At 33.9% G+C, this 144179-nt stretch overlaps 8 protein-coding genes and 1 pseudogene across 8 annotated transcripts; 1 reads left to right on the top strand and 8 right to left on the bottom strand.

The window, feature by feature from the left end:
* Nucleotides 1-11153: 11153 nt before the first annotated feature.
* LOC131841666 (uncharacterized) lies at nt 11154-13127 on the bottom strand. Its single transcript, XM_059189991.1, has one exon. The coding sequence runs from the start codon at nt 13125-13127 to the stop codon at nt 11154-11156; it is 1974 nt and encodes a 657-aa protein (XP_059045974.1).
* An 86-nt stretch (nt 13128-13213) lies between these two features.
* LOC131841665 (uncharacterized) lies at nt 13214-14263 on the bottom strand. Its single transcript, XM_059189990.1, has one exon. The coding sequence runs from the start codon at nt 14168-14170 to the stop codon at nt 13214-13216; it is 957 nt and encodes a 318-aa protein (XP_059045973.1). The 5' UTR covers nt 14171-14263.
* A 71-nt stretch (nt 14264-14334) lies between these two features.
* On the bottom strand, nt 14335-16179 carry LOC131841664 (uncharacterized; annotated as a pseudogene).
* A 5680-nt stretch (nt 16180-21859) lies between these two features.
* On the bottom strand, nt 21860-25082 carry LOC131841669 (uncharacterized). The gene is made up of 4 exons (XM_059189994.1): nt 25022-25082; nt 24276-24381; nt 22631-22839; nt 21860-22026 (listed from the first exon to the last, which is right to left on the bottom strand). Exons 1-4 carry the CDS (start codon nt 25080-25082, stop codon nt 21860-21862), a joined length of 543 nt encoding a protein of 180 aa, XP_059045977.1.
* Nucleotides 25083-43478: 18396 nt separating this feature from the next.
* Nucleotides 43479-69666, bottom strand: LOC131841660 (retina and anterior neural fold homeobox protein 2-like). The gene is made up of 6 exons (XM_059189985.1): nt 69594-69666; nt 60486-60652; nt 59307-59447; nt 48988-49075; nt 44639-44783; nt 43479-43882 (listed from the first exon to the last, which is right to left on the bottom strand). The coding sequence occupies exons 1-6, from the start codon at nt 69664-69666 to the stop codon at nt 43684-43686; spliced, it is 813 nt and encodes a 270-aa protein (XP_059045968.1). The 3' UTR covers nt 43479-43683.
* Nucleotides 69667-82555: 12889 nt separating this feature from the next.
* LOC131841650 (uncharacterized) lies at nt 82556-91790 on the bottom strand. The gene is made up of 10 exons (XM_059189975.1): nt 91545-91790; nt 91329-91378; nt 90834-90992; nt 90353-90472; nt 88422-88559; nt 87875-88071; nt 87059-87261; nt 85404-85644; nt 84277-84616; nt 82556-83576 (listed from the first exon to the last, which is right to left on the bottom strand). The coding sequence occupies exons 1-10, from the start codon at nt 91605-91607 to the stop codon at nt 83408-83410; spliced, it is 1680 nt and encodes a 559-aa protein (XP_059045958.1). The 5' UTR covers nt 91608-91790; the 3' UTR covers nt 82556-83407.
* Nucleotides 91791-92497: 707 nt separating this feature from the next.
* Nucleotides 92498-94244, top strand: LOC131841658 (DNA polymerase epsilon subunit 2). Its single transcript, XM_059189983.1, has one exon. It carries the CDS (start codon nt 92638-92640, stop codon nt 94213-94215), a length of 1578 nt encoding a protein of 525 aa, XP_059045966.1. The 5' UTR covers nt 92498-92637; the 3' UTR covers nt 94216-94244.
* A 1870-nt stretch (nt 94245-96114) lies between these two features.
* LOC131841649 (putative ferric-chelate reductase 1 homolog) lies at nt 96115-127864 on the bottom strand. Its single transcript, XM_059189974.1, has 13 exons — nt 127517-127864; nt 107297-107397; nt 106404-106586; nt 104073-104245; nt 102867-103023; nt 101944-102418; nt 100755-100926; nt 99834-99891; nt 98850-99003; nt 98258-98350; nt 97702-97814; nt 97099-97215; nt 96115-96501 (listed from the first exon to the last, which is right to left on the bottom strand). Exons 2-13 carry the CDS (start codon nt 107384-107386, stop codon nt 96373-96375), a joined length of 1914 nt encoding a protein of 637 aa, XP_059045957.1. The 5' UTR covers nt 107387-107397; nt 127517-127864; the 3' UTR covers nt 96115-96372.
* Nucleotides 127865-134284: 6420 nt separating this feature from the next.
* On the bottom strand, nt 134285-143538 carry LOC131841652 (pikachurin; the record flags this gene model as incomplete). Its single annotated transcript, XM_059189977.1, has 11 exons — nt 134285-134518; nt 135070-135173; nt 135747-135833; nt 136119-136256; nt 137247-137630; nt 138508-138602; nt 139211-139472; nt 140655-140800; nt 142614-142691; nt 143108-143246; nt 143484-143538. Coding segments are annotated over 11 exons (1649 nt in total), but the record flags the coding sequence as incomplete, so codon positions are not given.
* Nucleotides 143539-144179: the final 641 nt, after the last annotated feature.

Below are 144179 nucleotides of genomic sequence, written 5' to 3'. Positions count from 1 at the left end.
ACATATACGATTGTAGTATGTATATAGAACATTTTCCCACGGTATGTGTGGGCGAGTTGACTCACTAACATACTGAGCTCGAAACGCTACCGAATTATTATTATAATTTTCGCAATGTACAAATATGTCAGCTGGTATGATTATATTATATTATACATAGATAACGCAGTCTCTCGCCGCATCTGTTTGTATGTTTGCGATAGTATCAAAAACTACTGAACTAGTTTTTTATTAGGCTTTCATTCGTCAACAGAGTGATTTCTGGTGAATGTTTAATAATAATCACCCTGTAAAATTCACGCAGCGCCATCTAGTTTCCAAGAGAAACAGAGCTTGTGTTATAGGTACTTAACAAGATTTTATATAATTTAGAAAGAACTTTATATAACTTAGAAGACTTTATATAATTTTTTTTTCAAAACATGCATAGAAAAACTTGACCAAAAAAACAATCATCCTCATGAATACAAATGCTTGTGCCGTGCGCAGAATCGAACCTGCGACCATCGGAAGTAAAGCGCTGTGCTATACTGCTAGACCACCGAGATCGTCATGTGCATAATTCGTATAAATTACTTATTAATCAACTCCTATCAATTTGAATTCACTGGTTTAAATAGTTCCTTAATTAATCTTCAATAGCATTAATAAAAATTTGAATGACTAACTACCAAACTTTAGTAATAACAAAAATATATAGATTTCCTGAAAAATAGAGACGAATAAACTAGTTTTATTGGTAACTAAAATAGTTTAGCTTTTCTTTTCAGCTTAATTTTATGAGTACAGTCAATAAATTCTTGTTTATTACTAAATTCTAGTAATTTCTAAAGTTACAAAAGGAATGATAATTTATCAATCAGTTGTTTTTTAGTGCATAAGAAGCGACTTAATAACAACTAATATATAAAAATCTCGTGTCACAGTGTTTGTTATCCAACTTCTCTGAAATAAAACCTATAAAATTTTTATGTGTATTTGCATGATTTGAGAATATGTCGTAGGTATTTTTCTGTAATCCTAGTTGATAAGGGTGGCCCAAAACAAAAACAAATTACCGGGCCGACTAGTTTCGACATAGACTTTGGCAGGTGTCTAGAATAATAATATACTTTAATATTTTTTGTAAATACATACATAATATACATAGAAAACACCTAGACCGATACAAACAATCATAGTCATGAATACAAATGTATGCACCGTTGCGAGTGCGAGAATCGAACATGTAGTGTAGGTTGGACTACATTTTCCGCAATCAGCCTCTCAATCCGGGCTGTTGTACGTGCTGAGCCAGACTACTAAAGTAGCCAGCCAAGCTCCTCCCAAAAGCGCAGAAGACTCCTGGTGTCTTCACAGGCTTCGCGGAGCGACCTCACTGTTCCGAGGATTTGTTTTCGTTGTGTGGCCACTGCTACGTGCTCCAGGATTACAAGAGCAGCCGTTTCTTCGGCTTCATAATATGCCCTCAGAAAGGGACTTTCTATGGTTTGGCAGGTGTAAAAACTTGAGGAGATGGGGCCTACCCTACACCATCTACAGGTCTGCCGGCCACCGTAAAATGCTAATGCGACCTCGCAATTTCCGCAATTAGGTACACCGTGTGGACTTTTCATCATCGTCATCATCATTTCAGCCCGGAAGACGTCCACTGCTGAACAAAGGCATGTGGTTTTTTAGTGGGTAAGAATCCTACACACCCCCTCATCACCCCCCTTATGAGGGGATGGTTTTTGAAGATTTTTCCATGCGATAAACAAAGTGGTTAATAGTCAACGAATTTTAGCCTGTCTTAAACAATAGACAATTTCTTGAAAAATATAGAGTATGTATATCCCAGAGATAACGAGATATCCAAGCTAATTACTGAGCAGCTATATAATTAAAAGCACTGCATCATGCCAAGAAGAACAGCTGTCGTGTTCTATATACTGACAGATTAATATATTTATTATTGCATGTGTTTTGTTCTAAATAGTTCATGTACTCTTTTGATTTTAATGAATTAGTGTTTTTAATCATATAAACAAATAATTTTTATTACGTGTAAAACTTAAAACGAAAAGAAATCTATAGGCAGATAGATTTCTTCTAATATAAATAAGAAATCTATCTACCTATAGATTTTTTGTCTCTGAGATAAAATTTACGTTACCTATATTGGTAGTTTTATAGGAATCCTAAATAGTACTGTGCTCCATTCGGATATTAATATTAATTAGCAATTATTCTAGTTACATTGAAGGTGTTTATTTAAAAATTTCTCATCTGAATACTAATCACTAAATGTATATACGATACTTTTATAGATACTTTTTTTTTCAAACATCCGTTTTTAAACAAACATTTTTAATCTTTCTGTTTGTTGTCCGTTGTCTAGTTAGTTGCTAATCTCTGAGATTACCAAGAACAACCAGACAGACAGACGTTTAAAAAAAAGGCTTGAACGATTTTGACGGGACTTTCACTCGCTGATAGGTAATGTTATAAGGAATAATTTTATGTTAGAAATCTTATTTATTTTCTTAGAAAAAGAAGAAAGCGGCGAAGTAATGAGTAAGCGAATAACGATCAGTCATATATAGAAAAAAGTGAGTTAAAACTCATAATTAAGTGAATCAATCAAAGCAGCATACTTTTATATTATCTTTATCATTATCAATCACTACATCATGTTTCAATCCAGACTATTTAGTTACGGTACTTCATACTCCGTCTAACATATCCACCTGAAATATAAACATTACACAAGTAAGCCACGCATCCCCAAAAATATTCTATTGACCATCTTCCACGTGCCAACGAACCAAATTAAATAGACAGAGACAGACGTATATATTTGTATTCTTTGAAGATAAAACGAGACGGAGTGGATGCATCGCGACACCATTTCAGGAGAAACTCACCACTGCTTCACATTAAAAGAACCTAAGTGACTTATTAATACACAATGAAATTTGTTGTATATGAAAAGGCAATAAGATAGAATTTCGTATATTCAGTTTGGTAAAGTTATTTCTAGATACACTGAGTGAGGCGAAACAAATTTCATTTCAACCACTAAAAGTTTAGAGTGCAATTTAAATATCACCGTGTTGGTTATAAGGGTCGACTGTCATAATTTACTGTTTTCCCTAACACAAACACAGTGTTAATATTCCGTACACGGTGTCTGAAAATTTCTTTAAAATTGTAACACAAAATGATAGTTGGAAAACGCTTTTATGCCTACGAGATACATTCATAATAGTGCAGCAGGTAAAAAGGAGTATTAAGAATATTGTATACTGCATAATGAACTCTATAAGCATTTGTTTAAGAATATTTATTGTATGGGTTGTAGTTGGTATTAATAGAATGTTGCAGTATGCGCGAGAGGGCACTTATTTGGTGAGAGCGCGGAATGCTCGTGGCTCGCGGTCTGGTAGAGGTGTAAAATGTTTTTTTTTATTTATTTAGTTTAAACAATTCATCCAGCCCAAAAATAAAATCAAGTATATTTTATTACAAAATTGTATGACATTAATAATAAGAAAAATAATATGGAGCTGGAAATCTGTCGATTGCAAAAATAATCATCCAATTGTGTTTAGTAAAACAAAAATTGTTACCGTATTAGTCTGTCAATAAGTCAGTTACTAATTATCTAAATACACAAGTGTATCTAAATGCACAAGTGATTTTATATGAGCCAGTCCAGTGCAAGAATCAAAGTCAAAACTTCATATTCTTCAACATTCCATGCACACTAAGGGTCACGTGATCAACTTAGTTTTTTTTCGGACTACTCTAATGCTGTTGGCCGCAGCTGGCCTTTACACTTCAAACCAAAGGGAGGACTTATGGAACGCCTGAAGGCCAATTCCCGCCTGACGGATACGACTTTAGTCTGAGGAATTGGACGGGGGATCGATCAGTATGAAAAAGTAAATATTACTGATTTTGCATATATTAATATATAAAAAAAATTTGTCACGTTGTTTGTGTAATGGGATGCTGAAGGTTCAGTAAACCTTAAGCGGAAGCATATAAGTCTATACATTTATGACAAAGTAGACATTACTCCTTACGCTTGCCGAACTGAAGAGATAGTGAAAAAAATATCACGTTCAAAAAAGGCAGAAAAATCCTATGTTAATAGATAATTTATTTTATTCATAAACTACCCATCCCGCCTTCGTACAGATTCATTGCAAATCTCTGAATTTCCCGCTTTATTTTATACTATAACGTGTATACATTATACATATAACCTTTCTCTGAGATCATTCTGTCTATTGCTGAATACTGCATTCAAATATGTTGCGTAAATTAAAAGATTAAGAAATAGAGGTGGCGACTATGTTTTATACTATGTCAATATGTTTAAGAACTATAATTTTATAAACTTTTCAATTACTCTGTATTTTTCTTAATATTACTCGATATATTCACTAATTATACAATTGTATAATTAATTAAATTATACAATTGTATTGTATTATATTTTTCTCTGTACTGCCTATGGTTGACTGGTAGAAAATACCGCATGGTGTTAAGTCCGCCAAATGTACTGTTACTTTTGTACTGTGTGCATTAAAGTTATATAAATATAAATAAATAAATTGTATAAATATTGATGATTATTTTCAGAATTTATAAATAAATGATAAATAATTGATGTTTATTTGTTATGACCAATTAAAAAAAAAACGCCTTCCGGATGACATTATAGTCTGTATTGAACGTCAAAGGTAGGTCTGTATGAAGCAGTTATTGAATATATTATATACATTTGTACCATTTTTTAGCCTCCATTATTCCTCATTTACTTCTATGTTAATCTAAGATAATTATCCTCCATGTTGTCCATATGTTTCTAACACAGATGAGTCACATTTGTTAAAATATTGTTCATTCACACGTCTTCAAAATTTAAAGTATGATTTATTCGAATCGACCACCTCGGTGGTGTAGCCGTTTAACATACTTCTTCACCTTCCGATAGTTACGGGTTAAATTCCCATAATAATGCTTGTAATATCTTGTATTTAGAAGCATCACTGATAGTATCGGACTGCATATATTTCTTAAATTACATAATTAAGAATGTTTATTATTTATTAAGTATGTTAATTGAAATTTGTAGAAAAACTTTCTAAATATTTTACTAAGTTGATAATTATAAAAACATTTCCAAATCAATATCCATATCGGTATTATAATGCGACGGTGTGTCTGCCTGTTTGTTATTTAACTACTAAACCAACCTAATAAAATAATAATCTAACAGGGAGTTAAAATAAGGGATGAAATTTTGTTCCAAAGTCATCAGTATAAAACTATACCTACTAGCTGACTCGAGCAATTTCGTTTGCATCACACTTAGATACTTGACGTTTATCATAATTACGTCATATCTTTCTAAATTATATCCTATGTGTTATTCTAATGTATACGCTATATTACAGTAAAGTTTCATCAAAATCCGTTCAGTATTTTATGCGTGAAAGAATAACATACATCCATACATTCATACTCACAAACTCTTTGATTTATAATATTTGATAAGATTTTTTTTATATAAAATAATATTTCTAGCACCTCTACTACACTGCGAGTCCATGAAAGTTCACTCTAGATCACTAAATAAGGTGCGTACGAGACGTTACTACTGACCGACGATGTAGACATTATATCCAATATAAGTGTACCTCTAATACTCTATACAATACACCTTAATATCACCCAGAAAGATTTAAGATACAACAGAAGGGAGATCAAAATATGTTGAACGAAATGTTGAGTGTAAAACGTGCGCGTAGGCAAAACACGTGTTGTGTTTTATTATTTCGTGTGGGTGAGGTTATGTGTGTGTGTGTGAAAAGTCAGTGGCACCATTTTCAGTTAAACTCACAATTAGGGTTTAGTTTTCAATTGGTGATTATGTGATGGTGCACCCCCACTAACGGTTGGCGGAGCACTAGTTGAGGATGATAGTCCGGTCAGTTTGCCCCTCGTGACAAATTTACGAGGAATTATCCACTATGGATTTAAGAAGAGACCGCATGGCGGTCAACCTATGTAGTGGGGTCAGTAGAAATAGAAATAGAAATAATCTTTATTCAAATAAACATAATATAAGCACTTTTAAATTTTTATTCTACCACTCATTCGCAGAACGCAGACTCATCACAAGAAGAATGAGCAAGAAAATTGTGTGTTGCTTCTGTATTGCAGTATTCCCGTTTACTAACAATCCCGATATTAGATATTTATTTATTTTATGGATGATAATGGAATCATTATCATCCATAACAAAAAACAAAAAACTCTAATATGGTGCTCCTGCCTGCGCTAACGGTTTACGCTGGCGCGGCACCAATGGAGGATGACAAGATGAACATGAGGTCAGGTCAGGTAGCCCATCATGACCAATTCACCAAGAATTTATCACGATGTGGAACCGCGTGGAGGTCAACCTGATATCCCTCCCCCCGATATTAGAGTTTAGTTATGTGGTGGACATAACACTTGGTGTATGTTATAGTAGACTAGCCAATGTAATACCGCGGTTTCGTCTATTTTTTGGGATAAAAATTGTATCATCGACCTCGTGATATAATCTATAGTCATCATCAATATCATAAGTTCAGCCTTGTCGTGAAAATGTCATTTAAAATAAATAAAACAATACATAAATTTTATTTAAGATCTATAGACGTTACACATTACAATTAACATGAATTGGAATAAAACAAGCATCTTTATTTCTAGAGACTTTTATTTTGTCTACAGTTTAGTCTATCACTAGAAAGTTGGTTAGATTTTTTATTAATTCATTATTAGGAACAGTTCTAATAGGTTATTTATATATTAACAAAGAGATGTAATGCTAACCACATGTTAACATTTTTAGCCAGTTTAAATTTAAATCCGAATATTGTAATATTTTAACGTAGGTACAAATTAGAGATCATTGTATGTTTTATTTTAAATTTGGTACAATTACATTTAAAATAAAACATACAATGATCTCTTATTTGTACCTATCTTAAAATATTATAATATTTAAAATAAATTAAAATTAAAAGTTACAGATTTTAGATTAAGTGGAAGATACTTCGTGGCTTCCTACTTAATTGCTTTAAAACTACATGCAAATATTTTGCTGATTCTTCTTGGCTCAATCTACATACACCGCTAAATTAACAAATATTCAAAAATGCTTGTAATAAGTTTAATAAACGTTATGTCTATTTCTACTGTGAATCTAAATCATGCAAACAGTGGTAGTTTAAGTGCAAATATAAAAAACATAAAATATTAAATTATCTAACTCCAAAACTAGAACTTTTTTAAGTTTTATTTGTTTAAATTAAATTTATTTAAACTTATTGAATTTTTTAGCAATAAGCAACAATTTATGTGTTCACCAAATTACACGCTTATAATATAAATTTAAAACTACTGGTCTAACTTTTAATCCAAGATTTAACAAACGACTGTAAAACGATTTAACACCGGCCCTCGCAGATGTTTCAGCAAGCAACCGTTTCAGTTTTATTTCAGTCGCCTTTCAGGATACACGTCAAGCTGACTCGATTTTATATCGATTTCAAAACGAATCGATCTATTCTAAGATGTTTCTAAAATAAGTGTGTCAGGAGATCTGCTGTGTTCAAACTTTCTTTAATCGTGTATCGTGTACGTTCGTATCTATTTCGATTAAAAAAATCGTTTCATTGTGAATTATTTTGTGTTCTAATCTTTTATCGATTATATTTTTAAATTCGACGGACTAATTGGCAATTACATACTATATTTTCAGCTTGAGGCCTAGAAAATCTTTACATAGTATAAAACAGAGTCACCCCCGCTGTCTTTTGGCTTATATCTTTTAAATTACGCGACGGATTTTAATGTAGTTGTCAGGAAAAAATAGAGTGATTCAAGAGGAAGGTTTATATGTATAATACACGCGTGATTTAGTATAGAACAAGCCGAGAAATTTAAAGATTTGTAATACATCCGTGCGATCGCCGGTTGCTACAATAACATACAACTGATATTGGCTTTTTGAAACACACTATTCGTCTTTATAGAATAATCTTGTTTATTTTTACATATCTAATATTAAAATTGGTCTGTGTAATAATTATATAAAGTAATAATATTCAAGTCTACTAATAATAGATTTTAGATAAATTTAGATACAAGCGTAACTTCGCCTTTTATTTTTTAGATAAAAGATAACGTTTGTCTATGTTACACAGTCAATGTTATATTTCATTAAGCTCCGTTTAGATGTTTAGTTGTTATTAGTTAATAAACAGACAGATTTTCGTATTAATTATATCAGTTTTAATGAACTTGCCTTTAATGCAGAGGAATACAGATGGGATAAATGGACGGTATGAAAGATGATACGTATAAAAGAAGAGTAACCTCATATATAGCGGTCGATAGGGACCTATAGGGAAGTATTTTGGTACTAACCCTGACACTGGCCCCAAAATAGGGATAAAAACAAGGCATTGATGATGAGTATTCGAGTTGAAATTATATAAAATGTTACTTGGTAACTATAATAGCATTATAAATGTGTGAATGGGATTGTTAGTGATGTGGATTAACAACCAACACGTAGGTGGCAAACAAGCATATGATAGTAAATAGTTACCGTAGCCTATGGACGGCTGAAACACCAGGGGTGTCACATGCGCGTTGCCGACCCTTAAGAAACCTTAATATACCCTTCTTAAAATACCTCATGCTGTAGTTTTCAAGAAAACCTCGGCAGGTAGTTCATTCCACAATCTAAGTGTACGCGGGAGGAAGCTCCTCTGAAACCGCATGTATCACATCAGGTTGAACTCCATGCGATTTTCCGTGGAAACCAACATCTTAGATTCCTAATGATTTTACTACGAGGGACTAATCCTAATGATCTTCCACTGGTGCTCCGCCAGCGTATACCGTTAGCGCAAGCGGATGCACCATTCCATTATCATCCATAAAAAAAATAGCATTGTAAATGATGGAAGGGGATTGTGAGTAATGTGTAATAACCTCATTACTAGCAATGTACCATATCAAGTCGACCTCCACACGGAAACTATAATGTTAAATTCAAGGTGAATTTGGCACGAAGGTCTAACTTTAGGTTGGACTCCACGCGGTTCACCCTGGCAACTATCATGCTAAGCTCCTAATAAATTTGTCATAATGGGCTAAACGATCTGACCTCATACTCATCTTATCATCTTCCACTGGTGCCCCGCCAGCGTATACCGTTAGTGCAGACGAGTGCACCATTCCATTATCATCCACAACAAAAACTATAGATAGCACCTAAAACAAAGTAACTAATTACACACTAATAACACTCTACAACCTACATTTCTACCTACATCTTAATATTTTATTTTATTTATTATTATATTTAATAATTTATTTAATATTTTATTATATTTAAAAAAAAAACCTTTTTCCAATGGAGTTCTATTTACACTCAGTTTACAGACAAAACAATAAACAAATTTTTCAATATGTAATATATAATTATATCTATTATATGTTTCTATGTAAATTTTACAACAGGATATATAATATATATTTTTAATTGACAACTGTTATAAAATAAACATCTGCTCGAAATTGGTTACGATCTTATTTCACCTAATATAGATATAGCTACTGTCTCACTACCTGTAGATAAGTTACGAGCGAGTAGCGATTTTATATAGAACCAACAACTGAGGTTTTCTCTAGAGACTACACCAAGAAGCTACTTTTTCAAGAAGGATATATCCATGTTTCTTTATTATAGTTGGCATCCCGCACGTGACATTTCCGGTGTTTCAAGTGTTCATAGTCCACGGCTTTGGTCAGCAATAGGCGGATCACGGTCTGTTTGCGGAGCGTATAAGGTCGAACCTTGGACCACCAAATATGTGAAACATCTTTCTTTAAGAAGATTTATTTTAAAACCAAAAAAACTAAAGAACTGGCGCAAGACCGTTTATTTTTAGGTCATTTTTGAATTCAGAATTTTATTTTCATCCAAAATAATAAATAGGTAGCACTTATTTAGTATCAGTTGTTTTATTCTGGATCTCGTTAAAATTTTCCCGCACTATCCGGACCCCACCTAAAATTCTTGCCGACCACTAATCTACTGTAACTGTTTACCATCAGATGGGTCGTTTTGCACGTTTGCCGCTATCATATAATGAAATCCATTCAATTGGACTATTTTTCATTTCATTTCATTTACTTTCATCGTTACCAATATATTTTAACTTTTAATTTAAATATACTACAAACATATTATAAACTACTGATACTGATGTAATGCTGAATAAATTTCTTTATTATTATTGCTGCTGTCTATATTATTACTATTAATAGATTAATACAAAAAAATAACGGTCATAAGCGGCTAAAATATCCTACATGAATAAATAATTTTTGATTTGATTTAAATTAATTATTATTATTATTAGTGCTGGACTGTGCCATCTATTCCCATTACCTTTGTCTTTGCTACACGCTCTCCGTCAGACCACAGCCTTATTAAAAAAATGCAACGTAAAATGGTCGAGTAACTCAACACTATAATGACGTTATTACATTGTCAATAGCACTATTGTGATGGTTTATATGAATTGTGACCATTTAAATTGTTATACCATTCTTGAATGAACAGCGGGTGTTACATATACATGTAAGTATCGTATAATTGTGTTTATTGGGATTCCTTGTACACTGAAACTGGTAAACAAAGTAAGATGTTAGTTTTTATACTTACTTACATATAACCAGATTTTGTACCTATATAAAGTAAATAAACTGGCTTTAAGATAAAAGAATATTGTTGTATGGTATAAAATATGGTAGGTCACGGTGATGGCAAACGAAGACTTTTAAGACAATTGGATTTATTTTCGACACATAAATTTTATAATGTTAATTAGAGATATGACGTGCGGTGTCGATCGCATCTAGGTGCAGACTGCGTGGCGTCTGTTGCGCCGGTTATAAGTTTTTTTGAAAACGACTACGACACCGCACGCAGAGACAATAACATAGACAAACATCATTTTAATTATTTTGTTTTTTAAGGCACAGAACGCGTCGCTTACACACCCCACCCCAGTGTTGAGCCTGGCTCAGCACTCATTATCCATCGAAATACGAACGACACGCGTCACCGGCCGTTTCAAAATGCCAGTCTTAGTTTTCAATTCTACGACCCAAACACGACCATCCCTTCCTGGAAACACCTGCTGAACCACAGCTTTCAGCCAGAAATTACGAGGTGCATCAGGATCGACAATAAGTACAAAATCACCTACCTGTATCGGTGTCTGGTCGTACTGCCATTTACGCCTAGGTATTAGGTCAGGAAGCACTTCTCTGACCCACCGCTTCCAAAACATGTCAGCGAGCCTCTGCGCCTTACGCCACTGTTTACGTAGGTACAAATCAGAGTCATTAAATACACCAACAGTTGGCAAATTTGATGACGAACCCAACATAAAATGATTAGGAGTTAGAGACTCACTACTACCTACTTCTACCGATACATGTGACAAGGGTCGACTGTTGACAATATTCTCAACTTCCGTCAGGAGCGTGTTGAGTACTTCTTCACGTGGTGCACGTTCTTTTAAAATTACCCTAAGTGAAGTCTTTACACTCCTAATAAGTCGCTCCCATGCCCCACCCCAGTGGGGACTGGCAGGCAGGATGAAGGTCCATTCCACTCCATTATTAGCTGCTTCATTTGTTAGCCTATCAAAATCTACCTCATTTATAGACTTCTTCAGCTCAGCATCAGCGCCTCTCAAGTTTGTACCATTATCAGAGTACAGCATACGAGGCCAACCCCGTCTTGCTGCCATTCGACGAAGAGCCATAATGAGGGAGTCAGAGGTAAGTGATGATACCAGTTCTAAGTGGATTCCACGGACGGTCAAACAAGTAAATAAAACTCCATACCTTTTCTCTCTATGTCTCCCCACAGTGACCTCCATGGGTCCAAACAAATCCAGACCACAGTGTGTGAAAGGACGCTGATGATGAGCCAGTCGTGCTTCAGGCAGCTCTCCCATTCTCGGTACCTGTGGTTTTGCTCTTTTTATTCTACAAAACATACATTTATATGCTACATGTTTTACGGTTGGACGTATTCTAATAATCCAATATTTCTGTTTCAGGTTGTTTACAACGGTTTCCTGGTTCCCGTGGGCTGTCTTCACATGGTTGTATCTAACAATTAATTGAGATACCTGACTACGCCCGTCCAAGATGATAGGTCTCTTCATTTCAGGTTCAACATCCGGTGCAGCATCTATGCGGCCGCCGACACGGAGAATCCCGTACTCATCCAGAAATGGAGATAACGTAAGTAACTTACTACCTTTTGACAAACAGTTACCATTTTTAATTGCAGCTATTTCATCACCGAATGACTGTTCTTGTGTATATTTTAGCAGCAATCGCTCAGCCCTCTTCATGACTGTGCAAACAGTCTCAATCTGCTTTCTACACTTGTATATAAATTTTAGAATACATGCCGTAGCCCTCACCAGTCGTAACCAGCATGAAAATCTTCCTGGGTCAGGTACAGGTAAGTTACAATCTTCATGTTGTATTATCATTACTCGTTCTAAACTCATTTCATTTATCTTATCGATTATATTCACCGGCCACGATGACTCATCGCTGTATAAGAATGACGGACCTCTAAACCATTCATTTTTAAAAAGAGAATCGTCGTAATTTTCTCTCGTAGCGAGATCAGCAACATTTAATTTTGTAGGTACATACCGCCACTCCTCAGGGCGGCTTAGCTCGTCTATTTCACCCAGCCGGTTTGCTATGTACGTTTTATAGCTACGTGTATTATTACATATCCAGTGTAGCACGGTACTAGAGTCGCACCAAAAATAACGCCTTACTGGATTTATTTTGTGTTCTCTGATTATTGTATCTGCCAACCTCGCAGCCAATAAAGCAGCTTGCAATTCCAAACGCGGCACGGTAGTATGACTCACGGGCGCGACACGGCACTTGCTAGCTATGAATGACATACATATATCTTTATTTACGTACCATCGCCAGTATGCGACTGCGCACATTGCTTTAGTCGACGCATCGCAACACAAGTGTAACTCTAAATTACTATATTCACTTCCAGCCAAAACCTGTTTCGTAGCGCCTGTCACTACGTCATTGCAGCGGATGTCGTAGCGCAGCTATTAGCTACGCCAGTTTCGTAGCCGATAGCCCGTTCGGTTACGCTTGTAGATGTAAGAGAGGTGAGAGAGGTTATGTTTACCTGAACTGATGTGCTACGTTTTATCGCTGACTCGCTCCCACTCGTCGCTGCTTGATACCACCTCGGCAGACGGATATTTTTTATTTCACTCGTTAGTACATTGACCCACTGACACCATTTTTTATGTATGTCATCTGTTACTAAGTCGTCCCAGCTGATTCCAGCGCGCCAGGTATCTTGCAACATTATTTTACCTTGTATAGAAAATGGCGATAAGAATCCAAATACATCGAATATTGACATTATGACTCTGAGCATAACTCTTTTTGTTGGTCTATTCTTACCATTAATTATGTCATGTGGTATGCGCTTGAGAGACACATCGAACCCCAACTCGTCTTCGCGCGGGTACCATATCAATCCGAGCGTACGTTCACCTTCGCATTCTTGATCTATTTTGAACTTTACGGCCGTAGTACCTAAGGACTCCTTTGGAATACTATCCAATACGGCTGGACTGTTGCTAGTCCAATTACAAATATGAAAACCACCTGATTTGTGAATTTTACTAATATTACGTACCATTGTTATGGCGGCGGCCTCGTCTGGCAAACTGTCTATGTAGTCATCCATATAATGTTGATTACATATCGCTGCTACGGCGTTTGGCATCGATGACTCATACCTTAGTGCGTTTTTATTCTTAATAAATTGAGCTATGAACGGTGAACATTTCGCGCCAAATATTAATGACGTCATCACGTACGTTTTTTCATGTTCTGCAGGACTGCTTCTCCACAGAAATCTGAGTGCGTTCTGGTCTTCTTCTCTTACCTTTATCCTTAAAAACATATCTTTTATATCGCCGGTCACCGCTACTCTGTTCTCCCTAAATCTTACCATAATGCCGAACAGAGATGTAAGTAGGTCCGGCCCCTTCAGTAGATAGTCATTTAATGACAAACCATTTGTGCTAGCTGCGGCATCGAAGACCAGACGTAGTTTTTTTTATTTGGGTTGTCTACCCCAAAATGTGGTAAGTACCATGTCCGTGGCGAGACACTGCAATCTTCCAACTCTCTGGCATAATCATTTTGTAATAAATGATTAACACGTTCGACATACCTGTTACCATATTCCGTATTTAACATAATTTTCTTTTCTATACCTTTTAATCTGCGTACAGCGTTAGGGAAGCTATTTGGCATCCTGCAGCTTTCATCTTTCCATGGTAGCCCAACCTCCCACCTGCCGTTGATGAGTGTAGCAGTTTGCTCCATCACTGTCAGGGCACGGATATCATCAGCATTCTCCCGTGGCTTACCTGACACTCCCATGGACTCGATGGTGAATGACCGTCGCACCTCGTCATGGATGTCTCGTAACATGCGCTCGCTCTCGTCGACTGGTAAGCTGTGTAACTCAGAGATAAGGAGGGTCGAGTGGGACGATTGTTTATGTTCCGGTATACCTAAACAACCATGTATACACCAACCTAAGGGAGTGCGTGTAGCGACGGGTTCATTCTTATTACCTAAACTAGTTTGCAAAGGAATTAACAAATGATAATTATCCTGCCCTAATAGTATTTCAGGTTTCAATTTTTTTATACACAATTCATTTTTAATTTTACGCAAATTTTTATACAAGTTGTAATTAACAGTAGATAAATCTTGTATAGGCAAATCTAAATTATTTATGGTACGAGCTTTTACAGTATACACATCATTATTATCATATGAATTTACAGAGAAAATATCAAAGGTTACAACAAAATAGTGTTACATAAATTTACAGAATTATTCCATGCACCACACATACGTAATGTGTCGCTGGGGCCGCTCAGTCCCGCGCGGTTAGCGAGATCGGTAGCTATGAGCGACACAGTTGAACCGTCATCAAGTAAGGCGGTGGTATTAATAACACCGTATGGTCCACGAATTTTTACCGGCACTACTTTTAATAACACTTGTTGATTATTTACGTTAATATGGGTCACAGTTTCACTCACGGGTGGACATTCGTTCACTTGTTCGGCGGTGACGTTGCTAGTCCTGCACCCGGTGGGTACGGGGTAGTGCAGAAGCCGGTGGTGCGCTCCGCCGCAGCCATCTTTATCGCAGGCGGGCGCCGGACATGTTTCGCGCTCATGACTTGACAGTAAACACTTGTAACAAAGATTGTTACGCTTAATGTATCGCCATCTATCTTTTCTTAGCGCTTTTTTAAACTGCGTACATTTTGTTAAATCGTGTCTTGAAACACGACAGTATTGACACTTATCATTCAGTACTAAAACAGAATGTGATCTGCTACTTATATTATTATCATAATTTTTATATTTATCGCTGCGTGCATTTATTAAGCATAAGTTAGATGTTGTGGAAATTTTTACTGCTTCTTGAGTTAGAAATTCGGATAATAATTCTAATCTAGATTACATTCTTTCTAGTAACAGTGTGTAACTATAATCTGACCACTTAGATACAAGAACAGTTGGCATCTTAGATAATAATAATGTAAATGCATCTATACCTTGTAAATATTCCTGGCGGCCGACGGCTCGTGTTGCTTCCACGAAATTCTGCACTTTCACAGCAAAGTACACTATGTCCTTTTGATATTCTTGTGACACTGGATGTAACTTTTTTAATTCTTGTATCAAGCGTGATATAATTATATCTGGATTACCGAACCTTAGTTCCAGTGTCGCCATTAATTTATCAGGAGTTACGGCGCTGATGAGTAAAGCTGATACCGCTTCCTTTGCGGCTCCACGTAGACATTTCCGTAAACGCCATAAATTTTCCTTCGGATTGAAGTTGCAGACTTCAGTCGATTCTTCATAGGCCTGTTTAAATTGCAGCCATTCCATGGGGTCCCCTGAGTAGTATGGCAAATCCTTCGGCGTGCTCAATCGAGACAATAATTTAGCATTCGAGTTGCTATTCGCAGAGGCGGCGGCCATGTTCTTTAGAGCGCTTGCTAGCATCTGAACTGTAGTACCATTAGTGCCAGAATCTATTGCTGGCGGACACGTGTCACCCTGTTGAAAACCATGATCGTGGGCAAACTGTGTGTTTTCCAATTCTTGCTGGCTGTGTTCGACCCACCTCTCCACATTACTATTAATGTTGGTGCGATTATCCTCTAGGTCTGGACTGTATTCTGCTTCTAAATCAGCTAGGTCTGCTTCCAATTGTTTGTCAATTAATTCCATTTGAATTTTAGCTTTCTTCTGTGCAGCATCGAGTTCTAACTGCTTTTTACGTGCCAGTACAGATGAATACGAAGACTTCGTGGACTTTGCACGCTTCGTTGTAACGGGCGTCGACGGTTGGCATTCTTCTTTACAAGTACCCGCTTTTGAATTTGTGCTCATAACGGTCACCGTCTTCTCTTCTGTAGGCTTCATATTACTCGGCCGTGGCGTATCTTGATACTGTTCAGAACCAGGATGCTGCTCCGTCTGCATGCAGTCCTTATTGCGTGCAGTACTTCGGGTGCCTACCATTTTGTGCGCTGGTGGTGTGCGGTACATAAATCCGGCCGAATGACCAAATGTATGGTATAAAATATGGTAGGTCACGGTGATGGCAAACGAAGACTTTTAAGACAATTGGATTTATTTTCGACACATAAATTTTATAATGTTAATTAGAGATATGACGTGCGGTGTCGATCGCATCTAGGTGCAGACTGCGTGGCGTCTGTTGCGCCGGTTATAAGTTTTTTTGAAAACGACTACGACACCGCACGCAGAGACAATAACATAGACAAACATCATTTTAATTATTTTGTTTTTTAAGGCACAGAACGCGTCGCTTACAATTGTTATGTAATAAGTTGAGTTACTTGCTAGTTCATTTCAATTGAATCCGTATGAACTGAACTGGACTACACGGAAAAAATATTAATACAAAAATACTTGACATTCCTGACTAAAAAACTTGTCTTACACATACACAAAGTCGGTACGGTCGGTATTATTACATATTTTACTGTATATACTGAACCTTAACACCGGCCCAAAGAGTCGAGGAAGACCCGCAATAATTTGACAGTCCGTTTATCAATACCGACCCAAAGAGAACAGAACCTACCGACCTAGGACAGATGTGCCTGGCGAAGAAGGACTAGGAGAACCGACCCGAAATGAAATGGAAAATGAATGACTGAGAGAGAGAGAAAGATATTTTGCTGTATAAGCGAAAAAGATTTTTGACATGTGCAGGAAAATCTTATTATTTTAAACGCGAAAGTTTGTGAGTATTGATGTTTGTTACTCTTTCACGCAAAAACTACTGTACGGATTTTGATGAAACTTAACAGTAATATAGCTTATACATCAGAATAACATATAGGCTATAAATTTTATGCGGATGAAACCGCGGGCACAGTTAGTATTTAATATATAATGGACGGAACCCAACTACGATAAAAACAATTCTTAACAACACTTCAACGCTCCGTGAATGCGGTTTCTGGGTTATTCGTGGCAATCTTTGAATGCATCAGAATGCAATATATTGAAGGCTCTATCAAATCACAATGTGACATTTTGATGATTGTTGAATTGAAACTTCAATTGGAGTATCAATTCTAATGACAGCCTTTTTATGGTTGAATTGAAGAATCAATTGACCGATTTTATTTCTTCTTTACTTCACTTTATTTATTTATTTAAGGCAACTTAATATTATTATAAAGCAATATTGGCCCATATTATATATACCTTAAGGACTAACATACATACGTAGAAAATAATGAAACATAGAGTTTATGGTCACCATAATCCCTATGGTAATCTACCACGGTGGGGCGAAATGGATTGTTAGTGATGTGGACTGTTGACCCCATTCCTAGCAATATACCATGTCAGTTTGACTTCCGCGGTTCCCCCTGGAAACCATTGTGATAAATTCTTGGTGAATTTGTCACAATGTACTAAATGATCTGACTCCATATTAAATTGACCTCCTAGCGATCATCCCCGGAAAGTAGCATGATAAATTCCTGGCGAATCTGTCACGATGAGCTGACCTCATTTTCATCTTATCATCCTCCACTGGAGCCCCGTCAGGGGATGCCGGTAGGCCAGTCAGGCACCATTTCATATTCATATTAAAAAGAACTGGATTACATGTTTTGTATGTACAACAACGCAGCGGGCGGTCTTATGTGTTAGGATTTTATTGAATAGAATCCATTTCTATAATGGTTTCTTTATTATTTATATGTTTGCTGGAATGGACAAGAGCGTACTTGGTAATAAACTTATTTTGTACTAGCTGACCCGCGTAAGTTATATTACTGTAAAGTTTCATGAAAATCCGTTCAGTAGTTTTTTGTGTAAAAGAGTAATCAACATCCATCCATACTCGCAAACTTTCACATTTATAATATTAGTAAGATTTCAGTTATTATATCATCATCATTACATAGTATAAAACAAAGTCGCTGGTACTGTCTGTCCGTCCGTATGTATGCTTAAATCTTTAAAACTACGCAACGGATTTTGAAGCGGTTTTTTTAGTATATAGAGTGATTTGAGAGGAAGGTTTATGTACACCGAGGCGAAGCTGGGGCGAATAGCTAGTTAAAAATATATCATAATTACTATATAGGTACTGCACAATTGCTCTCAGTCACTCAAAGGTAGCCTGGAAATAACCCCTCTCTTGGGGCGTATCCCAACACAGGGAAATTTTCCGGAGACTTATCCGCCATTGCTCTTTAAAATATTATCTATGTCATGTACGATAATGCTAATAGAGTTAAAACGACATACGGCAGAAGGGACAAAGAAAAAAGATTGTTAAAAATAGGGATAAGGTTCAATGTTGTAGTACGTAGATTGCTAGCATTAGGTATACCAAGACCTACTTGCAAGTATATGACTATATGATTATGTATCCCATCGTCACGTACTCATTCTATCTTCTTCCACTGAAGATCTGACAGCACACCGTTAACGCCGATGGCAAATCCATGTTTATCCATTACAAAATTAATTAAAAAAAAATGGCGTATCCAGACAAACATATTTAATTCCGTGTTCGTCTCAAAGAAAGGCGGTTGTTACAAATCGTCGGGTACTTTGCCTAAACTGTTTCATATTGTCACATTGTCACAAAATTTTACACTTCCGCCGATAATTGTGGTCGTCACAAAAAAAACCTATTCAATGCATTGTGCCGTGTGTAATATAAACCACATTTGTCATTTCGGCGGTGTAAGTCTTACAAATGAAATTGATCTGCTTTTTTGTTGGTCCTTAAACGGAAATTAATATAGGTAAGTATGTTTTCTATTACATATGATTTTATTTAGATTTTGGTCACATACATGTATGAAATTGTATGTATTGTATGATACAAGTATGAAATTATTTCAATACTCTAATGAAGAACTGATTTTAAGAAAATACTAGCTGTTATCTGCGATTTCGTCTGCGTGAAAATTAACTTCTTTTTTTACTAAAATAAATAAAATTTAAAAAATAAAAGTAGCATAATTTACTCCATTTGCTATCTGCGAGTGAAACTCTCGTTAAAATCGGTTTCCCGTTCCAGAGATTAACAAGAACAAATAGATAGACTGATTTTTTTATTAATTATATTTTTATGTAAGTTCTGTATATAAAATACTCGGATGTATTTAGTTGAAAGTTGTTAATTTTAAATTACCAACAAACACTTCATATTTATAGAAAAATAACGAAAATTGCGCGGAAGGAGAAATATGAAATTTCGAAATGGTTTATAATAATAATTATAATAAAATGGTATATAATAGAGGAGTGCAGAATGCTAATATTTTTTTAAATTATTAATTAAAAAAATAGATTAGGTACTTTCTCTACCATATATTTGACACACACTCATAGAAGTATAGTCTATGACAATAGAACCTTAATAATATTGAAACTTATTATTTAAATTAATTATGGTCTAATTTCGACTAATGTTTTTTGTTAATAGTCATACGATAAGTACTTATAAAGCTGTTACTTGAATGAACACCCAAAATACCACTTCTAAGTAAGTAGTCAGTTGATATTTTCAAACAAAAGAACTACCCTATTCTTATTTCAAAACAATATCATTTACCTGTTGTTCTTTAACAAAAGAGTCAATGATAATTACGAACCTAATCCTTAGCATTCCTTAACGAATTCTATTTTTAAAAATTAAAAAAAATGTCACACGGTAGCCGTAAGTTATAATCCTTTCATTGGCCACCCACAAAGTTTTGGAAACTGCATTAAAATCAACTATGAATATAATCCTTATTGGTAACGAAATAGAGGTTACGAGTGAATTATTTAAACAAGGATACACGATTGAGTGATCCATTGGTAAATATTTGTATCAATTAACACGGCCTTGTCACTTTGTCACATTATCGAGGCGCAGTTCCGGCGGTGCCTGTGATTCAGTCACAATAATCGATATACTTACCTGTTAATTTGTTTGTTGAATTTAGAATTATAGAATTACAGCTGCGTCTCTTTTAAAGGGCTTACTAAAATATGAATATATTTATCTCCGAAACGTCTAAGTTCGTTCCGGATTCTCACTAGTTTATTTATTATAGAAGAAATGTATAATGTTTTTGATACAACAAATAAATACATATATTAGCGTTGATGTGCTCGAATAATAGTAATATAATAGTAACTTTGTAAAATTCACACAGCGCCATCTAGTTCAAGGTAAACACAGCTTGTTATGTATTAAACAAATTATAAAAATATATATCTATATACATTTTTATTTTGTAAATACTTAAATAATATACATAGAAAATATCCATATCAATACGAATAACCATACGCATTCAAATATTTTTATTCAAACGTATGATTTTTTACGTGCCCCGCTATAACAAATTTATGACTACAACGCCATCTAGTTTTTACGATAACAACACCTATATTTTTATAATTAATTAATCTGATTTGTGCCTCTATAATTAAAGGTATGAATAATAGAAATTAAATATAATTCGAATTATGATACAAAATGTATATTCTAGAAGTTTCATAACATCTTGTTTATTTTTTTGTACCACAAGTTTTTTTTTTTCGGACTAGTCTAATGCTGTTGGCCGTAGCTGGCCTTTACAGCTTCACCGGACGTTAGGGGCAAGTGCAGATGGCACTCCAAACCCGCGGAAGGACTTATGGAGCGGCTGAAGGCCAACTCCTGCCTGACGGATACGACTTTAGTCTGAGGGCACCACTAGGGGTTCGAACCTCGGCTCAGGCCGTCGTAATTTCGATACCCGTTTGAATTGGACGGGGGATCAATCGGAGGGGGACAAAATTGTGTTCACCTCTGTTTAGTTTAAACACTCAACGAGAATAGTACCTACATAGAGAAAATAAAAGAAGGTTAAAATCTCGTTTTTTTGGCTGCCGCTCGGTAAACGGATTATTTGACAATTTTGCTTGAGAAAAGTCTTGAACAGATTGCCATTCGAGCACACCACCACTAACACTAAACCTTTAATAGGTATCAATATCATCAATAAAATTAGTTACATTACAATTATATACTTTAATATCTATAGGATATAGTTGCATTTTCAATAGAACTCTCCATCCGATAACTTCAGCGCATACAGATGGAGAGATCTGAACTCGCAGAATTGATTCGTGCACCATCCCCCATGTCCGTCTGTACATCGGCAGGAGTCACATTCATCCATGTACTTCTCTCCTGGGATGCACTTGAAGAATGGGTTTTTTATGACTGTAACAAAGTTGGATCATCCATCATACTCGAGAACGAGTGCTACTTGTAAGGGCTGGTCTGCTCTATTAATTTAACATTCAGTAAGCACCCAGACCAATACAACCAATGTTCGTTGTCTTATGTATATTATTCGTCATACTCGTGGACGAGTGCTGCTTGTAGAGACTGGTCTGCTCTAATCACTGTGACCGATTTAAACTTATTTAGTTACTTAACCAGTTGTTTGTGTATTTAATATTTTTAAGTGCTAGTTGGTAGTTTGTATTCACACATTTCAACTTAAAAATGTAAAATTACTACTAAATATTTAAAAGAGCAACACGCAATTACATACAACCCTATATTTTCACCCTTCTATCACCAACCTTTATTTATTTATAGCGATCTTTATTTATATGGCAAAACAACGTTTGCGGAGTAAGATAGTATATAGTTAATTGATACTTAAATATTTGTACACTACATACCTATAAGCAGATTTTGTAAGTATATAAGTGTAAAATAAATGTGGCAAAATAACGTTTACTAAATCAGGTAGTATATTATTAGTATAGGTATATATATTTTAAATTGTGTTATGATATGTCTGTCTATCTATTACCTGTACATCTAAGGCAGGGTGTACTTCGTTCGCACAGTGCTGTCACCGTCGGCTCACAATACACACAGGACGGCATGGCCTTGCACGCCCCAGAATCCTGTGCCTCACACAGTAAACAGTTCTTGTTCTCAGGGATGAGAGTTAGGGATGTCTCCTCTTCCCAGTACTGATGAGGTGGCTTCGGCTTCACGAATTGAGAGACTACATACCTGTGATGATATATAATAACAAAGACTTGTTCAATATTCCATCAGTATTCGGCATAACAATCATAATTACAAGCTATAACATACTGGTAACACTGAATATGACTCCCACTCGGTAATTATACTGTAGTATAACTAAGTTATACCACAGCGCTGATTTTTAGTAGGACCACCAGACGCGAGACAGCATATGTGGTTTCTTAAGGGTAGTACAGTATCAGACACACACGTTGACCATCAGACACGCCGTATTCTTGTTTGACATCTTTGGGCAGGAGCACCTGGATACCAGCTCGGTCGTTTTGACTCGGTTCAGAGACGTGCTATGAGAATTGTCGATGATCCCAATGTCTCTGACGGTATCGAGCCACTTAGTTTGAGGGGAGACTTCGCTTCGCTTTGTGTGTTCTACAGATTATACAACGGACTGTGTTCTGAGGAATTGTTCGACACGATGCCTACGGCCACCTTTTACCATCGCAACGCTTGCCATCGACAGGGAATTCATTCCCACACGCTGGAACCTAAGTGGTCTCGAACAGTGCGGTTTCAGAGGAGCTTCCTCCCGCGTACACTTAGATTGTGGAATGAACTTCCTGCCAAGTTTTCTCACGAGACTACGGCATGGGGTTTTTCAAGAAGGGTATATTAAGGTTTCTTAAGGGTCGACAACGCGCACGTGACACCCCTGGTGCTTCAGGCGTCCATAGGCTACGGTAACCATTTACCATCAGATGGGCCGTATGCTTGTTTGCCACCATAGTAGTATAAAAGAAAAACAAATCAAATACTAATGAAATATGTTATGTTTGTTTCTCTGCACAGCCTGTGGTTGACTGGTAGAAAATGCCGTAAGGCGTTAAGTCCGCCATATGTACCTTGGTATTTTGTGCATTGAAGTTATATAAAATAAATAAATATAATTAAAGTAAAACTATAAGTAATGAAATCCATGTATTAAGTATAAATAAATGAGTAAGTAAGGGAATGGGTGACTGAGTGAATCAGTGAGTGAGTGAGTGAGTGAGTTAATGACTGGGAGGGAAGTAAGTAAATAAATAAATTATGTCTTTTTATGGCAACTGGTAATTGGCAACCATCTACTACATGAACAACATGAAACTTACCATTAAATGACCACCGACGGCTGTCAAGCCAAGCCTCCGTATTACAGAATTCAGAGGCGTGACATCTTAGTCCTTAAGAATAGCAACCCATGAAAAATACCGTAGGCATTACGTGACGATATGATGTCTGTAGCCCACAGTTACAATTTTCCATTAAGTTCGCTCTCCATTTCGGTCCTTTTCCATCAGGTGAGCTATGACTGTATATGCGTTTGGTACAGCCGTTCGAAATTGCGCATCGTCCGTTCGATATAAAATTCTTCTTTCCTTCAGAAACACTTATTAAGTTGTATTATTATTTCTGATACATACGCTTGTGATCCTGGCCTGTATATAGGTGGTGATTCTTCGGCACCGCCTCCTACTGAACTCAGCGTTCCTGGTAGCGGTGCCCCACGCATACGAGATCCACGGGCATCTGCAGGAAAACATTTATTAAAAGTCCGCATAATAATATTAATCTCAAGATAATTTAAACAGCACCATCTAGACCACAGTTAAGCTAGATAAAGCTTGTGTTATAGGTACTAGATAACTGATACAAATACGTCGATTTTTTTTGTAAATACCTACATGTAGGTATATTATACATAGAAAACATCAAGACAGACACAAACAATCATCTCATTAATATAAATGTTTGCACCGTGTGAGGAATTAAAGCTACTAAGTACAGGGAAGTGAGACAATTAATTAATTTAATTAAATAATACTAGATTATATATTTAATTAATAATACAATGTACTAAACTCAAAAATATATATAAGGTTTTTGACCTCCATGTTATATTATATTTTTTATTTAGTTTTGATACCTGTATCATTTCCACTTTTTTTTGTAATGGATGATTATATAATGGTTCACACGCCTGCTTAAGTGCATCAGTGGACGATGATAAGATAACGCCATAAGAGAAGAAAGAGAAGACGCTAGAAGAATGTAAGGATTGAATACTTTGACTTTGATTGAATACTTTTGAAAGAGAGATTCTCTTACTCAACCTCTGCTTACCCCGTACTGGACTACTATGACAATATATAAATAGATAAACGCTTACCATCACCATAACCTGACACAGCTATAATCGAACAAACAAACAGAATAACACCATCAATCATTATTTACAATCTCCTAAAATAATCCACAACAGTAAATTTATTGACCAATGTACAGCAAAATGTTGGTAACACAAATCCTTTAAAATCAATGCACTAATTGATCTGTTCATTGCAATTATCCGAATACATAAATCGGCTTACACAGCATGTTCACTTTTAGAGCGAATAAAAATAAACTGATCATACAATGCCTTCTAGTGTAATTTGTATTCTTGAGAATGATTGTGTGGATGTTATCTATGTATAATATGTATATATTGAAAAAAATGTGTCCTATGGTTTTATATCAGTTGTCAATTACCCATAATACAAGCTCTGCTTCGCTTGAGATTAGATGGCGCTGTGTGAGTTGTATTGAATTATTCTCTACTAGCTGTTCCCGCGACTTTGTTCGCGTGGAATTTAACTTTATATTTCTAAACTAAAAGACTTTTTCTAAAATAAAAGTAGCCTAATTTACTCCTTATTACATCAGCTACCTGCCAAAAAAGTCCTGTCAAAATCGGTCCAGCCATTTCAGAGATTATCCGGAACAAACAGACAGACAGACAAAAATGTTATTTTAGTGCATGTACAGTATTTATATTCATATGCAAGTAGTAAAAAAACAGTTATTCCAATATTACAAACAGACACTCCAATTTTATTTATATGTATAGATTATGTTAGAACAACCTGTACTGTTATATCTCTCCAATTACTAACATTTAATTGAACCATAACTATGTCGTTAATACGAGAATTTATTACGTATAGTTTGACTGAGGTACTTACTCAGTCTCACCCAGTCTTCAAAGTAGCTTGTTTTATAAGATGCGTTTCGGTTGTAGGGTCGGATTAGAGAGTGAAATTACATAATAAAAAAAGGTGCTGGGACACATAGTTGAAATGAAACTTCAACGGACTGCCGTTGTTCTCTCTTAGCCGCCATTAGTCTTCTCTTTCTCCCACAACGCGATATATCGTCTACCAACGTAGGTTCCAATGTAACGCTTTTTCGTGACCAAAAAATTCTAATACAATATAATAATCTATAAATAATAGTGCTAATCTGTAGTTTGTATTCACACACTTAAACTTAAATTGTAAGTAAGAATAAAATTATTTAAAAGAGCAACACACAAGTTTATTTCTCGTTCTACTTGTGATGAGACAGCTTTCCGAATGAGCGGTAGATTAAAAAAAATGTGATGACTATTCAAAAGTGTTTCAATGTAAGTTTATTTGAATAAATGATTTTCTATTCTATTGTATTCGATTCTATTCTATTCTAATAGAAAGTATATAGAGTATAAAATCATTTATTCAAATAAACTTAATTTGAGCACTTTAGAATAATCATAGTTATCAATCTTTTAATCTACCGCCCATTCGGACAGCTGTCTCATCACAAGAAGAACGAGCAAGAGACATGCATGTGGTGCTTTTAATTAATCATTGTAACTTTACATTTCCAATTGCTAATACAAACCACCAAGTAGTATAAATTTATTAGGGTCAGATATTAAGTACACAATAGGATTAAAACAGTCGTAGTGATTACTATAAGCAGCACTTGTTCAAGAAGTGTTAAGTTCATTAAAAGACATGATAACTCAGTTCTCTGTAATGGCAACACATGAGTATCACGGGAGTCACATGATAACGTGATGATCGTAGTGCTGTACAGGTATATAGGCGATGGTTACCGCTTACCATCAAGATTAATTATAATTTTGTGGCAAAACAACAGCAGATAATAAAAAAATGAAGAGGACCTTTCTTGTGCAGAATTTTTTTGTTTACAACTTTCATTTGAAACATTGTTTATATTTCTTACCGTTATCCTTGAAAAATTTTTACAACCTATTTTTTCAATTGTTTCATCCCTTCAACTTAAATCAAAATTTATTTCTGAATATTGCTATTCACGTTTTTGCGGACTTATTTTTATAAAACACACGATTGCGTGGTTTTTTTCTTTACTGTAATAAAATAATAATTAAATGAAGCATCTGTAAAAAGTAAATAAACCAGACAATTGCGTGGTTTTATTGTACTAGTTTTTGCGCAACAATCTCCAAAACCCAATCCGTAATTACATTTTTATCACAGCAGACACTTAATAAAACATATTTCCTGATAAATTATGACAGTTTCTGATAATCATATAACAGAATTATTGGGCAACAATATGTAATAAAAAGCTATAAAAACATTATTACAATCATCCATCAATAGGAAAATGAACACCTGACGCCGTAGACTATATTGGTTTTATTGGATAAATAAGTGATTATAAGTGATAAGTTGTGATAACGAGTGGCAGAAATACAAACACACAATACTTTTTATGAATGAAACTCATACGTTTGTTTACGTTAGTGTTGATAGGTGTATATGTATAAATAATAATAACTTGAGAATGACAGGTAATAATAATAATAATAATCTCAGGACAATTCACACAGCGCCATCTAGATCCAAGTTAAGCTAGCTAAGGGTTATGGGTAATAGACAACTGATACATATACATAGATATTTTTTTTTGCGTACATACATACATATTATACATAGAAAACACCCAGACCGATACAAACAATCATACTCATGAATACAAATGTTTGTTCCGTGCCAGGAATCGAACCCGCGACCAACGGACGTAAAGCGGTGTGCTAAACCACTAGACTACCGAGGTCGTCAAGAATTACAATCTTGACTCACAAGGCGAGTTCTAGTCTGGCAGACACCAAAAATTAATAAGCTATAAGAAATCAGTCAGTCCTCAATCTACCAGTAAAAAGATTCAAATGTCTTATAAAACACTTTGTAATAAAGCTTATTATGAAATTGAAGAATTTATGAATAATGTTTTTGTAGAGAAATTCTAACTTAAAATGAATAGCGCTGACAATCTGACTGCACAAAGATGGAGTGCGTAGCGGTTTCTATGTTGATTGTCGCATGCCTAATCCTTGTTAATGTGTGTATACTTAGAAGAACATTTGTTGAAAAGAACAATCACAAGACGAATGATCAAGTTTCTTGCTAGTTCTTCTTATGATGAGTCAGCATACCGAATGAGTGGTAAAACAAAAAAATGTAACTATTAAAAGTGCTTATATTAAATTTATTTCAATAAAGATTATTTCTATTTGTACCTTCATACTTTATAATTTGTTTTCTTTATATTTTTTCAGGTGCATTAAAGGGTAATAAATAAATAAGCGCACCTGGGTTAATAATCGTGAAAGTAAATTATTATATCATTAATTAGGGGAGAATTGTGAGGGAGTATGTAACTTCATGGATGGCTCGTTGCAACAGGGGCCGACCAATCACTATACAAGACACATTTACAGAAGTATGATGAATTAAGCCGAGTAATTAATTAACGAGTTAGGTTAGGGTAACATCCCGGACTAAAACTTCTAAGATGATTCACAAAACGTTATCTAGCTCTATCTAGGGCCAAGCTAAGCAAATCTCGTGTTGTGAGTACTAGACAACTGCTGAAAATACATAGATATAAACACAATAAGCAATACCCATACCGATACAAGTAATCATACTCATGAATACAAATGTTTGCACCGTGCGAGTAATCGAATCCGCGACCATCGGAAGTAAAGCGGTGTGCTAACCCGTTAGACCACTGGGGCCGACAATGGGCTAACTGACCTGGCTTTTCCTATCATCCTCTCAATGACAAACTTTACGCTTGTCTGTAAATAGATTTCTGTAAGCGATAAGTCCGCCTTTTGTTAAACATATTTATGGGAAGAGTCCTTATGGTACTTATTACTATTATTATTATTATTTGGATATTATTTTGACACATACATAGTTATAAAACACACTCTGTTTGGCGATAGGCCTCCTTTTGTTTTTCTTATTTTGAACTAGGTACATATGTTTTTTTATATATAATTTTTTACTCTTATATTATATTTTTTGTATAATTCTTTTCTTATAGGTAATTAAATATATTTAACACGATTATACAGCGTCCAATATATTTATTAGGTATTCTAAAAATTGGTGAGTAAATTATTTTACCTTAAAAAGAGACATTCTGCCATTGCCGTATTACTATTCAGGTAATCTATTGATTGTTTTATCAATATAATATTATTGTGAACACGTGTTAACTCTCACGGTTGGATAGCTTGCACGTGTAATTAATATCTACTGATTAATTTATAAATAGCTTATTGCAAACTAATGTTTATTTTTAATAATAGACAGATAGATTTACATAGCGTTATCCTAAGTGTAGAAAAAAATACAAAATATTTTCGTTTTTATCTTCAAGTATATATCTTAATAATATTATAAACGCGAAAGTTTATGAGTATGGATGTTTGTTACTCTTTCGCGTAGAAACTACTGAACGGATTTTGATGATACTTTACAGTAATATAGCTTATGCATCAGAATAACTCATAGGCTATAAATTTTTATTGAAATTTGTAGCCTATATGTTATGTGGATGTATGATGGATATATGTGGATGGAACGGCGATAAAAAATAAATGATAACTTTCATTTACCATCTATATGAGATTGCTTTAAACGATAAGGTGCTTTGTTTAGCACATTTATGTAAAGTTTGTTTTTATTTATATTTTTCTGTATTCGCAAGAATGAGTTATGGAGTACCTAAATAGTGTATATAACGCATGTATATCAATAGACATATAGAGGGATGGGGTATTATTAGTATATAATTAAAAGAAGCCCCCCGCCCATCTAAGTGGTGGGTCATTAGTAATGTGATCTAGTGACCCCATTGCTAACAATATCACGTCACGTTGACTCCACGCAGTACCCCTGGAAATCATCGTGGTGAATCCCTATTCGTCAGGGCGGATTGGCCTTCAGCCGCTCCATAAGTCCGCGGATTTGAAGTGCCATCTGCACGCGCTCCATATCGTCCGGGGAATCTGTAAAGGCCAGCTGTGGTCTGAAAAAAAACCCTTTACATATATTACATTACTAGCTGATCCGCGCAACTTCGTCTGCATAACACTTACTTGACATTTATCATTATATTTCGCCCAATTTAAATAATATGTTTTTAAATGCTTCTCCTTCTAATCGAACTACGACGGCCTGAGCCCACCCCCAAACGGTGACCTCAGATTAAGTCGCATCCGTAAGACAGGAGTTGGCCTTCAGCCGCTGCATAAGTACTTCCGAGGGTTTGAAGTGTCATCTACACTCGCCCCATATCCCTGAAAAGGCCAGCTGCGGCCAATAGCGTTAGAGTAGTCTGAAAAATAAAATTATAGCCTATATGTTATTCTGATGTATAATACTATATTACTGTAAAGTTTTATTAGAATTCATTCAATAGTTTTACGTGAAAGAGTAACAAACATCCTTCTGTCCATCCATCCATCCAATCCATCCATACTCACAAACTTTCCCGTCTAAATCTTGATAATACTTATCAAGATTAGTACGGATTACTGTGAGTTTATGTTCAAAAGTGACTGTATCAAGATTCAGACCTGAGACGTTCAGGGTATTTACTGTGTGTACAAAGCAATTAACCCTCTTATTTCTCACGCTATAATCTCTTATTGGTGCAAATTATGGTTGCGTCCATTTAACTATAGTTAATTCGATAACCACGTGACTACAATGCGCTTACTGGTTCGTGTCCGCACATGTATAACAAATTTTTGCGCATATTACATCCACACCAGTGAATGTTGACTTACGTGAGAATTAAATAAATTCAATTATAATTTATTGTTTGAATATGTTAATTTATTTGTAAGGGAAACTATTGATATTTCAATTAACAACCGACTTAAAAAGGGGAATGTTCTGAGTTTTGAGATTTGATTGGAAGGGGAAAATATTAATAGGTATAAAAATTTGACGTTCATAAGTGGCTAAAGTTTTTAATAGAATGTGTTTAATCTCGAGATAGTATTCTGCATATCATAGCATGTGAGCTCATTCTACTCTATAAAAATGTAGGTTATTTATTTATTTAAAATACACTCGCATGGAAAAATATGGAATTACTTACTTGGCATTGATTCCGCGTTGTCTTGAGTACTTAATAACTTATTAAATAATCTCGAGATTTGAATAAATTTCGTATCAATTTAAATTTATACAGTTAATCCTTTAAAATGGTACCATTTGTAATATTCTTAACTAGTTATTAAGTACTCAAGATCGCGTGGAATCAATTCCAAGTAAGTGATTCTATACTTTTTCTTGTGAGTATAGAAATAAAAATAGTAATGTAAACTAGCAATTGGGCCACTAATACCCATTACTAGTAATTCCTCCCCTCATTATTGCTATTTAAAAATGACACCCGTTTCTTTCATACATTAGAACAAGTGTTCGTGATGAGGTAGTTACGTGTGACATAAACGAATCTCGCCAGATAAGTATAGGATGCTGAGTGAACTAATATCATGAGGGAGGGGGCTCAATTGACCCAATAATAATGTTCGCCAACTCACCGAATTAAGGGTTAACGCATATTAAGTTAAAATAAACGCTTGTTTAGAAGCAGCGCTTTTTTATGTTATTGTAATAGCAAACAAAACTGACGGATCATCTGCTGGAGAGTGGTAACTGTCGTTTATATTGTGAGGTTAATCGTGACAAAAACATTGTGGCACCCTCTGTACCCTAAAATTTCACTAGTATATCTAACCGTTTGTTCTGGACCACAGCTTGTAATACAAGTTGCAAACGGCAGAGGTTTTATGTTGTGAATCAAATTACTATTAGTTTACCCAGGATGTGGGGATTATTAGGAACGGATGATTAATAGATTGTTAAAAATAAGTTATACAATAAGCTAAACCTAATTTAAACTTACCTGAATTTAGTCTCATCTTCCACTGGTGTCCTTTTAGAGTGTATCTCTTGCGGGTTCACAATTGTATATTTGTTCACTACTAAGATAATAATAGTAATAATAATAATAACCCAGGACAATCAACTCGCGCCATCTAGTCCATATAAATATAACCAATGATATAACTCATATAAATACTTATTTTTTTTTTGTAAATACGTACATAATTTACATTGGTAAGCCTAGACCAAAACTCGTAATAAATAACCATACTCATGAATACAGGTGTTTGTACTGTGCAAGGAATCGAACTTGTGACCACCGGAAATGCGTGTGTGCTAATCTCCGAGCTCGTATATATAGTCCATAGTTCTGTGGTTAGACTACAACAATGTATTATATTAGGGCGGTATTTTTATCCAATATACGTCAACCCTTATCCAGGGCCGGTGTAAAGAAGGGTACAAATCGCTGTATAAACTTAATATCGGCTAAATTGCCGGGCGCCGGAGGGGCGGGGCTGAGACTCGGGGGGTAGGGGAGGGGGTGGATAGCAAACATCTACTGCTTTTATTGCTATGATCGTGTATTGATTCCGGTCATAAAGCGCTGTTACAAAGATAATTTCATCTGCCAGAACTCTGTTCGGTCATGCAAAGGTAATATGTGAAATCACATCATATTGGACCTTTTGTGAACTATTATAGAGTTGTAAATAGCGTCACCTATTGATTCATTTTGGAGATTATGTATTTTGATGTGTAGGTAATTTTTTTTGGTATTAAATTTAACCACTATATAATTTAATCGTTGTTTACCAACCTTTTTCTTTATGTATCTTTTGTGGCAAATTTTGCTAAACTATATAACTTCGTTTCTAAAATATAGAAATAGTATATATACATTATATAGTAATCTTTATTTAAATAAACTTTTGAATAATTTTTATTCTACTGCTCATTCGAAAAGTAGACTCACACAAGAAGAACAAACAAAAAACTTTGCTTGTTGCTATTTTAAATAAATGTTGTGTTAAGCATTATATACTTAGGATTTTGTGTGAATATAGTATATAATAATATAAATAAAATAATAGCTACTTAAGTAACTAAAGAAATACATGAACACCATAAAGGATTAAAAGGAAATAAATTTATATTTATTTAATAATAATAATAACCCACGATTACTATTATATCTGGATAATCACCACAACGCCATTTAGTCCCAAGTTAAGTAGAAATGAAGTTATGGATACTAGACAACTGATAAAACTACATAAATAAGTATTTAAAAAAATGCATATATAATATATAATGAATCGAACACACGCCCATGGAAAGTAAGAAGATGTGATTTATCTACTAAACCACTAAGGGTTTGTAATCATACGTTTTGTAAATGTAATCTTTTCTTACAATTAATGAAGTCGGTTAAATTGTAACTGATTATAGTTAAACACAAAAGTAGGAGTTAAATAGCAGAGATGGTACCAGGGTGTCAGAAACAGCGGCGGGTAGCGAATACAAATCAAAACGTCACCGGGACGGATTTGAAAACGTAATTACTGTGGAGACAATGTGCCCGCCGTGTTTGCGCCGAGTGGGGTCTGTGGATAAACGAAATAAAACGAATAATGAGCCTGAAGGGTTGTGCTTCTCAATTTGTTTACCAACCTTCCTATATATAAGTAGGTTCATTTGAAAATTATTAACTTACAACTAGTATACTGTTTTAAATTTGACGCGGTCAATATTTATTACATACAATTAAGAAAATTCACAGGATCTTATCACGTTTTATTTATTTTTATTTCCATACCCTCACCTAAACTGATAAAAAAAACGAAAACGTGGTAAGGTCCCAAGATATTTTCTAATTTGAAGTAATAAGTACCATTTATAAGTATTAATTTTTAAGTAATAGGATTTTCAAATAGATTGTTTGGATCTGTTAGAAGCATTTTTTATACAGACCTAAATATAATAATGAGAATAGTATGTATATGTCATCTTAATACAATTTATTATCACACCAAATTTCATTAAACAGTGGTCGACCAGTGGTCGAAATATATAGCGTGCCATAATTAATTTAATAATAATTAAAACTATATAGAAATAATATTGAAGACAAACAATATTAATCTATTCTCAATTTGACCATAGACTTTAACAATAAACAAAAGAGTATATCCGTGAATCTAAGGCCGACAACGTACTTGCAATTCCCCTGGTGTTGCGGGTGTTCATGGGCGGCGGTAATCACTTACCATCAGGTGAGCTGCATGCTCGTTTGTCAACTGTTTTATAAAAAAAAAAATGTGTCAAAATGTATTTGACACATTTTTTTTAATACACAACAACATTTTTGGTAATGTGTGTAATGTTTATTTTATTGATTTAATGTATTTTATATGAATAATATTTAAAAAATATATTAGCATTCTGCATTATTTCTCTATGTAAGCTATAAGTGTGTGAAATTATATACTCCCCTAACCGTACAATTTACGGAAAAAAGGGTCCAAAGTTTTTGTCTCACGTATTTATATGTATATAGATCCGTTCAGCAGTTTTGTTGTGGAATGATAACAGTGGAATGATATACTTTCGTATTTATAAGTTTGATACAGATAAATTAATAAACATATCACAACTGTATTTCAAAGGATTAATTGTGATCCTCAATTTTCTAATAACTACCTTCCAATACAAGTTTATTCGAAAATTACTAACTTACAAGTAAGTGCTTATTAATTTTCAATTAAGAGTTCATAAACTAGTTTCTTCTATTTTTCGAGGTACTGATTTTATTAACATATATATATGTCGCCAGTTCCTATGTAAATGACCTTTGGTTTGATTTCTATAGAAAAAAATGTACATTTTTAATTAAGATTTCATATAAGTGTCTTCTATTTTTCGTGTACTGATTTTTTTAACATATATTATAGGTCGCCACTTTCTATTTAGGCACTTGGCTTGATTTCTATAGAAAATAATAAAATAAACATATAGAATAGAAGGAAAATATTTCTTAATCAAATAAACTTAATATAAGAACTTTTGAAATGTTTTTTTTATTCACAAGAAGTACGAGAAAGAAATTTGCGTGAGCAACACGTTTTAAATAAAATAAATGTTGTTCATAAACATTTAGAACGCAAATATTTTTTATTCAAATGAATTCAATACAAGCACTTTTGAATATTATTTTTTTATTCTACCATTCATTCCGAAAGCAGACTCATCACAAGAAGAATGATCAAGAAACTTGCGTGTTGCTCTTTTAAATAAAATAAAGCAGCATTATATATATAACAATTTGTATGAATAGCAATAGCAAACTGCTAAACTTGATAAAAGTTATAAATATAATATTTAGATGCCTGTTATTAATTAAATGTCCTATTAGAATATAGACAATAGATGACGCTGGTAACGAGGGTCAGGGGTTCGATGCCGGCTGCTATTGTTTTCTGCGCCATTGTCACTTGCAGATCGCAAAGATCGAGTTACCATCGCAATTATTGTAATTGCAATACGTCTGCTTCTGTATTTTACCAGATTATGATATTTTCAACCGACTTTATTTGCTATTGCGATGTGTACAAGTTTATTTCATCGTATTATTCTGAAATACCCAAAATACAAAATGAAGACAGAAAAATCTTATTTGTATCAAAAAGATTCATCGGTCATGTCTGATTCATACATTATTGCACACATGTATCAAAGCAAAGTCACATATAATTATATTGAACCTCCATTTGGCTATTTTCTGTGGAAAATATATAATTTGGAACAAAAAGAATCAACTAAATTTTGCTATTGCGATGTGTACAAATTTATTTCATCGTATTATTCTAAACACCCATGTAAATAAGATTCATCCGACATGTATCCTTAGATAATATGATTAATCTGGGGATACACCCTACTCTGAACTAATACACACATATATGTACACTATCTAACCGTTAACAGAAACAGGAACATCATTCTATATCATATATAAAAAATCACGTGACCAGTATAGTATATAAGTATTCATAATATATAAAACTAGCTGTGCCCACGACTTCGTCCGCATGTTATAGGGAACTTGAGTAAAAAAGAAAAAAATATTCAATAATCTAACTCAATGTGTAAAAAAAAAGTTTTCGTGTTCTTCGTGTTTAAAATATGACGATTTTCCATACAATCTTTTATCGCCTATTTTATTTTACCCCCTTTATGGGTAACAACAAACTTTGAATGTCATATTTATTTATTTTTAAACAACAATAGCCTACAATAAATTTGAAGCTTCTAGCTTTAAAAATGACGATACATCCATACAATCTTTCATCTCCCCTGTCAATCCCTTACAAAATAATAATAATAGTACCTCAAAACAAGTAACAGTTAGTCTCAGACTAAACAGAGTACTAGATTCTTATTATTAACATATATACATGTCGCCAGTTCCTATGTAAACGACCTTTGGTTTGATTTCTATAGAAAAAAAAACTTACATTTTTAATTAAGATTTCATATAAGTGTCTTCTATGTAGACACTTGGCATGATTTCTATAGAAAATAACAAAGTAAACATTTAGACTAGAAGGGAAATATCGGGACATCTGATAAAAATACATGGATACATTTTTTTAAATACATACATAATATACACAGACAACACCCAGATCATACTCATTAAAATAAAAATGTTTTTACTCTCCCGCGGTTTGTGCCGTAATCGAACCCGCGACCATCGGAAGTAAGGCGCTGTACTAAACCACTAGACCACAGAGTCCGTCTTTCCAAGTAGTGCGAACATCTCAACGATTACATTCTCACAGACATTTTCCATTGAGTAGGCGTTACATTACCCCCTCCCTTTATCTTACCCTCCCATTCCCCCACTTGGCAGAACAATAAGTAACACTTTAAGGAGATTATGGACCGCTTCTAAGCGTTAAGTAGATCATATTTATAAGTAGAGACGTAGCTATACCTGTTGTGGAACAGGTTAATATATTAAACTCATAATACAGATTAATTAAGTGGTAGCTAATCTGTATTATCCTTACTAATATTATAAATGTGAAAGTAGGGATGTATGTTACACTTTCACACAAAAACTACTGAACCGATAATGATGAAATTTTGTACACATGTTCTTGGAGGTATTAGAACGAACATTTTAGGGTGGTGTATATAGTTTTAATGCCACATTATCAGATATACTGAATATGCATCTAAAATTGCATGAAAATCGGTCAAGCCATGTCGGAGGAGTATGGTAACCTGTATGACAAGAAGAACTATAGGCACATGTATAGGTTTTTTTATACACACCGGCCTATTAAACGGGAGCTTAATACTCGGCGGGGTGGGCCCCGAATTTTTACCAAATTAATCTTTCTTCAAACACTTCAAGTTCTTTGTTGGAACATCGACCGAGAAGCAAATTTAATCTTGCTCTCAACTGATCCCATATACACCGCGGTCGGAAACTAGGGCTGTCACTGACAACTTTAATTTTTGATAAAAAAAAAAACAGCTTGAATTAAGACCTTTATGAATTTATTGTTTGTTCAGAAATGGACGTCTTCCGTGCTGAAATAATGATGATAATCATGATGATTAATTTATTGATAATTTCTGTAGATAAAAATTAATCATCAAATCGAGTTTTTTATTTCAATTTTAACTTTTATATTTATAAAAAATAATATTGATATAAGTAGAAATAAACTAAAAATGTACCAACATAATGTTATGAGGGGATACAGACAATAAGTCTCATTAAAAATATAAGAGTATAAAAATAATATTAGAAGAAACATCAAAATCGATTAATAATTTACATTACAATGTAAAGTTCTTACCTTCATTTCCATAATTATTAATGAAAAGGTTTCTATACTGAAGTGGAATACTGCAGTATTGGCATCAGGCGAACCTTAAGTTTCCATAATGTTATAATATATAATTTGAAGAAGTTTTTAGAAATATTTAAAAGATCGATGTTGACAACCCTAGTGGTAGGTGTGAGGGGAAACCGTTTTAAAAATCTGGAATCGAATCGATTGCAATGAACAGCGACAGAGCTGGATCAAACGGTATTATTGACGAACGTTTGGTTATTGAGCCGCCATGTTATGTCATACCTATGTTAGATAGATAAAAAAATATACGCTAAAGGCATACACACAAAGCACTATTAATATTAACAACAAAAATAAAAAGTGGTAACACAATTACATTGGTCAGTCAACAAAATATAATACGATACAGATAAAATACAAAAAGTTACAAAATAATGCTACTCTCAATATATATAATCTAATACTAGCTGTCCTGGCAAACGTTGTTTTGCCTTAAAATAAAATAAAAATTAGGGGTGGACTACCCCTAACATTTAGAGGGATGAAAAATAGATGGCCGATTCTCAGACCTACTCAATACGCTCACAAAATTTCATGAGAATCGGCCAACCCATTTCGGAGGAGTATGGGAACGAAAACTGTGACACGAGAATTTTATATATGAGATTATAAAGCTGAAGAGTTTATTTGTTTGAACGCGTTAATCTCAGGAACTATATATACACTATGAATATATTATACCTACACTACGGTTCGAATTGAAAAATTCTTTTTGTATTGGATAGTCCATTTGTCGAGGAAGGCTTTCAGGTATATAACATTACGCTACGACCAATAGAAGCGAAGCATCAGTGAAAAATGTTGCAAAAACGGGTAAAAAATCGGTATGCGGTCCCAGCTAGTGTAGGTATAATATAATTAATATATTTTTATACAAAACAGTATGTATAGAAGTTGAATAGAATAAAAAATCCTCTTTATTCAAATAAAGAAATTAATCAAATCAAAATATCTTCATTCATGTAGGTTTATTACAGATTCTTATGATATGTCAAATCTACCGTCAGTTCGGAGTGAGCTCAAGACGAGAAGAACTGACAAGAAAATCAGCTCGTATTCTTTTCAAATACGATTGTACATGTTTACAATAATACAGATTCATTTTTAAATTCAAATTTAGGAGAATAGAGTGACCACTAACTATTGCAATTTTGTCAAAAGCAAATAGTCTAATCGGTGTTCGTAACCCGAACAGACCAGTCCCCACAAGCAGCACCTGTTCACGAATAGACTTAATATAATGAATTTTTTTATTCTACCACTCATTCGGAACGCAGTTTCATCACAAGGAGAATGAAAGAGAAACTTGAGTGTTCCTCTTTTGAATAAATATTGTTTTAAATAAATACACATTAACAAGTAAAAGGCATGAGATAATCAACAGTTCGGATTCTGTAGTCTAGAGGTTTAGCACCCCGCTTTACTTCCGATGGTCGGGTAGGGATACTGGCACCAGTAGTCAGCCTTTTAGTGGTAAGTCTGGGTTCAAACTTATATAAGAAAATATTAGAAAGAGTAAATTGAAAGTCTTTTGTATAATTTAACTTACTCATTTATTAAACTGTGTTACAAAATTAACAAAAATTACAAATTTATCCTTTAATAAAGTGAAAAATTTTTAACAAAATAAGGCACTTTTCACCAGTGCTCAGCCGCCAAAAACTAGTACTCAGCCATATTGCCACCAGTGGTCAGCCTCTCTTAAGATCAATAGTTTCAAGCTTAAAGATTAAGAACATTAATAAATAATTAGTCCGGTCATAGAACCTAAAAGGACTTAACTGTGCCCTAACAATCACAACAATCAAATACCTATCTAACTTATATTTAAATCAGTCGGAAATTTCTTTAGTAACATCAGTATTTGAAAAGATTTCAAGTTCTTCTTCTTTGTAAAAGTCGCCGATTAACAATTTTTTTAGGAGCTTATCTTCCTTACAGGTTTCTGTGTCATTTCAGGATATAGAAGTTTTTAATTTTTTTTATTTTGTTTTGATTTCCACTAAATCACAGCCTGTCTTCTTTGTGCATTTTACGCTCAATTCCTTATCATAATCATCATTTTTCTTTTGGCTTCTCGTTCACTTTACTTTTGGTATAATCTAGAGCTGGTTTTTTTCTTTTTTTTTTTTTTGTATAAAAAACTATATAAAAAACAATTTAAATATGGACGGTTGAACACTGGATCTACTGTCACCAGTACTCAGCCATGTAACAAACTCTAACTATTTAAGTGGCTGACTATAGGGTTTTTGACAAACAGCGTTAAAACCAGTAGTCAGCCAGGGGTGGTTGAGTACTAGATAATGTATATAAAAATGGGACCCAGTAGTCGGCCACTTCATTATTTAATAATTCTTAAGAAAAACATGATACTTTTCATTGATTACAATGCCAAAAGTCTTAATTAATGTAAATTTTAATACAATGTGGCCTAAAATTAACAAAAAAATGAAATAAATTACCATTTCTGTGAACGCTTCTCACTAATAAAAAAATGGCGCGCACGCCGCATGTCGCCTCGTCAGCCGATGACTTCGAAATAGATTCATATTTAATGTACTTCGCAGCCACGTAGCTATTATGTTTGGATTTAATTCTAGCAACGAGAAGTCATAGAAGCTATTTAAAATAATTTGATTAGGTATTTTCTGTTATAGCGCTATTCCTATTGGTTTTAAACCGAAAAAGGCTGAGTACTGGTGCGGGGCCGACTACTAGTGCCAGTACCCTATTCGATTCCTCTCGCGGCACAAATACTTGCATTCATGAGTATGATTGTTTATGGTGTTCATGGTGGTGTTTCGATGTATATTCTGTATTTGAAAAAAATATATATTATATAAGTATTTATTTCAGTTGTCTAGTATCCATAATACAAGCTCTGCTTAGCTGGACAATAGATGGCGCTGTGTGTGGTTCGTCTTGGATGGTTATTTTATATTAATTGACACTTGTCGTTATTTTTTTCATCTTAATACCATCTTTAATTGGTCAGCACCTAGTTGGACGGGAATGTTCTTGTTAATAGAGTGGTTTTTTTTATAATTCAATAGTACTTTGAGGCAAATGAAAAAGCTTATACAGTTTTAGTTATTTTAAATAGTCATTTTTTTTATAATTGAATGGTACTTTGAGGCAAATGAAAAACGTTATACAGTTTTATTTATTGTAAATAGTGTTTTTTTTTATAAGTGAATGGTACTTTGAGGCAAATGAAAAACGTTATACAGTTTTATTTATTGTAAATAGTGTTTTTTTTATAAGTGAATGGTACTTTGAGGCAAATGAAAAACGTTGTACAGTTTTAGTTATTTATTGCATTAACTACATTGACATTTTATTGCAAACTCTCTACAACTACTCGCATCAATAAATAATTGTTTACTGCTCATATTTTATTACAATAAATAAAAAATATATATATACAGGCTGTCGATAAACGTTTACTTTCTTCAAAGTCAAAGTCAAAATGAATTCATCATACAGGACACTCGACCGTTTATGCATATCATATTTTATTATTATTATCCTTACCGGATGATAGGGATAGTAACAAAAAATGATGATTTCGTTCAATTGATGAAAATAATTGGTAATGAACTGAACTGTGTTTAAGCATAAGGACGAACGGTCTTACGGCTCACCTGATGGTATGTGATTGCCGCCACCTATGAGCACCCGAACGAGGTGTATCAGGCATTGAATAGAGTTCGTATATAGCTTGGAAACCTAGTACTAACTGTACAATATTCAACACGAGTAATCAAGTTTCCACACTGAATATTTGTGACCTGCTAATTGTAGTGGAATTAAACAAAATAATATAAATATATTAAATAAAAATTTTATCACTCATAAGGTCGTAACGCTTCCAGTAGCTGTGGTCAGGTTTCCGCACTGAATATCTGTGGTCTCACACATGCTAATTGTAGCGGAACAAAATAATATAAATCCATTTTACCACATCTCTTCATAGACTGATCTCGGAAAAGACAGAAAAAAAAACATAATTTCATCAACAGCACAGTATAGACAAAACATATTCGTTACATGTCTTTATTTTCAATGATTACTACTAAACTATTTATATTTCATTGTTTAAATTTACACAATATACACACTTATTTATTTACAATAATTAATATAGGACTGTGTACAATATATTTAATTATTAAATCATAAATTACATATAAAAGGAATGTGAAGTCACAGTGTTATTATTAAAATGAAAATACTTAATTAAAATAGAACAAATTAAACAATAACAGAGTTAAAACGTACTATTATTACTTCAGTTACAAAAGGCAAGAATAAATCTATTCAGTAGTGGCAAAATATGTATAACAAGGAATAAGTACTTAACAGTTATTTTATACTTTCATTTATAAAACTATAGAGAAAATGAGACCATGAAAGAGGAAAATAAATGGAAAAGAATGTGAAGAAATTAACAAGACACGTCTATTTTCAAAGAGTACAACTTAGTTTTTTTTAATAAAAGACAGTCAGGTTCAAGAATGAAAAATAAAATTTTAGAAGAAAGAGAAACTAGTATCGTATTCGCAAACATGTTTTTTTTTTCGGACTATTCTAATGCTGTTGGCCGCAGCTGGCCTTTACAGTTTCACTGGACGATAGGGGGCGAGTGCAGATGGCACACCCGCAGAAGAACGCGGAGCGGCTGAAGGCCATCGTCTCTGAAGGATGCGACTTTAGTCTGAGGGCACCGCTAGGGGTCCGAACCTCGGCTCAGCCAGTCGTAATTTCGATCCCCGTTTGAATTGAACGGGGGATCGATCGGAGGGGACAATCCCTCACGATTGCGCGCGCTGGTTTTCCCGCGCTAATAAGAACGTTTCGGGTAAAGGTATGAAATAAATATAAAAGGACACAATAGGCAACTCTAGATACCCATTAGGACCGTCTCTTTTGACGTTATTTTATATATAATTAATATACAAGTATATAGAACTACGTCTTTCATAGTGTTACTCATACAGACAATTCATATCATATTATTTACATTATAACATACTTAATTCTAATATTTCTACACAAAAGGCCCTTAGAAATAACATTTTCTGTTTAAGTTTGGTGATTTTTGATTAAGTCAACTTATTAAATACCAAGATAGATTCTCATTTGGACCTAAGCTAAGTCGCCTACAGAGTAATGTACATACATTTTAAAACGATGTCAAAGATTACAATCGAAAGTCTTTTGTCAGGAGACATTCGTCATTCTCAGGAAAATGGCCTTAAAAATATTGTGTTGAGATCTTTTGGAAAATTATTGTATAACACACGTACTTTAAGGCACACAGTAAATATTTATGAAGTTGCCACAATTAAATAATACTGTTCCAGAGTATAGACATAGAAAATCAAATAATATATTCTATAATCTAAATAATTTTCTCAGTTATTGATAAGTATACCTAATTAGATGTTTATAAAAATATTTCAAGATCTCGTATTCCTTTCAGATGAATCTAGTTATTATATCTCTATTTCTTTCTATTTGATTAGGTGAAAAATCAGAAATTTCCTTGTGAAAATATTTAAAATCTACTTTTGTAGTACAATCAAAATAACAAAATAAATATTTTTAGTTCCAAATTCAAATAAAGAACCGCGAAATTCTAGTTTGAAAATAGTTCTCGTAAATGTAATTCCAAATTCAAATGAGGTTTACTCATAATTTTAATTCCAAGTTTAAATTTCTTTTTCTTTCTTTATCATGGCATCACATAAATAATAGTTACAAAACAAACTTACCATTCTCAATTCAAATGGGGTTATAATTTATATAGATCACAATTCTAATTCCAAATTTAAATCAGGTTACGTGTGTACTTTATTATTATGTTGTAAGACGACGCGATCTTGCAGCAATGCGTCGTGGGCTCTTAGGCGTAGTGCTTCAGCGCTTGCCAGACGCGCCAGCGAGGATGAAGGGGATGGTGGGGACGGGGGTGATGAAGGCGCTGGTGGGTCTGGTTCTGGTGGACGCAACGCTGGAGGTGGTAACGCCAGTACGTACCTGTGGAGACAATTTAGTGTTACTACATAAATATATATGAATTTCTCTTTTTTTGGTTTGCTCCCGTTACTTTGTCTGTATTCGCTACTAACGAGAATTGAAACCAGATGGGAACAATCCAGTAGGATAAAAATTTTAGTGTTATAGGTTACCTACGGAGAAAAAAGTTCGTAATGTGGACTGATGACCCCAAGCTAGCAATGTATGGTCAGATTAACTTCAAAGCGGTTCTCCCTGGAAACCATCATAATAAATTTCTGGTGAATTTGTCACAATGGGTTAACTCTGACCTGCCCTTATGCTCATCCTTTGAACTTCCACTAGTGACCCGCCAGAGTAAAACGTTAGCGCAGGAATATGCACAATTTCACTAGCATACATTAAAAAATCCCAACGAGTCACTAAACAAGTCTTTCAGTTACAAAATTGGCTTGTTAATATTGTCATCACCGGAGAGTCAGTCAGAAATATAAATTGATAGCTTTATTTTATGTCAACCAGATTCAAGCTTACAAACTTTTTTTATAGACAAACGAACTTGCAGCTCATCTTATGGTAAGTGATTACCGTCTCCCATGAACACCCGCAACACCAGAGGAATTTCAGTATAAGTTCTTCTCAATCGAATCTATATACTGAACTAGATGGTAGGGAAAAAAATATACTACAAAAAATTGATTCATAAGCGGCTAAAATGTCCTACATGAATAAATTATTTTTTAATTTGAATTTGAAGTCAGACCATGAGGCTCTTACCTATGTAGCAATGCACGGAAAGCTGCAGCCGGTTCAGCATCATGCCACAGTGGGGTTGGGACTCCTAGGGCTCCGAGTCCCGCCCCTAAGCCCAGTGCCCACCACTCTCCCCCCGGTGGGGCGCCGCCCGCCCAATCGCCGACTACTGCAACAAAATTAATTATATAAATCCTACTAATTACTATTATTTATTTGACGATCTCGGTGGTCTAGTTGTTTGACACACCGCTTTACTCCCGATAGTTGGTTCTATTCCTCGCACAGTGCAAACATTTGTATTCATGAGTATGATTGTTTGTATTGGTCTGGGTGTCTTCTATGTATATTATGTATGTATTTACAACAAAAAGTATGTAAGTATTTATTAACTATTGTATAGTGCCCATAACACAAGCTTTGCTTACCGTGGGACTAGATGGCGCTGTGTTAATTGTCCAGAGTTATTTATTTATTTATAAATATTATTATTAATATAATTACAAAAAGTTATGGTAAATAATTGATATATTAAAATATTTACATACAAATAATGCCAGGTGATATATTCACAATGCGCATTGTTCGGGTTATCGTATGAACAAATATAATAACGATATCGATCACCTGCGCTAACGACTTTTATTATCAACTAGCTGTACTCGCGACTTCGTCCGCGTGGAATTTAACTTTATTTTTCTGAAATAAAAGTAGTCTAAGTTACTCCTTATTACATCAGCTACCTGCCAATAACAGTCTCGTCAAAATCGGTCCAGCCAATTCAGAGATTATCCGGAACAAACAGACAGACAGACAAAAATGTTATTTTGGTGCATGTACAGTATTTATATTCATATGCATGTAGTAAAAAAACAGTTATTTCAATATTACAAACAGACACTCCAATTTTATTTATAAGTATAGATTATGTTAGAACATCCTGTACTGTTATATCTCTCCAATTACCAACATTTAATTGAACCATAACTATGTCGTTAATACGAGAATTTATTACGTACAGTTTGACTGAGGTACTTACTCAGTCTTCAAAGTAGCTGTCTATGCGTTTATTGCAGCTAGCAACAAACGCATAGACAAACAAAAATTGTAAAAAATATTATTTTGGTGTCTATACCGTATTTATATTCATATGCAAGTAGTAAAAAACGGTTATATCAATATTACAAACAGACACTCCAATTTTATTTATATGTATAGTTAATAGACCCCCAATTGAAGTGTTTATTGTAGGAAAAATTTATATCCAGAACTGGCATGACATTCAAATATTTACGAAAAGAAATATGTTACTAAACCTAAATTTATTATTTTTACATTGTTCACAACAACCACGGTGGTCTTTCGGTTTAGTGCACTGATTTAGTTCTGATGGTCGCGGATTCGATTCCTCGGTCTACAATCATTTGTATTCATGAGTATGATTGTTTGTATCTTTCTGGGTGTATTGTACGTATATGTATTTAAAAAATGCGTCTAAGTTTTTATATTAGTTAACAACATAAGCTCTGCTCAGCTTCGGACTAGATGGCGCTGTGTGAATTGTACCTTTTATATCAGTCCAGTACCCATAACACAAGATCTACTTAGCTGGGGACTAGATGGCGCTGTGTTAATTGTACGTTTTATATCAGTCCAGTACCCATAACACAAGATCTGCTTAGCTGGGGACTAGATGGCGCTGTGTGAATTGTACGTTTTATATCAGTCCAGTACCCATAACACAAGATCTGCTTAGCTGGGGACTAGATGGCGCTGTGTGAATTGTACGTTTTATATCAGTCCAGTACCCATAACACAAGATCTGCTTAGCTGGGGACTAGATGGCGCTGTGTGAATTGTACGTTTTATATCAGTCCAGTACCCATAACACAAGATCTGCTTAGCTGGGGACTAGATGGCGCTGTGTGAATTGTACGTTTTATATCAGTCCAGTACCCATAACACAAGCTCTGCTTAGCTTGGGACTAAATGGCGTTGAATTGTCCATGACTATTAATATTATTATTAATTGCTAACTAATAACTGATTAGCGTGTTTTTTATAAATATTTAAATATACTCGCACATGTGTCAGTTAAAAGACAGATAACAATCGGTGATTTAAAAATAAAATTAGGGTAGTTACACACTAATGCGCATATAATGACCGCCACATACTACAATTACGCGCGGCACCGCCGATACGTTTACGTAGTGATTTATTGTCTGTCATTACACACCCACCTCCTAAACTTGATAATTGCTCGAATATATTTCTATTCGTTAATGGTTATATATTTTGTTTTAAGGCTATCCCTTACCCCGCCCCATAGGGGGGAAGGGGGTTGTTAATAATGTGGACTAATATTGTACATAAAATTGTAAACTTGCTTTTAAAAAAAAGTAATTCAGTACAATTTATGGCCATTTATTCTCAATCTCAGTTCAGTACAGATTTACTGTACTGAACTGAACGGCAAGGAAAAAAATATTAATATAAAAAATTTGACGTTCATAAGCGGCTAAAATATCCTATGAATAAACTATATTTGATTTGATTCGAGGCCGTGTAACGTAACGTAACTGCATTTCAGTTTAAAGTAGTACCTACTTTACTATATACTAAGTGTGTTCTGAAGGTTAAACTTCATCCCGAGCCGGAGGCGAGGATGTAATAGAGCCGAGTGTGTTAAATACGCACGTACATCGTACAACGTTTTTCAACACACTTGATGTTAAATAAACTCAACCATAAAACTGTAAACCACACTGTTGCATTCCCGCCATTTTACTTTTTTAAATCAGCGAACTGCCTACTGGCTGGCGTCACACGGCGGACAGTTCGAAATTTGAAAATAAAAATATCAAATAGTGCTGTTATAGAATATAACTTCACTATTTGCGTTTATAACGCGCGTGTGTTTTGTGAACTGCTTTATATATTGAAAACCGGTGAAATTATATCCACTTTACGAGCCAGTCTGTTGAAAATTAAATTACTTTCGCGTAGTTTATGATTTATAAGTCTGACTTTAACTATTATTATTATCATTTTCAATTTTATAAATATATTTTAAATTATAAATGCGAAACCACGAAGCGTAAGTTACCTATAAGACTGTTAGTGATAGGGTGTGAAGTAAAGGGTGTACTGATTTTATCGCCAGCGGGTTAGTGTTAATTGTAGTTGATACGCGGTGTCACATCACACCGGCCACGGGTACACCCTCTAGGGTTGTCACTTTATTTATTTTTAACCAAAAAAATAATTATCAACTAATGCACATACATATACAATTACATTACTACATTATTACTTGGCCCACATTCAGTATATTCTGTTACATCTATCAAAGCGATAATAGATAGAAAATTTTTTAAATACATACATAATATACATAGAAAACACGCAGACTCAAAACAGCCAAAACATTTGTACTCATGATTATAACCGTTTGTAGCGTGCGAGGAATCGAACCCGCGATCATCGGAAGTAAGGCGGTATGCTAAACCGCTAGACCACCGAGGCCATCGAATCTAGCCTCGACGGCGGTAAATATATCTCCTCAATAAAACAGTAACTGATACTTTGATAGTATATTAGATACAAGAGTAATTTTGTGTAAATTCATTTTAGACTCTCACTTTAATCATTTGTGGAAACTTAATTTGTTAACTGTAATATATAAATTGTAAAACTACATAGATTGACTGAAGTAGCTAAATATTTTCCTTAAATAAATAAATTATTGTGACAACCCTAAATAGCTCAAACTTAAAAACAAACTACCTCTACATGTTCAGTAGATAGGAATCAAATCGACGACATCAGCTTTTAATGACAAACACTACTATTACTATTTCCTTACCGCCTAGCGCCACCTACCGGTAATTACGGTAACCAAACCACAAATTACAATACAAATAACATATCATATGTTATTCCATACGATTGTGTATAATTAAGGCCAATTTTGTACACTAAACACGTTAAAGGCATTTTTTTATCGTTAAAATAATATTGTTTATAAAATGAGGAAAGTAAAAAAAAATATTTGTCGTAAATAGTGATTAGTGAGCGATTAGAATGTGTGATTATATATATGATTATTATTTCGATATAAATACATAGGCAGTACGATTTTTTAGGTAAGTAATAGTTTGTTTTAAAGTTGGTCCTTCGAGCCGGATTAATTTATATAGATCCAGAAAGTAAAGTAACTAATTTCATTGATAATTTAAGAGCTGCCCATGCGAAATCGGTACGGACTATTAGTAGTAAATAACCTGCAATCGCTGATGAAGTAAATACATAGATGGCATAAAAAAAATTAAGAAAAAAGATGGATACTGTTAAAAAAAACATAAACTCACCATGTTCGTGATGCATAAATGGTGCATGGTCTCTTCCCATTGCTTTCTCCCTTTTACGCCATTTCGCTCGTCTGTTCTGGAACCAGACCTACGACAAAACATAAAAATATAATGAATATACCTTTTTACTAACGCGGAATTAAATATCTTTTTAGACGCTATGTGAATTTTCCTGAGATTATTATTATAGTTATTTATATTACTATTTCTTATGTATATTAGTCATCATCATTCATCATTGCCTTGCCTTTATCCCATTATCTGTGGTCGGCGCAGTATGTCATTCTCTTCCACTGATCTCTATCCGCCGTCATATCTGAGCATACTCTCCTTTTATTCATATCATCTTTCACACAATCCATCCATCTTTTTTTAATGTGTCCTCCCCCTTTCCATCCATCATATTATACACTTTCCTTAAGACATGATCCTCATTCCTCCGCATAATATGCCCATACAAGTTATTTATAATATGGGCTATGTGTAGTCTGAAATATATTAATATATTATGATTGATATATTTATACTTCATACATTGTCTCACCCTAACATTACATAAAGACGTAGAGTAAAAATATTCTAAAGATTTACAGCTTCAGTAATAAACAGCTGAAAACCATTGTACAAAATTCACGGACAGTCTTCCTACTGCAAGAACCGCTGCTCTATGGCAATTTTAATTTTTTTTTATTGTGTAATTGTTGGCAATTTGACACCCCGCCCGTGTACCCCTCACACCCCTCGCTCGCCTACACTCGACTACAATGGAGACGTAATGAAAAGCAATTACGCATACGTGGTTTCCATGCCACGAACCTAATACTGCAATTCCGACTGTAACACTAAGGAAATATGGTTGAAATCACATGTCGCAGGAGAGCAGAATAGAAACAAATTGAGCCAGCGGAGTGGCATTGCGCTAATAAAAAGACATTGTTAAGAGTACGAAAAATTGATGTAATTTCATAATTCCTGAATGAGACCGCTCTACTGTGACGGTGCATTTTCACAAAGGCAAAGTGAATGCAATTAGCCATTAAATACTTTAGAAACTAACTAATTACTTTCACATTGACAACTTGAATGAAGACCTCGATTGTCTAGCAGTTATGCACACCGGCTTACTTCCTATGGTCCCAGGTACGATTCCTCGCACAATACAAACATTTGTATTTATGAGTATAATCGGTTGGTCTAGGTGTTTCCTATTTAAAGTATTTTTATTTTACTATTTTCTTTTAGGCCAGTTCGTAGAAGTCTTACCTAACTTAGAAAATATTGCAACTCGATTGTTATTAATTTTATATTCCTATATTCTTTATGGCACATTGAAGTACAGTAGTAAACTATTATATACAAAGTAAGCAAAGATGCTCACACCTCTAAAACAGATCTCTACCAGTCAACCCAACACAGCGTAGCATAGCTAGTCGTGACTGGGTAACACTAGTGCAACTTAACAATTTTAACACGGGTAATCAGGGCACATAGCTCGTAGGACAGATGGCCGTTGGGGCAGTAAAGTCCTCGAGTGGCGACCACGGACCGGAAGATGCAGCGTGGGAAAGCCAGCAAGGTGGACCGACGATCTGGTCAAGATCGCTGGAAGGCATTGGATGCGAGCAGCGCAGGACCGATCGTCGTGGAGATCTTTAGGGGAGGCCTATGTCCAGCAGTGGACGTCTTCCGGGCTGCGATGATGATGATGATGAATCATTTCAATTCCATATCAGTAATTGCACTGGTATGGTACTGGTATGGTATGGTACTGGTATGGTATGGTACTGGTATGGTATGGTACTGGTATGGTATGGTACTGGTATGGTATGGTACTGGTATGGTATGCTGGTATGGTATGGTACTGGTATGGTATGGTACTGGTATGGCATGGTACTGGTATGGCATGGTACTGGTATGGTATGGTACTGGTATGGTATGGTACTGGTATGGTACTGGTATGGTACTGGTATGGTACTGGTATGGTATGGTACTGGTATGGTATGGTACTGGTATGGTATGGTACTGGTATGGTATGGTACTGGTATGGTATGGTACTGGTATGGTATGGTACTGGTATGGTACTGGTATGGTACTGGTATGGTACTGGTATGGTACTGGTATGGTACTGGTATGGTACTGGTATGGTATGGTACTGGTATGGTATGGTACTGGTATGGTATGGTACTGGTATGGTATGGTACTGGTATGGTATGGTACTGGTATGGTACTGGTATGGTACTGGTATGGTACTGGTATGGTACTGGTATGGTATGGTACTGGTATGGTATGGTACTGATATGGTATGGTACTGGTATGGTATGGTACTGGTATGGTATGGTACTGGTATGGTATGGTACTGGTATGGTATGGTACTGGTATGGTATGGTACTGGTATGGTATGGTACTGGTATGGTATGGTACTGGTATGGTATGGTACTGGTATGGTATGGTACTGGTATGGTATGGTACTGGTATGGTATGGTACTGATATGGTATGGTACTGGTATGGTATGGTACTGGTATGGTATGGTACTTGTATGGTACTGGTATGGTACTGGTATGGTACTGGTATGGTATGGTACTGGTATGGTATGGTACTGGTATGGTATGGTACTGGTATGGTATGGTACTGGTATGGTATGGTACTGATATGGTATGGTACTGGTATGGTATGGTACTGGTATGGTATGGTACTGGTATGGTATGGTACTGGTATGGTATGGTACTGATACTGGTATGGTATGGTACTGGTATGGTATGGTACTGGTATGGTATGGTACTGGTATGGTATGGTACTGGTATGGTATGGTACTGGTATGGTATGGTACTGGTATGGTATGGTATGGTACTGTTATGGTATGGTACTGGTATGGTATGCAATGGTAACACCATGTCCACCTAATCTTGAGAACATCGTAGTTAAATCCAAGTGCATTTATTTACTTATACTTGATTTATTTATAAATTTACCATTATGGGCTAATGGCCTAACTTCATGCTCATTCTATCATCCTCAACTGGTACCTCACCATACTGTTAGCGCGGGCGGAATCTTATATTCATTATTATACATAAATAAATATAAGGGAGTGAGGAAATAACGTGGACTGATGACTCCATAGCCAGCAATTACCATGTCAGCTTGAAATCAGTTTGAGGTCCCCCTGGAAAGCATTCTGATAAATACCTAGTAAATTTGTCAAGGTGTACTAACTGACCTGACCTCATGGTTCATCTTATCTTCCTCCACTGGTAGCGTAAACCCTTAGCGCAGGCGGGGGCACCATTACATTATAATCCATAAAGAAATTATATATTATGTATTATACATATAATAATTAACAGTCTTGTTTTCTCATAACAATTGTTTACAAGGAAAGGCGATTGTTAGTAATGTGGACTACCATTTGCCTACCCCATTGCTAGCAACGTGCCATGTCAAGTTGACATCCACGCGATACCTCCTGAAAATCATGATAAATTGCCATTTGCTAAGATGGGCTAACTGACTTGACTTCATGTTCATCTTATCATCCTCCACTGGTGCCCCGCCAGCGTAAACCGTTAGCGCAGGCGGGTGCACCATTCCATCATCATCCATAAAGAAAAATACATAATATAATAGGTACTATCAGGACTTGTTATCTCATAAGAACTCCCTAACCACTTAAGCAATTCTTGAATCAATCATATCCAATTAAATTAATAAAGTACATTCAATTAAAACGAGTTAAAATACAAGTCAATGCAAAGTTGAGAACTACATTAAAGAGACCACGTGTCGATCACTTCAGATTTTTCTAGAGCCTCGATTATTTCCAATTTCAATCAAGACTTTCAAAGAGAAATAAACCTAATTAATATACCGAATAAGTATATTTTAGAATAAGGAGAAATGTTGTACAAGAAAGTAATGCAAGAGAAATAAAATTAAACCTTATTGTGAGAGCGATTGTGCTATTTTTCGCTTGATAGCGGTGAAGTAGGGGGCGTGATGGTCGTTTGTCAGTGCACGCCATCTATCGAGTGGATTAAAAGCAATTTGCACTGCGTAGAGTGTGATTTAAGAACAGCGGGTGGGGTACTGATAGTGAATAGGGTTGCCACAGTCGGTTATAATTTTACTATAGTTTTTTTTTAACTATGCAGGGGGTTTTGTACATTACTGTTGACGCAAGGAAGAAAATATTTAAAAAACTTGAATTCTTAAGCTGCTAAAATGTTTTGTAGAAATAACTTAAAATTCATAGCGCTAACAATATCATCTGATTGCACTAGGAATGAGTGCGTAGCGGTTTCTATGTTGATTATCGAATGCCTCTTGTTATTGTGTAACTATTTATTTTAAATAACATCTATTCAAAAGAGCAACACGCAATTTTCTTGCTCATTCTTTTTGCGAGTCTGCATTTGGAATAAGTGGTAGAATAAAAAACTAGGACTATTCAAAAGTGCTTGTATTGAGTTTATTTGAATAAAGATTTCTGTTTCAACATGAATAAATTATTTTTGACTTGATTTGACTAGCTTTCTGTTTTTTAATATATAAGGTATTGACTTGATTTAGTTTCCAAACTAATTATATTTCAGAATTTAAGTAGCACTTTTCCTTTGATACAAAGATTCAGATAAAGAAACTTCTTAGAATACAAACGAAATAGACTTCGTTCCATAAGTACCAAAAATTACGGTTACATCAACGTTATTAGAGTGTTTTATTCTTTAGAAAACAATACTGATATAAAATAAAATTTTACATATAAACATACGAGTGACAACCCTAATATTAATAAAATTTGAATTCAATAAACATGATCCTTATTACGTCGACTTAAAGTTCCCATCTATTCATTGTAATGTAGGGTGTATGAGTTTCAATTGCACTAGTCATTGAGAACAAGTGGCGGCACTATAGTACATGCCCTATTGGGCATCAAGTGGCTCATTCAAACGTATTAGTGACGTGTAAACACTAGTTAGTAACTAACTAACTAAAACTACTTTCATTTTTAATAAAAAAAAATATAATCAACGCAAAAACCGAAGCAGAAATAATATTATACTGAGATGCGTCCCAAGGCATTAAAACATTAAAGGCAATTAGCAAAGTTAGGGGCAAAAACTATCCAACAGGGCCTTGAACCCTTCTGTGGTGTGCCTCGTTGCCTAAAACTGGGATATCTCAAAATCATAATCAAACAGAAAGCACCGAATCACTGGTAGAATATGCCAGGATTAGTACATTCTAAAGCCCTAATAATGGGCTACTCGAATCAATACTCCAATAGACTATTACTATTAAGTAAAAACAATATATGCATCATGACTAGAGCCCTCACTGGACACTGCAAATTGTATAAACACATGGCAAAATTAGGCCTCAGCTTAACGACAATCTGCAAATTCTGCTAAGCAGAAGAGGAAACGCCCCTACACATCCTATGTGGTTGTAACCCACTCCTGCATACGCAAAATATCTCCTTTGGAAAGTATACACTATACCTACCCTGAGGAGATAAAAACCATCGCTCCTAAGAATATCCTTCAATTCCTGTCTCTGACGGTAGGTAGCGAACTTTGAAAAAGGGCGAGCACAATTGATCTTTGTAGGTCGCAGTGCTTAACACCTGCCAATTGTTAAAAACCCTAAACAAAAAAAAATCAAGATACTGGCAGCGTGCTTCTTGAATGGGCATACTTAGCCTCTGGGCAAAGTGGCCACCAGCTCTCAGGTCACAAATAATCTCGATGAGCCGCGCTGAAATACTCGTCAAAAACAATTTAGCTTCCGGGCTCCATGGGACATATGTCTCCACGGCAAATGACTAAGATAACTAGTAAGGTTGAATCGTCCGGTGAAGCTGTAAAGGCCAGCTGCGGCAAACAGCACTAAGGTAGTCCGAAAAAATAAAAGTAAGGTTGTAAATAGCATTATGCCATCGTACTATCCGCGATCGAAATTTATCCCTACACGCTGGAACCTAAGTGATCTCGGACATTGCGGTTTCAGAGGAACTTCCTCCCGCATAGACTTAGATTGTAGATGAACTACCCGCCGAGGTTTTCTCACGAGACTACGGCATGAGGTATTTATTTAAACGGTACGCAAAGGGAGATCACAGAAATTTTATTCGAAGACATATGCTCGTATATTTAAACTTATAGTATTAGTATAGTAATACACTGATATATGTACATACATCTGTATGCAACTCACCCAAAGTCCGACAAGCATGAATGCATCGCAAGATTACCTCCTTCCCCATACCATACACTCAAGTTCATAATTATTGCCAAATTGCAGCGCTCGCTTTAACTACACCACGAGAGTACTCGTGGTTTAAACCACGCTTAATTAAACCATTGTTAGTTGCGTAGACGGAGTACAGAACTGAATTCTGTCTTGATTATTACAATATAATAGGAAATCTTTATTTTAATAATGTTAATGGCCTGAATCACTTTTGAATTGTCTTTTTATTTTCTACCGTCATAATTGATTTACAAAAGAAGAATAGGCAAGAATCCAGCTATTTCTTTTTCAAACAAATGTAACATTATATTTTTACAACTTTACATTTTTACCGAAGTAGACTTTGTATAAAGTCAGTTGTGTGGTTAATTCTATATTACTTATTTCGCCCGCTAAGCAGCTCGCTTAGTAAGCTGTGGAATTACAGGGAAGAAACATGTTTTTGAAAAGACTTCATCTAAGAAAAGAAGTATCACATAACTAAGTGATGTCTGTGCTATTCGTATATATATATAGGTAATTGTTACCACTTACCATCGAGTGGACTATCAGTTGGTTTGTTATTTCCGTATTTAAACGAGTGGTCTTATACGAAGCTTATACCACATTAAATTAGTCGTCGATATGTATTATATATAATAATTTAATAACCTTGAACAATTCACACAATGCCATCTGGTGCCAAGCTAAGCAGAGCTTGTGTTATGAATACAAGACAACTGATACAACACTTGAATACATATGAAATATACACAGAAAACACCCCGATTAATACAAAATCATACTTGTGAATACATATTTGTACCGTGCGAAAAATCAAACCTGCGACCCTGGAAGTTAGGCGGTACCAAACCGCTAGTCCACTGAGTCCGTCATATAAAAGATAGCAGGTAAAATGTACTCTATAACACATTGGTGTAGAATGACTGTTGATGGTACTCCAGTTCATCTGCTGTGTCTTTCTCTAATCCACACTTACACCTCGCATTTGAAGACAAGTGCCCGGCTCGTTAGCGTATATTCATTTTTAATCTGTCGTTTAGACGATTGTGTCGTATTGTCTCTGGTTATATTCTATCTATAGTTCATTGGTCGGCTTATATTTTATCAACCAACTTTAAAAAAAAATCTCTCGATTCTACGTTATATGTAACAACAATAAACGTTATATGTATTAGAAAATGAAATTAGAAATTTAAATATATACCTATAACTTAAAGGTGACTGACATAGTGATCTATCAACGCACAGCCCAAGCCACTGGACGGATCGGGCTGAAATTTGGATGCAGGTAGATGTTATGACGTAGGCATCCGCTAAGAAAGGATTTTGATTAATTCTACCCCCAAGGGGATAAAATAGGGAATGAAAGTTTGTATGAAACTTTGTCAATTTCAAACCGATCGGGCTGAGACTTTGCATGCATAAAGCTACTATGACGTAGGCATCTCCTAAGAAAGGATTTTTATGAATTCCACCGCTAAGAGGATAAATTAACGCGAGCGAAGCTGCGGACAGAATCTAGTAAAAATATAAGCCGACTAAAGAACTATAGATAAAATATAACCAGAGATTTCTTCTTCAGAACTTCGTCTGCATATACTTGACATGTATCATATTTCGCCCAATTTATATTAATTAAATTATATATAATATATATTAAATTTTAGCCTATGTTTTCTTCTGAGCTGATGTTAGCTACTGTAAAATTTCATCCAACTCCGTTCAGTAGATTTTGCATGCATGATGGACGGAAAGATTTTTGAGTAACCGATCCATACTCACAAATTTTTGTGTTTATAATATTACTAATACCTCTGAATGCCTTCTTAAAGCTTCTTTAAGCTTCTAGTTTAATTGTAAGGTCTGAAACGTAAATTGGCGTGGTGTACACAATACATTGCTAATTCGCACCATCATTATACTCTTGTGAGAACAGCCCTAATATTTACTGCGTCCGTCACCTTAGGTAACGTAGGGTTGTCACCAAATTATTTACCAAGGTATACTTTGAACAAAGTCGTTTGGAATTTCTATTGTAATTTGAGATTTGAAAGTGAAATTTCAAGGTTATTTGCGATAAATAACTTTGTAATTTTAAAATTTAGCAGAAATGTGATTACCATGAAAACGGTTATTGTGAGTTAATCTTAAAAGATATCACAGACTTTTTTTTAAACTTTTAAGGAGAACAATTCCGTCATACATATTATTTGTGTAATTTTACCGTTTACACAACGCACGCAGCGGAAATCAAAATGATCATTTTTAACACATTTTTCATCGCTGATCCGCTCCTATTGGTAGCGTGACGTTACAGTCTACATAGTTGTAGCACAGATAACATAATATTACATAGTATAGCACCTGATTAATATATTAAATAACCACAACTTTTAATTGAATACGATAATACTAATCACAATAAAAAACGGTTAGTTTCGAAATTCGTATAGTTTTTTTTATAAAACCAACTAGAATCCGAGTTAACAAACCGAGTTACAGACTAATAGATTGGGCTATACAGCAATTTATGGTATAGTTCTTTTTTATTTTTTTTCCTAAATAAATTTCATTTTGACAACCCTAACGTAAACCACATTAGCGCTTATTACAGCTACTTTTCAGCTAATTGCTTGCTATTAAAACCGTTACAGGCTTTAAGTTTACAATAGTCGCCGTTTAATAGTTAAGTGGCACTATTTTAATGTTTAAAATTGGCAATTTCACTAAGTCAAGTATTTACAAATACTTATATATAAAATTCTCGTGTCACAGTGTTAGTTACCATAGTTCTCGGAAACGGCATAACCGATTTTGATGAAATTTTATATGTGTACTCGGTAGGTCAGAGAATAGGTTGTTATCTATTTTTATATCCCTAAGTATAGTATAGTATAATAAAGTTAGTTTTAGAAAACTGTCCCAAGAGATTGTGTCAACCCAGTTAGCCGGGGTTTGTTGCCCCTAGAGTCAAGGCCGGGGCAAAGAGGCACCAACTTACACCCCCTAAGGGGGTGTAAAAGATCAGTGTCTGTCTATCCTATAATTTATTATGACGGCCTCGGTGGTCTACCAATATAGAACACCGCTTTTATTCCAATGGTCGCGGGTTCGATTCCTCACACTGTACAAACATTTGTATTTATTTGATTGTTTGTATAGGTCTGGTTGTTTTCTATTTATATTATGTATATATATACAAAAAAAATGTCTAAGTATTTATATCAGTTGTTTAGCACTAATAAGCTCTGCTTGCCGTGAGATTAGATGGCGCTGTGTTAATTGTCCAGGATTATTGTAAATTATTATTAATATTATATAGGTAATTGTTATAAATATAATAGCAAAAGAGCAACACACAAGTTTCTTGTTCGTTCTTCTTTATTTCAAAATATGACTATTCAAAAGTGCTTGTAATGAGTTTATTTGAATAAAGATTATTTCTGTTTCTTTTTCTAAATAATTTCTCAAAGCCAATAACCAAATTTCACCTTTCAACTCAAACACTGGTAGGTACTTTGTGAATAAAATAGACGAGACAAATGTACCCCTGCTCGACATCTCACAAACTCTACCTCATTACCCTATTCCAATTATGTCATTAATAAATATTAACTAGTAATATGGAATATCACTAATTAATAATTATAATAATAATTTGTAATATAAAGCAATTAGCGTTGTGGTTATAATAATATTTCGTTCATTTAATAAACTACATATTAATATGCCACTCGAGATTATTATACGCGAAATTATATTACTATTATATGAATGTTATATGAATATATTAATTGATCGGTTATTGTTTATTTGATTTATTCTATTTTATTTGTATTATTTATTCTTATATTATTATGACGAGAGTCTAGCGGTGTAGTACATTCCCTTACTTTCAATGATTGCGTTTCGATTCCTTGTATAATTTTTTGTAATCATGTGTTTGATTATCTGGATATAGGTGTTTTGTATGTACATTATGTATGTATTTACAAAGAAAACATATCTATGTATTTATATGAGTTGAGATGCAACATTCCATGTTTATGGTAAACTATCTTACCTGAACTCTGGCTTCGCTAAGGTCCAGCCGCATGGCCAATTCTTCTCTGGTGAAGACATCAGGGTACTGCGTCTTATCGAACGCCCTCTCCAGCTCGTGCAGCTGGTATGTGGTAAACGTTGTCCGGCTGCGGCGTACCTGCTTGCACACACAATGAAACAATATGCAATCTCTATACATGTAACATTGATGGAGATATTAATAATAACAGGACAGGTCATTGTCGATTATATAAGAACGAAAAGTGATCTGACATTGAGGGTAATGAAGCTGGAGTCGAGCCACAATGCGTGTCTCAAGGCGTTCCTGGCCTGGGTCCGCACCAACATGCTGCCCACCTTCATGAAGGAGGACTACTGGCCGAAGGGTGTGGTGTACCGGCGCTACTGTGGCAGATTGCCGTCATCGGTGCCGTAACCACACATACAATTTCAATATTTTAATTTTATAATATTATTTCATATGTATGTTAGTCTATAAAGTATTTATAATATGGGCCTAGTAGCCTAAAATATATAACTAGTCGGCCCGTGGTCAAAATTCGACCATAATTTATTTAAATTTCAATAAACACCCAGACCGATACAAACTATCATTCTACATATACATAAGATTACAAACATTGGTAATGTTTGTTGTATTATGTACATTACTTTCGTTACTTCGTCATACTCGTGAATGAGTGCTGCTTGTAGGGACTGGTCTGATCTTATCATTACGACTGATTTAAACTTATTTTGATACTCAGCCAGTTGGTTGTGTATTTAATATTTTGATTAATAAATTAGTGCTAGTTGGCAGTTTGTATTCATATATTTCAATTTAAAAAGTAGTAAAGAAACATCTAAATTATTTAAAGAGCAACACGCAAGTTTCTTTTTCGTTCTTCTTGTAAGACAGCTTTCCGAATGAACGGTAGATACAAAAATTACTATTTAGTTTATTAAAATTAATAATTAGAGATGACTATTGGAAAGCGATTCAATGCAAGTTTCATTGAGTAAATGATTTTCTATTCTATGGAACAAGAGATTCACAAAATTGCGCAGAAAATTTAAAGAAATCGCAATCGAATCCGCGACGATTGCAATTAAGGCGGTGTGCTAAATCGCTATACCACCGAGGCTCAACCAGGTCAGTCAATTCGTCGACCAAATTGTTCAAATCTTAGCAAATTACCTTGCGCGGTCTGCCAGCGTCGAGTGCCTCTAAATGTTCGCCGTGGTCCAAATGTTCGCCGTGGTCGGTGTGCTCGTTGTGTGCGTGATCGCTGTGATCGTGTTCATGATCGTGCTCATGATCGGAGTCTGAGTGCGCGCCGCTTTCACTTTTCAGTTCTATTCGATCTGTTGAAAAACATAACTGTATGAGATATTGTCTTTGGTCTAATTTATCAATAAAGTTTATAGTGAATGTTTATAATGTACTCTGTGCATTTTATAGAAGAGTCTGTATTGTAAAATGGCGGTGGAACGGTCAAATTATATGTGTAATAATTTAAATACAGTACATATTATATTTTAACCTAGATAGAGTTTGTACAAAATCATTATCGTGGATAACAAGTAGTGCAGAATGCTAACAATTTGTTTTTTAATTATATCACAAAAAAAATTAAATCAATGAAAAACATTATACACGCTACCATGTATTTTACACGCACATACATATTTGAATATTGTTGAAATATATACATATTTAGTATTGTTGGTTCAAATATCTTTTTGTATTTTTTATTATGGTCGAATTTCGACCGGTGTGCGACCTAGTGGGACTAGTCTAATTAAATAAGTAAATTGTATGTGACGATTTGTAAAAAAAATAATTAATTAAATTGTAATTTATGGTTCAACCCTAATATATGCATGGGAATTCAAATTAGGACTGACATCAAAATTGCTTAACTTCATTGATCGATGTCACTAATGAATACAATAACGATATTTAAATCAAAATCAATTTTTCATACACAAATCAAACATTTTTCCCACCGTACCAGTCCGTGACATGACATCGATCCCTTAATCCTCAATTCCCGACATATCGCCGAACAAACACACGGACAGACTATCAACCCTGCATAATACAGAATTACCACCCTCCAAAAACTTTTCACTGACTAATTAAACGGGAACACAATCGAAATTCAACTTTAACACAACGCCATACGATTTAAAATTCTGCCAACACTGCCACTAGTGATGACCCTTGCCAAAAAGAACCGGTACAAAACACGGTTTTTGTTAAGCACTTAACGTCACTCGATATTATGTTCACTATTTATTTATACTAATACCATTTTAATTTCTTTGTTATAATTGTTACGCGGAGTTTAGTAGAGATCAACAATGAGTCGTACAAACGTAATAAGATGTAAAGAAAAACGTTTATTGTATTAGTGAACGATCTCTTTGAATAGGCATTTGAACTCTCCACCTTTGATTTAAATGTAATTCAATGTCTAGTGATGGGACCTTAATGTTACAATAACCGATTTTATTCGGCATTATTTTGTGTACCCATTTTATTATTGGTATATTACATTACGTATTAAAGTATAACTAGTGGTCGCCTAGTGGTCGAAATTAGATAATTAATTTAACATTGAGTAAGACAAACAAATTATTAAAGACAAATAATATGAATCCATTCTAAATTTGACCACAGACCTTAACAATAAACGTGCGTGGGTCAAACACACATTAATGTGTCACGTTTTTTTCTATTTGATGTATTTTTTATAAGTTTCGTTCGTATTAAAAAAAATAAATATAATTACAATTTAATCAAATAATATTTTATATCTAAATCGTTATTAAGCCATTTATATGTATATACATACAATGAGGAATGTAATAAAATTTTCCAAATATTTAAAATTTCAAATAAAACAATTATTAAAATCGGAGAATGTTAAACATTTTGACTAACAAACGTGTTCGATATTCAAAATTTGCAATTAAACAATTATTAAAATCGGAGAATGTTAAACATTTTGCTAACAAATGTGTTCGATATTCAAAATTTGCAATGAAACAATTATTAAAATCGAGAATGTCAAACATTTTCACTAACAGACGTGTTCGATATTCAAAATTTGCAATTAAAGAATTGTTAAAATCGAAGAATGTCAAACATTTAGACTATTTTAGACTAACAAGCGTGTTCGATTTTTAAAATTATACGATTATTAAAATCAAAGAATGTCAAACACTCGCTAGTGATGTGACATCGCTAATCAAAACAAAGAGACGAGATTGTAAAATTAATATCGCGTTAAACAATTAGCCGTGTTACATTGCAGTCAGGAATTTAATTAAAGCTTTTTACCTATTGTGTGCTCGATTCTATAGCGACTCCAAGTTGAGTCAAGTTATTGACAATGAGTGTCAAACTGTCAACTAATTATCTCTCTCTTAATAATAATTAATCTTACTAATATTATAAACGCGACAGCTTGTGAATATGGATGGATGTATATTTGTTACTCTTTCACGCAAAAACAACTGAACCGATTTTGATAAAACTTAAACAGTAATATAGCTCATCCATCAGAATAACATATAGACTACAAATTTCACGCGAGTGAAACCGCGGGCACCACTAGTATAATATTATATGACAAAGTTTAATTATTTGTATAATCTTTCAATAATGTATCTTTATAGTGTAAAAATAATATAGTTAGGTCACAAATTTAAACACATAATTGCAGAAGACAGAAAGACAGTTATTCTAATTTGTTAACTGTACGTCAGAAATATAGAACTTGAATTCGCATACTTAAAGAAATTTTACGTGAAAATAGATCGCATCGTGTGTACACAGTCATAGAAAAGAAAAAAAGCAGACGTCGCCGTGTGTAAATAGTAGGATTTATTTCTATAAAGTACTGGCAATATTTCACAAATTGATGTTTAAAAGTCGTTTTTATTACTTTGTATTTTTTCGGAAATCCGTATCAAAAAATAAGCGACAACCGATTATAGGCCTTATAAAAGGGGAATAAGTCATTTATTTGTGTAGTATTCTTATTTGTAAGCGTAACAAGTAATTTTGAACTTTATGCTGATGGGAAAGAGGATTATTATTGTGTACATGGTGTAGGGCGCATGTGAAAGCAATACGGAACATGGAGTGCCAATTTGAACGGATTATTTTGATATGAAATGGTATCTCGTTTGAGTACTCTATATAGAAATTACTCTGTATCGGATTTTGAGATCAAAATAAATCATGAAAGAGTTCAAACGTCGTAAAATTTATATATTTAATTTTTTTTATACAACGATCGTGACAAAAGCTTACGGTATGTATGCTTATTTGTAGAAATGATATTCAAATATATTTTAAATTAACTACGCGTCCCAATTTCGCATGATTATATTGATGCTACACTAGCTGTGTCCGCGGTTTCAACCACATGATATTTGTAGCCTAGATGTAAAGTTTCATTAAAATCCGTTCAGTAGTTTTTTCGTGAAGAAGTAACAAACATCCATCTATACTCACAAACTTTCGCGTTTATAATATTAGTACGCAGTTAGATTTGTGTCCTACAATAATACTAGTAATAACAACAAAATAACATGCTTTAGTACTTTTATTACCTATTTATAAGTACTTATATGGTAGGCCCAACATCACTTAAAATAAAACCAATTTCATATTTCAAAATTCATCGGCAATACAATATTGTTGCATAAAATAAATATTAGTCTTGGTCTCACAGCTCTCTATGCCAACTCTTAAAACGTAACACACATATGAAAAAATCATACATTATAATGTAAAATTTTCTAAATTAAACATACTGCTAACTAAAGTAATCTTATAAAGAATAATCAATTATATAAACAGAAAACGAAATGTCACAAATCCTAAAACGAAGTCCTAGTTAAAAAAAATAAGAATTTTAAAAATATGACTGTTGTGTTGTAACTGGCTAATAAGAAATGTATTTCATATTCTAAATTTATATTTAAATTCTGTACTTCCATTTATTGAACATTCTTGGTTGTTACGTCACTTCAATTCTATTGTCAATACCATCCAAATATATATTTTTTCTCCGTATACCTAGTCTTTATTTCTTTACCTATATACAAATATAATAAAACTACAACAACATGACTGTATGGGCGCAGTTCCCTTTGCCTTTCCATTGAAAGATAAACAGAACATAAAAAAGTAGAGTTCTAGATTTCAAATCATTTACAAACAGATGTATAATCTGCCGCCTTTTTCTCGTCTTCCAAATTCGAAATAAATAGGTACCCATCATCTTTATGAATTACTTTTTTAACATTTCCAATATGGAAGGCGAAAGGAAAGAACCGATAAGGGCATGTATTGTAACTCTTTAGACAAGTCGTCAATAATTATTATACTTTTAATAATAGCAAAAAAAAATAATATCAAGTACCGTCGCCAAATACCTTTCTCGAGTACGCATTGAATTCTGTATGTTGAATACTGAAGTAACATAATTACACTAACATTTCATTGTACACAATCCTTTAATAACTACTGGAGTGAGATAATATTCATTCATACGTAGTCATTATTTTGTGTGAACATGTGTTATAATATAATATGTGGATTTTTTTGTGGACGCTACACCGCGGGGGGCTGTATTATGAAATATGGGGCGATTATGGGATAATAAGTTGAGATTTTAGCATTTATTAGTTATTGATTATGGTTTCGTGTGTTTATAGAATAATATACAGAAGACTAGTTTATACACGCGACTTCGACTGTATAAATTTTGAGGTAAGAGAGCATAATGTTCAAATTTAAATAAGTTCCGTTCAGTCAGTACGTCCGAATAGTTATGAAAGAGTAACAAAAACACAAACCTTTGCATTAATAATGTTACTATATATCCATACGAAGTATTATAACCTAGTAGTAGTCGTCTGATGAAAATATGGTCGAAATTCGACCATTTTTTTATTTAAATTATGGTTATGTTCGATATTTAATAAGACTACAGACTAGTAATATTAAAGACAAACAATATTTACCTATTCTCAATTTGACATATGTGTGTGTCAAATACATGATGTTTTTTTATTTATTAAATGTATTTTTATGCATAATTAAATAAATATTAGCATTCTGCACTCCTTCTCTATATAAACTACTAGCTACTTGCCCCGGCTCCTCACGGATGTACATGTATTATATATAAACCTTCCTCTTGAATCACTCTATCTATTAAAAATACCGCATCAAAATCCGTTGCGTAGTTTTAAAGAATTAAGCATACATAGGGACAGACAGACAGCGACAGCGACTTTGTTTCATAATATGTACCTAATGATAAGTGTGCGAAATTATATACTCCTTCATCAACGCAATTTTCGTAAAAAGAGGTACAAAGTATTTGCTTCATGTATTAACAAAGATACTTACTGAATTTGTTTTTTGGCGTTTGAAGAAATTTAGGTCTTATACTCTATATACTTTGGAATAAAATCCATCGCTCCTAAGAATATCCTTCAATTCTTATACCTGACTGTTCTAGGTAGCGAACTTTGATACAAGGGCGAGCACGATAGATCTATGTAGGTCGCAGTGCTACAGGTCTTAACACCTGACAATAACGCTAAATAAATATATATATATACAGGATGGACTGTAAAAAGTCGTGGGCGTGTGTACCTCAGTCCAACTATATCACCTGCTAAGCAGAGTGTTCACTTGTAGGCTGAGATAAGACAGTGAAATAACTTGGTGAATTTATTATTTATTTGCATGCAAACACGGTACGTAAATAGATGCATTGTTTCACAAAAAGCACAATCGTGACGCGCCATACTCTGACATGCAATTTTTTTATAAAATATTCAGGAATTATATATAATTTTAACAATTTTTTTTCAGACTACTCCAATGCTTTTGGCCGCAGCTGGTTTCTACAGCTTCACCGGACAATAGGGGGCGAGTGCAGATGGCACTCCAAAACAATGGAAGGACTTATAGAGCGGCTGAAGGCCAACTCCCGCGTGATGGATACGACTTTAATCTGAGGGCATGTCTAGAGGAACGAATCTCGGCTCAGGCCGTCGTAATTTCGATCCCCGTTAAAACTGGACGAGGGATCGATCGGAGGGGGATCGGAATTATATAATAATAAAATAGTATATAAAGTAATAAGTGTAATAATAATAATAATAATCTTATGATTATTATTTCATTTATCATAATTAATATCAACGTTAATAGGTATAATAGAAATTTATTTCTTTAATGTTATTAATTAACTGAAGTCATACATAGGTTTTTTGGAAGTAAATTAAATAAAGTATTCGTCGCTACCACAAAGCCTTGAGACCAAGGTTTATAACCAGTGCCTTACGGTGCCGAAACGTGGACACTGACGATACGACTGGTCCACCAACTCAAAGTCGCTCAACGAGCTATGGAAAGGGCTATCCTTGGAGTTTCTCTGAGAGATCTAATCCGTAACGAAGTAATTCGCCAGAGAACTAGGGTCACCGACATAGCTCTTCGTATTTGCAAGTTGAAGTGGCAGTGGGCTGGTCATATCTGTCGCAGAACCGATGCTCGCTGGAGTAGGCGTGTTCTAGAGTGGAGACCGCGAATTGACAAACGTAGTGTAGGACGCCCCGCAGCTAGGTGGAGCGACGACATACGTAGGGTTGCGGGTAGTAACTGGATGAGAAGGGCTGAAGATCGTACCCAGTGGCGTGCCTTGGGAGAGGCTTATGTCCAGCAGTGGACTGCAGTGGGCTGATGATGATTAATAGAAGTAAATTAATTAAATAATTATAGTCCAGTATCATTTATATAATCACTACTCGCCCCGGCTTCGCACGGGTGTACATGTATCATATATAACATATGTAAACCTTCCTCTTGAATCACTCTATCCATTAAAACCGTTTCAAAATCCGTTGCGCAGTTTTAAAGATTTAAACATACATAGGGACGGAAGATTGATAGGACGGATGAAAGATTGTATGGAATTTTGTATGGATTATCGTCATTTTTAAAGCTAGAATAACGAAACTTATTTATTTCTAAGATTGTTATACATTTTTTATTATTTTAAGTCGCAGGTATAGTTAGTAATAATATATCTCAGGACAACGCATACAGCTCCATCTAGTACCAAGCGAAGCAGAGTTTATGTTATTGGTAGTAGACAATATATATACATACTTAGATATATTGTTATGTATAAGTATAATTAGTCAAAATCACGGCATCTTACCAAGTTTTATTTTTATTGAGTTCCCAATATTTCGGCAGTGTTTCAACCGCCGTGATCACGAGTAAACTAAGCAGATGGTAAATATCACGGGTAAACTGATGAGCAGCGGGTAGATGGTAAATTGTTTTTTTTCGGTTGTTGTTATTGAAATACAAAATAAAACGTGGTAAGATCCCGTGATTTTTACTAGTCTTATATATAAAATTCTCGTGTCACAATGTTAGTTACCATACTCCTCCGATACGGCTTGAGCACTTTTTATGAAATTTTATATGTGTTGCTGGCAGCTTGTCTACCATTCTTTTCATAAACTTTATATTTTTAATATCTATTTTTTATATGTCACTTTTGTTTTGTTACTTCTCGCTGTGAGCCCTTTTGGGAAGAATACACATTTTTCCTAGTATTTGGTTTTTATTAAAATAGTAGTTGTGTTCCCGCTCCAGTAACAATATGCATATTCAGTAGGTCCGAGAATTGGGTACTATGTAATTTTCATACCTCTAGTAAAGTGAGGGTTATCCACCTTAACTTTTTTTTTAACTTTTGGATATTTTGTGGCATTAAAAAATACCTACATACATACAAAATTTTTGGTTGTACCTAACAACCAAAAATTTTCACCCTTCTATCACCAACCCCTATTTTTTAATAGTACCTAATTTTAATTTATATGGCAAAGTTTGGGGAGTCAACTAGATATATAATATAAGTAATGACTGCGATACATATAGAACACTATAATATATCACTTTGCTCTATTTATTATCAACATTTTCCGTACCGGTCGCGTTATAAGTATTTTTTTTGTAGTTTTTTCAAATTACTTAGTGTGAAAAAACTTCATCTACTTTAAATACCAAAACCGATAAGAATACTTCATATTTAGCACTTTTGTTATAAATATCTAGTAATTGACATTAGACATTATTATGTGGATTTTTAATAAATTTATTATATTTTAATTGAAAATATATATAATATTATAATATATATAATATTTTCATTATTATATATATTAAAATATATAATATATATATAATAAAGTTCAGGTCTTGGCTATAATAGATTTTAAGTTCACTATATTGTCTAATAGATTTCTCATAAAAGTTAAATAATATTTAGTAGTGTTTACAATTATTTAAGAGAAAATGTCACGCTCTACATTAGGTATAGGTATCACACTAACGGTTTGGGAGAAGGAATTGTTAGTAATGGGGAAAAGTAACCCCATTGCTCGTATGTTTAATATTAAACAGTGGGCTACAGTGCAAAATACCCCAGTGGGGTAACTTACACTATAGCGTCCCATAGCTAGCAATGTAACATACCAGGTTGAACTCTACGCGGTACCCCCTGGAGATCATCATGACAAATTCCTGGTGAATTTGTCACGATGAGCTAACTGATCTGACTTCATGATCATATCATCCTCTTATCATGCCAGCGTAAACCGTTAGCGCAGGCAGGTGCATCAATCCATTATAAAAAAGTAAGTAGATATTAAATGTAGGTAGGGGGTACCCTACCTACATTTAATATCTATTTTTTTTTGATAGATATGTCAATATCAAAAACTTTTGACCCCTTAAGGATAATTTTTATGTTATATTCGAGATATATTATAAGGACTTATTCACCTTACTTTTGTCCACTAATTTCGGAATTTTAATAAAAATATTTTTAATAAATAATATAATTACCTTTTTTTAATGAATTATTAATTATAGGTATACCTATATATATAAATTTAACTTAAAAACAACTACTATAATAGATGCATTATTTACATCCACAAAGGTTAAAACTTAAACTCTATATCTACTTACCTATATTTAAATGGAGTGAAAAAAATTGGTAGGATTATCATATTTAAATAATTTAATAATATCTTAAATGATATCAAGATGTGTCTTTATTATCGTAATGTATATCTACCTACAGATAACACGTAAGCAATAAAATAATATTAGCTAGATACATATTAATATACAAATGTATTCTACCTATTAATATAAAAATTAAATAGTTTTCCAACATACCTGTTTGTCTGTCTGTATGTCCGAGAATATTGTCAATAGTGTAGGCAGCACCGCGACGACCCGTTTCAGACATTTCGTAACACTACAATAGTCTACTGCACTAAGTCACTTCACTACTTTAAATAAAGCTGTATATTTAAACATCAAAACATTGTATTTGTTATAAAAAAAAGTTATTCCATCAACATATAAAAGTCCATTAAATTGCAAAGCAAAAAAATATTATTAAAAAATATAACAATTAAATTTAAAATTCGAATCGTCGTAGTTCGTCATTAGTTAACCCATTCACCGCCAATGGCAGTTTTCGTTACGAACTTCAAACTTGCACTGTCAAGTCGACCCGACTTCATTCACTTCCGACATCCCGCCTACTGTGACAGCCTACCACCCTGCACCCCTCTCTTTCATGATCACCTGAATAAGATATGTCTGTCTCTTTCACAAGCCCCGCCTCTATACTTTGATTGGTGAATTAGAAGATGGGATAGTGAATGGATGAGATTACCAGTTGACAAGTCAAGTAGAGAGTTTTATCCACTCGTGCGAGAAACATGATATCTGTCAAATGTACTGGTGTAATTTAATTCATTTTAGAATGTTTATTGCATATGTAAAGAAATATAAAGATATATTTTTAAAAATATCTATATCTACTTATAATTTGTTATTGCACATAAGAAATTAATATACCTACTTACCTACCTACTATTTAAATTATAAAATTTGCTTCTAATCACAATTTTAGCTCTTGAACCCTAGACGGACTCTCCTCTGGAGCAAATAACATAACTCTGATGCTTTATATGACGTTTAACCTGAATGAAACCATGAATTTTATCTGAATAAGGTATCAATTTACAGAGCGCAAAATAATAGATATCATTCGCAGGAAGTAAAAGAGCTTTTTTTAATTTAAATAACAGATAAAATATATTATTATGTAGGCAAATCTACTTAGGTACCGAGTGTTTATCTAAAACATTATAGACATGAAATAATAATGGAGTAAGTAGTACGTTAGCTTGATTTAATACCTATCTACTATAAAGAGTAGGTGTTCTCTAACAATTCGTTAAGGGAATGGATGAAAAGTTAGTACCTAACTTTAATTTTGAAACTTTAATCATAAGAAAAGGTAGCACCATATAATGTACATAGTTATCTACACAATAAAAACTTAAATAAATGACTACCAACCGTTTGTAATAAATAGCAAAATATTGATTAGTATTTTCTGAATTATAATGACGGACTACTTAGTTGTAGGTCCTAGTGACAAAAATAGTTTAGATATTTATTTAGGTAATTTTTTATAATTAAAGTATTTATTGTACTAAAATTTAGTTATTTATCTATAGTAACTCAACTAGTTTACTTGACCACTTTTTCACTGTAGTCTTAAAGGTTCAAGCGAAAAATCAGGTAGTCAAAAGTCCACAGAATGCCAACTGCACTTAAGTAGATACGTACTCAATAACTATTCTCAATTTTTACTTTATTAGTAATGGATGGATTAATAGAATTAAATATCTCTATACTCTTGTTGCTACTGATGACTACTAACTAGCTACTTAAGATTGATAACATTCCCAGAAAATAGTGAAATAATTCAAAACGTATTCCCCGATGTTTCGACATATCCTGCGAATGGCGACAGTCTATCCTAAAAAAACATCTTATCCCTTTCACTCCATTTTTAATCTCTCATTCATTTGTAACAATAAAAAAGAGGACAAAACATTTGTGAATGCAGTAATCTGCTATGTTATTTTAAATGAAAGTGGTTGCAATAGAAACAATATGGTATTATGTGTCCCCATCGACATCGGTAGGGTTAATACCATTTTCGACGCGTGCTTGTTCTAATTTTGAATACGGTTGGTTGTTCTTTTTAGTGTGCTGAGCCTCAAATAAAAAAAAAACATTCTCTAATTTTTGGAATCATAGAGAATGCTACTACCATTAACTTCGGTATTAAAGTAGGTATTAATATTTAGTGGGCAAAAAGTTCGTTCATAAAAACATTTAAACACTATCTTGTCTATGAATTTTAATATTATTATTATTATTATAAATAGATTTTTTTATTAATTCTTAATCTATCTTGTATGACTTATTTTACTTTTATTAATATATTTTAATCTTATTATTATGTAAAAGTGTATACCTACCTATATACCTATATATATAGGTAGGTATTTCTTTATACAACAATTTGATTAAAATTTCATTGTAATTTTTGCATTTATTTATATCCTATAAGTTGAAGTTGAAGTTAAGTAATTTAATTAGCAACTTATAACGATTACGACTTGTTATGTTAATGTAAACGGTTAACAATGTCTCTGACTATCTTATTTCCGATTACCGTCGTGATAATATATTTTTTTAATTTCATGATTTCTTTTTTTTTATCGACCTCGGTGGTCTAATTTTTACAGTGTCCAAGAATATTTGAGTGGCACAAGCGCCTTCACGTAATTCGCAAGCCTGTATGGTAAATATTGCTGATCAATGGATTTCATGTGGCATCGTATTAATTATAGTACTGTACCAATATTTCGCAAATAAATTATTTCATTTCATTTCATTTCTAGTAGTTTTGCACAACGCTTTTGTTCCGATGGTCGCAAGTATACAAACATTTGTATTCGTGAGTGTGATTGTTTGTATCAGACTGGGTGTTTCCTATGTACCTATGTATTTAAAAAAAATCAAATTAATTATATCCGTTGTCTAATACCCATAACAACACACATTCATTTATTATTTTATCCTACTGATTTTCTTGTGTCTATTTATCTAGAAAAACGGTCTACATTCGTGACAAAATCTGTAATGTTATCTAAGTACCTATAACTTCTGCATGTCATTGATAATAATATCGGAATCTATTACAAAAAGAATCATCAAAATAAGTTACATTATTTTTTCTTCGTCCATCGAAGACTGGTGATGATGAATCAGTTTTGGTAGAACTTACATCGCAAATAGAGTATCTCATAATAGAAACATCGTCTGTTCAGATGGTCCTAATTAACCATCTAGATAAAGATATGTTTAGAAATTGTAAAAATATAACAAAAAGTTTAATAATAAAATACGCTCGTATTGAAAACCTCCACCTATTTGCAGTCGGTTAGAAAGTACTCATCCGCGTACCAAGCCCAACTCTTATCATTATTTCTGTAATAAGATTATACAGATAACATTAAAGCACAGATAACAAAACATAATATATAGATTGTTTTAGAGAAATAAGGTCCAAACATAGTGTGACTATACATCTCAGTTTATCCGGAACAGTTCGTTTTATAATCATCCACTCAAAAGAAGAAGTGTTATAAGTTAGACGTCTCTGTGTATCTTTGTAGATATCTGTGACATGATAACTCTTAAAGACTGGACCGATCGTTATGCAATTTTGCGGTTTGCAACTCAAGAGTTACCTATACATTTTTGAAAGTTCCTTAAATTACTTTATTCACATTTTTTTTTATTCACACGTAACCATGACAACCAACACATGTTCTCTTTCTTCAATAAAACTACACGCAAATCGTGAACAAAAACTTTGTACCCCTTTTTCCGAAAATTGTACTTATAGTTTATATACCTACCTATTTCTAAACTACTAAAATATGCAACTACTTACTGCTCTTAGTCATAAAATATTTAATTAAATATAATTTTGCTACTTTACTTTGACTTTTCAACTGTATAAAAGTAAAAAGATAAGTTAATCGTTAAAACTTTTCGAAATTAGTATGGTCACGTATCACGTACAAAATCCACGTTTTACATATCTATTAAAAAAATTACAAGAATTTTTTGATAGTAAATATATATTATTTATATACTTACCTAGAGTAGGAGCGCAGAATGATAATATATATTTTTTAATAATGCATTTGAAATAATTATATTAATGAGATATAATTTCTTACAATATTTATTTAAAACAAATCTCTTACTGAATCATTCTTTCTTCTTGAATCTGCGTTCTGAATGGTATTAAAAATATATTATTCTGAAGTACCTATAAATATATTTATTTATTCTATTATATTTGAAATTAATTAAATTGTATTTGAAAATAAGTAATATATTTTTTAATTATATCCCGATTTCTGTTCATATAATAATGGTCACATTATTCAGGCGCCATTAACAAACCTATACATATAATCTTTCTATTGTTATTTTTTTTATTGAAGTGTCCACTGTCTTTTGAATTTATGGTCATTATGTAGATTAATAACAACGTGGGAATGAAGATATTTCCTTGAAATTGAATATTACATTTTTTTATGTTATTGAAACGGCAAACAAGCTGATGGTATCTGATGGTAAGTGGTAGCCGTCGCCTATACACATGAACTACATCTCGGTTTATCCGGGACAGTTCGTTTTATAATCCCCCACGCAAAAATAGAGTTGTTATAAGTTAGACATGGTTATATATCTGTGGCATCGTAACTACTAAAGACTGAATCGAAAATGATGCGATTGACACATGAACTACATCACATTATCACGTCCGTGATACCACTCAAGCCTTGTCATTCCAGAGGAGTAAGATTTCATGCCTCTTATCGTATAATTAGTAATAAATGGTACCTAATAGTGTAACAACTTCCTATTATAGCGTACAGTGGAGAGAATAAGGGTATCTGCAAACGTGCGACTAAAAACAAATATAGCCAAGCACTGAATATATTTTATACTAAATGTACCCGCGATTTCGTCCACGTGAAATTTAACTTTATTTTTCTAAAATAAAAGTAGCCTAAGTTACTTCTTATTACATCAGCTACCTACCAAAAAGTCCCATCAAAATTGGTCGAGCCATATAAGAGATTACCCGGAACAAGCAGACAGACAGACAAAAATTGTAAAAAATGTTATTTTAGTGTATGTCCGTATTTACATTCATATGCATGTAGTAACGGTTATTTCAATATTACAAACAGACACTCCAATTTATTTATATGTATAGATTTTTTTATGGGGTGAGAAAGGACTGGTGCTCTCGTCTGCGCTAACGGTAGACACTGGCGGGGCACCAGTGTAGGAAGATAATATGAGCATGGTCAGATCAGTTAGGCCCATCGTGGAAAATTCATCAGGAATTTATTACGATCATTTCAAAGATGGTTTCATCCTCCACTGGTGCCGCCAGTAAACCGTTAGCACACGCATGTGCTCTATATCAGTATCATCCATTAAAATAAATCAGACAGTAATCCCCTTCGGAGACTGTCGAAGTCTAAGGAGGTCGCTGGATATCAAACCTGCGACCGCCCTAAGTCAGCGGCGACGTTAAATGATCCGGAACGAGTGAGATCTCAAAGCGTGCGCGAAGAGAGTGAAACGTCAAATTTATTTCCGACGATTAGCGAGTGTCTTTGAACGTTGGGGGACGGGACACGGGGGCGGGGGGGACGCCAGCATCTCGCTAATGGTACCGGCTATTATTTTATTTTCCGCCGTTCAGAAAATTGCCTTAATTCGCAACAAAGAGCCTCATAGCACGGCTTTTAGGTAATGACCGTATACAGCCGTTTCTTTTGAAATACTTGATAAAGTTATTTAACGAAGCAGTAAATTCTATGACAATGTGGCAACGGATATGATATATTAGCTACTGATAACTTTAGTAGAGCGTTCCGTAAGTCTCAAAACCACTGTCTTAAGAACATTCTCAAAATAATATTGTAATTAAATGAAGAATATCTGACTAATAAAACTAGCTTTTAAGTTGTATAGTACATATGTATGATAGATAGCATATAAGAATACTGTAATGCTGAAGAAATGTCTTTATTATTATATTATAAACACGAAAGTTTGTAAGTATGGATGGATAGAATTTATTATAATGATTATTTTAATATTTAATTTTCTTGTACCTATATAGATACATACTTTTTTTTATGTAGATAATGATTTTATTTCCAATACAATGCATTGTTTAATTTCCGTTTATATAATATAATAATTTATATGCTACTGTCTCCTTCATCATTGTTGTGTTGTGCTTTACACAACAATGATGAAGGAGTTGTTGTGTAAAAAAAAACATCTATTCAAAAGAACTACTCACAAGTTTCTTGCTCATTATTCTTGTGATGAATCTACATTCCGAATGAGTTGTTGAATAAAAATATCTATGGTTTTTCAAAAGTGCTTGTATTGAGTTTGAAATAAAGATTATTTCTGTTTTTAATTAAGTATATTTTTGTTCGTTTTTGTTTCTGTTGTAAGCGCTGAATAGATAGTTTTCTTTCCTTAAATAACAATACTACATTACAAGTACCTACTTAAACTTATTGTTGACTAGGCGTGCCCGCGGTTTCACTCGCGTTCAATATAAAAATATAAATTTCAATAAAAAATATACCCTATAAGTTATTCTACTATAAAATTTCATCAAAATCCGTTCAGTAGTTTTTGCGTAAAAGAGTAACAGACATCCATACTGACAAACTTTTCTGTTTATAATATTATTAAGATTAACATTAGTTATTCATTAAACCTCTACTTTTATAGTTGGTAAAAATCATCAGCTCTGTCTCAGAACGGAACAGGGCTATTAGATCAAGCCTGTGCGCCACCGCCCTCTGGTGGCGGAAGGAAGGAATCCGACAAATTAGGGCCACCATCACCCTCCTTTCAATAGGGCTGCCACATGTAAACTAATACAATAAGAACTTAAGAACATTTTAGGATCGAGCAGTCTTTCCATCTTACACAAGTATTAACAGGACACAGATACAATAAGACATACCTACCTTAAGCGTTTCCACATCGTAGACAAATTCAAAATATCTTTATTCATGTAAGTCTATTACAGACTCTTATGATATCCTATGATATGACAATGTGAGTTGCCCCTGTGCCGGATTCACTGACCAAACATTTGAGCATCTGTTTAGCTAATGTCCCATTTTCAGCAGAGCTCGACACGATCACGAACAAACGTACCGAATATTTGGTATCTTAGCTATATGATCTTATCGCTCTCATAAAAAAGTTAGAAGCTCTGAATTTGTATGATTTATCGGCTAAACATATTATAAATATCCTCAAAATGATTAACAAAACATAAAAATATGCAAAATCACAACATTGTAATATTTGAATTAAAAAGAAATATATATATATATATATATTTAAGTACATATATATCTAAGTATTAACTACTAACTAATATATATGTATTTATTTCGTAATGTAGCACCCCTCCAGAGGAACAGATTAAAGAATTAAAACTTTAGCCGTATCAAATCGCGGCTGATGTAGTTAATATGTAATATTATGTTATCTGTGATATCATCATCAAAAAAAAAAAGATATAATAAACACAATAGAGAAACAAATAAAATTAACAAAAAATAAAAATATAATAAGAACACTTGATAAAGATTGAGGTTTCTTTTTTTTATTTTATTCGAACATTAAAAACGCTGTAGAGCTACTTGATGGTATACAACAACCATCGCCTATATACATGAATAGCATGGACATCACGTTCTCATGTGACACCAGTGGTATCATTCATTCGTTACTATTTCCGATAGTCGCAAGTTCGATTCCTCGCACGGCACAAACATTTGTATTCATGAGTATGATTATTTGTATATGAGGTGTTTCTATGTAGGTACCTATAATTTACCAAATAAATATATAGGTGTAACTATCTATGTACCTATTTGTATCAGTTATCTAATACACCCATAACACAAGCTTTAACTACCTTAACAAGGGTCTAGATGGCGCTGCGTGAATTGTCCTAAGATTATTATTATTATTGTCCGAAACGTGAAAGTTTCAAAATAACTAAAAATGTATCATGTACAACCCTGCCCCCATGTTCCCCCACAAGGCGTAGGTAATTGTTTGCGCCCATTACGACCGCTTTGAACTCGTTCGCAGCGAGCATTATTGTTCATGAAAAATTACTCGATCATCAGAACCATTACTCCTTGTAAGTGATGTATTGCTATATTAGGTAACGTTATTTGCAACTTACCGATAATCGTGAATGAATGCCGGTCCTCCACCGTGTTTTCCAGACACTTTCTGTCGCCTACAACCACATTGTGGAATCACCTTCCAGCAATTTATTTTATTGATTTATTTAATTCGAATTACATGCATATTGTGTTAGTAAATGACTAATAAACTATGTTAGTAAATTATAATATACTAGCTACTCGCCCCGACTTTGCCCAGGTGTACAGGTATTATATATATAAACCTTCCTCTAGAATCACTCTATGTATTATAAAAAACCGCTTCAAAATCCGTTGCGTAGTTTTAAAGATTTAAGCATACATTGGGACTGACAGCGACAGCGACTTTATTTTATACTATGTAATGATAGAGATATGCTCTCAGTTCATATATGTGTCCACGTCCAGACGCACTGGGTCTGCAGCAGTGCAAAGATATCCAGTGCCTCTGAAGCGGACAATCTGACATATTTCCAATAGTTGTTACGAGGCTGTTAACATTCCCTCGAATTCTAAACATCAGTGATGCAGCTCTTCTCCGCATAATGGTTTGAAAACCGTGCTGCTGCAAACAATAGTACCTATTTCCGAACCGATACACTATTAAAACGTTCGAGAAAAGAGCCTATAACTTCTTAAAGGCCGGTAACACACTTGCAATTCCCCTGATGTTGCGGGTGCTCATGGACAGCGGTAATCACTTACCATCAGGTGAGCCCTTTAAGTCCCAGATTAGTCATTCGCCTATGCTATAAAAAAGCCTATATGATACTATAAATGTTATCATCTATACGGACGTACGCTTTTTTCTTATAAAATTTTGTTTAAATTTCATTACAAGGGGACTGAAAAAATCGTCTGCACGGATATCCTAGTCTCACATATTTCAGCAGTAGATTATTTTGTTAGCTGTTGTTTCTGTTGTAGGGTGCGATTAGGCAGTGAAATTATAGAATTATTCAAGAATTAGTTACTCAACCTGTTGGTTGTGCATTTATTATGTTGACTCTAATTAATGAATATGAATTTATTGTTCTGTAATTGTACATTTTGTTTAGATATAGATACTTCAATTTCTTGACAATCGTTCCTGGTATATATATCCGTATTACAATTATTTTCTGTTTTCTGTTTTTACCTATACACATCTTACTAATATTATAAACGCGAAAATTTTTGAGTATTTTGAAGAAATTTCAAATTAATATATATCAGAATAACATTATATATCAGAATAATATAAAAATTTATTTATATATATAATATATAAAAAATTAATGCGTGTAAAACCGCGGGCACAGCTTAATTAAAAATAAAGTCAAATTTAAAATAAACAAAATCCAAATCAAAACGACGATGTACGACGATGGACGACGACGACGATAATACAAATGATAGCGAACTGACAATATGCACATAAAAATATCGATTTATATGCTAAATAACAATAAAAAAATAAAAAATTAGACAATATATAGTTGGCTTACTATGCTTACATATTGCAATAGTTATCTACCTACATTGTAGTATCTAGGTAACTTTGTTCTATAAAACTAGACGTTTCTATCTAGTTATTAGTAAAAATATCGTTATTTTCTGTCGAGCAATAAACGAGTCCATTACACCCTTTACGCGATGCCTCCTCGAAATCCATTAATCGTATTTTACAGCACAATGCCACTTTAATGCACCTTTCAGCGTGTATTGTTTAAAATCGATACTCAAGAGATTTGTGGCTTGTTAAGTGGTATTGCATTAAACTTCGATTGTACGGAAAACGGTACTTCAGATCGCGACACACTCGGGGGCAACTGTTTTGCATATATTTTTACACTTTTATGCATAATAATGGAATGGTGCACCCGCTGTAGTTCGAAAAAAACGCTCTTGATAAGTCGAAACTACCATTTCAGAATTGAACTTAAAGTCACGAATAACTAAGTAGAATCATTCTTACTTATATATAGGTAATAAATACATACATAATTATATACCTACCGGACAATCTGCCAAAAAAAACGTATTAAAATTTTGAAAAAAGAAAAAACATTTTACTTGCCAAACCTTTTTTCCACTAATGCGCCACCTACTTTTTGTAAAATCTCTCTATCCAACGTTTGTCTTGAAGATATTGCATTAGCGATAAGACTAGCTGTGCCGGTTTCACTCGCGTGAAATTTATAGCCTATATGTTATTTTGATGTATAAGTTATATTACTGTAAAGTTACATCAAAATTGTCTTGTCCCTGACGGGTCTAGGTAGCGAACTCTGAAAAGGGCGAGCACAATAGATCTATGTAGGTCGCAGTGCTACAGGTGCTACACATCTGACAATAGCCCAAACAATCCAATAAAAAAAAAATACATCAAAATCCGGTCAGTAGTTTTTGCGCGAAAGAGTAACAAACATCCATACTCACAAACTTTCGATTTAGCCGCTTATGAATGTCATAAGTAAAATTTGTTTCCCTACCGTACAATTCTGTATCAAGATTCCATTTAGAAGAACTGACAAGAATCTCAACTGAATTTCTGTATTTTTTTAAGTCAGTTTATTGCTTCGTGTACTTTTTTAGGTGTCTGTGTGCGTCATTTCAGTAATATAAATAAAACAAAACATAATATAAAACACTGGCATATATTTCTTATGTTATATAACAAAATGCAGTACAACTTTTGTTTTACATAGATCTATTTATTCGGCTATTAAAGAATCCACGTTTCGTCAATCATACATTATTTGTCAATTCCACAACTTGAAAAACCACAGAACCACCAACTTGAAATTCTCACAGCGCTTTCTAGTTCCGAGCTAATCAGAGCATGTGTACTAGACAACTGATAGAACACAAACTTTTTTTCCAAATAGTTACATAGAAAACACACAGTAAAATCAAACAATCGTACTCATGAATACAAATGTTTTTACGATGCGAGAATCGAACCTGCGACCATCGGAAGTAAAGCGCTATAATGTGCTAAACCGCTAGACCACCGAGGCCGTCATGTTTGGATTTACTTCAAATTGTTTTGGAATATTGACATATAATGCAAACTTGGCAATTAAATGTGAATCCTTATTAAGTATAACTTAACAACAAAATTATAGGCACAATCTACGCGTATGTATGTACTTATACTTAGGTTCGGCCGCTCAGAGTTTGCGTTTCTGACAGGTCGGATTGAATGGGCGATGTAACTTTGAACTGACGTACGTATATAGTTTTTAAAAGTCAAACTACATCAAACTGCGCTGTTGGTCACATCACTACAAAAACAGTTGACATAACCTTTAAACAGCGCAGTTTGATGTGATTTGATTTTTAAAAACTATTGTTTTTAGTATTTACAATAGATTAAAATTAATTCGTTTATTGTAAGTTGGAATAATTATTAAATTTTTCATGTTATCACTCATTTAAAAAAAGAAAATAAGAGATATTTTATATTTTGCCGTAAATTGTACGACAGTTCAAAGTTATATCGCCCATGCGATCCTGACCTGACCGAAACGCAAACTCTGAATGACCTTACTGTAATATTACTTTCCAACAACTATCACAATACAAAAACACAGTATAAATGTGTTATTTCATACTAGCTAACCCGCACAACTTTGTCTGCTTCACACTTTGACATTTATAATTATATTTCGCCCAATTTACATAATACCTTTTTAAATTGTTTTAATAGCATATGTTATTTTGATGTATAAGCTATATTACTGTAAAGTTTCATCAACATTACAATAATCCATACATTCCATTCAACTCTTCAAAATTAATGAATTACATATTTCTTTACAAGTTTATTATTCAGACTAAATTAAGGTGCGGTCCATATTTTATGCAATTATGAATATATATAAAAACGCATCCATGTTTTGAGAGCTTGTAACTATATACATGTATATCGACATATATATGTATTATATATCTTATATTAAACACAACCTATACTTATTGTTTACTAACCAATAAGTGCACAGTTAAACGAGTGTTTATTTTAAACTGTACATTAAAAATAATACTTAAAACTACACTTATTCAGTGTTTGTTGTAAATGGTATACTAAACCGAATGTCAGATAGGATACTTGCAAAAGTTTCACAGAAAACAAATATACCATGAAATAAAATCGTAAAATCGTGACGAAGCGAAAATGACTTAAAATGTTTTTTTTTTCTTCAAATTAATGATAATGGAATGCCACACCCGCCTGTGCTAACGGTATATGCTGACGGGCCAAGTGGGGGAAGATAAGATGAGCATGGGGTCAGGTCAGTTAGCCCATTGTGACAAATTCCTCACGACACTCACTTATCATGGTTTCCGAGGGACTCTTTTAATTTCTCGACTTGTTCTATTTTATAACACGCATGTATTATACATATAAATCATTCTACCTATTTCTGAAAACTGCATTAAAATCCGTTGCGTAAATTAAAATATATAAGTGAACAGACAGCGACAGTGACTTTGTTTTATACTATGTACAAATTTTATATACATATAAAATTTGAACATAAATAAAAAATTCTGAAATTTTAAATAGTTCAGTTACATAAACAGTAATTATAACTTGCTTTCGGCTTGGTATACCTTTATAACTAACTAAAATAAGTAATATTAAAAATTTTCATACATTATATGATTTTATATCTTAAAAACAACCGCACCTAATATGGACGCTGTAAAGCTCAATTTGTGACAAATTTATTCTAATATTGCCCATTAATAGTGCTGCAAATACATCTTTATAACAATGCAATACGATCTACATTCGCTTAATATTCAATGCTTTAAGTACCATTCACATATTTAAAATATATAAAAAAATCATAATTAATTAATAAGTCTTAATAACTTCGAAGTCAGTAATTTAAATTATATATTGAACAGTATCACGTGTAAATTTTTAATTCGTGATACTGAAGTACGAATTTATTTTATTTAATTTATTACTGTAACGAAATAGATATTTCTCACAAATTCCTCTTGAAACTGTTGATGATAATAAACCTGTGAATCTAATTATAATATGCCTACCTTCTTGATTCAAATTAGGCTTGATTATATAAAAATTAAAATATATATAGAATTTCATCCAATAAGAAAGAAATATTAATTTCTTATCACAGTATACATAAAAATTATAAAAAACAATTTATAAATATTGCTAATTATAATCAAACCCTTTTAGTTTTATCTTTTATAGCATGGCAAGAATTTTCAATACATAATGTATACATTATTCAAATGGAATATATGTATATACAGATTATATACTGACATTTATTTATTGTATTACAAATGATGGGATTATACATAAATACAATTTGTATATGTACCTTTTCAGCATATCCAAGAGAGAGAGAGAGAGAGAGAGAGATTCATTATTATTATTATCTCTCCTTTTCACAGCTTAAGCTGGTGATTAGTACCGAGGACGGGACATTTTAAGTCTCACGTTAAAAATTAATTTTATCACGCAAAAAAAATTAACAAAGTTTCTCGTTACTTTATTTTGCGTGATGATTTTCATTTTTATTCTGTTGTGGCATTTAGAAAGCGACTGACTATTATTATTATTATTATTGTTGTCTCATTTTCAAAGCTTTTGCTGGTTTTTTTACGCTTCATGGCGTATAAACTACACTTATGAGCCGAAACCAAGTAGGCAGCCTTTCGAAGGGTGATTTTTTTGTAAATTTAATTATTTCAGACTATTATTATTATGTCCAGGGAAAACAGGACGGTCGACAACTCTAAAGTATAAGTATATAGCAAGTCTTACGAGCTAAGTGCGAGGCAATAGTCTGAAAGGGGACGAAGCCCTAGCCTGCCGGCGACGCGGACGTTGTACCCGCTGACAGCTGCGTTCACGTGAGCGTTGTGGAGCTCCGCCACTTGTGTGGAACACGCTGCCGCTGGATCCCCAGACCCGTCTAGGCTTCCTAACCTGTAGACAAACACACATTTTATTATTAGAACCAAGTTTTTGACGAATGTTTGTGAGTATGGATGGATAAGATTAAACTTCGACCATTGGGCGACCACTAGTTTATATTTTAACAGATCAACACGCAAATTTATTGTTAGTTCTTCTTGTGTTCATTCATAATTTAAGAGCTGTGCTCTTGTCGGTGGAGCTCCCGCCACCTTCCACGATCTTCTATCAGTCCCTTTAGCTGTTGATACGACACACAACTTGCTTGATATAGCTGCGTCTTGGTCTTCCCCTACCTCTCTTTCCATCTATTCTTCTTGTGATGAGTCTGTATTCCGAATGAGTGGTGGAATAGATATTTATAATATATATATCTTTATAATTTTAAGTGTAGACTATCAGTGTTACAAATATATTTGTAGCTTTATAATGAGTTAGTTGTAATATAAATAAAAGATATAGAGTTCGTTTTATGTTTTGCAAAGGTAAAATGGATCAAATAGACACCTTTGGCATGTAAAGCCACCTCAATTTCTTTTATTTATACTGTATTTGGTGAACAAAAAAAATATCTCTATATATATTTTTCGCCTTATTATCTCTGATCATCGCGACGATTGACTGGTAGAGAATGCCATCAGGCATTAAGTCTGCCATGTATAGATTTTTATGTGCAAAAGAATAAATAAATAAATATTTCTATAGTACATACCAGAACTCATTCCCAGGATGTGCATTCCCATCCCAAGCGTATGTCATCACCAACAACTTCCCTTCATGTTCACCACTCAACTCAGATGATGGCTCTCTATTCTCCAACTGCACATTGATGCCGCCCCGAGGATGCCGCTTGCACTCGAAGAATATCCGCTTCTCGGTATCCGTATCCGATGTGAAAAGAGCTAAAACACCGCTAGTGGGTCTCACATATGCGAAGTTAACGTCGGATATATGGTTCAACAAATCCTTCTTTAGGAGAGATCGTATCCTTTCCAGGAATGTAAGGATGTATACATCGGCTTGGTGTGATGACACCTTCCATACGCCCAGACCTATAAATGTAATAAACCACTATTAATATTAATTAAGAATACAATATCTGTCATAAAACTTAAAAATTGTCTACATTTGTTTTGGAAGAAATTGAAATAAAAAGATTTGATTGGAAATCAAATAAAGTCTAAAATACTGTACCAGATTAACCCGCAACAAAAAGTAAATAGATATTAAATTTGGTTTCTGTTCAAGCACATTCTTTTATGCGAGATCTTAATTAATTGAATTTGAATTGTTAAATAGAATTCAAATTCAATTAATTAAGATTAACTATTTTTTGTGTTCACTATTTCGTGTATATTCATGTCACTTCATTTTCTTTCAAATTTTACAACACAAAACAGTTATCAAACGGTAAAAACGGATAAAAAACCCCTCATCAATCAATCAATAGCATTATCACGAAACTGTGGGCTTAATCCCCACATGTTTTATTCCACAGATTGTATCTTCCAGACACATTTAAGGCTCATAAATTATCAATAACTCTATAATTATGTCTCCTCCATAGTCAGATATTCGTGGTGTTAGAGCGCCTTTTTTGATAACTATTAATTACCTAAAGGCGTGAAAGCACGCACTGTTGAAGAATGCGTGAACGAGTTCAGTTTCCGCGCGCGGTCTTTCTCGTTCCCTTTGTCTACATTTACATGCATATTCTTTCCTCCGTGAAAGCCGATTCACGTGTGAAGACAGCTAATGTATAATCATAAACGGTGTACTAAGGTTATAGCCAGACAAAATAATCATCCAATTAAACAATTTTCAGTTTCAGTAACTCACCAGCACCAATAATATTCACAAATGCATCCTTCCCAGCTTCACTAGCTCTGTACTCTGCTTCCAACAGTGTGGTCTCTACTAAAACACTAAGTCGTTTGTAGTAAACCTCGTTGTCAAATATAACATTATTGCTGCATTCTTGTGAGGAGCACTTCACATATCTCTCTATGTATCTCTTGTCTTCACTTTTATCTTCTATGTTAACGTAGGACGTCAATTCTTCATATGTGTAGCTATGTACCTGAAAATTAGTATAATAATAATATATCGGGACAATTCAGACAGCGCCATCTAGTACCAAGTTAAGCAGAGATTGCGTTATGAGTACAAATGATATACGTTTACATAGATACGTTTTTTATACATACATACATATATAATATACATAGAAAATACCTAGAGCCTACAAATACAAATAATTATACTTATAAATACAAATGTATATACCGAGATGATCAAACCTAATGCTAATGTTACAAACATTTAGCTACTTATCTGCGAAAGTCGCGTCAAAATCATTTCAGATATTAGTAACAACACAGACATACAGACAAACATTTTAAAAATAATTTTTGATGTAACCACCACATATAATATCATATCCATTCAGTGAAAAGCTGTTAATTTGATATTACAAACAGTTTTTCACTGAATGGATGAAGTTCAATTATATTTTTTTCTAAATATCATTCCTTATACATATACAGTATTGAAACCTACAAGAAAAGAGTCTATTCCTTCTTAAAAGGCCGGTAAAGCACTTGCAATTCCCCTGGTGTTGCGACTAATTATGGGCGGCGGTAATCACTTACCATCAGGTGAGCCGCAAACTCGTTTGTCCATAGTGGATAAACGAGTTAAAAAAAAACAGAATAGAAGCAACAAAAATCAATTGTTTAAGGAAAAAACAAAAGGTCAAGACAAAATCATAAAAAACCAAATATTTTTAATTTAATCTTGCCATTTTCCTTGTTGTCGGTTTTATTTATGGTCAATTTATGGTCGAAATTCATGATAGCTAAATATATGTTTTGTTCTGTCGATTTGGTCATTGTTGAGAAGCAAACAAGTTTCTCAATTGAATCTGTATAAACTGGATGGTAGAGAAAAATATAAATATTAATACATTTACAGCAGAGGTTCCCAAACTTTTTTTGTCATTTACTGTTTTGGGTAGACCCTCCATTCTTACCTGGTATTGATTTCTGTAAATTTCTAACTGTAGTAAAGTTAATGCTAAAAACATAAAGTAAAAACAACAAGTTGACCGCTTTTTGTTTGTGTTTGTCATAGACCCCGGGGGGTCGATATAGACCACTTTGGGGATCACTGATTTACTGTTTATAAGCACTGACAATGTTATATGATTGAACAAAGATTGAGCGCCTAGAGGTTACTATGTCGGCTCTCGCATGCCTAATCCTTGGTAATGTAAATCGACTAAAAACAACATTTATTTAAAAGAGCAACACACAAGTTTCTTTCTCATTCTTCTTGTAATGAGTCTGCGTTCTGAATGAGTGGTACAATTAAAAAAAGTGCTTATATTAGGTTTATTTGAATAAAGATTATTTCTATGTGGCTAAAAAGTCCTAAATGAATAAATTATTTTTGATTTTATTTATTTGTCCCTTATATTTTAAGAAATCATTTACCTGATAGAACTCTGACCAAATCTGTCTCCACATATGCTTAGCCGATTGGTTGTTCCTGACATATGTTGTTTTTAGTACATTGAAACATGTGGTAGGTGTCACTTCTTCACCATATCCATTCTCCCACGTGTTCTGCTGTTCAGTAATGAGGATATCTTCACAATCCATGCGTGCACGTCGTTCGAAACGGGTGCCGATAACTCCTACAATTACATAGAAAGCATTTTTTATGTAAATCAAATGACAAAGGAACTGAACATTTATTCTAAAGAGCAATACGCGTGTTTCTTTCTGGTTTTTCTTGTGATGAGTCTGCGTTCCGAATGAGTGGTAGAATAAAAAAATATGACTATTCAAAAGTGCTTGTATTGTGTTTATTTGAATAGAGATTATTTCTATTTCTATTTATTTTACTGACAGCTTATGTGATGGTAAGCGACAACTTACGCATATGTAAATACTTATACCCGTACCTAAGCTAAACAAAGCTTGTGTTATGAGTACTAGATAACTAATATAAATACATAGTTACGGTATTTTATTACACACATAATATACATAGAAAACACCCAAACCGATACAAACAATCATATTATTAAGTAATACAATTTTTTACCGTGCAAGGAATCGAACCCGCGCCCATAGGAAGTAAAGGTGTGCTAAACAGTAAACAGCAAAACGAGGCATAAAATAAATTGACAGTTTGATTTTGTGTCTACCATATTTGAACTCCTGACCTCTTGGGCGTAATTCGGTGTAATAAACCATGACTCTCAAAATAGTACAAGAAAAATTTATAGAATTTGTTTTACATACCAATAATAACAGCATTCTTCTCTATTCCCTCCTCCATTTCTACCCCGACGTTGTGTCTAGCTCCATTGTTAATGCATTCTGTATGGCCACTCACAAACACCATAGCTGATAGTTTCATCTCATCGTAGCTGAGACAGTTCTCTAGTACTAATGGTGGTTTCTGGTGTACAGTGCCGACCGCCTCCCAGCCGTCAGACCTGAGAAATAAACAATGTCTTGATTCCCAGAGACAAATTTGACATGACCAATGTTGCCAGATTTTTGTAATGTTTTAAATAGGGTTGTGGCATCAATAGAAATTAATAAATTTTTTTTAGAAATAATATAATATCGCATATCAACGCTATTAATAAATATAGCTTTGTTGTGTCAATACAGTTTTTTTTGTATTGACTTCTTGAGAGTTAATTCCGACGTATTGGTCAATAAAAGGTATATAAAATTAAATCACTAAAAGGACTGATAAATGTTTTTCTAATACCATTTATTGGAAAAATAAGCAACATCAGTATGAGAGTAATGACATGATAATCACGATATAGCTTACCCCATCTCGCCGCTGAATAGTTTGTAATGATCATCCTCGCCCATAAAGACCACTGCGCGCTTTTTTAATATCCTATCAATTAAAATTGGTACCGTCACATCCTTGTAAAATGCCTTCTCTATGCTCGTCCCAAATTCCCTGAAATCAGAAATATCATGATTATGTTACATATGCAGTATAGCAGAACGTATATACGACGAAGAATAAATGAGGCCGCAATGTTACAATTTCAAAAGAGTATTTAAGACAGAATTGGATTCGTGTCGTATCAAGGCTTAAAGAATATGATGGAATATCATAGAAAGTGGCAAGAGCTTCACTACACACACATAAGAGCGTTGCTCTTAAGTTTATGAATGAATGAATGAATTTATTTTATACTATGTAGGACCCCTCCGATCGATACCCCGTCCAATTCAAACGGGGATCGAAATTACGACGGCCTGAGCCGAGGTTCGAACACCTAGTAGTGCCCTCAGACTAAAGTCGTATCCGTCAGGCAGGAGTTGGCCTAACTCCTTCGAGTGCCATCTGAGCCCCTAACGTCCGAGGTTCGAGCTGCGGCCAACAGCATTAGACATTGACCCTATCATCCCCATCACTGAACATTGACCCTACGTGTGCTGCCACTGGCAACCGCGACGATGATGGCTTCGTCGTGGTACAAAAGAAGAGGCGCACAAACAAGGTCAATAGGAATCATTGTGGCACTGCACTCACTGGGCCCAACTGCTCCATACCGACCACGACAATGTACCTGTCCCGTCTACATTACGCCACTAAGGAGCAGGACATTGTCGATTATATTAGTACCAAGAGTAACCTGACATTGAGGGTAACGCAGCCGAGTCACAACGCGAGTTTCAACGTTTGTGGCGGTGAACTTGCTGCCGACCTTCATGAAAAAAGGCCGAAAGGTGCGGCCAACAGTGGCAGATTGCCATCTTCAGTGCCGTGATCACACAGACAAAAAAGTTTTTAAATATTATATTATATGTATGTTAGTCTATAAGGTATTTATAATATGGGCCTAGTTGCCTGAAATAAATGAATAAATAAAAAATAAAAAAAAAAATTAGAGTAGTCCGAAAAAAAAAAAACTATTTAGGTGGCATATAAGCAGATGCGACATACATCTGAAAGCAAATGTTAGCTATACATATATGCTCGCCAGCCATATGTAGCTAGGCGAGGTGTCACGTGCGCGTTGCTGTTCTTGGACAGTTAATTAAAGAACTTACACCCAGGTTCAACAACTAGTTCATTCTTTTACCCATTATCAAAACTTCTTTTTGTTCTTTGAGTTTTACTTCTTCATGTTTTATTCTATTAATATAGTTAAACCGGTCTTAACAGGAATAATTATGGTTAATTGGAATCTTGTTAGTTTCTTATTAAATCTGTAAAACGATGACTATGTTGTTGTGGCAATTGTAGTTTGCGTTACTTGTTGAGATACATACGGTCAAACATCGAACGGTATAACACCTATTTTAGTTAATATTTTTTTTTTTATTATTTCATTTATTTTAGATATGTATCCATATTATGTTAGAAAACAACTTATGAATTATGTTAGTAAATTACAATATTACATTTAATTCATATATTTATGTCTGTGTCCACGTCCAGAAGCCCTGGGTCCGTTAAAATGTTTATAGTATTTATCGATCCGATATTATTTACCGATCCCGATCGATTTAAAATTGACAAAGTTTCATAAAAACTTTTATCCCCTTGGAGATAGAATTACTCAAAATCCTTTCTTAGCGGATGCCTATGTCATAACATCTGTGCCTGTGCTTTGATAGATCACTACGTCAGTCACCTTTGAGTTATATATATTCAGATGGCCAGGCCATTGGAAATAAGATAGTATGCTACACAGCTAGACAATCAAGGATGGGTAGTATAAAAATATAGAAACATACCTTTTGTATATAAGAAAGTGTGTCATGAGTAGAAGCACCCTCTCATGTATGACTGGGTATGTGGACACTATATTCTTCTTCAAACTATCCAAAGGCCTCTTCAATTTCAGTTTGTGTAATCTAAAAAAACCCATTATGAATAACTTTGAGAGACCATGATCCGTGTTATGTTAGTGTACACTACACTTATTGCATCATGTTTGTATTATTGAGTCATAAATAAATAGAACTCACTATTTTTCATATCTTTACATAAAATGAAGTTGCTGCTGCTGTCTGTTGGTTTATACCTTTTAAATTATGTAATGCATTTCATGCACTTTTCACCATTAGATAGACTGATTCAAGAGGAAAGTTTATATGTACAATACATGCATGTTATGGTATAGAACAAGTTGAGAAATTAAATTATTTGTAATGCATCCATGTGAAGTCGGGATGGGTTGCTAGTATTACATAAAATAAATCATATTGTGCATACCTGGCAGTGTCAATGGGGAATGGTATCGGAAATTGCTTGCTTTTCTCAATAATTTCATCGACATTGTCAGATAACTCTGGCTTTGGAAGATCAATACACTGTCTCAGTAATTCATTTGTCTCCTTACTCATGCTAGGGAAGCACCAGTCTGGTTTGCACCTGAAAAGTTTTATAATAATAAGAAAATGACTGTAATCTCTTATGAGTCCAACCAAGCTCTGAAGTTAATTATATTGGACATACACCTAGGTGTATTCAATGAATTGGCAGAACTAGCTTCCGATGCAGCCAAGTTATTGTCCTGGCTGGATTCACATTAGTTGTAGAAGTTTCTAGTGTAGGTAAGATAAACAAAACAACATCATTTTTTATGTTCAACATCAAATATAATATAAAAATACATACCATTATTATGTTAGTGTTTATATACACTAACTCTAAGTATTATATTTACTAACTCTGTAAACTATGCTAGTTATTTTAAAATATACTTACCAAGAGAGGTTCTGAAAGGGTCTCAAAACATCCATTTTCACAGTTCTCGCCTGCGAAGTAAACAATAATAATTAATAAATAAGATTGAATCATCAGTGCTAAATATATTAGGTAATAGATTCTCCTGAAGCCTTATTCAATAAGTACAATTAGTGTAGATAATTATAATAATAATTTAATGAAACATGATGCGTAATTGCTAAGTATTATACTTACTATAACCGGCCGATATAACAGTAAAGCGAGAGAAAATGATTTTATACTCATGAAATATATCATATGTCAAAATTATATATCACTTTGCATGTATTTACACGTTAGTCACAATAACTTACAATCAAAGGTACTATGAATACATAAGATTATTATTTTCTATTCATTTTTTTATAAGTTAGCATTCAAATTCCATGAAAAATGATGAATTTGAGAACATCAACTATTGATAACTATTCGAGCTAAGTAATGAATCACATAGATTGAAAGAAACTGAGCTGACTGACGTATTGTACTGAAACAGGAAATATTTTGCATTGACCAAGGAACTTAATACTCTAAAAGCATCGGTAGAAGATTGAGTCAATGTAAGTCCAATTTCGGCCAGTCATTCGATCCAGACTAAAAGAACACAAATAATTAAATAAAATCAAAACTAAAAAATAAACAAAATCAAAACCAGTCCCCTACTATAGGACTAAAAATAAGTTAATGTAATTTTTTTAAGTACATTAAATATTTAAAAAAATATTCACCTTTTGGCAATGGGTTTGTTTTGCCCAATATGCTACTTATTATAATAGACGGGAAACAGAATGTAGAAATAAATAGAAACTAATAGGAATTTAGGAAAGTAAATAATAGTGATTATGAACAACAGATTTATAATATTTTTATTGATAAATGTGCTTAGATTTTAGAATTTAAATTAGTTTTAGGAACCGTCACAAGACGATCCAGTTACCCAGGGTTTGTTGCCCCCGGAATTGATGCAGTGCGAAGGGTCTTGCACCTAGGCTCCAACATTCACCTCCCTAGAGGGGTGCAGAAGACTAGCGTCAGTCTGTGCGATGACCAGTCAGGACCAGTCTTAGTCAGTCAAATCTGATTGACAAATAATTAGTTTGGCATTGACAGTACATATGTTGACGTTCATTCGAGAATAATAACAGTGACATTATATGTAGTCTTACAATTTCACCTTTTCCCGCCTTTTCTTTTAGTACAATCTTTTTTTTACAATGTTTATTTATTTGAAATTATTTGTTTGTACTGTATTTTAAAAAGATTAATGTAGCATTCATTTAGAAGAAACATGGCTGATCTAAAAAGTTTTCGTGCTGAAGTGAATAACGCTTTCAAGCTTAATGGTTTTATAATACGTCGGGAGGCGACCACATTCATCACGGAACAACTTTTTAGTTTATCAAATCAAGAGCGACAAAAAGTTTTGGAAAAATTAACTGCTCACTTATTACGCCAATGTCTTTCACAGCCGGTATTGGAGAAAGAACACATAGAAGTTGCTTATAAAGAATGCACTTCTCTAGGACTTGAAGAGACTGAAACTGTGTTGAATGTAATAGATTCATTTAGTATCCCAAAGTTGAATTATGACAATGAAAGGAAGAAGTTCGTGAAAGATACGTATAATAGTAAAAATTTGTATCCAGAACCTAAATGGAAGGCTCAATACTTAATAGATAGGTACATGATGATATGGCAAAGGACTGTACGTAACAAGTTGTTCGCGTTGGAAGCACTACCTACTATGACTGAAGAAAAGCGATTTCAGTTGCGTAAAATAGAAGTATTACTTAGTTCTTCCAGTAAGATAGATGAGGTAATAGTCTTAGGACTTTTAACTCAATTAACCGAAGGGAAATACCATTTGGAAGATCCAACGGGCAGTGTGTTATTAGATATGTCAGAGACGAGGTACCATTCAGGCTTATTTACTGAGAACAGCTTTGTTTTAGCTGAAGGTTATTATGATGATAAAGTTTTACATGTTATGGGCCTTGTGCTACCTCCATCAGAATGTAGATCTGTCTCATTACCTTATTTTGGGAATTTAAATACTTTTGGAGGTAAATCTAAGGGTTTACTGAAGAATTCTAAAAATCTATTAAAGCTGGAACAGGAAAATGAAGATGGTATGTTAATATTCCTGTCTGATGTTTGGTTGGATAATTTGAAAGTAGTTACAAATTTAAAAACCTTGTTTACTGGTTATAATGACTTCCCACCAATTGCTATTATATTTATGGGTGAATTTTTGTCATGTCCATATGGTTATGAACACAGTGTACAGTTGAAAGCTGCTTTAACAAACTTGGGAGACATCATTTACCAGTATCCAAAATTGAGGGAATCTTGTAAATTCATTTTTGTGCCTGGAAAAGGCGATCCTGCTGCAGCTAATATACTTCCAAGACCACCAATACCAAACTCTATTACGAAAGATATAAGAGAGAAATTAGGTGAATCCGTAATATTCACTACAAACCCTTGTCGTGTTCAGTACTGTACACAAGAACTGGTACTATTAAGACAGGATTTGGTTACGAAAATGTGTAGGAATTCAATACACTTTCCAGAGTCAGGAGATATACCGGACCATTTAACAAAAACTTTATTAAGTCAGTGTACATTATCGCCTCTGACATTGGGAGTGCAGCCGATTTATTGGCAGCATTCGGAGGCCTTAAATCTTTATCCAATGCCTGACTTAGTGGTTGTTGCAGATCATTTCCAACCATATACTCGATCATACCAAGACTGTCAAGTTATCAATCCAGGATCGTTTCCTCGGACAGAATTCTCATTTAAGGTTTACATACCATCATCTAAAACTGTTGAAGACTCGCAAATACCTAAAGATGATACTTAAATTTAAGATGTACAGGAAATATAGAACATTAAAATACTTTTGTTTTCAGTTTTGTTTAATTTTCGATAATACATGACTATTTACAACAATTATAACTTATAATAAAATTATTAAATAATTATTACATTTTATTATATTTAAAGAGGTTTTTAGGACAGACATATATGTTTCATTTATTTTACAAAACAATTTAGCTGTTGCTGACATAATAAGATATACCTATGTAATTCAGATAAAATTTTTGAGTATTTCACTGCATTTATCCATGTCTGTCAACCAACAAGGACTACATATATAGATATTAGAAATTAAATATTATGTACAGAAGTTTTCAAATTGACAATGTGTCTTTCAATCATACAATAAGAAAACAATAACTAGTCAGACAAAAGCTTCGGGAGTTAAGAGGTAAACATTTTATAATATCTCTGTCTACTCCATTTGGGTTGTAATAGTGAATGTATTCTTTATAATCTGTTATTTATTTTATAATGCACAAAATATAAAATAAGTCTTAAATAATTTTGCATGAAACATGTATTACTCATTTTAATTTCGTCAGTAATTAATTCATTAGAAATAAATCGAATCTAAATCATATATGTTGAAAGGCTCATCTGTAAATTGACGTACTAAGGGGAGGAGGAAGTGGGCCGAGAATATGTGGGTTTATTATTGTCACATTTCAGAATGTGTGACATCATAGGGAGAGCGAGGTCTCACAAATGTGACAAGGACGGGTAGGTTTATAAAAGTATCCTGACGAGTTCAAAGTGTACTTTAAACTCGCAGGAGTATGGAGATTATTATGGAGCGTTGGCAGCCCTACTTTTTATGTTTACTTAAAAAGAAAAATTGAAGGCTAACTTCTACCTAACGGATAGGACTTTAGTTTGAGATTAATGGTTAAGGTCCAAACATTAGGTCGTTTTAATTACAATCCAAATGGTACAAAGGATTTTTATATTCAGATAAATATGGTTTATTTGCGAGTTGTGATAAAATTACGACATTAATAAGTTTGTTAAAATTCTTAAAATAAAACTAGATATAGGTGAATACTTAATTACAATATATTTACAGATCATTATTAGATACACTTATAAATTATTATTATTATTAAGTAATACATGTGCTTATATACTACCGAGCCGGTTTGGTTTCAATGCGGTTAGAGGAGAGCTTACCGTTTTCGTTGGATAAAGTTGTAAATTTTACATACATAATTTTCTCTCTCAAATATTTGCTAGTACCATGTTATTGGTCCTGTATTCGTTATAGCAGTGTTTCTCAAAGTTAGTACTGTACAATAAAATAATTTTAGAAATTAACAACTCAAACTTTGAAAGTATTAATATGTGTACTTAATGAAATATGAATTTTATTTTAATGCAAATTGCGGCCATGTTCAAAAGAGGGGGTCCTTGAAGTTTATAGTAGGTAATGTATTCGAAAAATGTAAGATATAAATATAACCATAAAATAAACAGATTTGAATATTATTTTAACAACACTGTTGCAAACTCTGCACATTCTTGTAAATTTATTTTTGTATCAATTTTGAATGTCTCTATTTACAGGTTTAGAATTGTTATATTTGTATAAGTTTGTTCCTTTATATAGAACTTTTAATTAAGAATAAGTACACGCACCACATACAAGATTTCGCTGTGTTAAGAGTAGAAGGCGATATTATATCGTTTTGTTACTTTACTACTTCATTTTCAAGAAATAAACTCCGTCAGGCGGGTGTTAGCCTCCAGCCGCTTCATAAGTCCTTCCTTTGGTTTGGAGTGCCATCTGCCCTCTGTTGAACGGTGAAGCTGTAAAGGCCAGCTGCGGCCAACAGCATTAGACTAGTCCGAAAAGTTTAGTTCAACAATCCAACATCACTGGCTGTTTTATTTATTTAACACCAGACGACACTGTGATAGTCTAGAGTTTAGTGTTGGGTTATACAATATTTCATTGTCACTTTTGCACTGTTACTGTTCGCACCTACATTACAAGTATTTCCATTTTTCATCCGTTGTTACATTAATTTCACATATAGTAAACTATTTCTATAACCCAAAATTATAATATATAAAATTTGAGAAATCTGCTATTTAAAATATTTTCATTGCTTATATTTATTGAAAATTTTTTAAAGCGGTACTAGGCTCCCATCAACGTAGTGTAGGTCTCAGCTATAGGAGCCAAGGCCACGAGACAAATCATTGCGACGGCGAACAGGATGATGATGGGAGCGTATATCCCAAGTAGTAACTTTCTGAAGCTGGAGAACTGTGAACAAACATTCTTATTAGAAACATGGTCAAGATGGTTAGTAAAGGGACCTGGAGGTCCCATTGGCCACGTGGTTCTTTCTGCAAACTATCGTGGTTAATTGCTGGTGAACTTGCCAAGAAACTCAATTGTTCTGAGTTCAAGCTCATTTTATCATGCTCCAGTGGTTCCACGCCAGCGTACATCGTCGTAACGCAGGCGTTTGCAACGTTCAACATCCTAAATACCAAATACCTACTACAGTAGGTACATAAGGTATAACCTACGGAACAATAATAGTAACCCTAATAGATCTCAAAGCGCCATCTAGTATCAATCTAAGCAGCAAAGCTTGTGTTATGGGTACAATATTTTTGTTCTACATACAAAACATCTAAGCCAATACAAACAATCATACTCATGAATTCTATGTTTGCATCATGCGAGGAATCGAACAGGTGACGATCAGAAATAAGGCGATGTTAAACGACCACCAGCGGTTTAGCACACCGATTTACTTCCGATGATCGTGGATTCGATTCCTAAACTAAACGGTTAGACTACCGAGGCCGTCAAAAGATATTTGTATAAAGGAATTATTATTTGTATAATTACCGGCGCATCTGTACTCCTGTCGACCTGCGACGCTTGGCGGGACCCCAGCATGTCCTTCATGGGGAATGTGTTGACACGACCATTGCTAATTCGACCCTCAGATACGCACACGATCAACTGTAGAAACATGAGTAAAAATATCGTAAAATATTCATTTGTTCTTAATATATATATTTATTTGGGGTCGGCGTATATCAAGTTATTTTTTTCTAAATATCTTTTTACTATGCCCAATAAAAATTGTATTATTATTATGTTTTTCTCTTCCTTTATTGCCATATCATCATTCACACAGTGCATCCATCTCTTTTTCGGCCTGTTCAATAATAATAATTCTGGACAATTCGCACAGTGCCAAGTTGAGAATTTGTGTTGTAAGTACTAGACAACTGATATAAATAATGACATAAATTTTTATTTTAAATACATACAATATATATATATATATAGAAAACACCCAGACCAATGCTAACACTCACACTCATGATCAAATTAAATGTTTACTATCGAGTGTGAGGAATCGAACCCGCGATCATCGGAAGTAAGGTCAACAACTAGGCCACCGAGGCCTTATTTATCTGTGGTATTTAAAATAAAACTCACCGATAAAACAAAGTGCATTATGACGTGAAAGACGACGAATGCAGCGAGGATGTACACGCTCCACGGAGGTAATTCTGCTTTTTGAAGATATACCGCTAGGAATATTGTAGCGACTGAAAAAAAAAGAATTATTTATTATTTTGTACACAAAATTATATGCAAGCCTGATGGCATTTTCTATCTCACAAAACAATTCTGCTACAATAAAAAAAAAACTCCTTAAATTTTAATTATTAAACTCATTAATTCATTATTTAAACAATAATTAATTATTTAAATAAAATTATTCCAACAATCTGTGATAGTCTCTGGCATATTGGATTCAAATGTATCTGTTCCTAATTATCGACTCTCAGTCACACACTATTGTTCTCACTCGCCGTTCACAGTTTAATGCCTGCATGACGCCAGCAGTGTGTGACGGAGACGACATAATGCTTCCTTCTCTTTCACACATATAATACAATACAAATTGAAATTGTCGACGACATTTAAATAATGCCTCTGATTACTCCAAGTGATATTATACTTCAGTCAGTCGTGATATTATACTTACTTCCAAGTATATGAGCAGCGTTGCCAACGAGCCAATGCAACCAGTTGAATATTGGCCTCTTCTTTGTACCGGGGTGTGGCCTGAAGTAGGCACCTGAAATTGATATTATATATTAAGTATGTATATATAAGCATATCGTTGCAAAGTAATTATCGTACCGTATACATATATCATACCTAGAAACAAACTGTAACAATTTTTTTTGTTATGTCACAACCCTTCTAGAAACTCCCACGGTGGAGGGCCATCATCCATTGCCAACCATCCAACCATACTCATAAACTTTCGCATTTATAATAATATAAATAAAATAAATAAATAACCCTGGACAATTTATACAGCGAAAACTAGTCCCATGGTAAGTAGAGCTTGTGTTATGGATAGACAACTGATATAGACATTTTTATAATACATACATAATATACATAGAAAACACCCAGACCGATACAAACAATCGAACTCATGAATACAAATGCTTGCACCGTGCGAGGAATCGAACCCGCGACTATGGGAAGCAAGGCGGTGTGATAAACCGCCAGACCACCTAGGCGTCAAGAGTAAATTAGTAAGAAGTATGATATGACCATCTCACCAATTGGCTGTATGAAGCACAATATGACAGTAACAATGCCGGTGATAGCGTGAGGGTTGTCACCAGTGGTGGACCAGCCACCGACCTCCACCAGGATCAGTATGAACCCGCACACCGTCAGCAACCACGTCACTACCATCAATATTCTGTGGTACTGAAAAAAAAAATAGAAAATAAAATTTACCAAATTACGGGATCTTATTCTCGTGATCATGGCGGTTGAAAACTGCCGAAATATCGGAAACTCTTTAAAAATAAATAAAATATGGTAAGATCCCGTGATTTTTCCTCATCTATACATATAAATAAAATTGGACTGTCTGTTTGTAATATTGAAATAACCAATTTTTACTACATGCATATGAATATAAATGTGGTACCTACATACACCAAAATAACATTTATTACAATTTTTGTCTGTCTGTTTGTTCCGGCTAATCTCTGAAAAGGCTGGACCGATTTTGACGGCACTTTTTTTGACAGATAGCTGATGTAATAAGGAGTAACTTAGGCTACTTTTATTTTAGAAAAGTCCTATTATTTTAAAGAAATAAAGTTAAATTCCACGCGGACGAAATCGCGAGTATATCTAGTTATACATATAAATAATGAACGCGTCACATTTAAAACAGTGTACTAGTCGTAAGTCAATAAATTTATTTATATAAAGAAAGGTAATAAAACACAACTACCTAGTTATATAGAGAAAGGTTACAAAAGATATAAAGAAGAAAAGAATGATAACTACGTCTATTTAAACGTACTTAAAATAAATTTATTTGAAAAAAGTATCTTTTATTCTACTCAATTCTAAAAAGACAACTGCATGCAACTGCAATGCGAATGTTGAGATGGACGTGTGGTGTGACAAGAATGGACACGGTAAAGAATTAATTATCGTCAGTGGAGCCGTCAGGTTGTTTGTCATTATAATTACATAAATAATGATAATGATGACATAAATAAATATAATGAGTAACTTACAGCAAACCAGATGTCCTTGCCACCAAGCTGTTTTCCGACCCACACTTGTCTGAAATACCTGCACAAATAATTCGTAATGTTAACATAAGAATTTACTAATTTTTATTTAGCAAACAATAAGTAATTACAAACATAAACATATATAATATTTGTGGCAATCACTACAAATAATGCCACCACAGTAAGAACAAGCCGACCAACCCGGGACACTCGCGGGACGGCTGCGAGTGTCCCGGAGTGTTTCGCTCGTTATTTTATAAAAATGTCAACTGTACCAATAGGATTAGTAGTATGTTCCTTGCAGTTAGTTTTTCTGTTAATGGATGATAATAGAAGCACATAAGCAAGATTAAAGATAAAAGAGCAACACGCAAGTTTCTTGCTCGTTCTTCTTGTGATGAGACAGCTTTCTGAGCGGTAGATTAAAAAAATGTAATGACTATTCAAAAGTGCTTCAATGTAAGTTTATTTGAATAAATGATTTTCTATTCTATTCTATTCTAATGGAATGGTGCACCCGCCTGCGCTAACGGTTTACGCTGGCGGGGCACCCGTGGAGGATGATAAAATGAGCATGAAGTTAGGTTACTTAGCCCATCTTGGCAAATGACAATTTACCACGACGGTTTCCAGGCGGACCGCGTGGAGGTCAACCTGATATGGTACATTGCTAGCAATGGAGTTAGCCTACATTACTAATAATCCCCTTGCACTTAGTTAAGACACATAATTTGGTCAACATAAAGTTGATCGTTTGGTTCTGTGTATTTTACAAAATAAACAACTTTCAATAAGAGGGCCTTTAACTATCACCATACAAACCCTGAGATGCTCATGTCTATATCAGGCACCCATACATTACATATCGAAGTAGTAGTGATTTATAACAAAATCTTCTCCCTTTATAATATAAATACTAACCTGGCAAGAAGGATGCCCAAAGATGCAGTTCCAAGCCAAGCAGCCAACATAAAGGACCCGTGGAGCTTCAAAAGCAGTTTGGAGGCGCCTGCAGCTGATCCAACGGTGGACAAAGCTAGTGGTTCACCGGTCGACTCGTAAGCTATTGAATGGAAACCCACGCGGTCGGCATCTGGAAGAATAATAATAATAAAATAAAATAAAAATTAACCAAATAATTTTGACAATTTAAAATATAAAGAAATAATATTAATAAATTACTTGGACAGTGTGACCCGTTACTATAATTTAAGATACCGAATAATTTCGAGAATTAAAATAAGTAAATAAATAATATTAACAATAATTATGACCATAATGTGGTATATGCCATAAAGCGTAAGAAACCAGCAAAAACTGAAAATAGTGCAAAAAAAACCTGGAAAATCCACACAGCGCTGTCTAGTCCTAAGTTAAGCTGGGCTTGTGGTCTGGGTACCAGACAACTGATACAAATACTTATATATTTTTGTGAATACCTACATAATATACATAGATGTAACACCCATATCGATACAAATAATGATACTTATTAATAAAATTTTTTGTACCGTATGAGGAATCGAACCTGCGACTATCGGAAGTAAAGCGGGTAAAATATACTAAACCGTTTATCCAGACCACTGAGGCCTAGGGACAAATCTGATTTAATCACTATGACTGATTTTCTATTATTTAGTTACTCAACCAGTTGGTTGTATATTTAATATTTTGACTCGTTAGTGCTACAATGTTAAAAAGTTACCATACTTTTTTGCTCGTTCTTCTTGTGATGAAACAGCTTTTTAAATAAGCCGATTTTAATGAAAAAAGTTTTATGAATAAAGAATTTTCATATTCAACATCAATAGATTTGTTCATTACACAGAATATAGAAGTCTGAATTAAATGTGTCACAATGTTAGTTACCATACTCCTCCGAAACAGCTTAACCGATTTTAATGAAATTTTATGCATATTCAGTAGGTCTGACAATCAGCTACTATCTATTTTTCACACACCTAAGTAATAAGGGTTCTCCATTAATCTAAATCCAACATTATCTTTTAGTTTTGAAGAAATATTTTTTATATAAACATAACTTTTTACCATTCTAGTATCAATCCCATTTTTTTTTATATATAGCTAATAGAAATAGAAATATCCTTACCCTTCATACTATCTCCAGATACAACCATCAAATTATATTTGTTATTCGCAAGATCGAACGTCTGTCCCTTCACAACAGAAACTGTATCTCTTCTGAATTTACAGTACAATTTCCCATCAATGACCGAAGACTCCAACAGTTGAACTATATCTTGTGGAGAGTCTGATCTCCGCACATATGGCTCTGACTTCGGATACGTCCAGGAGGTGAACAGACTGACTCTACCATTATCATTTCTGACGCATTCCATAGCGCTGTCGTCACCCATTTTGTTGTCCATACTTAATCCTGCTGCGACGTACTTCGGCTTATCAGTACCCTGGATTTCGAAGGTGTACGCATCGCCCGCGACGAATATAGCCACAATCGCTTTGCAGTCACCTTTGGGGATACAGTTCTGAGGTACACCAAAGCATAGTTTTGTGTCTGCGCAGCCTTGGTAAATCGTATCCAGTTTTTGCGTCGCTGGTTTGGACTGGAAATAATAATTTGACAAGACTAACTTCTACTATCAATTCTTACTGTTAAGAACAGTAGATAGTAGAAGTGATTATACAAGTATAAAACATTTATACATTATAAAAGTGAAAGTTTGTTTATGTTACGGATTATGATAAATCTTTACAGTAATACAGTTTATACATCAGAATGTCAACAAGCTATAATTTTAAAAGATATTATGTAAATTGGGCGAAATATAATGTTAAATGTCAAGTAAGTGTGATGCAGACAAAGTTGCGCGAGTCAACTAGTAAGAATATAATCAAATGAATCACACAATAAATAATCATAACTTACATTATAATCCGTTCAGTAGTTTTTGCGTTAAAGAGTAACAAACATCCATACTTACAAACTTTCGCGTTTATAATATTATTAAGATGTAATTATTTTGAATGTAAAATTGTGAATATGTATTATACCTTGGACTCCAATATAACCGGTGGCTCTTGCGTGCTGGTAGCGAGTGCTACTTGGTTGGGAGGCAGTGTTGTGACCACGGTATCAGGAGTTACCACTTCCACCAGCGGCGACTCCACATTCCTCCAGAACATGGCGTACGTTTGTGCTACTGTTGCTCTGGAATTAGAAATGGATGTGGGAGTGAGTATAATAGCGTGATGGTATGTCGACGCGAGTATGAACGAAGATTCACCAGCGAGAGAGATAGAACGTGTGTGTGACAGAGTAAGTTACAGAGTAATGGTGATGAAAAGGAGACAGGCGTGTATGCGTATGTGTATATATAGGCGTTTGTATTTGTGCATGTTTATCCGTGTGTGTGAAGTGACCAGCGCGAGAGTGTAAACACGAGTGGAAACACTTCCCTTGCCATTGGCGCTGCCACTCGCGCTGTCCGGCGCTCCCTCGATTGTCGGTTTTTGTGCGCGAGTCAAAGGACTGGCAGCGCGAGTGGCAAGGGAAGCGGCTGAATACAATCGTAGCATAATGTTTCGTTGTTGTTATATTAATATCTTTCCATATATTGGTTAATGGTTGTCAATTAATGTTTTTCTTCTTCTAATACATATGTACAGAAATTCCTGGTAGATTTGTCACAATAGGCTAACTGACCTGACATCATGCTCATCTTTTCATCATCTACTGGTGCCCCGCCAGCGTAAACCGTTAGCGCAGGCGGGAGCAGCAAAAAACTAATCATTTGCTAGTAACTGAACCTAGTGTGTAGTAACATATAAATAAAAATTAATATCTACTTTCTACATTTTATTCAAATTCTTTATAGACGACTTTTAGTCCCAGGACGGACTAAAAGCCTTTGGTTATAATTATTGCCCAAGTAAATTTTACAAAACAAACTCTCCTTTCCCCCAATTCCCTGAATTAATATAAAGTTAATATTATAGATATAACTTTTTTTTTCGAACTACTCTAATGCTGTTGGGCACAGCTGGCCTTTACTGCTTCACTCAACGATAGGGTGCAAGTGCAGATGGCACTCCAAAACAAAGGAGGGACTTACGCAGCGGCTGAAGGCTAACTCCAGCCTCACGGATACGACTTTAGTCTGAGGGCATCGCTAGGGGTTCCAACCTCGGCCCAGGCTGTCGTAATTACGACCGCCATTTGAATTGGACGAGGGATTCATCGGAGGGGAAATATAGTACCTGAATTCGATTCCGCCCAAGAAGTCGGTAGGGGCTTGCCATTGGAAGGTCATGGCAGGTTTATCATCGGGTGATGAGTGCGTCACCGTATCATTGTTGCCTCTGCAGCTGATGATGTGGGTAGCCACTGGGTCTGGCACTCTGATGAACTTGCCTACTATCGTGTCTTGATTCTGAAATATTTGATAACTTTGAATTAATATTTATCATCATAATGAGATTCACCGAGATTCATTAATCACCTTAGTGACTAATGAGTTTTATGATCACTGGCATTCGACGTCTTGTACAGAATTCCATTCTATTAAAGTCTCATTTTTGTTAAAGTTTTAATGCCTAAATACATAAATATATGAAATACATAAATACATAAAATAAATACACAAATACATAAATGTATGAACCCTATACGGTGGACTTAACACTATAAGGCATATTCTTCTAGTCAACCGTGAAGCAAAATATGCAATTTTGTTTCGTCACTGCGGTTTTTACAAAGTCAAATGACTTAAATGATGTACCTCGTTCAGTAATTTTAATTAACCTCAATCAAACAAAACAAACTTCCTCAATAATTAATTAATTAACACGTTATGTACGGGGAAAATAAATATCCCGTTAGATAACCGGGTCATCAAAGATTTATTTTCCCCATTGTTGAAACAGTTATCTTTGGGTAACTAATTAAATATATATTATTTTTACTATTACAGTGAAACCTGATTAAGTGGGACCTGGATAAGTGAGAAACCTCTATTATTGAGAGTTGCAATGAAGTCTTGGACTTTTTCATTGAATTACTTCTGTTAATGGAAGATTTTTTATAATAATAATATTGATAAGTGAGATAAATTATTCAGATTAGGGCAGGTTATCAACATTTGCACCTTTCAAAATGGAATAACGGTACATTTCGACCTCTATTAAGCGGGGCCTCTGTAAATGAGACAATTATAATTTTAAACCTGCTTTTACGGAAGGAAGGATGGACTGTATTAAGGCTGGTTAAAAATGAGACACGTTCTTATAAAATACTTGTAATCAGCTCGCTAGCAAAAATATAAAGACAATGGCATAAGAAAACAAACGGTATATAAAAACAGAACGTCAAAATATAAAATTCAAATATATATAAAAAACATAAAAACTATCAAAAAGGATTAATGGAAAACTGGATTAATGGAAAGACTTAATAATTGATATATGGTCTGTTGAGATCCCAGTTAACCAGGTTTCACTCTATCTTTCTTACTAGCTGTGCCCGCGACTCGTCCATGTGTTATAGTGACCTTTACCAAATATAGAAATATATTTAATACTCTAATCCAAAAAAAGCCAAAGAAAATTGTGTCATCGTTCTAGATTATAACATGACGAATTACCATACAAACTTTCATCTCATTCAGAAACTTTTTAGAAACTTCGCATATCATATTTATTTATATTAAATAAACAGTCTAAAAAACGCTAACTAGCGTTCTCATGTATACATTTATATAAATTTTCCTGATCAAAGGTATATTGCAACCTGTCTCTAAGTAGAATGAAATTCCTGTAATTACGTGCAATTAGCTGAAATGTCAATTGTTTACATTTTTTTTGACTTCCGAGTATATTACATAGGTTTGTATGTTTGGTCACGCTCTGATTTTATCAGAGAATTATGAAAATATGTTCATTAATTTTCATTTCACACGAAGGTTGTTTGTGGTTTTCTATTATTGTATCCATAATTTACCGTTCTAAAGATTGAAAAAAATATTAATCGTAATAAAGATTATTATTGTTCATAATTATGGTATCATAATTATTTCATATTATATTACTCATAACCCATTTTGCTAGTTATTGCAAAATGAAAATTTGTATGCATCCTTTTCGACTAAAACAATCTATTTACCTATTATATTACTTGATATAGTTATATATAGATTACTAGGTGATACCCACGATTTAGTTCTCGTGGATTTTTTTATTATTAAAATAAATACTTTTTCTAAAATTAAAAGTCGGTTAAGTATCTCCTTGTTGACTTGACGAATATTTCGTCTCGTCAAAGTCTGTCTATCCATTTCAGAGATTTGAAGAACTCACAAGAACATATAGATAGAAATATATTTTTAATTGTTTTTCTGACGGAAGTACCTTATATATTATACAGAAAGAAGAAAGAAAGAAAGATACATTGATATACATTTAGTAAAAAGCTATTAATTTTAAAATTACAAAGCGACACTTCAATTTAATTTGTATAGATCAGTGAGTAGCACTTGAAATTATACATTGTAGAAAAAAAAACAATAGAATCTAGTATAATACAACCTGTCCTACCTGTATTTGTCTGGCTTGTAAGATAAACCCTCCAATAGGCAGTGGAGCGCCGGCTGGGCTCCCAATAGTCACATTCAGGGTGTCTCCCTGCCGGACCTGGGAGGCTGATGTGAGGATCAGGTATGGTGGAACTGTCGACTGTGGCTCGATGGTTGAATGACGTGGTAACTGGTCGATACACGCCTGAAATAGAAAATAGGTGCATGTTATTAATATAGGAGATTTATTTCCTTAAATAAGACGCAGCGTGGGAAGGCCTCCAGCAAGGTGGACCGACGATCTGGTCAAGATCGCTGGAAGGCATTGGATGCGAGCAGCGCAGGACCGATCGTCGTGGAGATCTTTGGGGGAGGCCTATGTCCAACAGTGGACGTCTTCCGGGCTGCGATGATGATGATGATGATGATGATGATTTCCTTCATTTTTTTACGTTGCAATTTCATTATCAGATTATTAGGTATGTATTATCCTCGTCACCCCTTGGGCTAGGATACGGTCTTATGAAGAGTTTCCACATAATTAACAAAAGACGGGTGCGGTAGTTATGCCAACGTGACCTCGCGACTCTGGAAATCTAGCTCCTAGGTACACTGTATGATTCTTAAGTTAGTAAGAAACCTACACACCTCCTAGTCACCCCTCCGGCTAGGATACGGTCTTTTGAATATTTTTCCACGCAATTAACAAAAGACGGGTGCGGTAGTTATGCCAACGCGACGACCTCGCGACTCTGGCAACCCCACTCGTAGGTACACTGTGTGGTTTTTAGTGGGTAATATGCCCACACACTCCCTTATTACCGCTCCAGTAGGAAGACGGTCTTTTGAAATTTTTTTCACACGTTAAAAAAGGCACTATTCCATATTAAACCATTAAAAAAAGGTGTAACTCACCGCTGGAGGAGCACCGGAGCCATGTTGCTGTGATGACTGTATCAAGTAGAGTATTGTGAACAATATTGTACTTCTTTTCCTTGGCAGCATTTTTCTGTCACCTGAAAAATAAAAGAAATATATATTGCTATGTATAAAGGAGAGTAAGTTCAGATATGATGGCTGATAGGTATCAGTGGAAGAGGATATACTGAGCCGACTCCAAATAATGGGATAAAGGCAAGGCAATAATGATGATATTCTTATGTGTATATTATATTAGTATATTGATGGCTTCGGTGGTCTAGCGGTTTAGCACATCGCCTTATTAACGATGGTCGCGGATTCGATTCGACGCGCGGCATATACATTTATATTCATGACTATGATTGTTTCTATCCGCCTGGGTGGTTTCTATGTATATTATGTATGTATTTACAAATGGATTTTTGTATTTATATCAATTGTCTAATACCCACAACACAAACTCCTTTACTTAGGATTACATAGCACTCTGAGTTGTTCTAAGATATTATTATTATCTTTTGTTACTAGAAGATTTTGTACATATACGTTTGTCACCGCGGATAACTCAGTATTTTTATACTATACTGGTGATAATCCAGCGTACGGCCTACCTGATAGTAGACGGTTATTGTAGTCTACAGACGTATACAATATCCTGTTTGTCACGTGTGCGTTGCCGACCTTTAACCTAAACCTGCTGTAATGTGTAGAGAAAACTTCGGCAGGTTGTTCATTGCAGAAACAAACTCTTACACTTATAAATACCATAGTATGATCGAATTTATATAATCATATACAAAAAAAAACTTTGTATCTATATTTAAGTGACTCGGATGATGGATTTGCTTAAAAAAAGTTTCTCATTTGCCTCATCAACAGCATAAAAAATATAATTTCAAATACGCGATTGAATATTGAGTGAGTGCGTAATGCAATATTATTGTATTCCGATGCCTCAACAATCGCACCTAAATTAACTTTTTTAAATCGATCGTTCAGTTTTCATTTTAACGTAACTTAGCAACTCGTTAGTAACAAAAACGGCAGTAAACCTGGCACGGCGTCTGCGCACCGACCGTGACAACTGGTCACGTAAAAGGAAAAAAATTACAAAACATTGTTGGACACGCACTTATAACGACAGGGTTCCATAATATTCTTTATTACGACTATATCAGGATTGATGTATTTTCAACATTTATCAATGTCTTAAAAACGACAAAGTCGTACAATATAATTTTAACTATTACAGCATGGGACGAAGAGGATTGTTAATAATGTGAACTAATAACCCCATTGCAGCTTGACCTCCATTAATGTACCATGTCAGTTTGACCTCCACTCCACGCGGTTCCCCCAGAAAACCATTATTGTAAATTCTTAGCGAATTTACCACGATGGGCTAACTTGCTCATCTTATCATCCTCCACTGGTGCCCCGCCAGCGAAAACCGATAGCGCAGGCGTGTGTACCATTTCATTATCATAAAAAAAACTATTACAGTGTTTTATCTAAATTATCTTTCTTTCAAATAAAAAACCTACTAGTTAGAAAGGAACAAAAGAGTATCAGTAACAACATAAAATAGCGAAATTAAATATTATTATGTAAGATGTTTGCTTTCGTTTTATAATAGAAATAGATTAAATAGAGTCTTGAATGTAAGCAATTCAAATGAACGAAATTTTAAGCTCCTTTCAATATGTTTTTTTTTTATTCTTCCGCCATATTTAGAAAGCAGGTTTAATAAATAAGATGTGCAAGAATCTTGGTGTTCTTTTAAACAAAAGTTGTAAGTAAAACTTAATTTTTAATTTATTTTGTTAATTTTATGTCCTACTAACTTATTATAATAATATTATAGGTATTAATTAGGATGACGAAATCGACAGAACCAAATATACTTAGTTATTACGGTCATAAACTGTTGAAAAATGTCAACCAGGAAAATTTCATGTTTAAATTAAAAAATATGTCTGTCGGGTTTTTGTTATTGGATCATGGTCTTTTGTTTTTTATTTCAACAATTGATTTCGTTACTTCTACGCGTTTTTTTATAGCATAGTGGTCAAACAAACTTGCGGATTAATGTGGTGGTGCACCAATGAGCACCCAGTATGAGTGACAGTAAGTTGTCGCACACTATGCTGTTTGTGGGCCATGTTTCCAATTAATAATAAAGAAGAATAATTTTGTATAGTTTTATTGTTATTTTATAAATTTACTATTTATTAATTTATTTTGTAATTTATATAATTTTAATGCATATTCATTATAGATAATTATTATAGACTTAACACATTGTGGCATTTTTAACCATGGCTTGAAGTCATCAGAGAAATGTTGGTGGCGGCATATACTACGTATATATATATGTATATACAACTATACATAAATACAAATAAAAGCATACCACACATAAAGACATCTGGCAATAAAAACAATCTTTAACATTATAGAAAAATGAAGATACTAATGGATAAAGAGGAAATATATATATAAGATAATATATGTACACAAAGTTAGAAGTTTAAAATAAAAATTCCTGCAGTTTAAGTTGGAAAGAAAATCTACTCGTGGTCTTGATTTCAAGAGGTAAGTCGTTCCAAAGTGTAAGAGCGTGAACGGCGAAAGAATAGACGACGGTTACCGTTTACCATCTGCTTGTTTGTCATTCCAAGTAAATAAAAAAAACATTGTACACTAAGTCAGTAAGCGATTGAGTCATAGACTCCATAACAGAATTCCCTTCACTCCGCATGACCTCACTTCCTACATGAGACGACATAAATTATGTCCGTCTGTCCTTTTTCCTCGTAAGCGTTTGTTTATCTGTTTCATATCTTTGCATCAAAGCAAGCGAGGTTAGCGTGGATCTGATATGCGGGATTCGCGTCACGGGATCCGATTTTCTCGTTATCTTTCTGTTTTCCTTGTTCAGAAATTCATTAAGCGACTAATAGTAATTAAAAAAAATCATATATTTACACATTTATTTAAATAAACATACCATAAAAGAATAGACAGAGGAACTTAGCATTATCGAGATTTACGGTGCAGGTGCCGGGTCCATCGTGTAGCATAGAGGAAATCTCCGAACAATTCCTGGTACTTGTGACCAATTATAATTATAGTTTACTAGCTGTGCCCGCAGTTCCACTCGCATAAAATTTGTAGCCTGTGTTATTCTGATGTATTGTATAGGCTCAGCTATAACACTGTAAAGTTTCAACAAAATCTGTTCTATAGTTTTTGCGTGAAAGAGTAATAAACATCCAACCATCCATCCTCACAAATTTTCCCGTATTTAATATAAGTAAGATTCAAGCATAATAATAGACAGATTGTATATTATTTAAAAAGTTTAACTGTCGACAACAAAAATTTAAAACCGTTTAATATTGTTTTCATTAGATAAACAACTGTGTTGTGTTTAACTAATTAGTTAATTATGTCATTCATTAGAAAAGTGCATTACACTAGTCAGCATACGTTGACTTCTGTTTGCTTTCCATATATTAAAAAAAGTTTCTTTGAGTTCTCCTCAGATGATTGATTAACTTTTGTGGCAGAGAAAAAAATATGTTCTTATAAAACATAGATTGTCTAAGATTTTCTTAGATTTACGTGCCTGATTTGAGACTTTAATTTTCTAGTATAAATTATACTATGTACACACTTAAATAGAACAATTTAGATGTTATATATATAGTTTTTATTTTATACAAGATAAACTGCTTTCGCGCAGATGGATGACTTTGACGTGAATTGACGTGACTCCGACGTCTTTGAAAATGCCTGGAAATCATTGAAGTGCGATGAAGGTTAACTTTAAGATTAGATAAACAAATGGTATTTGTTCAGAAGTATCACATTTTAAGACTAGTAACTACCTTTATATAATTGAAGTGTTTAACTTTACAAATTGCAAGTAACTACTTGCTAATGGGCGGAAGCCGGAAATAAACGTTAACTCAAACGAAATGAAATAATGAAAGAACGGTAGTTTTGTCATGTCGAGTTGACTCAAGGGTGATTAATATTTGTTTAAAGTTTTCCTTTAAAGTGTAAATTCTGTTAACTGTCCAGGCATTGCGTTTCTAATAAGTGGTAGAACAAAAATATATGACTATTCAAAAGTGCTTATATAAAGTTTATTTGAATAAAGATTATTTATATTCTAATAAAAAAAAGGGTATCTTTATTGCCAAGTAGTATTTACGTTTAAATACGACTATAACAAAGTGTTATAGTGTGTAATTAACAGAGTTTGAACTAGTCCCAAGCTAAGCAAAGCTTTTGTTATGGGTACTAGACCACTGACAGAAACACTTAAATGTTTTTTTTAAAAACAATAGAAAACACCCAGACTAATAAAAACAATCTCATCTTCCTACTCTGAAATACAAATGTTTGTATCGTACAAGGAATCGAACCCGCGACGGCCGTAGGCTCTTTTGGCTTAGCTTGGGACTAAATAGGGTTGTTAAAATTATTCAGTGTTTTTAATCTAAATATATAACTCAAAGGTGACTGACGTAGTGATCTATCAACGCACAGCCCAAACCACTGGACGGATCGGGCTGAAATATAGTATGCAGGTAGATGTTATAACGTAGGCATCCGCTAAGAAAGGATTTTGATTAATTCTATCCCCAAGGGGATAAAATAGGAGATGACAGTTTGTATGAAAATTTATCAATTTTAAACCGATCGGGCTGAGACTTTGCATGCATAAAGCTACTATGACGTAGGCATCCCCTGAAAAAGGATTTTGACAAATTCCACCCCTAAGGGGATAAATAAACGCGAGCGAAGCCGCGGACAAAAGCTTGTATTATTATAAGCCTTATTATTCAATAAAATGATGTTTGTAGGTCTCTTAAGGTCCACACATAACCATTTCTAATCTATCGAGGTCACCTGAATTGAAGAAACATTACTTCTTTAATACCTGTTTAAATTAATAAAGGACTTTATTTGGGTCGTTGAAATGTAGGACTGAAAAGACGCCCTTCTTACGACCGGACTATTGTTAGAAATTCCTCACCATGAAGAATTCATTTGAATAATCGATATTCATGTGGTTGAACTTAGGTTATTAGCACTTAGAAAGTTTTAACAAGAATAGTAATAAACAAGAGTAGGTACAAAACAGGTGTACCTACATAATAATGAAATAGTATAACGAGCCGTGTATTTGTATATACTGTATCTTTACATAGTACAAAATAAAGTATCTACTGTTACCTGTTCGCTTAGATCTTTCAAACTACCCAACGGATTTTAATGCTGTTTTTAGCACTAGATAGAGTGATTTAAGATGAAGTTTTTTATGCATTATATATGTATACTAGCTACTCGCCCAGGCTTCGGCCGGGTACATGTATGTATTATACATATGATCCTTCCTCTTGAATCACTCTATCTATTAAAAAAAAACGCTTCAAAATCCGTTGCGTAGTTTTAAAGATTTAAGCATACATAGGGACGGACAGACAGCGACAGCGACTTTGTATTATATTTTTCCAGTATTTTTTTCCAATAAAATTAAATTTTGACACGTTTATGATGCGAGAGGTCTAAAAATAACTGTGGTATTTTTTGTCTACTTGTCTATGTAGTGCTTTGCTGTGCTTTCATGGATTGTAATGCTGTTTTAATTTTAGTTATTCTGAATATAGATTATATGGTAATTTACGTCATCTCTTCATATAAATTATTAAAGTCAAGTTAAAGTTTTCAAGTAAAGTTGTAAACACTAGACTCTGCACAAATTCGTCTGGGGCTGGCACAGTTAGTAGTAGGCATATAGATGATGGTTGATATATTACCATAAAGTAAGCCGTCAGCATGTTTGCCATTCCAGTAGCACAAAAAAAAAAACAAATTCTTGACCATACGTCTGGGCTGTGAAAGGAGTAATATCAGGTTAAGTACCATAGTTTGACCACAATTTTATTTATCACGATAAAAAAATATATACTATCATAGACATATTATTGTATAAACCGGTCATTGTTAATATATATTACCATAATTATGTATGACCCTGATATATAAATAGTCTGTATAACATAACCTATCTAATGTTAATATAATAAGATTATTTAAAAATAAGTTGAGAGATTTCTCGAAGAAACAGATACGATAATAGATAGTAGAGTTAAGTGAGATGAGACGAACTGTTGATGTCGTACGAAGTACATTAACAAGGATTAGGCATGCGACAATCACAATCACCATAGAAACCGCTACACACTCAATCTTTGTGCAATCAGATAATATTGTCAGCGACATTAATTTTGAAGTTAGAATTGCCTTACAAAAACATTATTATCACTGAAATTAATCACACATTCAATTTTCATTTATTAGTTTGTAATGTTTATTTGTTTTTATTGTATAGTCTTTAGGTACAAATATACCTAATAATATTTGATTCTCTTCTGTTGTTTTAATTTCTCATTGGATATGTTTACTAATTTTTTCAGCCGCTACTCTCCGAGCCACCAGTGGAGGATGATAAGATGAGCATGAGACAAATTAACCAGGAATAGTTTCCAGGGGGAACCGCGTAGAGATCAACCTGACTTGGTATATTGTTAGCCATGGAGTAATTAGATCACATTACTAACAATCCCTTTTCTCATAAGCGTCACCTTTGTAAGCACACGTCACTCAACTATGATTATATGTCTGGACGGAATTCAATGAAATATGATATACCAGAATGACCATAGTATCTTAAATTAACAAAGGATATTTTATAATAATTCAGCCGGACAAAACCGCAAGTTCTAGTAAATATTATTAGGCACCTATAAGTAGGTATGTAAAATCTTTTGTTATAACTGACTATCTAAAACATTTTCAAAATGAATTAGTTTATAGAAAACTTAATTATGGACGACGTAATCATATGTTCAAAAATGATTTTTACATTCAATTCAACGATATATGGCGTGCAAAACCTTGAGCCATAGCTAGTAATATATAAAAACTATATTAATAACCTTACGTAAAAAATACTACCGATTAATATTTTGCAGAGTTATTTATAATTAATAAAAAACCGTAAATAATGGTGTCGATAAACTGTACGCATATTTCTTATATGATTTATTTTGGTACCTGCGTATAATATAGTATAATTAATATCATTACCGGTTTTATAACTTATAAATATATTGTTCATAAAACAGAAGTTGTGGTTATACTGTATTTCCTCATACTTTTTACAAAAACTGATAAATATTTGGCTTATATATTTTTTATACTACGATGGGGGCAAACAAGCATACGGCCTATCATATGGTAAAGCGTCCTGTAACCTATGGACACGTGAAACATCAGGAGTGTCATGTACACGTTGTTGATCCTTAATGTACCCTTCTTGAAAAACCCCATGCTGTAGTCTCTTGAGGAAACCTCGGCAGGTAGTTTATTCGACAATCTATGTGTACGCGAAAGGAAGTTCCTCTGATACCGCACTGTCCGAGACCACTGTACCGGCGTGTGGAGATAAATTCCCTGTCGATGGCGAGCGGTGCGATGGTAAAGAGTAGCCGTGGGCATCATGTCGAACAATTCTTTAGAATACAGTCCGTTGTATATTATACATATATATGTATATATATATAAATATATATACCTATACCGACCAAAATAGATATTTTATTTTTATCAATTACAAGTTCATCCAAATTTTTCACTAATGCTTCGCTTCTATTTGGTCATAGCGTGATTATTAATCTACAATAAAACTGTCCAATACTAAAATAATTTATCTATTAGAACAAGTAGATCCTGAGATTAGATCGGCCAACTAAACGAACTCTTCAGCTTTATAATATTAACACAGAGTATAAAAACTTAAAAACAAAATTAACTAACAAAATTCACAATGCTTAGCTTATACTACATTAGTATAAGTCGGAAAATAGTAAAAGAAATATCGTATCATACAGTGCAGTGGCCTCCGATCGATGCATTATTCGTGATAGCGTGTTATTATCAGACAAACCATCACAATAATTGTATAAATAATCCTCTATTAAGTACAACTACTTTCGGTTAACTTATCTAACGTAATAACAAACGTTTATATTAATTTAGACAGTTTAATTAAATTATGGATTACGGGAGTTTTTATTAAATTAAGGGGAAGACCAAGACACAACTATATCAAGCAAGTTAAAGAAAAAGTCGGAGTCGTGTCGTATCAACAGCTAAAAGGACTGATAGAAGATCGTGAAAGGTGGCGGGAGTTCCACCGACAAGAGGACAGGTTTTAAATTATGAATGAATGAATTAAATTATATTCTACATAATATAACACAAATAATAACTCTGGACAATTCACAGGATAAGTACTAGTACCAAGCTAATCAGAGCTTATGTTACGGGTACTAGACAACTGATAGAAATACTTTTTTTTAGGTAAATACATACATAATATACATAGAAAACACTCAATCCAATATAAAAAGTCATACTCATTAATATAATTGTTTGCACCGTGCGGGGCATTGAACCTGCAACCAAAACATGTATAGCGGTGAGCAAAACCACTAGACCACCGAATCCGTATATATAAGTTTTTTAAATAACAAATTATTGATGATTCCGCCACCTAAGAATCAGTCAGAAAAAACAAAACATATTATTTTTTCGTCAGATTTGATCTTGTGTTCTTTTGATTATAAGTCAAGTTAAACTCCTAAACCACGACTCTCAGAAGTAATCTATACATAAAAATAAAATTGCGAGTGTCTGTTTGTAATATTGAAATAACAGTTCTTTACTACATGCAAATGAATATCTATCCGGTACATACACCAAAATATCATTTTTTTACAATCTTTGTCTGTCTGTCTGTTCCGGCTAATCTCTGAAATGGCTGGACCGAGTTTGACGGGACTATTTATGGCAGGTAGCTGATGTAATAAGGAGTAACTTAGGCTACTTTTTATTTTAGAAAAATAAAGTTCAATTCCATGCGGACGAAGTCATGGGTACAGCTAGTTCACTATTAATATTAATTTAGACATGAATACTTTAATAAGTCCTATTATTATAATTACACAGCTGAATAAACAGACACACTGTTCGACTGTTAAGCATTATTACTACGTAGAATACAAATCTCCCACGGCACTATTACAAATGTTTTTTATGAATCACTTTGGAGGTCATATATTATAAATTTAATTGCACATTTCAAAGTCATGCTATGTTCAACGAGCCCACACATCAAAAACTTTTACAATTGTTTTAAATTTATGACAATTATTTACTTTCTTTCGATTGCACCGTCCATATAATACACATAAAAAAACACGAAATTATGACAAAACCAAACATTATTAAAGATTTATAAATAAACTAGTTGTCCCGGTCAAGGTAGTTTTAATTAAAATCGCTATTAAACAATAGGTTGATGCTAGAAGGGTGAAAATTTAGGGTTGTATGTATTTATAATGCCTATATTATAAAAGAAATGTCCAAAAATTAAAGTTAGGCGTGGACAAGCCTATCACTTAGGGATATGAAAAATAGATAGTAGCCGATTCTCAGGCCTACTGAATACGCATTTAAAATTTCGTAAAAATCGGTCAAGCCATTTCGGAGGAGTATGGTAACCAACATTGTGACACGAGAATTTTATATATAAGATTTGGACGCTATATTTTTATATATTTATGATGATCTGTGTACAGGAAAATCGAGGTGTTTGTATATCCCAAACTGGTTCCAAATGTGTGGGTTGTACCGTATTGTATTTTTCATATTTAAATATTTTTGCTCATCAATTTGTTGACAGAAATCTAAAGTATTAATTTTATAGGTAAATTAAATTTAAATACTAAAAATATGAGAGGCTATTATAAATAAGTTATGTTAGTTCAAGCATCTTCACTGTTTGCCTGAGCTCGTTAATAAATAAATAAAAAAAAAACATTAAATAGATTTGTCATTGATGCAGTAATCGTTATAAAAAGACATAACTAAATGGTTCATGGTTGATCTATCTGAGTTTTTCTTGAGTCGAGGTCGAGGTATTGTGTAGTGTTATTTAACAGACAACTAAGTGAATTTACTCCAATTCACTATTTTTAAAAAGCATTATAAATTTGCGCCTTTTTCTCTTTCTGGATAAACCTACTGCTATACAATTATGTACTTAAACCACTAATATAATTTATTAAACCTTATAAATTCCCGCCAATTACTCTTTAGAGATAGAACATAAATTTAATTTCATAATTACGTACTGCGTAATTTTTAAGGTTTTTTACTTTTTCTTCTGGCTCTGGAATATTATTTTTAATACGTGCCAGTACTTTTTCCATAGACACTAAGCAATATAAAGTTAATATAATAAAATAAGACGATTACAAGATATTCATTATTGATTTATTGAGTACAATATCGATAAATAAAAGTGTCTTTTCGGCCGTCATTCGGCGTCTGTGAGTGGGCTATATTATATAAGATCGTATATCAAAGAATTTTGTGTCGAAAACGATACCTAATTGGAGTGACATAGAGGTATTGTCAACTGTCGATGATGTGGTGACCACAACACTTGACAAGCCCACATTTTGTTTAATATATTTTGAATCCAAGTGCCAGAGGTTGAACCAAACACGACCTCGCCACTCGGCAATGGCGGTCGTAGGTACACAGTGTGGTGTTATAGTGCGTAAGACTCCCACACACCTCTAGTTCCCTTCCGATCGATGCTCCGTCCAATCCCCTTCCTAGCGATCCCCCGTCAAATTCAAGCGGGGATCGAAATTACGACGGCTTGAGACGAGGTTCGAACATCTAGCGGTGCTCTCAGACTAGTCGTATCTATCAGGCGGGAGTTTGCCTTCAGTTGCTCCATAAGTCCTTCTGCTGGAGTGCCATCTGTACTTGCCCCCTATCTTCCAGTGATGCTGTAAAGGCCATTATTAGAGTTACCCCCCTGGCGGCAGAAAGAGTTTTATGAGACCTGCCAATCCGTTGTGAATCATTTCCATAAACTATTTCCTAATTTTATATTAAGTTTAAAAAATATGCGTTGAGAAACGCTACAGTTATTCGGATAATGAAACAATGATGTCGTGTAGATTTCAACAATAATCATTACATAGTATAAAACAAAGTCGCTGTCGCTGTCTGTTCGTCCTTATGTATGCTTAAATCTTTAAAACTACGCAACGGATTTTGTAGCGGGTTTTTTAGTCGATAGAGTGATTCAAGAGGAAGGTTTATATGTGTAATACATGTACACCCGTGCGAAGCCGTGGGTGTACATGTATACACATGTATACATGTATACATAGTAATAATATAATTCTTTATTGTGCACAGAAAAAACAAATTGATATACAAAAAAAACTTAATATAAATATACTAACGACAGGCGGCCTCATCGCTCAAATCAACATCTTACAGACAACCAGGGAGACGGAAGCTTTGAGTAAATCAAGTGGTGCACTGATATTCAATTTAAAACAATGTCAACTATTCTGCGATAATACAACAAACAGCCACTTAAACTTTATTTGTTTGTAAACATTATAGGCTAGCTTTTAGTCGAACATACGCGTGTGGTAACATACTTAATGTTACTACACATTATGCCACCAAGAAACATTTTTTTTAAGATATTGGCATTAGATGCCATTAGCGATTGCCTACTATGTGACCTCCATACGAGGTCAGGCCGGACCGTAACACGAACTAAACGACTGTTCAGTGATTCATGTTAAACAATGTACATAATCTGTTTCCTGATCAGAACCTAAAACTGTCATAGAAGCATTCAATAATAATAACTCTGGACTAATGTTTAAAAAAACAACGATATTCTAAATAATGTAAGTTATAACAATTATTTAAAACAGTACAGAAAAGTAGAGGCGGTAGTAGAGTAACATGCAAGTTTCTACCGTGTTCTCGTGTCTCGAGCTTTAAATAAGCGATAGATTAAAAAAAAAGTATAACTATTCTAGAGTGCTTAAATAAAAGTTAATTTGAATAAAAAAAAATCTATTCTATTCGATGACAGACTTCTATCGCCGGAGATTTGTAAAATACTATTGAAGTAATATAATAAATAGATAGTATATTTAAAACTAATCAGAAGAAAAAAGTAAATCAAACAACGGAGAAAAAAATATTATTAAAATGTATATGACATATATACGTAGATTTATATATTATTTTCGCAAACTGAGAGCACGCACTTATTTTATATGTGACACCGAGCGTCACCGATCGTCTGAATCCGACTACAATATTGTGTAGAAAACGGGTAGATTTATATTAATTATATTGGTCATATATATTTATTAAAAAATGATGAACGTATCGTGTATATTTATGCATATATACAAAAAATTTACCTTGACCACAGACAAAAAATGTTTGGGTTATGAAAGTTAAAAATGTGCGTTCACTCGCATTTAATGCAAGGTTTTTCCGTATATTCATAAAATTTTGAATTACTTTCAATATTTTTATATTTTTCAATTATTTTATGACTATAATAAAAATCTATAAGAGTATATATCTATATATATATAACTCAAAGGTGACTAACACAGTGATCTATAAACGCACAGCCCAAACCACTGGACGGATCGGGCTGAAATTTAGCATGCAGGTAGATGTTATGACGTAGGCATCCGCTAAGAAAGGATTTTGATAAATTCTACCTCCAAGGGGATAAAGTAGGGGATGAAAGTTTGTATGTAACTTTGTCAATTTTAAACCGATCGGGCTGAGACTTTGCATGCATAAAGCTACTATGACGTAGGTATCCCCTAAGAAAGGATTTTGTTAAATTCCACCCCTAAGGGGATAAATTAACGCGAGCGAAGCCGCGGGAAAAAGCTAGTTAGAGCATAAAATGGTTATTTTGTTTATAATTTCCTATGATAAGAAAGTGGCTGTTAATTGCGATTTTATATGCATTTTTATAAAGATAGTACATAACCACCTTCATGATACAATCTATCTTCACGTAAAATTTCAAATTCAGTCATGAAAACCTAACGTACATACATTTATAGGTCTCGCTATCACCAGCGACTTCAAATTATTTGAGACTATTGCATGCAGACTTGCATTGGAATGACGTTAAAGAATTTCTTAACATTCCATGTATTCACCGTACGGGTCCGGGCCCATCGTGTGGCAGAAAGGAAAACTCCGAGCAGTTCCCGGGACTTGTAACCCGGGCGTAGCAATCTACGGCCGTCAACACTTACCTTCACCGCTCGTGTTTCTCTTCCTGCTCAGTAACATCTAGTGCAGCTTCAGACACGTTCTAATATGGAACTTACTGCAGGTCTAGACAGACCGAGATCTAAATTAGACGAGATTAGAAGATTGTAGAGATTTTATTACTATACTTCTTGCTGCCACTCCAACCGCATATTAATAAACTAATGTTAGGTTAACATAGCCATTTTTAGTTAATTTCTTTATTATTCAATTGAGTTTCTTGCCAGTTCTTTTCAATTGGATCTATATACTGATCTATATAAATAAAATTATGATCATAAGCGGCTAAGATGTCCTACATGACTAAACGATTTTTAAACTGGAATTTAAATTAGTTATAATATTTATTTGTTTTTATTGCATGGTTTTAGATATATTTAAGTAATATTTGTTTCCCATGGACTAGTGTGTAAATAGGTATGTATTGTATGAATAAGTCTGATTTACTCAGCAAATAAGCATTAGGGCCAGTATCACGAGGTATTACAAATACACCTAGCGAAATATAAGCAAAGGTAACTATGACAGTCATGTTGTTCTACACATACATACATATATATGTAACCAAACAACAGCGACGTGACAAGCAAGTTAACACGTTATCGTGACTTTCCAAACTTATGAAATTCTTAACAGCAGTTCAGAAACGTTTTAAGAAACTTTATGAGTGTGTATTATTGGTTTAATACATAAATGGATTGATGTATTGATAGCGTGTTAATTTTCATTCTTGCGGCAATAAAATATTATAAGTAGTAATATTTTGTCTATGGAATAATAATAATAATAAAAAATCTCTTCATTGTGCACAGAAAAATGTTACAAAAAAGATATTTGTATATTAGAACGCGCCCTGTGTTTCAGGCTACGGTAATCGTTTACCATCAGATGGATCGTATGCTTATTTAACACTATCGTAGTATAAAAAAAACTTGTTTTTAGTAGGTCAGAGTCTTTTGGATATTTTTCGAGCCTACCGCCGTCTTTCTGATAATTTTTTTCCATTTCTATTCCATTTACACGCAAGTTTCTTGCTCATTCTTCTTGTTTCGTCTTGATGAGACAGCTTTCCGAATAAGCGGTAAATTGAAATAACTATTCAAAACTGCTTAAATTAAGCTTATTTGTATAAAGGATTTTCTATTCCATTTACAAAAAAAAGTTAATCCGTGTAAAGCCGAGGATTAACGCTTATTTGTTGATCTTTTTGGTTAATTTTTAAACATACTTTCTTTCTTCTTTCTTTCGCTAGTAATGTATTAGCTAATTTATTGCATATGTTTACGCTTCGGTCGGTACACTTTGCAATTCATCGTTACTTTCTCTACAACACGAATGTATTATAGGTTCTTGTCATGTACGAGTAATATGCAACGATATGTAAACACTACTATCTACTATGTCATAGATATTTCATTATTTACAAATATTATAGTGTTAACTGCAATAACCTCACATTCCGATGATCGTAAGTTGGATTCTGGTTGTTATTCGATTCTCCGCACGGTAAAAACATTTGTATTCATGAGTATGATTGTTTGTATCAGTCTAGCTGTTTTCTATGTATTAAAAATGTATTTAATATTCTATCAGTTGCCTCTTACCCATAACATAAGTTCTGCTTAGGTTTGAACTAGATGGCGCTGTGTGAAGTGTGAATATAGGGACGGTAGTTAATATAAACATTTTTTTGGTTTCAGCCGCAAATTTATAGCTTATGTGTTATTCTGATGTATAAGCTATATCATTGTAAGGTGTAGTTAAAATCCATTTTGCGTGAAAAAGTAACAAACATTCATCCATTCTCACACAGTTTCGCGTTGGTAATATTAGTACAATATAGGTAGGTACGACTTTGACTTTGATTCTAAATGAATACTAAAATCCATTACAAAACATAAATAAGGATTTTTCAATAAATGATCAACAAACGAACACAGGCGCCTGCTAGTCTATAAAATATGCTAATTAACTCGAAAAACCGGTTCTGTGAACTGCTATGTGTACTTACTACATGATGCAGACCTTGGTATTGCTAGAGACCAAAGAATTATCGTTCAATTATCGACCTTATGACTTATAACATTTTTATACGCAGACGGCTGTTGTTATCGATACGTGCATTTGAAATTACGGCTGTCGGATATGTTTGTCAATAATCATGGGAATTATAAATATTTCGTTATATTATTTACACATAATTAAGATATGGTGGTGACAGATTACAATAGTATTTCAAGATTATTTTCATCTCAAGGAGGTTGAGTAATAGGAGCCTAGTTATTTATTTAACACTTGCTGTAAAATTTATAGCCTATGGGTTATTCTGATATATGCAGCTATATTACTGTAAAGTTTCATCAGAATTCGTTTAGTACTTTTTGCGTAAAAGACAAATATCCACCAATCCATCCATTCATACTCACAAAGTACATTAGTAAGATTTATAAAGGTTTAAATGAATACATTTTTGGGAATAGATTTTTTTTCGGACTACTCCAATGCTTGGCCGCAGCTGGCCTTTACAGCTTCATCGGGCGATAGGGGACCAGTGCAGATGGCACTCCAAACCCGCGGAAGGACTAATGGAACGGCTGAAGGCCAACTCCTGTCTGACGGATACTACTTTAGTCTGAGGGCACCGCTAGGAGTTCGAACCTAGGCTTAGGCCGTCATAATTTCGATCCCCGTTTGAATTGGACGCGGCATCGATCTGACGGGGGATTGAACAAAGTGGAGATCGAACGGAGAGGATGTCGATCGAAGAGGAATGTAATTATGTCTGTTATGCAGTTTATATAATAATACCTATATATTATTATATATAGACTATATTGCCATTTTTCAGCATTTCGATCGCCAGTTTGCTTAAATATAAAAAAATTGAGTTCTTACTGGTGACTAAGATGTTTTGTTTCCAAAGTCAGGCCAACATGACGTATCCCTACTTGTTTCACAAAGAAGAATAGCATAACGCAAACTACTGTCATAGCAAGGTACCGCTATAAAAAGCCCTAAATGCGTCACTATAGGAATTGTCCGTGAATCAAATATAGGTACTGTAATTATGTAGTAATTAAATACAACTCGTCTGCTCTAAACAACACCACAAAAATATTAACCAGGTGGCTTTGTAAAATAATTACCTATTATAAAAACTATTAGTACCTATATAATTACTGATTCAGATGATTCATCTAACTGAGATTGAGGTGAATTGATTAAAAAATATTAACTGCCTGTCGTAAACGAATAGAGACGAACTTAGCATTCCATGATTTCATGATGCGGGTACCGGGTTCATATTCATGCAGAGAGAGAAACTCTGAGCACTACATCAGGGTGACAAACCCGGGACTTGTGACCTGGGAGTAGGACCTCTGCCGACGCACTTACTGTTTCACCGCTCGTGTTTCACGGGTGCCGAGTCCATCGTGTGGTAGAGAGAGAGAAACTTCGAGCAGTTTCCGGATTTGTGACCCGGGTGTAGGTTTAACCCTTTGCCGACGTACTCCAACACTCACCTTCACCGCTCGTGTTTCTCTCTCTGCCCAGCCAAATCTAGCAGGGGCCTGCTAGTGAACTGCTAGACGGGCAAAGAGCTTTTATAGTTACCGATTTCTAAATGTGCCCGCATGAAATTTATAGCCTATATGTTATTCGATACTAGACCTCGTGGACGATCAGCCATGCGATGGTCCGACCAAGTCATCGCACTATCATTTCACGTTGGAACTTCACATACATCTACATAAATATGTACTATATATATGCTACTAGTCAAAGGACGCAACTATATATTTATATAGTGTTTATATGTACATATAAGTATCTATAAAAGGTATAGGTAACATGTGAACTCGAACAATTGCGTGTAATATTTCTGTTATGTTTGAAGACGATACGCTCCCATAACTTCTGTCATTCTTAGCGTATTTTTTCCGGTTTTCTCATGGGAAACAATGAGTTCTATTATAATTTATGGATTGCTGTAACCTGTTGCAGATTTACTCGCGTGATAAGTTAGTAATTTTTTTCTACCATTCAAGCACACAGGTCCTCTGATGTGTGGAATCTATGAAAGCCTAAAACAATAAGTGTCATACGTTGCTGACTCTTATGAAACCTTAGCATCCCGTTGTTGAAGAACCATCTGCAGATACAATATCTTTCTAGTATTTAAAAGGAAAACCTCGACAGATTTATCTACCTACTGAGGTGTCAAGAATCTGATGGTAAGTCATAGGCAGTTTCGTGTTGAACAAAACCTGTTAGGTTTCTTATCGACAGCATCACCTAAACAGACAAAAATATAAACTGACGCACTCAGTTTTCTTTAAGTCGGCCAAATTATGTTTTTTTTCCACGTATAACAACATTGTGGAATCACCTTCCAGCATTGGTATTTCCGAACCCATACGATATTGAAATGTTCAAGAAGAGAGTTTATTTGTTCTTAAGAGGCTGGCAACACATTTGCCACTCCCCTTGTGTTGCCGGTACATTTGGATCATAATTCTGGATAGTAAAGCGATCGTATTTAGTTTTTTATTGGAATCGTCCAGAATCGAACCCACGACTTTTGGATTATAATTTTGTATAGTCTTATGGATGATAATGAAATGGTGCACCCGCCTGCGCTAAAGGTTTACGCTGGCGGGGCACCCGTAGAGGATGATAAGATGAACATGAGGTCAGGTCAGAGAGCCCAACGTGGTAGATTTACTATGAATTTATAACGATGGCTTTTGGCGTTAATCTGACATGGTACATTGCCATCAAAGGGGGTTATTAGTCCATTTATTGACAATCCCCTTCCCTTCAACTCTGGAAACCTATGGTTTACAATGACTTTCACTGATCAATCAATCAATCTTTAAAACAGTACATCTTACATAATATATTTAGGGGCAGTAACGTTTCGTACCACGAAGGTCGTGTCTGTCACGCAACTTGAGGTACGCAAATGAATGCTGTCAATGACACAGATGCAGAACAATACGAACATAATATTTAACAAAGGGTGACACTGAAACTTGGTGCGGTTGACTTTTTATATCCATTCATGTAGAACAACAAACTAACGGCCACTGGTATCTTCTCTATGGTATATACATAGAATAGGGCCTAGTATATTTCTTCCTAGTTATATTTCATAGTACCATTTCTTTATAACTACTGTCTGTTTTTTTTTATTAGGGTTTTTTATGGATGGTAATGAAATGGTGCACCTACCTGCGCTAACGGTATACACTGGCAGGGCACCAGTGGAGGATAAGATGATTATGAGGTCAGATGAGATAGCCCATCATGGCAAATTCACCAGTAATTTGATAAGATACTTATTCTAATATTAGCTATCTGCGAGTGAAAGTCCCATCAAAATCGGTCCAGCCTTTTCAGAGATTAGCAAGACGCTTACAAGACAAGCTGCTTGGTGATGGAAATAGGTGAGACGCAGGCAAGTAACGAAGCTGACGACTTCGTACAAAGCCAAGGTAGACTTTATTAAACAATTCTGAATGTATTCTTACTTTATCATTATACGGATGAATGATTTTTATATGGATACTGGCCTAAAAAAACTTAATCAAATAATTCCTGGGACAGTTTGTGAAACTTTAGTCATTACAAGTAGGTTGTATAAGTATTTTTACCTTACAAAGATGACGTATTATAAATTCAGAATTATTGCACTACAAATAAATTTAAAAAAGTAAATTATAACAGGTCAATTGTCACATGTGGCTGTATGGCGTAATATCTTTGCCTACAGTATCTTACCACTTTTTGATTATAAAAACCTGTTTTTTTAGTGTATGTTAAAAACATACAACTTAATGACAAGGCAGTATAGGCTACATTCTTTGGCTGGCCCAATAGGACCAATTTTATAATAACAACTAAAAACTTGGATTTTCGTTTGTTATTGAATGCAGGTAGGTATATATATACGACTTAAACTTTAAACTGGGGGGGAGATGTCAGATCGACCTCCGCGCGGTTCCCCCTGGAAACCATCGTGATACATTCCCGGTGAATTTGTCGCGTTGGGCTAACTGATCTGACTTCATGCTCATCCTATCATGCTCCACTGGTGCCCCGCCAGCGTAAACCGATAGCGCAGGCGGGTGCACCATTCCATTATTATCCTTTAAAAAAAACTTTAAACTGCTCAACTATGTTTGATTATCATTCGTTCAAATCGTTCAATTACCTATTTTTTATGTTAGTTTTTATTTTAGTTGTTGTTATTAGATTTTTTACTGTGTATGTAGTCTTATAATGTCAATCCTTGTAATTTAATTGAAATGGATAGGTAGATAAACAGTTAAAATTTTTTTCGAGGTTGTTTACAATAATACACATAATAATATGTTCACCTGAATATTTATTATGATAATAATTATTAAGAGCTCTTGATATTTCGAGGCTACCTGCCTATAATGCTTCTTATTGTTAAGTTTTGGCTAAAAAGGACTTGTATCCAGAGCCGTAAGCATGAAAAAATTATTTTAAAAAAATTCGCCAAGTAGGTATATGCCTATTTTGAATTGAATCGGGTAGCGGAGGATAAGCGATAATGTCATTGTTATAATTTGTGGAATAATTAAAAATAAGTTGACCTACAATATTTATGTTTCAATTTCGAATTCACGTTATTCTTTAACTTGGAGTAGTAAACTACAATATCGTGACACTTGCCTACTCTACTATTACCCCAATTATCAGGTCGGCACTTAATTACAATTAATACCATAATTATAAATTAATTACAATAAAAACCGTAATTTACTGTATAATAAATACACCAATTACACTACTTTTCTAATAAGATTCATTCGATAGTGTTTAACTTACTTAACTGTATTCCACATTATCAAATTCAATGCACGTTAAAGAATTTCAACTTTTACTTTCGATATTTACGAAAAAACTGGTCATGCAAGGTTGTCTAGCTGTACACTTGTGCCACCACAATCCAGCAAAGTATCTGATCACCTTATAAGTGATATAAATTATTTGTCACTAAACACAAGATTTCACACAGTATTTGCACAGTTTAAATCGTCGCAGCCGGGTCTAAATGTTGCAATAAAAACTTTAAACTCTCAACTATAATTTAATCTTAAACACTTACTTTAATTTATGTAAACAGTCTTTATAAAAGTGCCACTATACTTTTTAAAACCACAATTCCTAGTTTATAAATTCGAATTTAATAAAAGAATTTCGAAGTAACTTTGTGACGACGAACTAAAAACGTACTGTTCACACGAGCAGGTAACCGCGACTGATTGAATGAATGTTACTATACACCTGCATTTTGAGCGAACGGAATTGTTTGTGAGTGAATGATAAATGATTGTTGAATCACCAAGGTGTGTTGAACTATAATGGGTTTTTACGGCGGAATTGTAAACTTGAATTTATATTTGTTATGAATGATACCCCGTTTTGTACGTTATAAGAGAGTGTGGGTTTTTTCTGCTTATATTTTGTGTAGGGTTTATTTTCCTTTGATTTTTAATGTTCACGATTCAGAACTTATAATGATGATATTGCTGGAGAATTTACACTGAGCACTCTAGCCCAGTGCTAATTGTCTTTTTATCTATGTGAGGTAATGAAACGGTGCATCCGCGTACGGGGACGGGTCATGTTGACGGGGAACCAGTGGAGGATGATAAGATGATCATGCTCATCTTATCATCCTCCCGCGTAACCGGATCCAACATTCCATTTTAAATATTCTGATGTCTGTGGTGCTTATCTAGCATACAAACGGTTGCCACTTTCTATCTGGTGGGTCTTAAGTAAATTTGACACTTCTATTTAGAATAAAATTCTAACTACTTCAAGAAGGTACATGACGCCACGAATATTTAACAAAAACGATTGTTCATGTAAAAGAAATAAATTAAATTAAAACTACGTGGTGGTTACTCGAAAAAATGTCGTAAAATATTTTTTTGTTATTATACCATTGATGTTCATTCTGCAGTAGTATATTAGCTATAAGTAGTTACAGTTCTATATTATAGTTTAAATGAGTATTTATTCGCCAACAAATTGTCAACAGCAAAAGCAGTATAGCGATAAATGTATATGAGTATCTCTTATAAATAACTTAAAAAAAAAGTAATACCTATGAACGTGTAATATCTCCCTTAACTCGAGTACCACCTCCTTTAACTCGAGTGTAGGTACTCGAGTGCTATTTGTGTTGCAAGAAACTATTAAGTAATACTGTGACAACTAGTTGTTGTATTGAGTAATGGTTATAGATTAATTTTAATTGATTGTTACAAATAATCTATACGGTATGGGCATGTAATGCGTAAGGGGATTATTAGTACTGTGGATTAATAGTTCCATTGCCACATATGTAGGTTTTTTTAGGTTTTAGATATTTATTCTCATTAAGAATTACAAATAATTCACTTAACATGAGAACTAAAAGCATAAACTTATACAAAATTAAATATTAGTGGAAATACAAAAGAAGGTGTACATATATAATGCGGACGGTGCAGTAACAAAGTCTACGCAGTAACTACCCGCATAAATGATAACATTTATTGGTTGCTTACCGCGCATAGATGGCCTCAGCGGTACTGGGTTCACATGTACACAGATGTATCAGATCATCATCATGTACTAGATGTGGCATATTAGAGAGTTTATTTTTTTAATGTTTTTTATTATTTTTTTTTTAATATTAATTTTTATTTATATTTTATTTATCTATTAATTATTTATGATATTTACAAATAAAAATAAATAAATTATAAGAAAAACTATATATATCTATAGCGACATATTTTTTGAGATTACTAATAGTGGTTTATTATATAGTGTTTCAATAGTTTTTTAAATGTAGTTATTGATTGCGATTCTTTAATGTCTTTGGGGAGTTTATTATAAATCTGTGCGCCTTCACATACAATGGTTTTTCTGCCATAGTTAGTTCTCGGTGGCCTTAATATTAAATTATTTGCGTTTCTCAGTTGCATTTTTTGCACTTGCTGTTTTTTAGTGAAGCTCATGTGCGTATGTATGTCTTTTGTTAATATTTTTCGTATTAATAAACTAGTGTAATATTTGTATGTTTGTGTAATATTTAATAAATTTGTTTCTCTATATATTTTTTGGGTAGATGTAAGGTAATTGTAATGAAAAAGTACTTTTAACAGTCTATTTTGTGATTTTTGTATTAGGTTTAAGTTAGTATTAGCAGCTGTGCCCCAAATTTCTATTAAATAATCGATGTGAGGCTTAACAAGAGAATTGTAAACATAATAACGCACTTTATGAGGAAGACATCGGGTTATACCTCGTAATGCTCCAGTAAGGGAAGTCAATTTGGATTTAACCTTTTGAATGTGTGGTTTCCATGTGAGAGTACTATCAAGAAGAAGGCCAAGATATTTTTCAATTTCAGTTTTATTAATTTTTATATTATTTATCTTTAGGTCTATAGTATCTACAATTTTCTTGTTTTTTGCTTTGAATATGATATAGTTTGTTTTAGATATATTAATAGTTAGAAGATTATATTGAAACCATTTGTTTAGCAAGTTTAGATCGTCTTGTGCATCCACAATTATAGCATCTATTGAATGACCAAAATAGAATAAGCTTGTATCATCAGCATACAATGTAATATCCCCCTTTAGACCAATGCTATATATATTATTAATATATATTAAGAATAATAGGGGACCGAGAATAGAACCTTGTGGGATTCCGCAAGTTACGATTCTAGTTTGACTTTGAATGTTATCTATTTTAACTATCTGTCTGCGATTATATAGATAGGATTTAAATATATTATGTGCAATTCCAGTAATTCCTATGCCTTTTAATTTATTCAGGAGTATTTCATGGCTTACGGTATCAAAAGCTTTTTTTAGATCAATAAATACACCCAGAGCGATATGCTTTTGGTCTATATTAGTTTTTAGTTTGGTTATAAGATCTATTGTTGCTGATAATGTATTTGATTTTGCCCTAAATCCGTACTGTTTACTAGAAATAATATTTTTAAAGTTTAAAAAAGTTTCGAGTCGATTATAGAGTATTTTTTCAAATATTTTGGACATAACTGTAGTAACATAATGTACCACATTTTAAGCAATAAATATTCATTTCATTTCATAGCAATGTACCATGTCAGGTTGACATCCGCGTGGTTCCCTAGAAACCATCATGATATAATAAATTCATGGAGAATTTGCGACGATGGGCCAACTGACCTGACCTCATGCCCATCTTACCATCCTCTACTGGTGCCCCGCCAGCGTAAAGCGTTAGGGCGGGTTGACCATTCCATTATCATTTATAAGAAAAAAATGCGTAAGAATGAAGATAATATTTTAAAGAAAGTATTACATAAACACCTTTATACATTTTAATTATATTTTATTGATATAATTTTGTACAAATAACGGCATATTATACATCGGACAGGTTTCACATACAAAACTAACACTAGTCAAGCTATTAATATGTCACAAGTAGGTCTACATATACTCCAAACAAATGTAATATATATGTAAACATGTCACATATAAAAAACTATAAGTCTTTGGTAATGGAATGTATAATGAAATAAAATTAGGTACATTAGTCAAATAAATACAATAAGTTTTTGTTAAAATAATAAAAAATTACATTAGTCATTTGTTTTGTAAAATTTAGAATTTTATTGGGAGTATTACATTATCTATAATAATTGTTGAAGTATTCTTTCTTTTTGATATAAATATTAAATTTAGAATTATTATGTTTGTGTATTTCTCTCGTTGTAACTAGAGTTTGTAAGCAAGTAATTTTCCCTTAAGATATAGTTTGTATCGCCACTGTTTTGTTGTACCTTACATTGATATTAAAATCTCTCATTTGATAATGTAATAATCCCTTTAATTAAGAATAAAATTGCACAACTTTATAAATATTCGTATTTTTTTTTGTATTTCTTTTTTGTACCTCAGATATGACAAATAAGCGTATATGTAATGCTCATAAGTTGGTAATTAACGTCTATTTAAGCTAAAACAGTCTATAAAGGTATCATACCTATAGGTATATATTGCAGATTCAGTAATTAATTAAATATTGCGGCAACACTGAAGAGCACGCTTGTTCGTACACGAATACGTTAACTAATTAAAAAAAAATACATAAATAAATACTAATATAAAAATATTAATTAATTAATAAAAAGTATTAATTAATTAATAAAAAAACAATTATATAAATCCTGAAAAAATATAATATTAGAGATAAATATTGATAAAAAAATTACATAAGTAATTTGAAACTGCACTGAAAATAGAACAGTATAATATATGTATAACTTTATTGACTATTACAAAATAAAAGACAAGTAAACAAATAAATGTAACGAGCCATATCTAATTAATTATGATTTTTATACATTAAAAAAAAAACTAAATATGTTAATAAAAGTTATAACAATACAAAGAAATCAAAATAAGTTAAGAGCTAATGCAGGTCACGACCCAGTATAACACTGTTACCATGAATATCGGTGCTGATTTTCAGTTAAGCCCTTTAAATATTTTATAATATAAATATAGATTAATCAAAATATCGTAAAATAAGTACAATATCCATTAATTTAAAAATGAGAATTTCCGTAATAACTAAAGTTTATTTTTTAAGAATTTAATAAGTATATTGGTAGATACCTACATGGTAACCGTCGCAACGTCAATATCATGTGACAATCGTGATACCATACCATATTATTTCTCTGTATTTATCTATTTTTTTTTATATCAATTATTAGAGTGCACCGCTCTATTGTCTCTGATCAGCGCGACGGTTGACTGGTAGAGAATGCCATTAGGCATTAAGACAGCCATGTATATACTTTTGTGTGTAAAAGAATAAATAAAGAAATCCCACTCATGCGTTATTATTCCAGAGAACTAAGATGTAATGCCTCTTATCCTGTTCACTGACTAATCAGCACCGAAACACTGCTTACAAAGCAAGCTGCTTAGTTCAAATAGATGATACTGAGGTACCCATACTTTTTACAGTCTACCATTCCTACTAAAAAAATAGTCCCAATAATATAAATAAATAGAATAAATCAACCAATTATATGGATATTCGAATTGTATTTTTTTTTTCGATATACATGAATTAATACCGACAATAAAACACCGAACATGATCATGTAATAATTAATATTAATACAATCAAGATATGCTTTTCTATAATTTCCTTTCACACCCTGTGAAATATTTATGTAGGTAATTGACAAACTTATTGGTGTAAATGAATTCCCAGCGACGGGTTCATATTATATCATTTGGAAATACATTTCGCCCTTTGACTATTTAATGAATCGAATTTTTCATATATTTTTATATTGAATGTAATTTTTACAAATAAGGGTACGTAAAGGGTTTCCGAAAAGTCGTATTCATTAAATATCCAAATTGCAAATTAAAAGGGTTTAAAGAAAAACTGCAATCACCGTTAAACATTCAGTCGGTTTTAAGAGATATAGATATATAGATATTGATGTGAAATATGTTTTGTTTATTTCGAAAGGTTTTATTTTATAGTTTGCCTAATGAAATGTATGTGCTGAAAAATTTAATGATGCCGTAACAAAGTGACGGCCGACTTGGTGGTAAGTGGTAACCACAATATGTTTTGGTATAATTTCTATTTAGTCTAAACATTCTGTATAATCTATTACACTTTACGCCAGAGCATTGCATCATTTTCCCTAAACCCTTTTTTCAATTTATACATACAAAGCGCATTTAATTACACTACCTGTTAAATATACTCTATGATTATTAATACTAAAGCGGTGCTAAAATATTTATATGTTTTTGTCATTATTAAAGCGAACGAAATGAATTGCCAAACTAAACCTCGATCACGCTTAACACTTAATATAAAAAGCTCAATTATCAAACACTATTGTTATTAATCTACTTACAATAATCTAAACCACGTCCATATGAAAATTTCGATATACAAACGCTATATACTCGTATGTATACTTATTGAACTATTTTATAAAATACACTCACATAGTAACAAGTTTGTGACACGCTATTTCATATAAAATCAAAATGAAGAAACAAAAATGCGTGCAAACCACTCGTACGACTAGAATTTCATTTATTTTAACATTACAAATAGTTTTTTTTTTTCATATCTACTAGATAGTAAAGCACTTTGAAAAGTTACTCCATTGTCCATGGAAATGAAATGGAAGAAAGAATAAAGTCTAAATTATTAATTGATTCATCAGAAATAAAGGAGTAAAAACAACATATATTCAAAAAGACATCAGTTCACTTATTTCTAAATTGACTAAGAGTATTCAATTATTACTATTATTTTGTGTAAACTCGTGTAAAGACAGCTGATATTATCTCGATCATATTGTAGTTTATTGCCTCCGATAATTTATTCATTGATATGTAGTTACGGAGTTATTAAAAAAACAATTGGTCATTTATTAAAAAAACTTCAAACCATAAATTGGTTAAAAAATAAATGAACTTAGTAAATAAAACACACCTAACATTATAATTATATGCGCATAACTGTCTGGTTCATTTAGAATGAATATATATGAACCAGGACAACATAAGCGGAACAGTTCATTTATAATGAAAATAAATGAACCAGGAATTCTGCGCTCGTAACAAATGAAGTGGATTCACTTAAATGAACCGGCCGATTCATTTAAATGAATTGCCCAGTTTTATGGGGTGCATCTGCCGACATTGTTCGTGATTGTGTGTGGTAATTTTGATAACGACAGTGGTATATCGAAGTCCCCACTTAGTGATATTTGCGAGACGCATCCCACTAAGCCGGTTTTGTATTTGCCCATGCTGTTAATTTCTATTGATGGTAGACCACCTGAAAATAAAAAAATATATACATAAATTACGATAATATTAGTATTATAAATGCTAAACTGTGTCCTTCTGTCTGTTTGTTACTTTTCACGTCTACATTTACTACTATACTATACCTGGTTTATTAAGAGAAAGCGATTATTAGTAATGAGAACTTGTGCCTCAAACTTTATATAATATAACGCTAACGGTAACGCTGGCAGGACATCAGTGGAGGATAATAACATGAGTATTAGGTCAGGTCTATAGGCTAACTATAGTGGCTTATTTACTAGGTAAGCACCATAGCTCCCAGAAGGAACTTCGTGGTGGTCTATCTGACAGACATTATTAGCAACGAGGTACAAGAAGGGGAGGGGGATTGTAATGTGTATTAATACCACCAATAGTGTAGTATGTGGGAAAGAGAAGGAAGCATTATGTCGTCTCTAGTGCACACTGCTGGCGTCATGCGGGCTTTAAGCTGTGAACGCTTATGCCTAAGAGAAGGTGCTGTATGCCTAAGAGATAATTAGAAAAAAAGGTATGTCCAGTAAATAAAAAATGTTATACCTATGTAGAGTCCATTGTCTGTATTCAACTGTTTCAGTTTTCCCGGCGACACCTTGCCTACGGACCCCAGGCCGTCCACTTCAAGTACACCAGCTTGTCGGTTCCTGTAAAGTATTTGTTGTTTATTTTATTTTATATCATTTGTAACAAATTGTAATAAACTTTATCGTGTCACAAGCACCCTTCCAACGCCTGCTCACTTTTTGTCAGCAAATATCACATTGCAAAAGTTAGCAGGCGCCATGGCAACTCCTGTATAGGGGCCTTTGTACATAACTTCTTTAATCATGAACAAGTACATATTACAATAACATAGTTTTGACGGCTTCGCTGGTCTAGCGGTTAAACAACTTTACTCCTGATGGCCGCGGGTTCGAATCCTCGCACGGTACAAACAATTGCGTTAATGAGTAGTTGTCTGGTACCCTTAACACAAGGTCTGATGAGCTTGGGACTGATTAGGTAGCGTTTTTGTGAATTATGCAGGGATTGTATTAATGTGCCCGCGGTTCCACTCGCATGAAATTTATAGCCTACGACCCTATGTTATTACATTATTGTAAAGTTTCATTAAAATCCATTCAGTAGTATAGCATGAAAGACTAAGAAATATCCATCCATCCATACTTACAAACTTTTGCGTTTATATTATTAAAGATATAAAAGAAAATACTGACCTGGTCGCCCGTGCTCTGTGCCACAAGCCGTCGTCCACTTTCGTGTGATTCGCTATGATCACCACTTCGCCACTACCCAAATCATATCTGGAAATAATATTTCATTGTTACACACATTATTTATACAGACAAACATACATACACTGTGACCTGTACAGATTTATTGTGTGGAGGATATTCTTAGGAGCGATGGTTTTCATATCCTTAGGATAGAATGTATACTTTTCAAAGGAGATATTTCGTTTATGCATGAGTGGGCTACTACCACATAGGATGTTTAGTGGCGTTTCCTCTTCTGCTTGGCAAAATCTGCAGATTGATGTAAGCTAATTCCTAATTTCGCCCGGATGATGATGTCCAGAGAGTACTCACCTGAACACGAGCACGGAGTCCTCGACGGCCAGCGAAAGGAAGTCGTGCGGCGGGCCGCGGCCGCCCGACCACACCAGCAGGCCGCGCGCACGAGAGCTGCGGAACCGGATGTTGATGTCCAGCGAGTAGCTCACCAGCCTGAAACACCATCACATTTACCACACTTGCACTAGAAATTATCCTCTCCACAGATACCTCATTATCATCATCATCAGCCTCTGCTGTACACAGGCTTCTCCCAGAGCACGCCACTGGGCACGATCTTCCCTTCTCTTACCGTTACAACCCGCAACCCTACGTATGTCGTCGCTCCACCTAGTTACGGGGCTTCACTACGTTTGCCAATTCGCGATCTCCACTCTAAAACACGGATACCTCAGTCTCACCTAATATTTACATATACTTTATGTGTCTTGTATACATATTTAGTCAGAACGGCTATATGGCTTTTACCAGGCAAGCAGGCAAGGATATGAAATTACCTATAGTAAAGAACAAGTTTTGTTGTATTATACAATTTTCCTTTATAATGTTTTCGAGAAAAATGGGTTTAAAGTTCTATAAAAATACAATAACATTACACACAGCTTGTTATATATGCTGTGCGTAGTATTGTAGAAAAGTGCTGAAAAGCAGAACTTACACATGCCAAAGACTGAATGAGGCCATGTCATAATTTCAATACAATATGGACAGTTTAAACTTGAATATTGTTAATTCTTTATTAAATCTGTGAAACGCTATGTTCTTGTGGCAACGACGATTTGCCTTACGACGAATAATATTTATTTATACGTATTTCACGTAGTCATTAGTATATATATGTATACAAATATGGTTATAGTACTTATAGTCTGTTTTTTAATCTCAGAGACTAAATAGACAAGTGTAAATGTCAAATTTTCAAATAATGGAAGCAACTGTAGCGGGGTAGTTCTGACCTGTGATATCGATTTCTTGAATTGTAATTTTTCATTTTAGACTATGAGTCTTAAAGTTTCTACGAAGTATTCTCAACTTATTTTCAAAATTTAGTTAGTACCAACCCTATAGGTTCTAACTTACCACCGATACCGTAATTTAAAAGTCTTAAACTATTTAAAATCAAATACTACAAATTCTTCTTACCTTTTCATAGTTTCTTCATCATCAATATGTATAAAACTATCAGTGCCAGTGAAACTTGGATATGTATTAGTATCACCCCAATTTATCTCATTTGAATTTAAATATTTAACTTGCATGTATGTTTGTCCATCGTAAACAGGCTTCTCCGTTACCACATCGTTACTTCTCGTGTCTTGCAAGTAGTCATGCTTCTTACTTGCAAAATACTTCTTCTTTTTGGACTTCTCTGTATGCAAATGTTGGTTGTGTTTCTTCGATTTGACTTTATGGTATTTGGGTCTGAACCCTTTCTTGGGTACAATTGAATGGTGTATGTTGTTATCAGATATATTATGTTGATATTGTAACATGGGTTGAAGTATTTCTCTACATAAATCGCTGTTGCTGGAAAGGTAAATATAATCTTTATTAAAGCGTCATATTCGTGAACGTGTTGTTTATGGACTGGTCTTTTGGATTTTGGTTACTAATTATATTGTATTATAATATTATACAATAGAATGTATGTCCTGGCGGTCACTATACGGTGCAGTATACACAATAAATCTATATTACAAAGAGGTAAAGTTTGTTAGTTTAGAAATTCCGTATAATCTCTCAGAAACAGATTTGATTTTGAGAATTCTTTTAGTATTGGGTAGGTCATTTATCGAGGAAGGCTAAAGGCTATATAGCATCACGCCACGACCAATAGGAGTGGAGCTGCAATGAAAATTGTTGCGAAAACGGGGAATATGTTACGCAAAGAAATCGCGCGCGTGAAAATTGTTATAATTATGTAAAATCTCATTTGAAATCATTACAGCAGAATTTCGCATCTGTTGTTCTTGAATCAAACCACATTCTGAACTAACAGATCTGATTTATTATAAGTGTCTGTAATAGATTTAAATGATAACGATAAACTTCTCCCATTTTTGATAATCGTTATAACAGTGTGTATATGTTATTTAACACGTTAAAGACATGCCCACCGGTGGGTCACTCCGCAACGAAAGTAAATTTACACAATGGGACCGAGAGATCAACAGGCACTTTAATTGAAATAAATCTAGGGGTTAAATAATGTCTACCTCAAATTATTGTACACTAAAGACATTTAAAAAAAGAATATACCTAATTAACAATAAAAAAATGGCGATGCCTATGTGAGAAATAAGATTTTTTAATACGGTCTTCAACGTGTTAAATCAAGAAAGATAAATAAATATGTCTATGGCAGTATTTTTATATCAAGAAAGATAAAAGAAAGAATACTTACAGACACGTCGTATTATTAGGTTCGTCGCAGTTATCTACGTTCAAACCACCCAACGCTGATGCCACTACAGCCAACTCTTCATCATTTATTACCAACTGGAAAAAGCATACAGTTCTTCATGTAACATCAAACTCACAAGCACAATGACACACAAATCGTCCGGTGAAACTGTAATGGCCATCTGCGACCAATAGCTTTAGAGTAGTCCGGAAAGTAATAAAAAAAAAGTTACACACGTAAACAAACAGACCGATACAAACAATCATACTCATGAAAGCAAATGTTTGTTTACGAGGAATCGAACCCGCGACCATCGGAAGTGAAGCGGTGTGCTAAACGGCTAGACCACCGAGGCCGAAATTTAATTAAAAAAAAAAATTATAAATTCGAAAGTAACTCTGTCCGTCTGTCTGTCTTACTTTCACGGTAAAACTACAAAACCGATTTAAATTTGGTACACATATAATCTAGACCCTGAGAAAGGACATACCTGTAGGCTACTTTATAATGCGAAATAAGGGTTGAAAGGTGATATGAATGTTTGTATGGAAATATCATCATTTTTCAAGCTACAACGATGATATTTATTTTTGGCATTTGGGTTAGATTACTGAATATTTATTCTATATTTGGTCATTATAACACGTGAGCACAACTAGTAAATAAATAAATGAAATCAAAGAGAATAAGTTTATAAACTTACTTGGCCTACGCATCCACTGAAAGACGTCCTTAAGGCCAGTCTAGGTGGTAAGGGGTGAGGCGCTCCTCCCAATAGCATCGGCTGCCTAAGAGTGAGCCGGCGGGCGGCGCCGCGTGACGTCACCGAGCGAGTCGCGTCATCTCGAGGTGACGTCACGCTGACGTCATTGGTTGATGAAGCGCGCACACGCAGAGAAGCATGTTTACCAGAACGGCTCACTGATACTCGGTGCCAGGTGTTCGGTTTTAAAGGGTACGCAGATCTGAAAAGATGATTTTATTTATTTATATTAGTATTGGTGTAATCAAAGCTAAATCAGCAAAGTCATCATCATCATCATCGCAGCCCGGAAGACGTCCACTGCTGGACTTAGGCCTCCCCCAAAGATCTCCACGACGATCGGTCAAAGTATCAAAGTATAATAATAAATAGGTAACTCTTTATTATGCACAGTAAAAAAAACTACAAAAAAATATGCTAACAAATGGCGGCCGTATCGCTCAAAGCAATCTCTTACAGACAACCTGGGATTTGGAAGCTGTGAGTAAAGGAAAGGTAGGTGGCGCAGTATAACAATAGAAATAAATAATATATGAATACATAATACATATTGAGTCAAGTATCTGATAGAGTAGGCCTGAAGATGAATCTGCAGAAGACTGAGTGAACGGAATACTATATCGGTTTCAATTCAGGGAACCATCATAAAACATGTGGAAGAGTACATTTATATTGGCCAAAAAATCCGACTAGATGCAGAGTCCTTGGGTGCAGAGTTGGATAGGCGAATTCAACTAGGATGGAGCGGTTTTGGTAAACTCAAAGATGTTTTTAAATTTAAGATCACGCAAATATTGAAAACAAGATTGTACAAGCAATGCGTTCTACCAGTGATAACTTGCGCTTGCAAAACGTGGACACTAATCGCCGAAAGGGTCAACAAGCTAGAAGTCACCCAAAGAGCAATGGAGCGATCTATGCTCGGTATCTCCCTATGAGACAGACTGCGAAATACTGAGATCAGAAGGCGCACTGGAGTTACCGACATCATCTGTATGTATGTCGAAGTAATGACGACAGATGGACATACAGATCCCTAATGTGGCGACCTAGGATCGGAAGCAGAAGCGTAGGCAGGCCAACCGCCAGATAGTCTGATGACATCAGGTGTTCCTGATGTCATCAGACTATCTGCCGGCAGGGCAGACCTGGACAAGGTGCGCCACAGATAGAACTAGTGGAAAACTATGCAAGAGGCATACGTCCAGTAGTGGATTACTTTATGCTGAAAGAGAGAAGAGAAAGAGAAACATATACTACAGGTTCTAAAGGTTTATATACAAAAATAAAATATTAAATAAATACATCACACACTGTCTACCTTATCTCGCATTCCATTCGACATTTTATATTATTTGTCAATATCATATGGTATTTCACTAACCTGACCAATGCAATACCAGAGCCAAGATCGAAAGCGAACTCCACGAAGTAATCTCTGAGGTGAAGGGAGAAGAAATCTCCGTCTCCGCTCGCATGTTCGGAGTTGTACAGCACCAAGCCATCGCCGTCAGTCGGTTTGAGAGTTATCTGGGAAAGACAGATAAATAATTTTATTTATTTATTCTTTTGCACACAAACTTGTATACGTGGTGGACTTAATACCTGATGGTATTCCCTACAAGTCAACCGTAGCTGATCGGAGATACCTAATAAGGCGGTGAAATCTAATAATACATATTATTAAGATAAATGACACAGTTAAATACCATTTATATATACAAAAAGTAAAAATATTTAATATATTTAAAAAAAATACTGAAAAACCATGACTATAAATTTAAATAATCTTGACGACACCTGGAGAATTAATAAAACCAGCATTATTTCGCCAGCAAAATATTAACTAATACATCAAAAGGAAGCAGTAAATTAAAAAGCTGCATTTGCGTTAAGTATTCTAATGTATATTTACATCAAAAAATGCGTAGACGAACATTCGTGACAGACGTTAAGCCAGGACCAATTTATTTCATAACTCGGCAAGCTGTCGCGTGGCGTTAGTCAGGTTTCCAACATTTTTTCCCCTTAAACAAATTATTTTTTCGCGAAAGCTTTTAAACGACCACGGGAAACTTTTGCTTGTTTAAAAATATATGTGTAAAGTCGGCTTATTACTTTGTTTTACTAGCACTTACCGAGTTTATTTATGAGAACTGTGATGTGGTTAAGGGGCCCGTTTTGTTTATAAAAACGAAAAAGTTACAAAAAATATTCGGGCAGGTTTATTATGAAAATATTTAGTTAGTAAAGGATTTAATATTTAATTTGGATGTTTATTAACATTTTTTAGCAAAATCTTGTTAATATTATAAACGCGAAAGTTTGTGAGTATGAATAGATGTTTGTTACTCTTTACCAAAACCTACTGAATTAATTTTAATGAAACTTTACAGTAATATAGGTTATATATCCGAATAATATATAGGCTATAAATATCATGCGGATGAAACCGCGGGAACAGCTAGTAATAATATAAAACCTAGGAAAATTCACATACCCATTGCAATCTCGTCCTAAACTAAGGTATGACTACTAAATGATAGAAATAATAATAACTGATAGAAATATTTAAACACAATTTACAAATATATAGGTATAATATACATAGAGAATACCTAAACCAATACAAACAATCTGGAAGTACGATTGGAATCTGTAGTTCCTTATAAGATTAGTTCGACCAAACAAGCAAATGAACTCTTCAACTTTATGTATTGATCTGATATAATAAACAGAACCATTACAGATTCAGATTATTCTACTAAGATGTTAACGAGACAATATTCAAACTGTATTTTGCTTATTAATAATCCAGATTAGTGATTACTTTATTACAAATTGTTACTGAATTTGCTTTATTATATTACCAGCTACCCGCTCCAGCTTTGCACGGGTGTACTTGTATTGTTTCTCTTGAAACTTTCTATGTATTGCTAAAAACTGCATCAAAATCCATTGCGTAGTTTAAAAGATCTAAGCGAACAGACCGCAGAAGTGACTTAATTTTATAGTATTTAAAGATCTACATTAGTGGCTATTCTTGGCTTTGCCCAAGCTCCTAACTTTCGAGTTATACATATATTAACATTATAGTTTATTGCTAGTTAGCTGATGGTAAGTGGTAATCTTCGCCTATGTACATGGACAACACTATAGACTAAGATGTTATCTTATTCAAGCAATTTCACTGCTTCATGACACCCTTTAACTAGAACACATCTTACAAAGCAAACTGCTAAGCGGATGAAATAGGTGAAACTAAGGTAATACGCAACGACTTCTTACAAGGTCTACCGGGTTAATTTGTAATATATTTAAGTAATATAAAATATGCACTTACCTGTATATCTAGCCACGACTGTGCGGAGTTGCCGAGACCTGGTAGACGGAGGTATGAAGACCCGTTAAAACGTGGAACCTGAAATTAAAATTATTATGATCATTATCTTTAGTTTTTATGAAATATAATTATGCTTATTGAAATTCAAGATTATGATAATTATATTAAGTATTACGAAAGATATGCATATGTTTTTTATATATTTCCATATCATATGTGACGTGGTCTTTGAAGAAAAAAATTATAGAAAAACATATCTGAAATTAAATTTTTAATTTCATACTGTAGCAATATTACTCAAGAGTGAAGAATATGTAGGTAATGTATGTAGAATAACTTCGATTTAATGTTTGAAAATGTCAGTTTCTAAGATTTTTGGCTTTCAGAATTTGTAGATAAGGAACCAAGCTGTTCACCCTGATCGTTTGGAACATGTTCCCTGTATTATTGTAAGTTATTCTGTCAACAATTAAAATCAATTTTATTATTATTACCTTTAGGTCCAAAGTAATTTCGCACTTTTCTCCAGCATATCCCAACGGACATAAACATACTCCACCAACACAACCACCGCCATGATGACATTCGCATTTATCATCAACTTTAGCTGTTCTCATCGCTTTATCGTTATCACTATTTAAATCATTGCTCACATCATTATTAATATCATTAATTTTAGTATCTATTTCACTTTTTATTTTTGTAACATCTTTTGCCATTCTGTAGTTTTTGAACTGTTCAACCGAGTTATCTAAATTGTTTTGTTCCTCTGTTTTAGCGTCTCGCATGACTATATCATTGTCTTCGAAGTGTACAATATCGTTTATATCGTATATGCCATGTGCGTCGTTGTTGTGTGATTGGATTCACTTAGTAGTGACTTCATTTGGTGGTTTCCATGGTGCTAGAGCTGGTGCACACTCGGCTATAACAAGAGAGATTATGTTAAAATCGATAATGATACTTACACCTATCCAATATTATAAAATGTCAGTTTAATATTATTATTTATTTCTTAATCACTCTTAGACAATTATTAATATAATAATAATAATAATAAATAATATTCCTGGACAATTCACATAGCGCCATCTAGTACCACTAGGGATATAAATACGTAGATACATTTTTTTTGTAAATACATACATAATACACCTATAAAATACCCAGACTAATATAAACAATCATACTCATGAAAACATATTTTTTTTATACCGTGCAAGGAATCCAACCTGCGACCATCGTAAGTAAAATTGGAAAGAATAGAAAGAAATTTGGAACAAAACTCCTTCTTTATATAAAATATTAGCTGACCCGCGCCACTTCGTCTGCGTGTTCATTTCCGCACTTTTTGCAATATTTTTCATTGCAGCTCCGTTCCTATTGGTCGTAGCGTAATGTTATGTAGCTTAAAGCCTTCCTCGACAAATGAACTATCTAACACAAAAATAACTACTCAATTCGAATGAGTAGTTCCTGAGATTAGCGCGTTCAAACAAACAAACTCTTAAGCTTTATAATATTAGTATAGTCGTAGATGTGTGAAATCATACTTCTCCGTTTGCG

This window comes from Achroia grisella, unplaced genomic scaffold, assembly GCF_030625045.1.
Source record: "Achroia grisella isolate CSIRO2021 unplaced genomic scaffold, CSIRO_AGI_Agris_v1 utg1867, whole genome shotgun sequence".
In the NCBI taxonomy this organism is placed as follows: Eukaryota; Metazoa; Arthropoda; class Insecta; order Lepidoptera; family Pyralidae; genus Achroia; species Achroia grisella.
Note: the sequence above shows the minus strand (reverse complement) of the source record. Positions and strands in the feature narration are given on the sequence as shown.

Excerpts from the sequence above, each read along its gene's own strand:
- LOC131841666 (XM_059189991.1), bottom strand. The coding sequence starts at position 13,127 with ATGTGCGCAGTCGCATACTGGCGATGGTACGTAAATAAAGATATATGT.
- LOC131841665 (XM_059189990.1), bottom strand. The coding sequence starts at position 14,170 with ATGGTAAGATTTAGGGAGAACAGAGTAGCGGTGACCGGCGATATAAAA.
- LOC131841669 (XM_059189994.1), bottom strand. The coding sequence starts at position 25,082 with ATGATTGATGGTGTTATTCTGTTTGTTTGTTCGATTATAGCTGTGTCA. Across the intron at positions 24,382-25,021 it reads TGTGTCAGGTTATGGTGATG|ATGCCCGTGGATCTCGTATG; the intron begins GTAAGCGTTTAT and ends GTTTTCCTGCAG. Across the intron at positions 22,840-24,275 it reads TACAGGCCAGGATCACAAGC|GTATGTAGTCTCTCAATTCG; the intron begins GTATGTATCAGA and ends ATATCATCACAG.
- LOC131841660 (XM_059189985.1), bottom strand. The coding sequence starts at position 69,666 with ATGTCTGAAACGGGTCGTCGCGGTGCTGCCTACACTATTGACAATATT. Across the intron at positions 49,076-59,306 it reads TTAGCGAAGCCAGAGTTCAG|GTCTGGTTCCAGAACAGACG; the intron begins GTAAGATAGTTT and ends GTTTTGTCGTAG. Across the intron at positions 44,784-48,987 it reads ATTTATGCATCACGAACATG|TAGTCGGCGATTGGGCGGGC; the intron begins GTGAGTTTATGT and ends ATTTTGTTGCAG.
- LOC131841650 (XM_059189975.1), bottom strand. The coding sequence starts at position 91,607 with ATGATATATTTCATGAGTATAAAATCATTTTCTCTCGCTTTACTGTTA. Across the intron at positions 91,379-91,544 it reads TGTTATATCGGCCGGTTATA|GCGAGAACTGTGAAAATGGA; the intron begins GTAAGTATAATA and ends TTTACTTCGCAG. Across the intron at positions 87,262-87,874 it reads GAAGAATGCTGTTATTATTG|GAGTTATCGGCACCCGTTTC; the intron begins GTATGTAAAACA and ends ATGTAATTGTAG.
- LOC131841658 (XM_059189983.1), top strand. The coding sequence starts at position 92,638 with ATGGCTGATCTAAAAAGTTTTCGTGCTGAAGTGAATAACGCTTTCAAG.
- LOC131841649 (XM_059189974.1), bottom strand. The coding sequence starts at position 107,386 with ATGCTGCCAAGGAAAAGAAGTACAATATTGTTCACAATACTCTACTTG. Across the intron at positions 104,246-106,403 it reads TACAAGCCAGACAAATACAG|AATCAAGACACGATAGTAGG; the intron begins GTAGGACAGGTT and ends CAAATATTTCAG. Across the intron at positions 103,024-104,072 it reads TTGGGCGGAATCGAATTCAG|AGCAACAGTAGCACAAACGT; the intron begins GTACTATATTTC and ends TTCTAATTCCAG.